Source organism: Zosterops lateralis (genome assembly GCF_965231275.1).
Source record: "Zosterops lateralis genome assembly, chromosome: Z".
Lineage (NCBI taxonomy): Eukaryota > Metazoa > Chordata > Aves > Passeriformes > Zosteropidae > Zosterops > Zosterops lateralis.
The window spans coordinates 14,000,674-14,144,852 of NC_139800.1; the positions used below are offsets into that span (position 1 = coordinate 14,000,674).

The 144,179-nt window shown below is 36.5% G+C and overlaps 2 protein-coding genes across 2 annotated transcripts; both read right to left on the reverse strand.

Moving 5' to 3' along the window:
• Nucleotides 1-4,775: 4,775 nt before the first annotated feature.
• ITGA1 (integrin subunit alpha 1) lies at nt 4,776-74,931 on the reverse strand. Its single transcript, XM_083883220.1, is given in 31 exon segments — nt 4,776-4,909; nt 5,653-5,769; nt 7,229-7,321; nt 7,987-8,091; nt 9,188-9,292; nt 10,875-10,988; nt 12,715-12,817; nt 13,839-13,928; nt 14,508-14,584; nt 16,389-16,469; nt 17,454-17,589; nt 17,775-17,860; nt 18,473-18,583; nt 19,522-19,658; nt 19,863-20,026; nt 21,942-22,072; nt 22,560-22,814; nt 24,164-24,307; nt 26,403-26,545; nt 27,662-27,806; nt 28,799-28,872; nt 32,360-32,525; nt 34,078-34,228; nt 35,926-36,074; nt 41,923-42,050; nt 42,706-42,820; nt 42,908-42,996; nt 43,973-44,085; nt 46,166-46,286; nt 74,738-74,891; nt 74,893-74,931. Coding segments are annotated over 31 exon segments (3,666 nt in total). The 5' UTR covers nt 74,917-74,931; the 3' UTR covers nt 4,776-4,864.
• PELO (pelota mRNA surveillance and ribosome rescue factor) lies at nt 64,126-68,772 on the reverse strand. Its single transcript, XM_083884169.1, has 2 exons — nt 67,947-68,772; nt 64,126-66,801 (listed from the first exon to the last, which is right to left on the reverse strand). Exons 1-2 carry the CDS (start codon nt 68,670-68,672, stop codon nt 66,370-66,372), a joined length of 1,158 nt encoding a protein of 385 aa, XP_083740295.1. The 5' UTR covers nt 68,673-68,772; the 3' UTR covers nt 64,126-66,369.
• Nucleotides 74,932-144,179: the final 69,248 nt, after the last annotated feature.

Genomic DNA, 144,179 nt, shown 5'->3' on the forward strand with positions numbered 1-144,179 from the left:
GAAGTGCTAAGGCTTGCTTCTGATAAACACAGTGAATTATAATCCTGTTCTGTGAAAAATCACATATCATATTACACTTCTTCCTGTGAAAAAGTAATTCTGGTTATTCATTAATTCCACTGAAAAGCAAATTAAGCCAATCAACCAAAAATAGAAATGGATTTTTTCCCCCCTGATTTTCATTGAAATGCTCCCATGGACAATGTCCAGCAAACTCTTAATGATCAGATATATACAGAGTAGTTAATTTGGTAAGCACTCCCCCATGACTAGACAGGATATTGCCATTAGAGAACTGTGATTCAGCATCAAAGTAGTCTCTGATGAACTTTCAAGAACAGTTACATATTCTGTAATGTTTTCTAAAAGTTAATGGTGATATAAAAGGCATAATCTTTGTCTTCTAGGAAGTTTTGATACAAACGTTCACTGTATTTAAGGAAATTATTGTCAATCATTTATAATTTTCAAGACCATGAACTATTGGGGTTATACAAATTAGTACAGAGAAATCGCTGGACAGGACGAATTATTAGATGACCAAATGAATGTGACTTTTATTTAGTTGTCATGGAAACAACTCTGTGGCAGGAAGTCATATGATCTTCTAAAAAGCTTTCAAACATGGGTATAAGCACAAAGTCTATACATCTAATGACAGCATATTTCTGACAGCTTGACCACCACATCAAGCTGTCCTGGACATTATGCTGTGCAGTAATGCTTATCTCTGTAATGCCTTTCTATTGACAGGTAGATGAATCTGTTTTTAGGTAGTAAGATGACTTAATATGACTCTTATATCAATAACAAGCAAACAAACTACACAGGAGACTTGTTAGACTCTTAATTTCTTTTTTAATCAATAAAGCACATGGAATACTTTTACAGGAAAAAGAAAATGCTATGCAGAATGTTGTGGTTTTCTTAAAAAGTATGTAAATCCCCGTTTATTCCTGTTAAGTGGCATAGGTAAGAGCAGTACATTCTGATTATTTTATCTGCTTTTATTTTTAAATGGGTCATCATCTATACAGTAGGCAATTAAAGAAATTAACCAATTAGATTTTGTGGAATTCATTAGATGAATATGACCCTAACTCCAGCCTCTTGCTGCCAGGTGAGATGAAAACCCTTGGCTTCAGTTTAAGGTCGATTCCTCTGACTCAAGCTCTGAAGAAGAGGAACACCATGCTCAAAATGACTCAGCACAGGATATGTACTAAAGGGCTCAGGTAAGGGGTCAGGGTATGTGGGTTGTGTCTGTAGTAATGGCTCATAGTAATGACTTAAGAGTGAAACCAGACAAGCAAAGGAACTGCCCACGGAGCACAAGCAGCTGCTCAAGGAGAATACTCTAATAGAGATGCTGTTTCCTAAGTCTTCTAAAATCATGTGTGGGATCAGCAGTCTCTAGAACAACCTGATACTGGGGCAGGAGTGTGCAGAGAAGCCCTGCCCTATAGAAAAGTAGCTTGCCCATTCCCACTAAATTACCTACTTCAGTGCTGAAGTTAGGAACTGAGTTGGGTGGGAACTTCAGTTGCCTAATCTCTGGTTACACACACAATTTATTATTAATTTTTACATACTTTTGCTTCAATAAAAATAATTATCTTCATAGTTATTAGAATAACATTACAACCCAATGTGTCTATTGTTAGGAATAAAATTTGTTACATGCTGTAAAATTAGGTTCTGGTACCTTTAGTGTCTGCCAAATTTAAGTGAGATGTTCCTGATGTTTGCAATATTGCTTTGCTCAAGGCATCACTTTCAGTAGGTTTTTCTATTGTATACCATGAAAAGCAGTAAAATACTGCTCTTCCAGTGCTGTGTGGAAAGGCTAGTATGGATAAAAAAAACCAAGTTTACTAATTGCTAAGAATTGTGTAAGAATAATGTGCTATAGTGCTATCCCCTTGACATACTTATATGTATGTATGTATACTTATCTTTTAAATAGATATTATAATTGAAAACACGATAATAAGACAAATGTGAAAAGACAGAAAGCATCATCAAAAAGGAAAGCAGTGTGGTTATACAAAGCTTATTACTGTTTTTACAGTGCAAAGAAAGTTTAAAATGAAACACTGATCTTAAACATACTCTACATTGATAAATACTACTGATTTATTTTTGCATAGTCTTCATCTAGGGAAATAAGACTATTCTTTTGACTTATATATTTTTCAGTTAGGCTGATGCTTTAAAATAAGACATGAAAAGTCATGGGCAAAATGAAAAGCTCTGGTTAACAGCTTATCATAACTAAATAGTGAAACTTAAAACTATGCTGCATAAGAATTAAGTGTGTCTTACACAACTTGTGAGTAATTTTATGAAGCCAGGAAAAATGACCTCATTGTTAAGAAGCTGAATGAATAATAATAAATACAAGTATTTCCTCTGCTACCATAGACTTCCTACGTGTGCACAGATGAATCACAATTCCTTCAAAATTCTATTCCTTTACAAACTCATAAGAGGTTAACAACACTGCTATGCCTTTTCAGAGATACTGTGAGAAAAGAAATTACAATTCTGATGTGCTCAAATGCTATGGTGACAAGTGCTATTTAAATCCTTCAAACAAATGGGCAAAATATTACATTTCCCTGAAGTAAAACCTGCATCTTGCTTGGGACTGAAATCATCATTTTATGAATCTATCTTCACAGTTCATCAGATAGATTTTTGACTTCTTCCAGAATGAATGAAGCAGGGTTTCTATCCACAATTCTTCTACGTCACTTTTTTGCTTCCATTCCTGTGTTCTGTGCTCAGACCCACTCCAGGCAGGGTGCCCTCCCAGCTGTCCAGAGGAGCACAGCAGCCCTATCCCAGTGTCTCAGCAGATCTCCCAGGCTCTGCAGCACAGCCACCCACAGTGTTCCCACGGAGGGCTCTGCCCTCTCCTCTGAGTCATACTGCTACCTTCAGCAGACTGCTGCCATGAAATAACCACCTTTCCCACAGACACCAGGACAAATTGCCAACACTTTCAAACTCAGTTCTACTTGTTGCATTCACATAAGTCAGCCTTTCCAACAACTATTTTCTCTAACTTAGGAACTAAATAAAAGGGACTGAAAAGTGACAGCATCTTTCAAGAAATGAAGCACCTTCTGGAATACTTTCAGAGTTTTACTTTCTAGCATTTCAATCTGATCTATATTCTCTTCTAGAAAAATAAGTATTTATAATATTTATTACTCTTTTCAAGATACTACTATAAAGACAGTGATACGCAAAACCATTTTGGAAAATTGCTGGGGTGGTGGTTTTTTTTTTTTTTTTTGTTTTTTTTTTTTTTTTTTTTTCCCTTGTGATTTTTGTCCCAAGAAGAGGAACAAATTTTCCTGGCTTCCTTAGCAAGGCAAAGCTTTTTGTCCAACAAGTATGTCTTATGTCTTAGTGAACTTATAACACCTCCTCAGCATTTTCTGATCTACTGGCAATCGATACTGAGTCATGCTGAGGCAGCATCACACTTAGCCAGCATGCATCCTTTTTCTCCTGTTAATTTCATGTGGCTCCAAGAAACACAGGAAGCTCTCAAGGTCATGGCACAGCCATGAGCTCCAGGCAGAGATCCTCATGGGAGGAAGACAAGTGCAGGAAAGAATGGAAGAAACTGAATGATCTAAATAGAAAGAAAAAAAATTCTTAAAGAAACCTTTTGCTATCTACATTTCAGTGTATTCTCATATAAACTTTTAATCTTTGACACAAAATAAACATCATTTTTTAAGTGCTTATTTAGTATGCAAATTCTTCATAATTTCTTAAATTCCTAAATAATAAAGATGAGCTGTGACTTATAATACTAGAAGAAGCTTGCCAGTGCTGAATTTCCTATCTGTGCTTTTTTTATAATTTTCCTTTTGTACACTTTAAATTCATTGGCTTAAATAGCTACACAAGAAATTTACAGTGACAGTTTATGAAGCACCCTGCTGGCTACTCCAAGATATACAGCAAGAGTCAAACTTTCAGGGTGCCTCTAAACATTTTCCACATAAATACGGACATTTCAATGCAGATACAATTATGCCCCTGCTTATTTGAGTACAGTGTGCAATCAGACGAGCTTGAATGATTTGCGCATTTTTAGGCCTGCCAAAAATATATTTCAAGTTCAAACAGTTATGTGATTTAATGGATCAAACCTTGTGGTCCACTTGACCATAAAAATCTCTTCCTTGGAGTATTCTTCATTCAGCTGAACATGCTAAAATGAGCAGAAAGAGAATTCCACGGTGTTTCAGTAATTTTGACCCAATATTCTGGAGGTGCTTCTGTCTTCTAAGTTTCCATTGTGTCAGCTATCACACAGAATTTGGTGCATTCTCAAAGTTCACATGTTCTGCCTTGTGAATTGAGAATCTGCTTCCACAGAAATGACATTAGGAGGGAATTTAGAAAATTATGCATTTTTCTTTTGAAAATCGTAAGATGATAAAAAAGACTGGGATTGCTACATGCAAGCTGACCTGTTATGTAATTTGGAATGAAAAATGATTCCAACATACGTAGGTATATAAAAAAATATGGTTACAAACTTTCTGTATTCAAAAAAGTTAGAATCTTTGATCTCAGTTACTCTCCAGAAATGAGTAATGCTTAAAGGTACATTCTTGAAGATCACAAAATGCTGCAAGGTTGTTTACACTTTTTTTTTTTTTTAATTCCTTTGCATGGATGCTTGATTTTCTTCCTGTTTTTCTGTTTCTTGTGGTTTTTCTTCATGCACCAGCATTTAGAAAGCATTGTAATCATTGCATCTAAGTCTCTAATTTTACAGTAACATTTTGGTGGCAGACCTGAGCAAAAATTTCTGCTTTTTTTTTTTTTTTTTTCATTTCTCCATTTTCTTCTTTAATGGCCTTTTGAAAAATCCAGCCTGCAGAAAAGAAAAAAAGTGACTAAGAATTGCTCAAAGCGTACAAACCATACTGGTTATATTCACGTGCTTGTTCTTGCTACTAATTTAATACTTGCACTGCAGTACAAAGTTAATGAATATTTTATCATGACACTGTTTTTCCTGGAATGGAAAAACTAAGTAGTTAATAAATAGTAGAGTGATTGCTGAATCATTGTTTTGCTCACATATTGTCACGGGTTAAAGTGCTTAATACTAATTTTTGTTACTCAGTTGAATAAATAATATTTTATTTTATAAAATTTGTCAAAATTTTCAAGAGATTATGCATGTTGAAATTTATAAGCTGTAACCTTCTAATGTAATTATGAAGAAAATATTTAGCCTGGAGAAGAGTGCCCACTTGTGGCAAGACTTACACCACAGGCCTTAGCATCTCTTGCAAAACAGAGAAAACCTAGTTGACAAAGGTCACAGCCAAAGCTGATAGAAAAATTCCTTAAAAAACCCTTACTCATATTAAAATATCTTCTTATTTTTCTTTCCCTAACATAACAGCAATATAGGTTTCAATCAGGCAGCACTGCTTGCTCCACCGTCAGAAAAATACAGTATAATTAATTATTTTAAAATTTCTTAAAAATTTCACACTACTTATTAGATAAAGATTATTGCCTGTGAGGTTCCAGTTATGAGAAAGAACTAATGGAGAATTTAAGTATATTTGTTCATACTCCTGAAGACAAGGATGTACAGCTTACCTTCCACAGAGCAAATATAAGCAGCGCAAGAATCAAGAGTCCGGCGAAGATACTCAGGAGGATAACCCATAAGGGGACTGTACCCGGTGGGTGTTCTTTGGAAATCTTTATCATGGTCTGAAAAGTGTTCAGAACATAAGCAATAAATGATCTGTCTTTCTAAAATATCAAAACAGCAGCCATGATTGATCAGTATGTAGTGATTTTCCAGAGTACCACTTCATTTCACTTACAGGAATTAGTATGAGGGAATGAAGAAAATAATCTCCACCATGAAAGGCTGTGTTTACACAGTAATTCTTACTTTTGTAAGTGCATTCATTTATGACAGTGTCTGTGCTATAAGTCATTGTTTTAAAGGACACAGGACCAAAATCATGAGCAGTGGAAGAAAAAGCTAAGGAGTTTCTTCCGTACACTCTTCCTCACTCAGTGCTGGCCTCCCTGAAACACGGAGCTAAGAGTAAGTGTAAAAGCCTGTGTAGACACTAATTTGATTTTAAACATGACATATCTGGTGTAAACTGAAAAGAAATAAGTAATATTCACTTTTAAATAAATATGGCCATGTAGGAGTTTGAATTAACGAAATAATTTATTAAACCAACTTTATAGTTCAAAAGAGCATTGAAGAACTGAACAATAAGCATGAAATTAGGTCCCTAAAAAAGGTAAATCTGAAATTCCTTGTCTCTCTTTATCTGCAAGCCTCTCAGCTGTGTTTTAACTCTTGGACTGAATTTTAATCTATTACTTAAAGAAATTTCTAGATATAAAACCAGCTAAGAATGGACCTCTGATTTGTTCATTTTCAATTTTTTTTTTTTTTTGTAAGATGTAGTTCACATTTTTCGATATTTTGGGGTATTCCTTTTATTACTTTTCTAAATTTTGGAGTATTAAAAATAAGAACTCATAATAACCCTTTTGCTTAAAAAAAAGGACATTGTAGTAAATAAGCTCCTCCAGGTACAAGTTATCACAAAAGACCAATGTTTAAACACTATAAATGTTTGGAATTGAGAGTATCAAAAGGATGAATTACACCTCTAACAAAATATGCTTTTCTTTATATCTGATGCCACTACTATCATACATATATCACTACTATATATTTCCTTATCTAAGAAAATCATAGTGAACTTCTGAAAAATAAAAGATCCTGTTTCAAATATATATCCTGGGTAACAAAGTGGAAAGAAAGAATAAATAAGGAAATAGTAAAGAAAATACAAAGTATGATCAATTTTAATTGACTCGGGACAATTTTCAAATACTGTTGATTCCTTAAAAGAATTTTAATTATATTTTTAATTTACATAGCTGCAGGAAATTTTTATATTACAGCAAGCAGAAAAAATTCAGATAGCACTTGTTCTTACCTAGGTATATTGGTGGGTACTGGGCTTTTGGTATTATTTTCTGACTAATTCTGACATTTCTACTGTAATATGACATCAATTCTGTTTAGAGTAGGATAATGTATTACTAAAGGTAACAATCAGTTCCTTAGTAATGGATTCCATAGCACAACAAATTCTATGAAGAACAAATACATCAATTATCACTCTCTTACCTCCAGTTTTTGATGGTCATTTCTTAAAATCAGTGACGAATTCTCACTCCTAAGTAATGCTTTCACAACAAGGGTTAAGCTGTGAATAGTGGCCTAAAAGGAGAGAGTAGTTACTGTGGTTTACAGTTAGGTATTTTTAATAGAAAGCTTTGTAGCAATGAGAAGGGTGAAAGAAAAACTTAATGCTTAGGGGGATGCTGAAAAACATGAAAGTCAGTGAAACTCCTCATATATGTCACCTTCAGCACACACATTACTGCTTGCAAGACAACAATACTGCTTTGAAAGGGTAGATTACAGAGATTTCAAAGAATTGTTAATTAATCCTGGAATACTACTGTCTCTCTTCCAGTTTTTTTTTTTTTTTTTGATCAAGGAAATCCTTTCTAGAGCTGAGAAATCTTCACAGATTAAGATTTCCTTAAAAAGTATGTTCTCCTTCTTCTATCTGCTGGTTTAGACTTTGTGGATGCATTAGTAGCTATTAAAAAAGGACAACCGATAAGAATAAGTAAGGGGTGTCTTCTTACCATGGTTTTAAACTCCTGTTAAATTATAAGTACTTACTTCAAGGATAAGAAACTCCATGGGACACAGTTTTAAGGAAATTTTAAAACAGCAAAAGAAACTACTTCAAATACTAGATGGGACATTTAGGAAAAAGAAGGACATTTTAAGAGATTTTAATAGACAATAGAAACATTGGCTTAAGTTAGTCAAACTCAAAAGTATTCTGAATACAAATAGGATTTACATACTTTTATGATGGTAGATTTCCAGACTCTCAATGAAACATTCACTTGATATATGTCAGATGGGACCAGGGCACAATTAATAGAGGCACAGCTGTATGTATCACAGTCCTGTTTAAAAGCGACCAGCATGAGGTAATGGGAAGAGACTTTTCACATAATTTAAATAAAAACATGTAAACTATATATACAGATCACTTGCTATGACACCAATTAATAACTGCTATTAATTACTGTAGCTTTTTATGCAAAAATGACACTGCAGTATATAAAACAGGTTGAGATATTCATACTGTGGTAGAATAGACTCAGTTTTTGCAGGCTGGCAGGCCCTGAGGACTCTGTTGCTGCAGATAAGGAGCAAAAGTCATCACAGAACTCCTAAGGGAGGCACAGCTTGTAAAGGCAAGTATTTTTCTACCAACACAGCAATGGCTCTTCTGCAGTGATTTCCAAATCTTGGGACACCTGAATCTCTCAAGCAGGGCAACATATGTGAAACTTCAAGTAACTTTACTTCCTAGTATCACTTGCTAGCTGAGAGTACAGCAGGATTATATTGTAAAAAGTTATAAACTGTCACTTAGCCTAGACTTTTGCCACCTCTGTGAAGGATAATGATAAGCATGGCAAAATACTGTTCCCATGACATGGTTTCAAGTGCACCAGAAACTCCACTTGCACCTCTGTGCTGAAGACACCTTCTCCCTGACATGCTAACATAACTACAGCAGCAAAATCCCTTTGTGGCTCTTTCATTTAAATATGAAAGGCTAGTCCTTTCCAAATGGGATTATCAATAAAATTTACATGGAAAACCTGTCAGGTCACATTTCAATATATTTTCTACTGGATGTCTAAAAAAGTTGAAAGGGAGATAAAAAGCATTTAAAATATTACTATTTATTAATTACAATGGAAACAGACAGTAACAATTTAGTTAGCTGTCATATGTGCTGTTGCTATTTACATATTTTTTAAATTAAAGAACCCTGAACTATCTAAATTCAGTTCCACATAGAGTTTTTCAGCCAAATAATAACAAAACTCTAGTCAACATAAAAAAGATTTTCTAAGCTATTAAAACAAAGTGAGTTTCCAAATGATACAGTTTCAGAGCAGCTTTTATACATCTTTTTTAGAACTACTCAGCTCCAAGATCTGGATTAATGTCTGAGGTGAATATATATATTATGAGTAGGCTTACCATAATTGTATCCCTTGTAGGTTCTTTTATTTTTGACAACACAAATGGCTTCCCACTGCCAATCTTTAAGGGATCTACAGGGTAACTGGTTTTGCAGATGGCATTCTGTAAGCAGAAATACAAATAATATTCTTATTGTCTGAATATGCAATCTATTATAAAAAAAGATCTGGAAACGAGTCAACATTAATAATATTTAATATTTAATAACAACTATAATGTTTACTAACCACTAAAATAGAATAGCATATTGCAAGAATGCAGAATAGGAAATTCAGATGTCCATGTATTGAAGTATTATTATTTGAACAGCACATGAAATATTTATGAGATAATTTAACTTACCTATTTTACTTAAACATGTATAAGGAAACAGGAGCCTCCTGCAAGATGACCATTATGTGAACCAGCAAGAGCTGGCTATTAAATGAGCTAAACAGCTTTTGCATAGGAAGCCACAGAGGTTCTGCCCTAGCAAGCAGACAGGCAGGTTAAGTGCAGGATTCAGAATCTTCACTTGCAATACCCAGGGAGGGGGAACAGATGCTGGAGCTCTGCTGGATCTCTGTGACTGCTCTACAGGTAGCTGGAAAATCCTTTAGTGTCTTCAGTGTGGGGGAATTGTTTTTTTTTTTTTCAGTCAGGTTGTTGACTTTCACATTGCTAGCATGAAAAGGATTAAAAATCCTCTGTAATGCATTTTGGCACACTACAGTCACTAGGACGTACCTAGCAGGACATGAGATTTGTCTTAGAAAAAACAAGATTTACTGAGTTTATGTGCAAATACATTAAATGGGGTGATTGACTGGGAATGACAATAATGAGGAAAGGAAATCAAGAACAGACACAACATTTTATTTTTGTATTCCAAGTATAAATTTTTTTGTTCATTTGATATTTGTTTTGTTTTAAAGTGAGCCTTGAACATTCATTCATATATTTTGGTTTATTTTTCAGTTGGGCAACACTGCAAAACTAAGTGAAATTATTAGCACAGAGGTGCACATATATGTGTCTCTGAGTGAAAGAAAAAAAGAAGGAGGTTTAGGTCACCACTTGGTGTTAGCTGGATTTATCAGCCATGTAGTTATTGATATAGCTCTAACTGTAATATCTGCAGATCTAGGATGATGGAATTTGTTGGAATTTTGTGATCTCTGCCAGTTACACTGGAGGAGTGAAATGGAAAATCTCAGATGAGGGCTGCAGTGAAGAGCATTTGAAACATATAACCTACCATCCCCTTCAGGGTGTCTCAGTGCCCTAGAGAAGGAAGAAGCCAGAGGACTGCTGGTGCTGGAGAGCACACATGCACTAAAGTTAATTTCAGTACCCAAAAGAAGAGAAGTGACAGGAGGTTGGGCTCTAGATGTACACAGCAGGATTTCAGCATTTGCAATAAGCACTGCTGACAATGAAGAGAATATGGACATCTCAGCACTTGCAATATAACAAACTGGCCTTGTTATAGTGCAGTTCAACACCATTTTAAATCTGCTAGTTTCCCTTTATGAAAATTTGTCTCTCTGTCTTCTTATGCACCTCTGTACATATTCTTAAAAAACCAGCATCTTGCTATTTAGACTAAAAGCAATGCATAATCCCAAATGTTTACAATTTGCAGTTCCTTACAACATAATTTTCAAATTTAGATTGATCATAAAAATAAAAATTCCTAGCTTACCTGGGAATGTGACAATGCAGTAAGGTAGAGAAGAGGGTTTTTGGCAGCTGTTACATTTGGAAATAAGATCTGCAGTGTGAGGTTTGGCATTGGAAAATGTTCACCTTTTTCAATCTACAAAAAAAGAAAAATGTTTTGACTAGCATTTTCCTCATTTTGTTAGTATTTGATTGTGAGTTGTTTCCTTTCCTTTGTTTTCATTCTTTTCTGTTCATTTTTTACATTTCCACAGTTAGTTATGCAAAAAGTGTTTTATATGGGAGAGAAGCCACTGTATCAGTGGTGGCTCCTGCTGGTTCCTTCTCAGGTGTGCTTAGGTAATTGCTCTTGTGCTCACCTGTCCCCGTCTCCTGCTTTCTCTGAGAAGACAACAGAACATATCTGCAAGCAGCAGCTCTTTATGGAAAGGCCTGCTGTGGTTGAGGATTGGACAACCACCTAGGTGGAATTGCTGGCAGGAGAATTGGTGATACTGTCTCTGAAGTGGACAAACTTAATAATACTCATGAACCTTTAAAAATTTTTTCTTTTGGCTACTTATTTGTGATTAGCTGCTTGCAAAGATGAGTTTTACATTACAAGATCATAAATGGTATGTTCTGCAATACAGCAGCTTTTTGACTCAGAAAACAAAGATTGGCAAATTAGATTAATAATGCCTTAGACATCCAGAGTAGACAAGAAGAAAAGGTAGCTGAGTAAAACACCATAGTGGCTGAAAAGAATAGGAAAAATCCCCTTTGTCATTGCCATTTAGTGACAGCAAGATTTTTACCATATCCCATTTTTTACAGATGGATGATTTAGAGACTTTTTTGTTTTTGTATTGGACCCTTGTCCAGTTTTGGATTTGAACTGGGAAACAAGATGCCCTCCCTGTTTCCCTCCCTGCCCTGAATTTAGAAAACTAAATTCAGTTTTGTTGCAACTTTAGATTGGACTTTTATCCACAGAATCATAGCATCATGGATTGGTTTAGGTTGGAAAACACCTTAAAGATCATCTAAAGTTCCAAGCCCTTGCCCTGGGTAGAGACACCTTCCTTCCACTAGAAGAGGTTTCTCAAATCTGGCCTTGAATACTTCCAGGGATGGGGCATCCACAATTTCTCCAGTGCCTCACCACTTAATATCCAATCTAAACCTACCCCCTTTTCAGTTAAAAGCCATTCCCCCTAGTCCTTGTCAAAACTGCTTCTCCTGCTCTCTTGAAGCCTCCCATTAGGAAGGCCCCAACGAGGTCTCTCCACAGAGTCTTCTCTTCTACAGGTTGAATAGCCCTGACTGTTCCAGACTTCATTACAGGAGTGGTGTTCCAGCCCTCTGATCATCTTTAAGGCTCTCCTCTGGACCCACTTCAGAAGGTCCATGTCCCTGTTTTGGGAACTCCAGAGCTAGAGCAGTAGTCTAGCAGGGATCTTACAAGAGCAGAGTCCATTAAATATCTTTCCCATGTGATTTTATTTTGCAGTATCCATTCAACTAGGAAGACCACATCCTTCGAGCTTGGCATTTGCCTATTATAAACCGACTGGATTTTGGAAATGGCTGTTCTAATCTGCAGCAGGAAGAGTCCAAGTTCTCATTTACCAGGGCATGCTCTCTTTTCCCAGCTGAGGATAGAAGGTCTGAGCCCCACCAGAACTACTCTGTACGAGATGGACCACCTGAAACCCTCTAACTCACTGTAGTCCAAATGAAGGAGGGAAAAAAAAGGTTTTAAGCACAAAATGTGCATGTAGAGGGCTTAACATATTGTATACCTGCTATTTAAGTAATTCAAAACAAATGGAAAACAATTAAGATAATACCTATGTCATACATTTTTAATTGTTTCTTACCCTATAATGTAGAGTAACTTCATCCCCGATCTGCTCTGTTGTGTTAATAGCAGTAGGGACAGTATCATTTGCTGCAATTATAACATGGTGCTCTTTGAAAACACTGTGGGTTAAAAAAACAGACAGAAAAGTAAGCACATAAACTTCATAAAAACCCCCAGGAGTTGACAATATAGGTATTTTCATTATTTCATGAATTTCAGGACTAGTCTTGCAGTTAAGAGCGCACTGCTGCATCCACTGAAGTTCAATTGCTCTGTTCTCTGAATAGGTCTTACGTATTATCAAGTACATTTAGAATGTTTTGTTCAGATATAACTAGGAAAAAAGAAAATATTATTCCCAAAATTAATACATTAGGGTTTGATTTTGCTGTCCTTATGCTCGCTGTGTAGTCCCTTATCCTGGGCATTGACATGCGAAGCAGGCAGCATTCTGTAAAAGAATCTAGCAAAAACAGAACAAAGTCAGCATGTTCCAAATTCAGCCTCATTCCCTATGGGATAAAGGCTGGATGTGAGCCATGAAATGCATTCAAAATAAATTTGGCTTAATTATTTACACTTGCACACGACAAAATCTTGTTCACCAATAATGTACAGAATGCTTTTCAGGGACGGAATCTAACTGAATTCTGGCTGTTTCTGAAAATAAAATGTACTACAAGACCTGCATTAAAGTATAAGCCTGAACTTAAAAAAAACCAAATGCCCAAGAACCAATTAACCCAACATTAATTTCTGAAGACGGAAATCAAACACCATGCCATGGAATATTATAGTGATACAAATCCATGCCCATGAGGAAACTGGAAGCGTTTGCTGTACTTGAAATATCTTTGAATGAATATAGCAAAGTATAGGAACCAAGAAAAAGCTGTTGTTGTCCTTGCAAACTGAAGACCAAATTTAAATAGATAAAATGGAATTTCATCATGTTAGGGACAGTAGCTGCTCCATTATTTCATGACTTATCTTTTCACTGAAGCCTGTGCTTCCACTTTATGAGCTTTGAAGCTGTTGTCTGTAGATACTAAGTACGTTTCAAAAACAAAACAACACTATATTCTTTGAACACCTGCAATTTACTGCACTAGCAAGTAAAATACAGAGAAGTGTCAATACCTTACAAATATTAATCCTACTTCATATTTAACTGGAATTGTAACATGTCCTCTGTTGTCACTCAGAGTCTCAGGTGGTTCTTCGCTGTCACTGAAACAAAACAACATCAGTCAGATCTGACTGCTGCAGACACAACACAGCTACAACTCAATTCCAATTTAAGTACTCTCTTCTAAAAATAAGAATACTTCTTCCAATGACTGATGATTCAAGTCCTGCAACAGCCCCAGCTCATAAATGAATCTTTATTAAAATTACAGACAGCAGATGACTGAATGAAGAGATCGATTAAAAGCCACACCATCCCTAGATTTCGCAGGGATAGCATTATCCTATCAGGGACAACTTCTGCAATGCTTTTACTCGTCAAAGGCCAAGCTTATTGTTAACTGTGATTCATGCTAAAACATGAAGTAATTCTCTAGGAGAAAAGAACTCTTTGCTAAAGGTAAAACAACCGGAAATTATGACTCACTTATGTAACTTTAAGGCTGTAGAGAGTATCAACTATTTATTTAGTCCACTCAATCCACTGCTGGACTGTAAGGGTGCCAGCTCTAGAGAAAATTTAACTGTGAGTTCAGAAGCCACTTGTGTTTTATTATGAAACACAAAACCTTGGAGCTTTTGAAAGAAAAATGAAATCAGAAGGCAACGACTGCAACTAACCTTGTTGCATAAACATGAATAGTAGCATTTTCCAGGAGATATGATGCGTTGAATTGGAATGATATTTTGAAGGTAATCTGTGTAGAGAAATATATTACACATTTTGAATGGAATAAAAAAAAAAAAAGCCCACCCTAACAAGGATTGATATAATGAAAAATGTACAAACTTTGGCTTTTATTGAAAATTTTGCTCATATTTTACCAGTTTTCTATGAATCTGAATGAATCCATTATTTGCAAAAAAAACCACAAACAAAACCAACCAACCAACCAAACAACAAAAACAACAACGAACCCCCCAAAACAAAAACAAAACCAAAAAACCCAAGAAGGAAATCCAATAGTTATCACTTCTTAAACAGAAGCATCAAATTTTCAAAAACCTCAAGAAAAAAAATTTATGTAGTATTAGAAACACATGGCTAAATAGTTCTTAATTGCAAGCAAAGGTCTTACAAGCAATTTATCAAAACCTCTTTTTTTTTTTTCTTCTAATGAGGAGGAAAAAAGGCTTCAAAGCCTTGCTATTACAGTGGAGATGAGCTGCCTGTAGAAGGCTGCTGGAATATCACTTAATATGTAGTAGAACCCCTGGAATACCAAAACGAAATGTTTACAATGTAAATATAGGAAAGACCACTAGGCATCAAAAAATCTCATTTTTATTATAATCAGGGCAAGTCTATCATAATTTGGAATTACACAAAATATAGAAGCACTGTCCCAAATGTTCTTCCTCATATCCTGACACTTAGGGTAATTTTATATGAGACAAACGTTTTCTGATTTGTTACTGTATGGAATTTTCAGCTTAGATTTTTATCTTTCCTTTTATGTGTACAAATCTTTATTACAAAGCGGTCCATAGAAAGTTATCCTAGATATTCATATTTAAAACAAAAAGTATCTTTAGAAAGGGATATATTAGGGATGCTTATCAGTGAAATCAGAGATTAATTGTTTTCCGAATGCAGAGAAAAGTGTGAAATTTCTAAATTTAGGGCTTTATAGCTACAAACAAAATTAAGAAGCAAAGCATGAAAGGAAAATGTGAAAAATCCAGTAAAGCTGGAAAGGGAACACTGTGGGCAGAGGCATTGGACAATACACTTATTTGGCTTCAAGAAGGTAACAGCTGACCTAATCCCTACAAGTCCAAGAAACAAGCTGGAACATTTGTGTGGGAGGCAGTGCAAGAACACATCTCTCACGATCCTCCTGGTACATGACAGAGAGGCAAACAAGAAACTGCCAGGAAAGATTGTCTTATTTGCATGCAAATTGGTATTTCCCAACTCAAGATCTAAGTATGGCTTTTCAAAGCCTCAGTTTAACTAAAGCTCCCTCTCCATTCCAACAGGAGATACAGACATCACTGGAACTGTTCAAGATGGAGTTTAAGTGGACAACTTGCTGGAAAGGCCTCTCATTCCCCATGGAGCAGAGGTGATGTCTTGGTGCCTGACTTTGGCAGATCTGGGTTAGCACTTCCACATAAATGTCTTATTCTCTCTACAATCAGGGGACCATATTTTATACACAAAATAACTAAATTTATGGGCTCCAGGATGTGGAAAGCCTCAAGAAAGACACTTCTGGCCAGGTGAGCCACTTGTGTATCACTTGCATTCTGACGGTGTCAAGGATGACAATATGCATTTATTACATCCTCATCCACCACATCTGACTGCCCAGGTACTGAATATCTGATGGTTTCCCATCTGACTCTGTGCAGCTGATGTCAAGGATAGCTTGAGAAACATGCATAGAGAGTTTTTGGGATGAACACAAGATAAAAGAACTTCAGAGGTGATATGGACTGCCCTGCCCTTAGAACAACATGGAGCAAGAAGAATTTGCATGCAGGGAGACTTTTTACCTCTTCTGCAGGTTTTAGAAATGGATATCCCACTTTACAGGTGATGTTGTGATTAGATTCACAGCTGTCTTTCTGTATATCCTGAAGGGAAAAAGACAGTGAAAGCTTGGCCTTGAGCAAACTCCTTTCAATATTGACTGAGAATCACAAAACTGTTGAGCACATATACCACTGCCACTTTTCACTGTCAATGTATTATAAGAGACAAAGCCTTAGTTGAACTAGAACAGAAATATGAAGCTACAAATTCTGCAAGACAATTTTCACTTATGGACATTTAGAGCAATCACTTACCATTATGCATTTCCAATGCTAGTATTTGGAACAATCACAATTATAGGCCTACTGGACATCATGCAAATTAGTCATGGAGTCTAGCAATCAACATTATCTATAGCTACACAGTTTTCAAATTTTGTAGAAGTGTTCCTAGTGTAGCAATAAAAATCACATTCATACTCCATCAATTATTGCCATAGGATCAGCAACAGTACTATGGATCCCTGACTTCTCCTAATGTGCAGCATTAGGACTGCTGACAGAAAAGAAACTGCTCTAAAAGCTTCCCATCTCAACTGAGGTGTATTTGTAACATATCTGCTGAGGCAGGAAGGAAAACAGCCACTTTGGGAAAGGCTGTCTGAGGTAGGGGAGATGCAGGCACAGAGATATCCTGTCCTGCCATGACAGTGCTTTTTTTATACATGTGCAAAAGGACAATTCTAGAGGCTCAGGAGTTCTACTAATGAAGAACAAGGCTTTTCTGGCTCTATAGATGTACAGATTCATAATGCTGATGTTTGTCTAAGTGGCAGGTACTTTTTCTTAGTGCCATTGTGAAATTTGCATCTATATTTTATGGACAGGGCTAGGCAAGAGTCCACTCATGTCAAAATAAACACAGTCCTTTAGAGGTATAAACAAGAAGAGCAGTCCTGGGAAATCTCTTTCAAACAACTAAAATGATGCCCAAGCAGTCAAATTAATGTTTAATAAAAAAGCTTCTTCATATCTCTCTAGCATTACATGTTATAATAATTGTGATAATGTGAAAAAAAATCCTACCTCAATGCCAGCATATATAATATTTGGAGAATATTGAACCAAAACTCTGGTATTATAGGCACTGTCTTTTTTGTTCTTCACAGAGAGCTGGATGGTGAACTTATCATTGCGTGACTTTACAATGTATGGAGAAGAGCTGTAAAATAAATTAAGAATGTTGGACATCTTAACTATTGAATCTGTTTTTAACATAAAGAGAAGCTTCTTTCAGCCTCTGGACTATCTTGTTTCTGAATTAGAAAAGAAACCCTGGCAGAATTTATAACTCATGTAGAAAATTTGTAGAGATATCAAGCAATACATTAAATCCAGTTTATTTACCTGTCCCCAGCTATGCTTGCTTTTACAATCAGAACAAGATCTGAAATGCATTTGTTTTTGGCTCCACAATCTTTTGTGAAAGGAATCTGCAAAAAAAAAAAAAAAAAAAAAAAAGAAGTTTATTCTTTATTTTATTACATTTATCATCAAATACTTGCATTTTAATGCATTATCTCATTTTATGTAAGACCTTCTGTTTAATAATCAAAGAAGTCTTCCCTAATATTAATCAGCTAAACATCCCTATATCTTGCAAAATGCTTGGGTGAAACATAAGCTTTCTCATTCTCTTTTCTCATTCTCATTTCTCTTTTCCCTTCTAAATGATTCACCTAGATTTTGAAAAGAGGCATTGATAGAAGCATGAATGATGCCAAGCACCACCAAATAAATGGGTAACACTCCTCTAAAACCTGACAATAAACCTAAAACCTTACAATAAAATTGTTGGTAACTCTCTTCTACCTTCATTCTGATGAAGATAGAAGATATGGATAGCTTTGAAAACCCAGCATGGTTCACAAGCACAATGAATCAAGCTTTTCATTCCTGAATACTCATTTGGAGGAAATATCTCCTGGACAGGCTGAGTGATTCCCCCTCTCTAGCCAAATTGTGAGTGATAGTTTCAGGCCATGTGTAGGCTATGATTTTTACATAAATACATTGGTTATTGATAAAGAATCTTTCTGACTTACATATTCTGCTATTGAATTTGGCAAGTTGCTATCAAGAACAGGTCCACTCTCTGGATCAGAAAAATTGAATTCCAGCAAAACCTTTACCGAGTCCTGAAAATCAGGCTTATCCTAGAACATAAGGAAAACAAAACTGCTGTTATGGAAATTCACTTTAGTATCTAAGGAGGTTAAAAAGACCTAAAAAGTACTGAGGTAAAATATTTTTCTGTCACCCTGTTGCCATTCTTGCTAGAGAAGCATCTGAATGCTTGCAGTTGATGATAACACATTCAGTGTGCCAGGCATTCCTTATAAATATTTACTAAGGTTTTTGTGTATCTTATTACAAAATTTCACATAGCCAGAGCATGTCCCACAGAGTTTTGTTAAAGAATATCTCAAGTGTTGACTCACAGACTTTTCTCTTCTAGTTGTGCTCAAAATCCGCAAGATAAGCATCAAAAACACCACCTTTTGTGAAGTCAAACTTAGGCCTGCTGTTTGGTGAAGAAAATTCTGGGTATCATTTTCCATCAGTTTTGCAATAAGACACAACTGTGAAGTCACTAAACATTTTAAATGTGGGTAGCTTACAGAATGGGACCTCCATTCACTCCACACATTAGCTACAATCTGGGAAAATTCACACTCACAGTTGCAAATTTTGCTTCTGTTTTGCAGTGAATAAATACTCTCTACTCCAAACCTAAAAGTTTATTTACTTATTTTATTAGGAGGAATTGCACCAATATGCAAACTAAATTTTCTCTCATGCTTCTGCTTAGTTTTGAGTGCACCTAAACTGCTAACCATGACAGCTGCTTGGTTCCACCAAGTGAGGTATGCTTTTTCCTAAGACAGATACAGAGACATAGCTAAAAAGACTGTACATAAAGGAAAATTGTTAATACATGTATAAATAAATAACTCTAAGTTTTAAATTTTATGTACACTTCTTAAGATTATTTCTGAACTCAGATGTTGTTGTCCAATCTGCAATTAATGGAATACATACTTGGGTTACTCTAGTGTCAACATGAGGAAAATACTTTAAATGATTTACTTGCCAACATGTAGAAGTTATGTTTCGTACATTCTGACCCTTTCACAGTTATATTTTTTTGCATTTTCCTCTCATGGCTTTCCGTGAACAGGCTTCGAGATATCTGTCTTTGTGCATCAAGGGTAATCCAATACTGCAGACCTGAAAAGGAGGTTGGGATCAATATTATGAAGCACATTATGATGCACTTTGCTTCTACACATTCTTTTTTCTCCCAAAATACCTTAGAGGGACTTTGAATACTGAATTTAGAAAAGCTGAATTTCATTTTTTAATTAATAAATGCATGTGAGCATAGGAGTTTTATAGCTTAAAGTTTCTGTAGCTTAGTGCTTATCTACTTACTGGATTCGAATATATCTTCTTTTGACTTTAGTCTGGTCTTAAAACAAATTGTGGCGTCTATGCATATTGTTTTTCTTATATTTATCTGACAATTTTGTTGTTGAATATTGATGCTTTTAGGTATAAATTGCATGGAAACATTTACTTCAGCCACATCACGAGACCTTAAATAAAACACAAAGAAAGTGCTTGGAAATAAGTGCAGCAAACTTAAGAATGAACTTACAAAATATACAGCAGTCAGCATTCATATACAAACAAAGAATCACAGATTCATGGAATTGTTTAGGTTGGAAAAGAGTTTAAGATCATCAGTCCAACTGTAAAAAAGCTAATAGCGAAAAAGAAAAAAAAATCCTTAATGTTCTTTGGAAAATAACAGAAGCATAAAATCCCCAGCTGAAGTGGGACTCCTGTGGAACATGTTGATGGCACCATGCTGCAGTACAATAGCAGACACAGCGTTGGCCATGTTGTGCCAATTAAGAGGTCATCTATCATTCCATGTCTTCTGTCTTGGCTGTTCATGCTATAAAAACAACTGGCAGTTGCAATGCCAGTTGCACTTCTCTGGCACATTTTCAGCCTGCATTTGCCTTTCTCCATTTAAGAAGATTACTGCATGACTGTTAACTGCCATCACAGAGAGAACTCATCATACAGACAACCAAAAAGTGAGCAACAAAAAGAGGAGGCAAAGAAATGTCCTCAGCAGCCAAAACCTATAGAGCACTAGAGGATTTTTTAAAGCTCAACTATAACTCAGGAGGGAAAGCCTCTGAAGAATTGGGAAAAAGAGCAACATGATGTCCTAGAGGAGTAATTAACTATATATCCTATACCTAATACCAGTAAAAGAGGAATTATGTAGGGAATCCTGTAGTCACAGGATTTCTCCACAGTGCTGTATTTGTTTCGGAAAGATTGGTATCTTTTCTGAAGATGAAGGTGAAATATTTCCAAAAGCATTTAAGGAACTCTACAGAGGCAGATCCATTTTAGAAGAGACTGAAGGCCCAGACCTATCATTGAGAGTATCCCAGATGAAAATAATATTATAATAAGCTGGAGGATAGCAAGCCATCTCTTAGGTTGTGAGTAGATAAACAGGCTAATATTTATCCTCATTTTTTTTCACGTTAAATGTCCTTCACCCCTGCAATGCATTCCTGTCTCATCCCTTGGTGTGAGTCAGTTCCCTTTTGCCCATGAGATGCATGACAGTGCATGAAACCAGCAAAAAAATTAGCTGGGAAAGTAACTTTCTTCAGAATTGTGGTCTCAACAATGCAGTGAAGGGCATCACACTGTGTTTACACATGGAACATTTAGAAAAAACTACTAGCTTCACAAGAAGCTGGGACCTTGAAGATGGTAGCCAGCCTTGATAAACTTGGTCACCTACCAGGTGAGTTAACTGAAACAGCAGGACAGGGAAAGAAAGAAGCTGGGTAAGCACTTCCTTACCAGAGACAGAAATAGTTTTACTTGGCTTCAGAAATAATGTTTAAGATTAGGATTTAATGTTTATGGCTATTTGTCTTCTCCCTTAAAAATTATATTGCTCACTACTAGATCTGAATCATACTGTTTTATAAAGAAAACAAATTGACTGTTAAGCAGAAGGCTTAGTTTAATTATACAGGGGCTCAAATTGCAGTTTTTCCATTAAGAAATAAAATAATTTTTCTTAGAGACCCCTTTCAATTGAACCTGTTCTTGGCATTCTTAATAACATAATTTGCAATATATTGTGAAAAAGAAATAAATTCAGATTTTTTTCCTATTTTACTTAGTGCCGCACTTGGAATCAGTTTCTATTTCAAAGGTCCTCTAGGAGGACAAGTTCTTCATACTAGGCTAGCAAGATTTCTGGAACATTCTTGTATTTGTAGCAGTATATATTAGGTCTTATGCTCATTCCTTTGGAGAGATGTGAAAATATGAATATTTGCAGTCAGTATCAAACATGAGATGAAACCAGTAACCTTACAAAGTCCAAACAGTCATGCATGCAAGTTACACTGGTATCCAAACAACTTTCTTTTCTGTCCTGACAACTGCTGTGAGTCTCCGTACCAGAAGAGGGCAGCCCCACCAAGGCCTCCGATGGTAACATCAATCAGCCCGTCGTCGTTTAAATCCATTTCTCCGTGCACAGACTGGCCAAAAAATTTCACTTTTTCCCCATCTCCACCTGATGCAATACGCTGTGAAATACATAAAGAGGTTAATGCAGTGCACTTTGAAGGGTTTTGTAACAGTCAAGATGCATTTGATGGCAGTGAGATGGGGTTTAGGCTCTTTAACTACATTAAATTTTCATTACAATACTCCTAAAACAGTTACCATGGTGATGAACACACTGTAAATTTTCAGATTGCAAAATATCTGCTTTTCTGGCTGTTCAGAAAACGTCAGAAGGTTTCTAATAAAATCATGTGAATTTCTTTTTAACAATAAATATTAAGACTCAAATTCAGTTAAATCGGTATGAGTTTAAAAGTATTAGAGTGATTTTAGAAAAGCAGCACTTACAACTGGCCAAGGAACAGTCTCATCTTAGGTTGAGAAGACAGGATTATATACATTATATGCATTGTATACATTGTATGTATTATATACATTATATATACATTATATATATATATATATTACATTAGAGCAGCCAGCAACTTGTGGTTTTTCACTTCATACCTGTGAATATTTTTTACTGATTGCTTTGCCACGGCCATGATAAATATAAACAGCTCCCCGATGGTCATCTTCCAAGGGAGAGCCTATCACAATGTCATTGTACCCATCCAGGTTGAGGTCCTTCACTGCAGCAATCGCGGTCCCGAAGCGAGCGCCACAAGGCTCGTTCTTTAAAACTTTGCAGGTGTCCTGTTTTAATGGTGAGCAGCACGTTTGCTTTACAGGTTCAAGGCTCATCTGATATTCAAACTTTGTCTGTGGAAGAGCAGATTTAGAGTTTGTGAATTTCCACCAACATTTCAGCAATGCAGACTTTTAAGAGCTCCTGTCCAGAAGACAAATGGATGAATTAAACAGAACTAGTGATTACGTGCACTTTAGAAACTGTGATTCTACAACTATAATTCAAGGGTTCTTTCTGAGCAGCGTGTGGCAATAACATTCTTGCTCTCTCTCTTTCTGCAGATTTCTCAAAATTAGAGGTTCACAGGAAAGCACAGTGTCATAACAATATTTGGATGCTATTGTAAGTAAACTACTTCATTCTTTAGGCAGTATAAAGAGTTCTTCTAAAGGCATTCTCTAAATCTGAGAAGTTAGCCAAGTTTCTAATGAAACACAGATGGCAACACTGTTATTCCAGAAGAAAAGATAGCATTTCTTTTACACAGACTAGATTTTGACCCCAGTAGATGCATACATTGTGGCCTAACATACATATTCTGATCCAGTGTCCATCCTGGACCAAAACCACACAGACATTAGGGCAGGTAACCAATATTTCCCACGAATGCTGTGTTAGAAATAAGCAGTAGCAAGCAGTTACTGCATCTCCTTTATTTGGAGCTGGATAACAATAAGCACAGGAAAAACAAATTTCAAACCCCACACTACTGGAGGACATAGAATTCTTGTTTTCTCATCAATTCTATTCATCAGCAATTGTTGTTGGCAACATGCATGTAGAGTCTGTAAGAATTCCCTGTCAAAAACATCCAGTCTCTGCAGGTCCTTTTCTTGAAATAGGATTTTAGGAACTCATCATTGCTAAGACATATTTTGCTAATTGTTGAGGAGAGGAGAGGAGAGGAGAGGAGAGGAGAGGAGAGGAGAGGAGAGGAGAGGAGAGGAGAGGAGAGGAGAGGAGAGGAGAGGAGAGGAGAGGAGAGGAGAGGAGAGGAGAGGAGAGATCTAGTCAGACATTTAAAGCCATTGGACGTATGAAGTTTAGGAGTAGGTTTCTAAGAAAATCACAAGGATACTGGAGATGACACTTTTAGAATGGATGAGCCTTAGTGTTCCCTAATCCAGGAAAGCCAAAAGAAAAAAAGTGATAGAAAAGAAATCCTATAAATTTGTATCTATGCCAAAGTTGAGCTTATAGGATATAGTATTTATCTACATAATACACTCCATTCTCAAGTAAGAGTTTGAGAATGAAGTTTAAAATCAAATTGCATTATAATCTCAGTTGTCAAAACCATTTTCCCCTATTTTCAACAGGCCATCTTCCCCAGTTCAAATTACTATATTTCTTTAAAATAATGACAAGAAGGCATTAAAGAGCATGCTCTATTCCTTTTCAATAAAAATCATCACCTTACCTTGTTCAGACTATAAACATACACCTTCCCTTGCTCCTCTTTCTCAGTTCCCATATACATAGGAGCTCCAACAAGAAGAAGGTCTGTAAATGAGTCCCTATCGATGTCAACTGTGGTAATAACACCCCCAAAGTATGATCCAATCTGTAGGAAAACAAAAAGTATACATCAGAGACAAAACTCAGCCACATCATGCTGCATTTCCTTTTCAGAGACCTACTTCTTGCTTGCAACAACATTATTTATTGCGCTATGCAGAAATTTTCTTTACTAGCTAGATTTTTTGGTCTGTTTGTCTTTGAAGCTTGTTTTCAGTTTTAGCACTATGTTTGATTTTTTTTTAAGTGGGCCATTCGACTTTCAACTCTTCTGAGTTTGTAAGTGTAAATGGGTGCTAAGGAGAGCAAGACCTCTTAAGACAGCATTGAAATAAGAGTATCATGGGGAAGCTAGTTTTCTCTTCAAAAAAAAAGTAAAAAAGCTTGGACAAAAGCTCTGAGACAGCTCAGTGCAGACAGCTGCCAAAATTCTGAAGTTGTTATTTTCAGAGGAACAAAATCTACATGAAGAGATGGATACATTCATGGATCAGGTACAACCTGTAAGATTTAACTGATTGCATTCACTTCACAGATAAGCAAGATACCCTGCCCCTCCTTCACACTTAACAGGAGAAACAGCCTTTTCTAGTCCAAGATACATCTCCTCTCACAGAGACGTTTCAAGTAGTCTCAAGATGTCTCAAACCTTAAAAATCACAGAATCACAGAATGTGTCAAGCTAGAAGGGACCACAGTGGGTCATCTGGTCCAACCTCCCTCCTGAAGCAGGGTCATCCCAGAGTATATGGCACAGGGTTGGATTATACCCTTTTTTGACTCAGATATGTGGCAATTGAGAGGCATTTTAAAAACTTTTATTTTAGTTTCAGTCTCATGTGAAGGGTGAGACAATATAGATGTTACAGTTCACGCCATCACAATCAGAAGCCAACTATTTCCTAATTAAAATATATTATAAGCATTTCTTGGCCTATCAACTTTTGCCACACAATGCTGTTAATGCCTTAAAGCCAATCATCTAAAATGGCCTCTTGTGGGTCCTACTACAATGCACCTTTCATAGTCCTATTTCTCCAAAGTATCTAGTCTTATTTGCAAGGCCGTAATTTGAAACTTGTTTCCAGTTCCATTTCTCTCTCAACAGTTTGTCCTATTCCATGGCATTTCCAAGACAGTATTTCTTATCTCAAAGTTTGCATACAGATGCACATTATGTGAGCCTTCTGTCAGGCTTTGAGAATTCTCTACAAATCCATTTCCCACAGCACGGGATTGTACCCAGATGGTTCTGGAATATCTCCAGTGAGGGAGACTCAAAACCTCTCTGGACAATCCATACAGTGAGTGGTCACCCACAAAGTAAAGAATTTCTTCCCCATGTTCAGGTGGAACTTCCTGTTCATCAGTTTCTGCCCATTGCCTCTTGCCTTATTGCTCAACCCCCCTGAGCAGAGCTTGGTCCCTCCTCTGACCCCTCTCTGCAGACACTGACAGACAGGGATGTGATGCCCTCTCAGTCATCTTTTCTTGAGGCTGAACAGGCCCAGTTGCCTAATAACTACTTTAGTTCATTGGCTCTAAAATGTTTGTTTGTTTGATTGATTGATTAATTGATTGATTGATTAGCTGAGTTGCAGACATCAGCTATATAGATGAGTATTAGATAGCCTGAATGCTCCTGAGAGAAGCTTATTCTGCAGCCTGGGGAGAGGAGAATAGGCAGGTCTTTCAATTCTTATAAGCATAATATCTTAATAATACCATCCTCAATTATGCAATTACGTGGGGGTTCTTCCTCCTACAGCAATAGCTCTCAGTGAGCTGCTACTCAGTATAACAAGCAACTGTTCAATATTTCAGTCTACCTCAGAAGATGCCCTTGCACAGAACCCTTCTTGTCAAAACTCTTTCCTGCCAGTGACATGCTCTTCCACTAGGCAGACAGAAAAAATTGCACATACAGAGATAGCAACCACTTTGAGAATGGTGAAGATTTACCCTCAAAGACAAAATTTCCAAGGATCTACTATACAGTCCACTTCACATTGCTAATTATACCAGAGGATCTGCCTAAATTTTCTTTCTGACCTTGCTTACAACTCCCAATTGTCATTTGAAATACTTATTATTTCTTCTGCTATATTCCTTTTGTATGTTAATTGTGAATGCATACTTACTTGTTCTCCATTTAATCTCTGAATCACTTGCACTTCTTTTCCTTCCATCTTATAAATGATAACTTGGCCAGTGTGATTGTATCTTGGCTGTCCTGCTATGTACAGCACACCTCCAGGTGTCAGTGCTGAATTCACGGTATATCCTAGGAAGCAGAAAGAAATCAAGGTGCAATGCACACAGAATGCATCAGAAATACTTGCTGTGATTCAGAGCCTTTGTAAGGTTTATTCCACAACTAGATGTTTAGCCCTATTCATGGTAGAGAGCAATAGCAGTTAATTAAAAGGCTTTTTTTTTTGTCTACAGTCTCAGAGTGAGGAGCACCACTAAGTTATTAAACCTGTTCCCAGGCTGGTGAGCCACGTTCACTTTGCCATTCTCACACAGTGTAAGAAATAACTCATGAATAGCTGGTTGAAAAGCTGCTTTCAAAGAATAGTTGTCACTGGCTCACTGTCAACCTCATGGAGTCTTCAAAAAGTGATTCTGGGGCTTTTTGAACTTACCTCTGTCCTGCTTAATACTAGCAACAGTTTAACAACTTTGGGGAAGGGAGACTTAAAAATTTTGCAGTGAAATCGAAACAGTGAAAGAGTTGTGGATAAAATCTTAATCTGAAAATTACTTTACCAAATTGGTGTTGTAAGAAAAGGCAACAGCTAAAGGCACTTGGCAATGAAGAAAATGTACTTAGGGAAAAAACATTAAAATATTCTAGCATTGATTCTTTGTCAGTGGAAGCATGAATGAGATAAGAGAACAAACAGAAACCAAGAAGTACAGAAAGCAAGACCTAGAGGAGAAAGCAAGACCACTGAAACATTTTGGTAGAAATATAACCTACCAATATGCAAAATGTTATTATAAAAAAAGATGTTGGCCTTGTTGGTTTTGTCTATTGAGTGGTAGAAAACAGCCTAATTTTAAGCAAATATTAGAACTTAATATTGTATAAGACGTTTTAACTATCAAGGCATAGAAAAACTTGATAAGAATACCAGAGGAATCTGTGAAATCTTCTTTGAACAGATTAAACATCTCTGTTGGGAAAGTCTAGATATACTTAGGTCTATGTTTGGACTTGTTTCTAGTTGTAGTTGTTATTTATTTTTTTAAAAGAACTTGAAAAACAGAGAGTAGACTTGCTCCTAGGTTTCTGAAATATAAAATAGTCTGTAGGATACTCCTTTTGAATGAGCTTTTAGAGAGGTCTTGTAGCATTTGTTGAAAAGTGTTGTAAGGTGGCTATGTCTCTTACCTAGGTAGGCTGCAAGAGGTTCATTTCTCTCAGAACGCCTGTCACGAAAGGTGTCATTAGTTGGCATGGAAATACCACTGTCTTTCACCATGAGCACGGTGCCATTCCAGTCATATGCTCCAACTGCTCCAAGCATGATCCAATCCTTAAAGAGTGTAAAACAAAAAGCCTGTTCTCTATGTGAATCATCTTCTCTCTGTGTGAATCATCTTTAGACATTCATGGTTCAGGATGCTCACATTTGGGTAATGCTTCCTGCATACTTACATAGTTAGCCGTGCTTCTCCTATTATGGTACAGGTCCTACAATCATAGGGCCACAGAAAAGCTTGGATAGAAATGTCCTCAAAGATCATCCAGTTCCAATCCCCATTGCCATGGGCAGGGATGCCACTAACTAGACCAGTTTGGTCAGAGCCCCATTCAACCTGTCTTTGAACACCTCCAGGGGTGGAGCTTCTACAGCTTCTCTGGACAATCTGCTACAGTGCCTTACTTTGCTCCATGTAAAGAATTTCTTCCTAACATCTAATCTAAACCTGCTAATCTAAATCTGCTCCTTTAGTTTAAAATTGCTCCCCATTGTCCTATTGCGAGCTACCCATGTGAAAAGTCATTTTCCCTCCTTAGGAGCCTCCCTTTATAAGCCCCCTTTAAATATTAGAAGGCTTCTCTAAGGTGCTCCTGGAGCCTTCTCTTCCCCAAGCTAAACAACCCTATCTCTCTCAGCCTGTCTCCACAGGATAGGTGCATCAGCCCTCTGGTCATCTTTGTGGCCCTACTCTGGAACTATCTTTCAAGTTAAAACATTGCCCCTTGTTCCGTCACTAAAGGCTCTGGTAAAAAGTTTTTCTGAATCTTTCCTAACATATTTTTAAGCTATTTTCCTGATAGAAAGTGCTGGGAGAACATTAAGTTTAGAGCTCATGTGAAGTTATACGTACTATCTCCAGCTTTTGTTGTTCATAAATGTTCTATACATTTTACAAAAATGGTAACTGGATTACAGGACACTCCAAAGCTTCCAACAGCAAAGAAGACTATACAAAGAAACCTGAAACTTACTCCAAATTCACAGAACCATCAGCAAAAATCTACTTTTGTAAAATAACTTCTATTTTCAAACACTTTGTTTACCTGAGAATAATGTGCACTGAAACCAGCTTGAGACATTTCCATTTCAAAAGAGGAGGCCTGCTGGTCTGTTGTTGCTATTAAAGAGAAAAAAAAAAGTTTAGAAAATAAATTTGTTCCAATCTGAAAAAGTAACTGAAGAATGTTATGAAAATGATCTCATGATAGTAAAGGATAGAATAATTAACTAATCTATTCAGTGAATGTAGCTTACCATAGATTTTTATAACAAACACAGAAATAAAGACTCATGTTGAATGCTACTATTAAGTACGGGAATTTCCATTTTAAGATCATGTCTCAGAACTTGTCCAACAAAATTTCTGGGCTAAAACTGACCAGATTTGAACTCAGGCTGATGGTAAGTATGTTTGGAATGTTTGATTAATATGGTTAAGCCATTTTCCACTTGAGCTAAGTGAACAATAAAACACCAGCCATGTAACCCTGGCCATGTATTCAAGCAACTAAAGTTTTGTAGGCAGCTGGAGGAACTTTAAATGAAAAACACTTGATGTTTGTATGAACCTTTGCAAAAACAACACAGAAAATCTCTGTTGTCCAAGATTCATAAGCCTCAGTGAAGTACGCGGGAATGAGAATCCTGCCCAGACAATTACACGAAGATGTGATTCTCTTAAATGACTTTGTATAAAAAAGGTATCAGGTGATTTTGTACTAGCTTCAGTATCTTGTCAAGAAGTCATATGCTAGTTATTAAACTTGGATGGGCTGTTTTGCTCCCAGGTAAACCTGAAATATCACTGGGGAAGAAAAAGTTCTGCCTTTTCCTCCACTTAAAATGATGATAAGCAGTCCTTAACAGTCAAGGACTATTTTGCCACTCTAAGTGGCTAAGTAAGGGAACTATATTCTGCATGTTCATTCTTTCTTGAGAGCAAGATATGCTAACAGGCAGTGCTGGTGAGCTATGATACCTCCTCTGATGCTGGGCCAGAAGAGTTCACAATTTGCTACCAGCTGAGTGCTGCAGCAAACCTTCATAGCAGGCATCTGGACTGTTAAATAATACTGAACTTTTGACACTCAGCAACTAAACCCCAGTGGTTGCTCCCTGGGACATGATGGCTTTCCTAATTGTTGCAATTTACAGCCAGCTGTAGGAAGAAAGACATGATCTCAAAGACAAAGTGTTTGACATACAAACGAAGACTATCACGTTTCACAAGATGTAGCTGCTTTTCTAAGCCTGAAAAAGTCATTTTTAGACATAAAACTCTTAAGATGCACATCTGCTGATAAACAGTATTTTTCATGCAGTAAAGGATGCTCCTTAATGAGCTGAGAAAGACAGGATTCTCACAGCCTGAGGCAGACGACAAAGCTGGTACTGTTGGTGTGTGCAGCTGAAAATACTACTTAGATAATGGCCCTTAGCCTAACTTTCCATTCACTTTTAAACTGCCAAGCATCTTACAAAGGATATTTTGTGAAACAACATTTGTGCCTGCCTACGGGTTGGATAAAACATAAAATTCCTGTTAAAAGCAATGTCCATGCCATGAGACACAGAGGCATTTGAAAAAGATTATGTGTAAAAATCCACTGGCTGTCAAGCAGGAGTTTTTGTTGGATTTGATTTTTCAAATCTCTCTCAGTTTTTCTTTGAATTTTTTAAAGGACCAAAATGAAAATAAGAAATCCAAGGGAAAAAAAAAAAAAAAGAAAAGAAATGTACTACTATACTAGCAAGAAGCAATTTAGATTGAGAATTTAAACAGACTCAGATATCAAATTTCAACAACCAAGGTTCTTGTGATGCACAGAAGCTACTATGTATAGGGCTGATTAATCTCCAATTAAAGACATCCAATAAACTAGCTTGTCAACTGGCTTGAAAGCTGCATGGTACAGAATTAATCTGCTTGCTTTCATGACCAGAAAAATGCATGCATGGACATAGCTGTGAACCCAGAATACAACTGAAAGGTTTTGGGATAGGGCAGGAAACTGTGCCTGAAGAATGAGCATAAATTGATATAGTCAGCATTATCTAGCTCCAACCCACTGGAACAGCTTGACTTTGCTATGTTTTGACAAAAAGCTAAAATCCCATTTTCATTTCTATTCTGATTCTCTTGCAGATAGATTACATGATTTCTGGGACTTAGGTAGAGGAGGAGACATTTCATGTCTCATATTGCATGTGTCTTATATAGAAACCTTAGCTCATCTCTGAGTTCCTACAGAAAATCTGCAAACCTGGAAGCCTTTTGGCAGTAATGAAATTAATTAGATTTCCAGAAACTCAGTCATGTTAGGTCTTACATACTTCACCTGTTGACACATTAATTAACTTCTTACTCTATATTCATTATAGATAACAGATGTAACAAAAATTTTATTCTAGCCATGAAATGCAAATATTTTTCTCACTTTTTTAAAAGTAAAAAGGACAAACTGAAGACCAAGTTTTCAATTTCTGTTTGAACAACTATATTCCCACTGAAAGTATATTCTTCCTAGTACACAGTGGCTTTAGAAAAGAGCACCCTATTCAATAAACTTTGAAGTACTCAACAACTCTAAGCAGTTTAAACTTTGAGCTTTAGAGAGAATAGATTCTCCTCAAATTAATTTGTTGCAAAGCTAAGGAAGCCAAATCGCCCAGAAAGTAAAAAAAAGAACATATACATTATATTTTAATAAACTGTTTCTTGATGAAAATATTTAGTAAAAGCTCAAAACATTAACATTTGATCAAACTAAATAAGATACTAAAAAAAAAAATCTAAATATGTCTGAGAAATACAACTCCAATGTAAAAAAATTGGAAGTACTCTCTCAATTTTGTACATTCAAGTCAATATTTTCTTTTGTTCCAGCTATAAACTACACTATTCTAGCTACTTGGAAAGTTGAAGTGTTGAAAAAAATAGTCCAAATAGATGGATGTTTTCTTTGTATTACATGAATCCCTTCAGAGTTGGCCGGTATAATTTATAACTAATAAACTCTGTCTCCTGTTACCAGTAGGGTACTTGAAACAAACAGTGGTTTGGGCAGTGTTGTCTTGTTTGGATGGAGAATGTAAGCAGACATTATGAGAGAATGACTTTTCTGTGCTACAATCTGAATACTGTGAAACTTTCCCAAAAGAAAATTTTATCTTGTTAACTCCATACACCAAGTCCATGCTAACTTGTATAGCAAAATAGTATACTATAGCTAATAAACAACCAAAAAGAGACCCTAAACCTTTAGGCAGAAAAAAAAAGATGATCATGGGGTACTTAGGGTATGATCTGGCAATGCTTTTTACCTAAAAGAGGGCAACTTCCTATTCACCACATTAAAATAACTCTGGTTACTTACACTTTTGGCTACTGTCTCCACAGGCTCTAAATCCTATGAATATAGTCACATCTGTAGCTACTATTTTGATGGCTATTATAAAATATTTTTATAACCAGCATGGAAGAAATAATTGCATAATAAATTTTATGTAGCACAATGCATTTCAAAGGAAGGTAAAAACAGGTGTTCTTCTATTTGCTTCAGTTGTAATGCAGGCATAAAGTAAAATTTTAAATAATGTCTTACCTTCCAGGGCAAATATTCTCTCTCCAAGTGCTTCAACAATGGTTAAAAGAGCTAATTCATCTGAGACATTGAAAAAATGCTTTTCAGTAGGCTTACTGGCAATTGATTTTATTTCCTCTACAAACTTCTCAGTACTTAAATTTCCTCTGCTATAGCTGCCAAGAATCTAAAGAGAATTAAAAAAAACCCAAAAAACAAAAGTCAAGCGTATATTTCATAACTTGTTTAAAAAGATATCATTGAGGTAGGTTGTCAGAGAATGGTAGAAAATCATATCTAACCTTAATTTGTTTTGTTAAAACCTCACTCAAATTGATTTGAAACCATTCTTTCTCAAGAAGAACAAAACTGTATGATGGCTCAGGTTTTTTTCTGAAAATACTATTTGACAGGAAACAAAGCAACTATACAGTGTGATGTCTGCTATCTTCAATTGTACTTATCACTCTTTATTCACATTCTAATAATTTATTCTCTGATTTGTTGAAGTAGGCTATAATTTAGGAAAAAACTAGCAAAACACTTCCCAACTCAGAGCTGGAATTACACTGGAATCTGCATAACCACCAGTTCTTATCATTACATGCAATTAATGACAACAGTTCTTTATTCTGTGAAAGTTCGCCCTATAAAATACATATAACAACAACACTTATACTCAGTGTTAACAACTTCAACACAACACAAGACTTTAGATTTGGTTTGCAGTTTTAACACTGCTGTAACAATTAGGATATCTCAGAAAAAAGCACCTCCCTTTTCTAATTCCCAGACAAGCAGATATTTCCCATATGAGAAAGAGCTCTATAGACTAAACTTGATTTGAGAGGGAGACAAAAACCAAATTCCTATGCTCTAGCATCTCAGCCCACTGCAGCAATTCAAATTTAGTTCTAAACAGGGATTTTATTGGCAAAAATTGTTGCAGTGTCAAGGAAAACTTTTTCTTTAGTTATATTTAATTTTATGAGGAAAACCATTGAAAATCTGTTTTCTGCTGGACTCAACTTTTCTTTTATATCTTTCTTTAAATTAAGTATAACATCTCTCTTTAAGTTTCATGGTTTCATACTACCTTATTTTACCAAAAAATAAGATAGCAAAACAATGAAAGAAGAGAACAATGGAGAGGCAACAAACCAATGTCCCTTCAAAATTAACAGCAAAAAATAGATTTGTATATAAAATACACAGATATAGTGGAGTATTAACACCAAACCCATAACTAATGCTTTCATATTTCTTGATATGGGTTAACCTCTATTCTCATTCAGCTACTGTTTGCTTAACATGAAAATGACAGTTTTAGAATGCAAGAATAAAACACAGACATAATGAACATGTATTTTTTTGATGGCTTACTTTTACTTTTTTTTAATAGGCAATGTTTCTGTAGAAGTTGCTTAGAATTGTATTAGTCCACTTTGCTCAGAGCTGCTTTTAACAAAAAGGATTTGATTTAAAACTGTTCCTCAAACTCTTCCTCCTTTTTCCTCACACAGACACACAACTGTCATCACCCGTAAGACAGATAAATTGCTTTTCTTATATGCTATAAAATCAGAAAGCAAATTTTAATGTTTTTTTCAGCTTTTTCCTCTCTGAAATAATTGTATTTCCATAAAGATTCTGTGAAATGAACTTCTAAAACTGAAATTACATTTAGAAGATGAAACATGCTTTTAAGATTCTGAATTTTCCCATTAAATTTCACTTACAGCAATAGCAAATCTCTGAATGTTTTCATCTTCACAATCATCAATCACTTTTTGTAATCTGTAGTTGTCATGTGATTCCCCATCAGTCACAATAACCATTACTTTCTGTACTCCTCTTCGTGCACCATGAGCCTCAGTAAAAGCTTCTTCCCTAAAGGGACCATAAAGCGTTTTGGAGAAAGGCAATGTCAGCATTTAGCACATGCATCATATTTGCATAGCCTACCATAAACTAAAAGATCTTATATTAACTAGGAAGCAGGAAATGGAGATTAATGTTAACCATGAACAAATACAAACAACTGCAATTGGAACTTACATGACAGTTCACAGCCCAAGTTTCACAAGCATTCATTCATCATTCATTCACTTGAGAGCAATAGCAGAAAATACATATCTGGCTAGTGAAAAATTCTTCTCCTCTACAAATAAACTTCTGGCACTTTAAAACAGCTTTTGGCATCTCAAAAAAAGACCCAGCCAACAACATTCCTTTCCAAAAACGCATGTAGAAAACCCTCACCTACTTCCATCCTACAGCAGCACTTCAAGTGGCCAAACTATTTACTCAGCTACCAACACACCTCTGCATAGCTATGTTAATTAACACTAGGTATTGGGGACGTGGCAGAAATAGGTTCCAGATAAATGGAGGCAGGTTGGGGCACCCAGTTGAATTCTACAGTTGCAGACGGGCAAACAGAGTCTGAGGTTTTGGGCAGTTTTCACTCAAACCCTGGACCTGACAAGGCAAGGCCGGATTAGGGCTCTGGAGGAGAAGGAAGCAGGGCTTCCTCTTTGAAAAATACCACAGAATTCTAGGACTGGCCACATAAGTGAAAACTGAAATTTACCACTGAAAATGGTGCAAGGGCTGTGAGAACAGAGGAAGCTTTTGCTGAGAGTTTCTGTATGTACAAGCCTGCAGTAGTTTGTGGTACACAGGGGCTTTCTGAACTAGATGTGGTTTCTGAATACTTGGCATTCTCAACTGGCTCCGCTTTCATGAACTTGTTCAGACTCCTCAAGCTTCTACTTGGATCTCAGGAAAACCTTAATATATAAGTATTCAATTGTACACCGCATCAAGAAAACTTTGGTCAGATAACCAAGCTGTTCATCAGAAGGATTCTGCACATTCCACTAAATGGTTGTTTGAAAGGAGTGAACGCAATATTTTATGGAATAAAAGCATGCTTATGTGATAGAAAAAACAAATCCAGTAAAGAAAAAAAGATACCAGGACAACACTGTAGAGTTTGCAATTTTCTGAGAGAATTTACATTTACTGTCTGTTCTATGAGAGTCAGATTTCATTTTTCTCATAAAAATGCATTTTTAAATATTGCTATTGCTACAACATGTCTTTAATCTTCCAATGATCTAGAAGGTCCAAAACTTTGAATATAAAATTTTTAGACTTTCTGACAAGTGTGGGCTCGAACGTAATATTCAACTTCAGAATGAAAACAAAGTAATACTAAAAATTCTGGGTTTTTCTTTGTTTTTCCTCTGAAAAACTTGATTTTCTTCATCTCTCTATATACACAGTTCCTACCTGTTCTATCTGGACATCAGATATTGTCAGCCCCTTGCTTAGGCCTACAATCTTGCTCCATATCTATTATATTTTCCTAATTCCTCCATTCAGGAGACAGCTACCTTTCATACATAATCGCTCTAGGTGTTGGATAGAGTCTGCTTACCCACCTTCCTCATAAATGATGCTTGCTTAGCTAACATGAAGTCAGGTGCTAGCCATGCCATGTTTTTAACACATAAAATCAGAACCTCCATGCTGCCTGTGCTCATTTCTCCCCTGTGCAGGACAGCATCTTGTGCACATACCTGGCTGTGTCTATTCCCAGCGCTGTCATGGTCTGTGTGCCGCCCCGCTGGCGTATCCTCAAGGCTGCAGCCATCACATCTTCTGTTGTTGAGTATGTATTCAGGAAAAATTCATGGACTACAGTCTGTCCATACTGAACAATTCCAACCTGAAACACACAGTTCATGTTTAAGGTCAACTGCCCTTAAAGAAAACATCTCTGCCTCTTGCAGCAGTGTAAATGTCTGTTTGTACTTAGAGCCAGGAGAAGAATTGAACTCTTTGTGTTCCCCTCAGTATGAAATACCTATTTCAGTTTGAGCAAGACTAGCTAGATGATGGTCTCATGAAACATTTTGAAGTTTCTAAATTGCTTTTATTAAAGCCTGGAATAAAGCCAAAAGTTGTGTCAAGTCCTTGGTCTTCCTGGCTTGAGGCAATCTGGATGGAAACTCTGCTCTCCTCTAGGCCAAGTCAGACCAATGCCCCAACCATCAGTCACAACTCCTCAAAACTGTTTTCCTTATAGGATAAAAAATCATGGCTCACTCACAACTCTCTTCATTCCACTCAAATATAATATTCCTACATCCAATAGTTTATTTACCCTTAATTGAGCCTAGAAACAGGAAGACTCAATTACTCTTATCTTGATGAAGACAGCAGGGACATCTGTGACATGCACATTCCCCCAGCAGGAGATAAGTCAAAGTATTGCCAGACAAGTACCAGAGGGTAAAACATGAAGGAAATGGTGGCTTTGGGATGGGGGAGGGTAATGTAAAGCCTATAGATGACCTTAACAGGACAAGTCTTTGTGCAGAAGATCAACACATGGGATTGTGCAATAACCACAAAATGCTTGAGGAAACCTGCTGCAAAACCAAGAGTGGAATAAAAAGACAAGCAATATTCTTAAATATTAATTAATTTCTCCCATTCATCTCTGTCAGTTTTAATATTTTGGCAGGTTCCTGACAGCTTTTACTGGGAAGAAGCCACACAATGTTCCATTAGCATATTTCAATTTTACGTTACACATGGCAATTTATAGGTGTTATTTAGGATAATGCAGTTTTACGTGGCATTTATGTCTCACTCATCTATTATTAAAGGCACTCTAGCATTAAGGTATTGAAGATCAATAAGATCTCTGGGATATTTTTGCCATCAGATTACTTTAGAAGTGGCTTAGTATGTACTTTACAATTGCTTTACAGGTTTGGGGTTTTTTAAGGTATTTTCATAGCCTCTCAGCTTCTGCATAGTACTTTCTTGCTTGTAGCAGAAGGGTTAGAATTGGATAAATATTTCACAATAAAATCAATAACATGATCATTATGAAATGCTAGTTACATATGATTATTTGACTACAATTATAATGGCAGTTGATTGCAAAATCTATCCCACTGAATTTCCGTATCTTTGTGAAAACACAGTCAAACCTGGAATAACTGATGTAGGCTCAAAGTTACAACTAACTTTGCTGCCTTTCAGATATTTGTATCTTGGAGGTATGCCCTCTTCCATCTGCAGCAGAGAGAATGCACAGGCTGCAATGCTCCCATGAGCAGCAGGCTATTAACCATGTCCAGTGTTTACAGAACCAACCAGGGCACGCTCTGTATCATTACTCAGAGCACCCATGTGGCACTGAATAAATCACAAGCTGAAGATGAAATTTTTAACCTGTTCCCTCCAAGGCAACTATTTTGTGGCGTGCATCTAAAGTGACACACCACATTATCAGAATAGGATGCTGTTAGTCTTTGAAAAGACTGCTGTGAACTGGTGATGAACAAGGAATTTGCATCATGCTTGATTTTCTCGAGGAGGAGCAATGGCTTAAGAATTCCAGTGCCATGGAATTGTAGCCAGAGACTATAGTATGCTGGGAAGCTGTTTGGTGTGGATACATGGCTCCTTCTCTGCAGCCTTTGAGGTACCAATAATGAAATAATCTATTGATTGCTGCTAGCATGAAAAGCATCTGCCAGTCCTTCATGATCCTAGAGACCCATGTTGGTGTTGTCATTTTCCTAAAAAAAGATTACAGGCTGACATTGAGTTGTATCATTTCCTGTTTGAAAGGAAACGTTCACGATCACAGCAAGTACACATTTTGAACACTTCCTTCTCAGGAAGTGAATGGGAAGAACATCTGAGTCTGAAAACTGCACAGTGCAGCATAGCTTGTAAATCAGGAAGGAAGGGGGGCATGTGGTTATCTTATGGAATACAATTGTCTTGTGCGACCCTTCCTTAGCACTAGCTTTGAAAACACTGATCATCATGTTCTACATATTCCAAGGCATCAAAGATGAACCATTCCTCAATAAAAGGTAACAAAAACATCTCTGTGAAAATGCTGCTAGGCCTCATGTTCCAGTCTCCTACAGGATCACAGAATGATCACCTTGTAAAATTAGAGTTATATTCTATCAGACAGCAATGAAGGTTTGAACTTTTGTAGCTTTTTCATCTTACGAAAAACTAAAAGTGGCATCATGTACAACGATGCAAATGTGCCTTTATGGGACTTCAGCAAGCCTGTAAGAATGATGCTTACAGGCATTGTATGTTTTGATTTACTTGTTTAATTTATATCTAGAAAATGCAATGGAACAACACTGAAGGACATAATTCTGCTCTGCTCCAGAGAACCTATTATTTTTCCCAGCATTACTAACCGTAATCTATTGAACATTCTTGTAATTCTTAAGTTTATGTTCCCTTCCCTAGCATTCCATGGCTTTCACATTACACAAGGGAATAATTCTTTAATTGTCCCCAGTTCCTGTGAAAAGTGTTGTACAAGAGAACATCAAGTGATGCACTGTTCTACTTTGGAACAAAGCAGTTCTCAGGGCTACGATTTATTGTTGTCCTGTAAGTGAATACAGACCCTTATTTGGAAAGCAGATACTGGTTTTCCCAATAAATTATTAAGCTAATCAATCTGGCAAAACTCAACAACTAGAATAATAAAATCAATGGAAAACCATCTGGTACATGAAATCATATGTTACAGTTTTCAGCATCGAGATGTGGAGAGAAATCAGAAATATTTTGGACATACTAATACTTAATGTAAAAGAAAAGCAGAGCTGCCTTGGGAAGCATTGATGGGTAGTATCTTTTTTCATAAGGAGATATTTTTGAAGACATCTGAACACACAAACAGAAAATTAATTATCCCATGTTTTGTTTACTTCAAGACACAAGTTACTTGTAAACTCTAGCAAAAACGTTTCTTCATCCTTAATCTTTGTAATACCTCTTAAACATACTTCTGTTTCTTCTAAAGAAAAAACTAATTGTAAGGTATGACATGGCATGACTTATTAGTGTACTAGTACAGTCCCTTTGGATACACAATAAGGTACAGGCCAAATATTTATAACTGTCTATGTCATATATTAACATAAAAATAGAAATGGTCTAAAGATTTCTGATGGCCTTTCCAGAGTAGCTTTAAAGCTAGAATTGAACTTATTCAAGTATTCTGTTTTCTCTTTTGAGATAAATCCACAGAAAGTTACTCATATGTAAATGATTAAAAAACCTACCCTTCCATATTAAAAAGATAATTATCTCCACAACAGTTAAAAATGAGGCAAAAAAAAGCCAAGAGAAATATTTTGATTTTGTTCCTACTTCTACTATTTCTACATAATTCCTCCTTCTTTTTCCACTTTTCTATCATCACTTTCCATTTACTTCTTTTATCCCAAAACTCAAGATATGCAGTTTAATCATCAGTATGGTGTTGTAGATTATCTGGAGAAGAGGAAGTGAAGGGAAAAAAAATACCATAAACTTTGACTTTCTGCATCTGAAATTTCAGGCTTTCATTTTCAGATCTGCCATAGGACACTGAGTAATTTCTCTCAACTTGCTACAAGTCTAATGACCATTATTCATGGAGGAGTTAAGTGGGAAAAAAAAATCTCAAAAGCCTCTAATCAAAACACGGTTTTGAACAAGTCACACCCAATCTGCTAAGGAGTTATTCTGTAATCACCTCATTCCTTTCCTGTGCAAAACAATCTTAAGTCAGTGAAAGTACACTGATTTCTACATGCTCAGTAATAAAAATCAGTTTAAAGAGACAAAAAGTAAGCTATTGCTCCTAGGCTTCTCTTCTGGGCTCCCAGAGGAGAGGGGATAAATAAGCCTGCTCTGTTGTTTCTCCTTTTCCCTATTGTATAGTTATTTAAATATTTTTTCTGAGAAAGGAGACAGTGTGGGTGGGGGACAGAGTATAAATCCATTACTAAATTCAGATGCACCAGGGCTTCCAAGCACGGAGCTCAGAGGAGAGGAGAGAGATGAGATGTGTTCTGGGGAAAGAGGAAGGCAAGAGGGACTGAGAAAATTCCACAGAGGTTTTGTCGTCCATTTCCTGTTTTTCAGCCCCTCTCCTCCTTATCCCTTTCTTATCTGCCTCTCAAATGTTCCTGCCCTGTAGCAACCAGATGCCAAAGCTGATGTCTTCAAGTGAATATGTGTATGTGTGAGAAGAGGGGTAGCTATGCCAAACTATGTGGGCACAAGGGATTTTGTAGGTGGAGATGGGAGGCTGCTGGAGTGCAGGCCAGAGAGGAACCTTTTGTGCATGAGCTGAGCCACACAGACAAGGCAGTATTCCAAAACTGAACATAACAGAGGTGTGGCATTGTAAAAATTTAGGAGTTGGGTGAGGAAGAGGAGTGAGGGTGCAGTAGAGTTGATTCCCCTTCATACCACTCCCATGAAGACCTTTGGGCAGAAGACAGTGATGATTTCCATGCAGCCAATGCGCCATACTGGGAAGTTCAGATTTAAGTATTTTAAAATGGCACATGTTTGAGCAATCATCTGTTTAAAGTAACAGAAAGAATTTTTTTCCTTTCTGCTGAATTTGACAAAGTATTTTTCCTTCTTCCTCACAATATCTGAAGAAAAGTATGTTTAAAATAACAGGATATGATTGTGAAGTTGACAGTTTGTAAGTTATTTTGTCAGCCAGTGTTCAGTATAGATAACAGAGGACCTGGGTGGTAACTTGAAAACCCCAACTGAAATGGTAAATTACAGGGGTAACACTTTCTTCAGACAGAGGTATCCTTTATATCATCTCAGAGACTCTTCCGTGAAGCAGGAGCTGAATGTTATGAGCTAACCCAAAGCTGCAAAACTGGCTGTAGCATGTAATTTATTACAGGAGATCCTGGAAAATCCTTTATTTTGGGAGGCGGAAAATATAGAAAGGAAAGGAAGAAACAGTTTCTTCTCTTGCTGTTAATAAAGCTTTTTGTGTTAATATGTATCCCAGAGTCAATGTTTCCCCCTTCCCAGAGTTCTTTTAGAACTGATATTTACATAATCTGTTCAGCAGCCTGTGGGACATATGCCAGATCCTCAAGGGGGTAATTGGTCGTAGCTCTATTAATTCTGATGGAACCGCACTGATTTATAGCAGCTGGGAATTTGGCCCTCTCCACTTATTATATAAATTAAGCTTCTGCCATTAATAACATGCAGCTAAACAGACACTCGTTAATTAGGATCTCAAGGTTTAAAAGCTGCATGCCCAATGTTCCACAGTACTATGAACACTGCTCCAAAAAGCTTACAATCAAAGGCTGCCCAAACCACGCATGTGTGCTGCAGAAGAGCAGAAATGACCTTTGTGCAAAGAAGTACAAAGGAAGACAAGAAGGGGCTGTGGAGAGGAAGGAAGTGGGAAAGGACAGTGTTCAAGCAGCCTCACTTAATGCACTTAACTTTTGTCTCTAGGTTAGAAAGTTGGTTTCTCCAGACTGCCTGAGCAGTGGGGGGAGGGACTGTCTTCCTGACATTGCTGCTTGATGACTGAGTACTGACTTAGTTGTGGTTTCAGCTTCAGTATCCTGCTGCTCTAAGTTCTTGGAATTGAAGAGGTCCATAGATGACACTATTATACTGCTTCCTGTAAATTGGTTTTTTTTTTTCTCTCAAATTAAAAAAAACCCATAAAATATCTACCATGTTACCTGTGTTTGCTGAGGACCTATATCCATGTTTCTCAAGAGGCTGTTCAGAAAGCCTGTGACACTCTCCCATGGATAAATGCTGTTGGACCCATCAAGGACTATGACGATGTCCAACTGGGTTTTACACTCTGCAACACAAATTGCCACATAATAATTAACAGTTACAAGGATCAGACATCTCACAGCTCCAGCTACTTTTGTAATTATAACAAATGTATATCCTTCTGCAGTGGGCTGAAATGACGTGCTTGATGCCAACTATCCTTCTTCAACTTTTGCATTGTATTTCATATGGTTTGTGTTCCTTTTATCAGAAAGGGTTTTTTTTTTGTGAGCAGAAATTTAAGAATGGAGGAAGATCACGAAACTGGAGTATTTACCCCCTACCTTCCTCAATGTCAATTTATTCTTCTACAATTTTTTCAAAGGACTAGGTCTTTAAGATTTGTATGTATATTACTAAGCTGCGTTTGTATTAGGTCTCAATATGCTGTCATTATTTAAAAGGAGTCTTTTGGCCATAAGTTAAAAACATAACCAACTATTTTTAGCAATTGTGTTTGGATGTTACATAGCACTGTAATGATTGTTTATACTGAGATAAATTCCAAAAGTAGGAAGAATTTAGGTTATATACGGACAATGAAAACATTTACTTAACTTGGTAATGCTGGTAGCTAAGTTAAGCAGTTCATTTTTTTCAGTATGCCTATGTGTATACATTTGTCTTGTTTGGCACTATTTATTTTTGGACACACAGGAAAATTCCGGAGGCATGCATACCTTGCACAGACGGAGCAATGGCCCCAACGGTTTCAAAAGTGGAGCTGACATTAGAACAAACTCCAGTTGTGTAATGCAAACGTCCACATTTATAAGCATAAAGTGGTCCACATGCCTTTAAAAAATGAAAAAGGATGAAATGTTTTTGTTATGATACCCGAGAAAAAAACACTTTTAAAATTAGCAAAAAGTCCTTTCTTACCAGAAACCCTCCTTTTGGGTTAGTCACTAAGGTTGTTCCAAGAGTCATGTTTTCTTTTACTTCCACGACATTAGGAACTGAAGTAGAAGCTATAAATAGATTAAAATGTTAAGCATTTGGGAACATGAAAACAAAATGTTAAATTATATATCCCCTAGTATGGAGCTTCCAGCTTCTAAAATAAAACCCAGACTGACACTGGTTTAATCAAATATTTTAGCACCCTTCCCCCTCTTTCTTCAATTGCAACAATCAAGAAAAAATTCTGAGACTGGCTTTTATCCCAGAAAATTTGTCTGGGTTGCTGTCTGAAATAGTTTTCTTGAACCGCAAGAAGAGAAAAAAAAGTAAAAATAACAGCACAATGAAAACAACATATTACTACGCACAGAGTTTTGTTAATTAGGAAAAAAACCATTAATTTTTTACCTTGTCTTCCTCTGACTGACTTAATAACTTTTATATTTGTTACCATTATGTTACAATACTGACATGTGGGTTTTCAAGGAACACAAGGAGATAAAAACCATCACAACAGGTGTATTTAGTGGAGTTCATATTAAACAGAAATTTCTTTCCAGTCTACATCAGGTATCCCTTGACTTGACCATGAAAATTATTAATATTTAACTTTGGCATAAGATCCATCAGCCTAGTTATATTTTCATCAAAAGCTTACTGATGGCATTAGGAAGGCTCTTGGCTTCAGAGAGCTTTGGAAAGGGTAATCCATGAAATTATGATCCAAGACCTTCCAGTAGTGGCTCAATGGCCACTACTGCCAACCATAGTCAATTAATGTCAGTCATAATAAAGTTTTGATAACACAACCACATACCCATTCTAAAAGTACGAGCATTTTTTCCACAGGATAGTGAGAAGCCTTAAAAAATATATATTTTTAATGTTACAAACACAACTTCCTTCACATTTAGCTCTGGAGCCCCAAGAAAATTTTCACTAGAAAAACATATCTAACTTATTAGCTAACTTACTAGCTAAAAATCACCTAAGATGCGACCTCTACCAGTCCTCTATGTGACACAGTTTTGTTTCCTTTCATACCTGGTAAGTTCAGCTTTGTACATGGTGATGGGCTGTCCCTTCCTACAGGGCATTTGTAGACATCGCCTGTTCTTTTCTCAGGTTGGCCAACTAGAGGTGAACCAATAAGTACCCTGCAAATTAAATAAGTTACCTGAAATGTCTTCTAACAAGGCACAAAAGTCAGCAAATAAAACTTACAGAGAGAGCACAGCTGCAGCAAGCTCCACACTAGCAGTATAGGATGGAGAAAAAGAAAAGTATCTATTATACCAGTTCAGATACAAGAGAAATAATAAGGACATGCAAAGGAAATGTGCCTATATACTCAATTACAGAATAGAATAACATTTAAAAAAATTCCAGAGGAAAATAAAAGCAGTATAGATGGGTAGATGGAAAGATATGCTTTATTTAATAGGCCCTTGATCTTTACAAGACCTTAGAGGAAAACCTGTTTTCAATGCTCAGAGACCAAATGCCAAAGGACAGGCTCACAACCACGCAGAGGAAGATTTATTCTTAAATACTTTGGAGCAGCATTGTAAAAGACATGTTCTTCCCTCTCACTAATAATAATAAAAAAAGTTATTAAAAGAAATTTCAAACTTGTAAAATGCAGAGAAGCTGAGTGTGCCTGACATCCCCTGGGAGGTGATCAATGGTCATCAGGTTCAGGCCCCTGTGCTGTTCCTTTCTCAGAAAGAAAGAGTCCCACGAAACGTGTTGCATGGTCTGAAAAGCTATTTTATTTTGCCTTTTTGCATGAGGGAATCCCTGAGTTATTGAAAAACACCTGCAGTCAGGTTCAGAGAACATTTGTTGCTGGAAAGCTCCATTGGTGTCCTACAGGTAGCATTATAGCAGTAGAAAAATCCTCTCAAGGCTGTTTTGTGTAATTTTAACTCCCAGCATTTCTCCTTTAAATACTGACATGCTGAAAGCTTGACAACTTACAGGAGCTGTGAAGTTCAATTTCAGAGATGTCCAGATCTAGCACACTAGTTTATATTGCTGTCTGGCTACTGGTAGACTCACCATTTCCAGCTCATATTATTGTTTGCTTTTGAAAGGTTTCAGGACTGTTTACAACAATATAGCTTACTCTGCAAAACCCCAGTTCCTAGAATGGATTCCATTTCCTGGAGGTCTAAATTAGCTCAAAGACGGTCATTATTCTTATTCTCTCACGACCCTCATACAAACGTGTATTTAAACATCCTACAATTGCAGCAGTCAAGAACTAGAACATTCAAAAGCAGGCTCTGTGGTTTCATTTCTCTGAGCACAATGTTGCAGTGCTCTCAGAGTCTGGCAGACCCAGCCCTTGCAGCGGTGCTTGCTCACCACAGAACAGTCTGGCTGTCTGTCACACACCCTCCTGCTGCCTGTCACTCCTGTGTGCCTGCAGGAGTCCCTGGCTTTACCAAGAATTATCAAAAAAAGCTCTGGGAAAACCAGAGCCAGCTGCAAAGAGTGATAGAGATCTCTTTCCCAAATCTTTTACTGCACAATTGTTATTTCAGTCCTCCAGCCCAGTCATTAGCCTCTGGGGTTTAACAAGGGAAAAACATAGGCAGGTGTTTATTAAATGACCAAGAAGCAATGATAGGAGTGAGCATGCCAAAATACAACCTCTACTTAGAACAACAGGAAGGAAAAGAGAGGTTAAGATAAAGGCTCCAGGTCCCAAATGCAAATATATTACCAGTTGCAAGACATATTTAGCCCTCCAAAAGGGAAGGGGGAGGGAGTACTGTACTAATCAATATTTTGACAGGTAAATCTTCCAACCAACTGAGTTAAAAAACCCCTAACAGAAAACGTTAGGAAAAAACACTTAATCTAGATTATTTAGGTAAAACAGGAGTAATTTCATTCTAATTACATTGTAATTACAGAAGGAAAATGTAAGGATTTAATTTGGTAAATGGAAAAAACACAGCTCAGGCAAAACATAGTACTTTCTCAGTTCCATCAATGAGGGAATTTAGCCATTTTGTGAAGTCATTTACATCTTTGAGGAGATAATTGGAGGTATGCATGCAGATGTTTCTCTTCCCCAGTCTTTCCGGATTTTCTAAGGACTGTGCAAAAGTTTAACAAATATGCCTGACAGAATCTGATCCTAACTTGAAAATAAAAGTACAGCACCTGAGTCACTGAATACTTGAGAATTTGGAGTGTTCGGTTAAAAAAAGAAGAAGAGCTTACCATTTCCCTTCCTCATTTTCATACTGTTGGACTGTGTACCCAAACATGTCTTCCAGAGGCCCACTGAAGGTCAGTGCATTTTTCACATCAACATTCGAAGTGCAAACAAGGTGAAAGAGAGCTTTAAAAAAAAAATAAATTAGTATGTAGCAATACAAATAAACCCAAATACTTCTAAGAAATCAAAGTTCCATTATGACCTAATGAAAGGTACAAGACGCTGAAAATGGCATTTGGGGCACACATATCACAGTTTGTAAGAGATTTAAAACATGCTCCCTCATACATAGGTATACAACTAAATTCAGAGTTGTTAGCAACTGGACTTCTGTAGCCAAAACATATTTTTCAAACTCCCACCACTCATTCTAAAATCAATTCCAACTACAGGAAGTAAACATTACCACCTTTAAGAATAAATAACTTTTTAGATATTTAGTTAGTTTAGTTTAGTTATTATTGTAGCTCCACTCATTTCTGAAGCAAGAATTTAACACAAATGTTCCTTCTCTCATTCAAGTAAGTTCTCAAGTTTACTTAAATTGAGAAATAACTAATTTTTAACAGCATTTTTTTGCATAAAAAACACATAGGAAAAGAATGAGGAAAAGCTTTCAGATTTATTTAATTTTAATCTATATTAGAGAAAAAAAAAAGCATATAATTTTCTCTTAATTCCTGTAAACCATTTATGTTCGGAAAAGAATAAAATGGATTTTCTATGCAACAATATGCTGGTCTCCATAGTACCTATATGTCATTATTTGCAGAACTCTGATACTTGTGCATTTAGCAAAAGTTGCTATGCTATGGTGATCTTGGACTATGAAGAGATCAATCAAGACAGTGAATGCTTCTTCTGACTGATTTCCCACAGCCTTAAATTGAGTGATCATCACCTAGGAAAATACTGCAGAAGTCTGATATTATAGCAAGTTTCAGAAAAATTTGAGATATAGAGTAAAAAATCCAGCTTGAAGTGATACCTATAACCAACTGCAAGGCTCATTAAGAAGCAAAAAGCACTGTTTAAACATAAAAACAAAGCTATTTATCTTTATTTACTATTTCTTATAGTGATCCCTTCCATCTTTGTCCTGTAAATCAGTTTCAAAAGTAACCACTGACTCCGTTGCTGCAGAGCTGTATTTAATTCACAAGAGTCAAAAATCAGGTGAATTTGTAAAACATTGAGACTGCTTAAAAACACAAATATACACTAATTTAATTTCATTTATTATTAAAGAAGCATTTCATGATCATTTGCTGACACTTAACAGTTACATAAAAATACCCAAATACCCAGTACTTGCTGTATTTCAAAGCATTTAAATAACGTCCAGTTACTAAAACACATCTGTGTTATTCACCATTGAGTTGACAAAATTCTCATGGAAAGCTTGTTACTATAATTAAGCTCCCAAGTGGTCAATGCTAATCTGTCTCTCTCAGCATCTTATTTCCTGCGTAATGCAGTAAAATTATCACAGAAGACCATTTGTCATTCAGTAGGTATTTCCAGTTTCACTGGACAGCAAAAAAAAGGAAAAGTTTAATTTGTGTTATTTTAGTTTTTCTTCCTCCAGTCAGAGTCAGGAAATATAAAGATGTGAAAAAAAAACTAAAACAGAGATTAGTTCTTCAGAAAATATTCATTGCAAGTGATAAGAAAAAATTAATCATTGACAGACATCCTGGTGGGAAATAATTTGTTGGAAAATAATTTTGTCTTCCTTAAACATGTATGCTTCAAGAAATTCTGCTATGCCTGTCCATATGCAATAGGTATTTTGCTCCCCTATTCTCAATTATTCAAGTATAATTGAAATGAATAAACCAAATTTTTAGGAATTCATTCACGTTATCACTAGTTTAAGTCTTCTTTTGTTAAATTTCAGTAAAAACTGGAATTTACTACTAAAAGAGTAAAACCCAATCGCTATTACTACTTTTCAAACCATATAAGGGATTGTGACTGTGTCACTTACACTGAGAATCTACCTCCTAGACAATGAAACAGTATTAATGAGACACCTGCTAAAATAACTAAATTCATTATTTAGTTCAAGAAGAAATGTAGAAGCAAAATATACCCATGTCAGCTCATCTCTTAATGATCTCCAGAAGCCCATTCACTTTAGCCTCTGAACAAGAAGGACAGAATATCCTTCTAGAGGTCTTTAGAGGCATGCTCTTCCTTTTTCTCACCTTATGATGATGTTCAATATCATGATATGAAATACTAAAGGCCACAAACGACAGCCCATTTGCTTTCTCCTAAAGCAGCCAATGGTGACACGTGCATCCTGAACTCTCTTCACTTCACCATTATATCCTCCACCATAATTTTATCATCTGCTGATAGACGAGGAGTTTCATCACAGTGATGCAATATTGACAAATACAGATTTTTACTCTGTGGTCATTACAGGATATGGTCTTGAAGTTTCCTGAATTGGTTACATTCACAAATATGATAATTTAATGCATGGGTTTCTAATCCTCATAGTTATAACAGCTGAAAATATGAAACGCTAAAAGTAAACTAGAAGATGAATAAAAAATGCCAGCTATTTACTACCAACCACCCAAAACCTCATGCTTATGAGTGAGGCCAAATTAGAATCAACAATAATAATGCTTTCTTCTGAAAAAATAAAGCTACAGGAACCAAAAGAAGCCAGATGGGCCACACTGGTCAGAGATAAAATTGAGGTGGTTACTCCACACAGCAGAACAAACCTGTAGATCTTGTTGGCAAAGAATGTTTTGGAGGCTAAATGTAATGAGCTCAATGGGGATCTGGATAACACAATGGAAGACAAAACCATGACAGTTTACAACCCACACAGAACGCACATCTGGTTCAGGAAATCTCTTTAGTTGGAGATACTTGGAAACTGGAAGAGGAACGTTACATATGTGTGGTTACTTTTTGTCTGTAGCTATCAGCTTACATGCACTCCTGCAGACACGATACTGGACAAAACATGATCTTGATTTGATCCAGTATGGCTGTGCTATTGCTCTCTCATCTTCTCCTTCCGTCTTAGCCAGAAGTCAGATGCTTTGAAGTTTGACTTCATGTACAAACTGTCTGGCATATTTTAATATGCAAATGTATTGCATGGCTTTCTCTGTCTTCTATGTGCTTTCAAACATCATGAGCATAATGTTTTTGCATTAAAGTAAGGTTCATGATAAGCAGTGTAAAATTAACTTATAAATAATTAATGTATTTAAAGGTATCTTGCTGCACTTCCCATAGATCCTGTAAAAGCAAATCTTACAAGCCAAAGACATGTTCAAATCATCAGATGGTAAATGGAAAAGTGGAGTTTATGGTGGCTTATATTACACATATAGCTAGCAACAATCTATTGATTTATGGCAACTTGGCTTTCATGCTTTATTACATTTTTTAGTAGAGAGAACAATGTACACAGGAACTAATGATTCAGAACATCTACAAATATTAGTGATTGTGAAAATTACATTAATAATAATATCTAACTTGAATTCTTTCAAACTTCCAATTTCTGTCTAATATGGCATGCATTCTCTATTTCCAACTAACTTGTGTATGAATTAAGAAGAATATTGGCAGAAGCAGTGGAAAAAGTAGAACTATAGGGAAGTCAGAGAGGATACTCTTACGAATTATAGGACTTAAGGGAAAAAAAATTCATAAGATACATAATATTTGACTTAATCACAAATAATGTATGTAAATTAAGATCTTGAACTATTTGTTCCGTTAACAGAATGACTGTGAACTGACCAGAATTGACTGACATAGTTCAGAAATGCAGAGTATAAAGATTTCTCAAAGGTTAATACTGAAGTTACAATTTTATCTTCATGTTCTACAAGAATTGAGGCACTGCAGAAAACCTGGGACAATGTCCCTTTCACTACTGATTTACACTGAGCAGAACATGAGCTGATGCATGTGCCATTCTTTGCTTAGCACAGCTTGTACCTATACATGAAAGGTTAACACTCAGTCACCAAGACGACAACACAAATATTATTTCTATTACAAACCTGGAGTAGTAGCTCATACTTGTCCAGTAGCCACTAATAAATTCTTTTCTGTTTTATTTAATGAGTTCTTTTAACTAAACGTTTGTGCTGTCTGGATAGTCATTCTACCTCCAAACCATGCAAAACCAGATTTTTCTGGGAGTTGTTCGCAAGCATATTGCCTGGCTGGCCACTCTAACCTTACAAACCCAGAATCAGAACTCTTATTTTCCTAAAAAAATTGATATAAACATAACTTAAACTAGAACAAAGCCTAACACCTGATTGTGTCTATGAAAAATATATCACCACAAATCACCTACAATAAATGGCAACACAAAGACCAACTTATACAAAAGAAGAGAGTAAATTGAGTCAGGAAATTTTAACTGTGTATGGTGTGTGGCAAATAAAAATTGCATCCTCTATAAATAGAGATTATCCCGAGAAATACAAATGTTTTCTTTCAAAAACAGGAAAGGACAAACTTACACTTAGCATTCGACTAGACTAACACATTGGCTGTGCACTATTTCTCCCTGCCAGCATGTGGTCAAAAAGTTATTTTTGTTTCATTTCACACTTACTGCCATAGCACTTCAGATGTTTTTATCAATTCATCTGCATTTTGCAGAAGACTGAAACAAAGCAGCTCTAGGTGCACCAAGGAGCACACCAAAACAAGTAGAAATGTTTTTTTCTAAGTATGCACAATTGGAAAATACCGGGAAATTTAAAAAAAGAAAAAAAAAAAAAAAGATAAGACTGGCTCCATCCTGGAGTATAAGAGAGAATGGAGAGAATGCAGAAATTTAAGTGGAAGGCTAAGATTAAAATGTTTTAAGGAGTTCTTGTATATTTAGACATCTTGGAAAATAAAAGAAAAATTGCCTTAATGTTCGTACAGCGTGTGTTGCAATCCGTGGTGTTGTAAAGATATTTTAAAAACCTGCAAACAGAACAGGTGTGGAATACAGCAACAGGGAACTGTGCACGTGACCAAAATGTACTGAAAGCTAAGTGATATTAGAAAAGATGTCCTAATTGTAAGACAGTAACTGGCTGCCTTTAAAAGTATTTTACATCAATGTTGCTAAGACTATCTGTCTCGTATCTTAGAAAACCTATGAAACTAAGCAGCATAAAAGGACACAAGTAGGGTGCCAGTAAATGTGATTCAGTGAGGGAAGCACTGCTGTGGCCTCCCACAAAAGCTTATCTTCAGAAAGGCGGCAAATGATATCATGCTCTGCAATCTGAAAACTCTTTCACCAGAGGAAATGGATACTGCTGTGTGTTGGCACCTGCAAGCCTGAGCTGCACCTCTGGGCTGGCTGCAATCAAGCCAGGTGCAGAGAACAAACTGTGTCCTTCAGTACGTGCAGCACCGAGTCTTGGGAAATAAAATCTCCCCAAAGCTGGATCCTTTAGCTGCACCAACACCACCCCATGCACTCTTGGGTCAGGGCTGGGCTGCATCTGGCTGGTAGCAAGGAAGAGTAAACATGCATCCACTTGTCAAGTAATACCTACAGAAACACTGTTTTAAAAATAATGGCTCAAACATGTGAAAGGGGATTATTTGCTGGATCAGCAAATCTACACACTTTATTTTTCACTTCACTTGTGATAATGTCACTGCAGAATTACACAGCCTTTTCCTATGAAAAAGAGATTTAGCCACTGACATGCCAAATGGAAGAAAATACAACAGCATTGTACAATTGCTGTCTGTGAGTTCAGGGGCCACAGTACTCTGGTCTTACAGCAGAAGGCCAAGGAGGCTGAGGCAGGAGTTCTTGTTGCATTCAGTTCTGCCTGGCTAAATATCAACATATTTCAAGTAAAGCTGCACATATATTAAAAAAAAAATCAACTTCAGAAACTTTTTCAGTAGTGCTTAAATCGAGCTTTTTATTTTTCTGGGCTACAAAAGAACTTTTGTATGATTTTGCCTCCAGCATTTTTTCTTTAATCTTTAACCTTTGAAGAGCAAAAGACTGACTCTCTGGAAAGAGACTGAATAATTAATATACCACTTCGTATTAAAAGTAGATAAATACCCCAGAAGACCAAGAAATATATATTTGAAAGTAATTCCAGATGCAGTAGCCAAATGCTTTTCAAAACTAATTAAATGCTTTGTATAATCCATTAAATAAAGCTCTCTTTGCTGGTTTCATACAAAGTATTTTGTGCTGGAAAATAGCTTTATAATGCAGTATCAAGTCTGAAAATATACTGAATCAATGCTTTGTAATGTGGTACCAAATGAGTAACACGATGCAACAGGCAAAACTTTTGGAAATAGAATGGCAGAGACCAAGAATATGTTCCTCACTCAATTAGCAGTTATCAAAATAAAAGTATTTTGTTCAAAATTTGGAAAGTGCTCCTCTCATTATCACAATCCTTAGCATTTTGCACTTTCTCACAAAAGAAAGAAAAAGCCTTAGAAATATGCAGTTACATACAAAGAACTTTATGAGGTCCGCTTCTCAACTTGTGCAAATTTACAAAGTCTTAGTGAATTTAGCAGCTTGATGAAAGTGAAACAACTCTTAGAAAATATTTTATCTAGTCTTCAATGATTTCCAGTCCATCTTTTGGACACAGTTCTTCCATCAAGACTTAACTCCACACAAGTCTCTGCAAATCCTTATATTCCCTCGATGTCCATCCTCCTTTGCTATCAAAGACGATTCGTCATGAATGCCCTACTGGAACTTTAATTTGCTAACATACAGCTTCATGTGTAAGCCCCATATTTCAGGCAGAAACCATAGCTAAAATGACCATGTATGTTGTTTTCTGAAATAAAACCAATCAGTAAGGGTCAAATAGGACACTTAATTTGGTTTTCTACAACCACTTGTTCAGTTATGACAAATCTCAGCTTTGCTGGCTGATGTTCTGTAAGCTTTCCATTGTATAGCCTTCTTGAAACTAGCATGGTAGGTCAAGTACACCCTGTGGTGCAGGAAATACAAGATACCAAGCCTGGAAGCCACTTCTTCCATAGGGATTTTTCATTTGACTTCACACTGTTAGTTAAGCTGTTTTACCACACAAGCATACTTTACGTTCTACAGGTCAATTTTGTTGCTCTTAGCCTCAAAAAACCCCACTTAAGTAGATGCAATATGAACCTTATTGTTTTTTTAAACGAGTATTAAAACAAGAAATTGAGTATCAAGAACTCTTGATACTTTCCTTATGTGAAATAATTAATGAATATTTCTAAGCAATAATTTAATGTTTCCTACAAAATTAAATTCTGTGACACTTGCTTAATGGGAGGAAGAAAATCTAATCCTTTTTTCCATTCTTAAGCAAATACCTGTCGTATCTTTTCTATCTTATCAAATTACATATGTCACTTCAAATGTTCCTCTAACTTTTTGTCTGTGATTCAATCTAAAGATATAGCTTGCTTGTGCAAGCTATAGGTAGCACAAATGATTGAGAATGTCAACACATCACTGTCTGGTTAAAAAAATGGTATGACTATCCTTACATAGTGCCACTTTATTATGGTTAGCAATTGGTTATTGTAAATGTATCTTTGAATCAGAGATGCTTTTCACAACACAGAGTTTACAATGCAGAGTTTACTTTAGAGTTGAAGCTCATGAAAAAACACATGTAAGGCTGTAGAATTAGGTCAGAAATTTCAAGGCAGAGATGTTAAGTGTAATACATGTTCAACAGTAAGAGTAATTTGTGATTCAATGGAGGTTTATTTTGAAAATATGGAGACTGGTGACTTTCGCCATTATGCAACATGGCCCACATCTTTCACAATTTTAGTATGCTAATGTAGGGACTAAGGAAAAAGAAAGTCCTGAATACTCACGACACTGGTGAATCCTTTGATTTGAGGAAATCACTACTTGTCAATGATCAAATATGAATTGCAAATGACATTGTCTACATATTTTTAAGTTTCTTTTGAATTCATGCTTTGTATTTGCTTTTTTCCTTAGAAACTTATCCTTTGCAAGTTATCTTTGAAAAAAAGCCTGCCAAAACCAAGAAAAAAATGCTAAACATTGCAGGCAAATTAATGCACTTCTGAAGGTAGATATATTGCCACTGTGTTGTTATTCATGTATAAAAAAATCTAAATAGACTTTAAGAGAATGTGAACCATTGCACCAGAAAAGGCCTCCAAATAAGCCACTCTGTCTGATAAGCCTATGCTTCAACAGTCTATTCCACCAAATTTAAAACCAACTATCTATAAAATTAAAATGCCCCAAGACACAAATTCCTTTCAAACTTTGTGGGAAATGTGATAGTCTAAAAACTGATTTAAAAAAACCCAACAAAACAACAACAAAAAAAGAACCCAACTGAAAACTAATACTGCTATCTCCCTGCCTGGACTGCAAGCGTGCCTCTTTCTCTCCTGAGAAAGGACCTCTAAAGCTACTCCTTGAGGAACTGAAAGACTCTTTCCAGCAGCACACTCTCGGTAAGTGATTAACAGCATGCTAGACTCTGACACCTTAGCTAAGTGATACAGAGGATTGATTGTGCACATACAATCCTTTGGACATAAGCATTGACCAAGTCTAGAACCAGGAGAGGATCTAGCTGCACCTAGATTTACTCCTCTCTGAGAGGAGTTTAGAAAGCTAGACAGTCCTTTCTGAACCTGATGACATGACAGAAAATTCTCCATGGCAGCTTTATCTGTCTCTGGCCTCTACGCTGTTAATAGTCTACAAGTGTACTTTGCCACCAAATCTTCTTAAACCACCACCGCATTTACCACTGAATTTTGTCAACTCACTGTTTTATATCAACAATACATATTGGTGTTTCACTCCTGTGAGTAAAGTCCATCATTCCATTTGTGACATGAATGAAGGAAAAGAATTCTTTTGCGTACCTGACTTGGTTCTTTTACCCCTTCATTTCCTCCTCCAGTTGTTTTTAGAGATTGTCAGGTAATTTTTCTCAAAGTCTTAAGCTAGCACAACTTTTTTCATTCCTTTACTTCACAATAACTACTAACTCCTGTCTTTCATTGCCGTGGGCTGAGCATAATCATTGGCTTGCTCTCAACCAAATCACTCAAGGCTTCAGGACAGAAAAAAAATCTCTAAAAGGAAGTGCAAATATCCTGGTATGACCCACTCACACTCAGCTAGCTAGAGCATCATACCTAAGCCACTTTTTACACATTATCTCTATAAAATGCATCAATATCAATATAGCTGTGAGCCAATTTCTTTTGGAGTGCAATGGAAGGGAAAAGATGGAAGTTTAGAAATATCCTTTGATCTTTAACGATTTTGCTATGCAGTGATTTGGGGGTGGGGAAACCCAAAAGCAAGAAGAAAGTTTGACCAAACAAAAATGACAGAGACAAGTGGGGCAGAGGCACACTTCAGAATAAAATCGCAGACATGTATATTAAAAGTAAAAATCAATTTGCAAACTATAGCCAAGATGCACGGAGACAGCTTACCTATTATTTCTCATAACAATGCAGCTATAATTTTCATAGTAAGACAACAGAAAATTAACTTTTAGTTGAACCACGTTCTTGTCGAAACCACTATGTTTCTGCAGCTTATGTCATGGCTACATAAAGTAGAGTTCTGTTTCCCTGTTTGTATGTATTCTCATAATACAGCAGAGACCTGAAAACTCTTAAACTTCAAAGTGTTTTTTAGCATTAAGACTTAGTTTTTTTCTTCAGAAAAACCTGTTATATAAAAACTTGCTATATAAAGCTAACAGTTTCCAGAAAAAAAGTCAGTCAAAATAATATTTACTAAACTGAACTCCATTTCACACAGGGAAATACAACAGTTGAACACAGAAAACACCTTTACTAACGTGAAGTACTCTAGTAAAGTTGAAATTAATAATAAGTGGAGAGTAAGGCATAAAACCTACTGCTGCTAAAGGCAACATGCTGAAGGAAAATGCTTGACATGGAGCTTGGACTAAAAATATGAACCATCATCCAAACAATTCCTTTTTCTTATTGCCTATGTTAATTCTTTGTGATGCATCAAATGTACCACCAATAAAATTGTTCAAGATTCATTTTTTTAAAACTTTTTCTCCTATTGGTAACAAAAAAATTACTACAGTGAGAATACAGTTGATAAGAGACTGCTACAGAAAATAATGGAAAATAAGTCACGTATTCATTGACGTGCTGGAATTTCTCCATGAATGGTCCCAGATGCTAGTGCTCTCACACAAGGCCAGATGGAAATGCCTCTTCATCCCCAACTGCACAGAACTGAAATGCCCTCAGGGAAAGCCAGCCTGTCCTGCCAGAGAACGAGGGAGCAGGCACTGCCTGTTTGCACAGATCAGTCCACCCCGCTCATAGCAAAATCCTGAGCCTGTTTCGAGCATGTGCCAGCACGGGTGATCACAGTAGCCGCTTTCTACTAAGACATACAGAGCTCTCCTGGCTTGAAATCTGTGACTTTTCACTGCTAAAAGAGAAGATAATCCTCAGCCAGTTTGTTTCCTTAGTCATCTCTAAACATGAATTAACTGTGATGAGAAATCTTTTACTGTACTGGACAATTTAAAGAACATGCCTCTCTGATATCATAAAATTTATGCTTATAACTGAGAAATCCAAGCAGATAAGAATGTGGAACTGCAAAGTATATTATAATTATTATAATTATTATTATATTATTACCACATTGATGATTAAATCAAATTTTCCATGGATTTAACCACAAAAATAGCTGCCCAATCTAGTAAAGGCTATAAAAACCACACACATATCATGAAAGAGTGCACCCTAAGAAAAAAAAGTTTACTCATTTGGTCAAAAAAACCCAAAAGAATGGTACTGCACTATTCCATTCATAAGACTGCTGCAAAAGGTATTTTGCAGCTTAGCTCATTTTATGGTCTAAGATAATCACAAGGACTTCCCACAAGCTTGATTGTGTCATGTGAGTGTAGCTCATTTCCAGTCTACCTGTGAGGTGAGCAAAATTTACAGGCAACAGATAAAACTGAACTTTCTGTAAAGGATTCTTATACCACTAAGGCAGGAATTGGCATACAGTGTTCATCTGTGACCATGAGAAAAAAAGACAAAATCAAAATGCCAGCTTTCCATCAGTCTCACTCATGAAATAAAAACAGAAGATGCACCCTTAGCAAGAAACTTATTCCCTGAAATAATTATGAGGAACATTTTTGGAATAGAAGATGGCCAAGATTGGTGATTATTTCATTGTCATTTCACAAAGCAATTTAAAAAATTGCAGTAAAATTTTATGGGCTTTTAATATTCTTCTTTTATGTGGCATATTTTTACAATCAAGATACTTTTTTTAAAGTGAAAAGCTAATAAATTATCCAAAAGAAACTTCATCATGAATTGTCAATACTGATAAGCAACGTACTGAAAACTTTACCATAATCTGCATCACCAACAATATCTACTAATTTTTGAAGACTCTGGTACTACATATGTATCAGTAAGAGCATGAACACCTCTTTTGTTGTATCATTGCTGTAGGGATTTTTCTGGTAAATCAGTTGAAAGCACTGCAAAATTAATCTTAGGTCTTTTTACTGCAAATGTTCATTTTTATTGGTCAATAAACAATTCAGGGAAATTTGGAACCAGTCATGATGAGATTATAAAAGGAAGGTTTGTTTCCCCCCCAAAAAATTAGAGCTGGATTCTAGAGGCAGAAAAACATCCTGCTTTTTAGATGCAGTTTAAGATAGATTTTTCTACATGAATTATTGGCACTACTAACTTTCATTTCCCACCCACAGCACTGAGATACACCCATGATTTTAAAGATATCTATCTGGACCAGGCCTATTCTGAAAGTATCCTCATGACACCAGGAGTTCCATAAAGACCCTGTTACTTTTTCTTTCAAACATCTGCATCACCCTCACAGAACCACCATGGAAGTTTAATAATGAGGAAACTGTCCAAGCTCAATTGAAGTTCACAAAACTTAGGTGAGTTTAAGAGTGTCTCAGTCTTCTAAAGTGAACAGGACCTGCAAGTCTTAAAAAAAGGACTTTCTTAAAAGGTACAAAATGAACTTCATGTCACCAACTTATATCCCACAACACTCCTGTTGCAAACATGTACTACCTTACCACAGATTTAACATCAGTTTTATGCAAGTAGCACTTCAATTATAGTTTCAGCAGCAGAGACTGGCAGATCACTTCCAGCTCCTTCTTCCTGCCCAGCTATGAGGCAGCACAGCTGTGCTGATGCTGAGCTCTTTCTATTCTTCTTTGGTCTACAGCTTTTTGGATACCACAGTTGCTTTTTTATGGGATACCACAGTTGATTTTGTAAGAAACAAACTATTCCAAGCTGTGCCAATAGATACAGAGGACCAACTGATAGCTGCTCACTTCGGAATTACTGGAGTAATTCTGAAAAATTAAACATGCTTTCTAAAGGAAACACATTTAATGATCAATTACTTCAGTCAAATACCTGTTTACAAATAAAACACTCAAACATTATTTTTCAATGACCTTTACAGCTCCTGGAGGAGATCTAACTGGCAGAGATGGAAAAGAAATTACCTATTAAATGCTTATCAGGCACCTAATCTAAGCATTTTTGCATCATTATCTCAGACAGCTAACGCCTGTCTGACAGGAGGTCAGTGTTGTGGTGCAATGTGGTGCGATTTTCGAGATGTAGTGTGAACATATGTGCAAAGAATTGAGCAGATATAAACAGGGCAACACAATGCTCTGATGAAATAAAAACAGCAAGTGCTCTGCTTCTGTTCCAAGCATGGGTACAGGACTGCTGAATTGATTCCTATCTGTTGCTGGCAACTAGATCACATTTCTCAGGATAAACAAATTCTGTATAAAAGTGACCTTTCGCTCCGATTTTTTTCTGACTGGAACTCTGTTCCAATTTCTCATTTTTTCAGTAGTAGGAACTTTCTGCTCTCTAACATACATTTATTTCTTGCCAGTCCTTATGTCAAAATAAAAGTGCTTAATGCAGGGAACAAAATAGTCTTAAAAGTGTTCTAGAAATAAGCAAAAAAAGCTCAAATTCAAATTACTACTGGCTAAAGCCCTATGCATTTTTTCAGTGATGATTTCAACACTCTTTCCAAAAAACCCCACATCAGTTCAAAATTAGTTTTCCATATTTAGACAAGAAAGACAAGTCTTCAAAATAAAGAAAGGGTGGGCTCACAGTTGTCAACATTAATTGTCAACATTAATTTCATTTTTTCTGAACACTTATCTTCATTCATAACAAAACACTTCATCTCAAAAAAACAATATACGGGACCATGTAAATCTACACTTGGATAAAACAAATGCAAACAGCTTGAAACAGTTTAGGCAGTTATAATTTACCAAGACCACAATGCTTGACTGTGTACTAATAGAGTTTTAACAACTTTTTTTCTGAGGCTTTCTGAGTCATTTGACTGATTTGACTTACTAGTCTATTTATCTCAGTTGAAACGACCTTAAAAACCACCAACAAACTTTGTTACATATGGTTTCTCTTTTTCTTCTCACCAGGTACCCTCTCAAAAGGCCTGTAAAGTTTATTTCAATCAGCCTCTGTTGGTTCAAGGGTTTTTTTTAATGCCTGACTAAAAATTTTTCCTTTGCTTATCACACAGACTGCCAACACAGCACAGTGAGGTGTTTGTTTCATAAAGCAGCATTTTTGAAAAAGAAGGTAGCTTTCAGACAGGTATGAAAGGAAAACAAAGACAGTCTTTCACAAGCCTCAGATACAGCAATAGCAGGGTGGCCAGAATTACTCCATAACGAGAGGATTAGTAAGGTCTCAGTATCTCTAGACTCCGTCTCAGGCTCAAAGCACCTCTCCCCCAGACACACATGCAGAACTTAATCACATCAGCTGGCATCTTACCCTCAACCGTGCATGAGCTGTTAGAACTGAGTACAGACATTTCAAACATTCACTGTGTCTCCCCTTGGGGAAGAAGTCACATACCCAAAACAGCATCTCATGTTTTCCATTAAACCATATCTTTTCATCTTTCCTCACAGCTCTGGAACTTGGAAAAGCTCCCTGAGGAGACAGCTGCTCTTTCTCTGCCTCTCACCACTGCTGTCCCAGTAGCTCCTACATACAGCCTTGCAGCAAAGGCAGCCAGTGCCCCAGGAGACTTGACTGTCCTGGCAGACTGCCAATGTTCACCCAGAACTGCTTCTGCAAAGTCCATTTCAGCTTCTCTTAGACAACCTAACTCAGAACAGCAATTTCCACTCAGGAGCAGAATAAATTATATGGCATACACCGGTTCTCTTTACCAAATGGAAGTGGTCTTATGGTACCTGTTTGGGAAAGATAAACAATTGCAATTACTTAACTTCTCTCACACATAAACTAAACTGTTTATCTAAAACACTTGAACACGGCAGGTCAAAGAAAAGACAATTTTCTTCAGCAAAACCTGCTGTAGCTTTCCAAGCTTCAGAACCATTAAAGGAAACGTCCATGAGCATTTAACAACCGTCAGACTTCCTGAATTTATCACTTGCTACCAAGTTCCCCCTACAGTAAACAAATCTTTGAGTCTTGAAGATAATTATCAACCTTGCATCCTGAGCCAATCCTGCAACTACCAAAGCAGCTACAAGCCAAGAGTCAAGTTAGCTTTTTCTCTTGCTAAACGCACAACACATACGTATACAAACCCTTTCAGTAAAAAGTGTGTTAAAAGTATTCACTCTAATCAAACAGAAAGTACTACATGGGAAAGAATCTGCCCATCTTCAAAAGCAGATTGGCTGGTAGCCCTCAGGTCCAAAATCTTTTTGAAACGTGGAACATTATTCAGGGCTTTTTCCTGAAAAGACTACAGATGAAACGTGTTTGGTAGGAACAGTCCTAGCTTTCAATTATTATCCTTTCATGTTCAGACCAGAAATCTGAAAATTGCCTCCCTCATCCCCTAAGACACCTTGCTTCAACCAGTTGTGATTTAGATATCTCAGACAAGACATAAAAATATTTATTTGCTCAATGTGGAAGTTGAACTTACCAATGACAGAGACAGAAAAAGGAGCACCTTTAGCCTAGTGTTAACTATGAAACAGAAAATGACCTTAAGCTTTTTATCTTCTGTTCCATTTGACTTCTTAAACCCCTACACTCTTTCTTTGCTATTCCAGGCTTGGCTTTGACTAGAAATTCCATTTTGGACCAGAGAAAACACTTCCCATCATGTCTGGTATGTACATTCCTAAAAAGGAGGACTGGCTTCAACTAATTAACATTCTCTAATGGTACAGCTACTTTGCCAGAGGATTCATAATGAGCTCCAATTTCACTTCTAAGTAATTATTACAGCAGCATGACAGCAATTACATTAGCTAGGAATATAGCATTTCTCAAAAAGACAGCAATAAATTAAAGACTGATACAGCAAAACTGTGACAAAGACCTGGCAGGGCTTGAAAGTTGCTGCTTCATGTTGCATTTCCCAGAAGACACTGACTTGGAAGGAAGGACTGCTCTGATACCACTCCCCTCTCTGTTTATCATGCAGTCCTCAAGTGGGACAAAAGGAAGCATTATTTTCAGACAACAGAAAAAACAACTGGTTTCAGAAACCTTTTCCTCACACTTTTATTTAGGCTAAGACACCTTAGGAGTCAATTTTTTCACAGGAAAGTTATAGAGCATCTCTAAAACAGTCAAATTCACAGGATATATGCAGTTTGGTTGTTAGACTGAAGACATGTCTTTCCTTCAGATTCTGTATCATGCAAGCAGTTACCCTCAAATCCAAGTCAATGCCCTATTTGAGTCAACCATAAAATATGTGGCAGGACTAAACATTGCACTTATTCAGCAAGTCTTTGGGCAACTGTCACACAAGAAGCTCCACAGCCTGTGTTTACCCTTTCCACTGCTGAAAAAGCCCAGGCTCAACCCCTGTCGGAGCCTGAATTAAGAATCATAATTATCACAAGACCCAAACAGATAAGCATTTTCTTAACCCTAAATCTGCAGAATAGTGAAACGTCAAAATACTTCTTTCCCACACAAAATCTGAACAAAACAGTCCCTAAAAGCAAGTTGTGGCCATCACAGGAGGAAAAGATACTGCAAAATTATCTACTACAATGCCCTGTCACGACTCTCTCCGCACAACCTGCTAAATCAAATCAGAACTCAGAAATCTTCAGATTAAAGCAACTGGTGCAAAAAAGAAAACCAAGTCCAAAGTTTTGTCCATCTAAAAAGCACGTAAGTACTTTTCTGAAGTCATTCCTTCATTTTTTTATTACGTCTCCTGTAGGGATTCCAATTTTAGGTTATAAACAAGGATTGCTAATTCCAAGACTTTCTAATTGCTGTTTCACATTTTAAAAATTGCTTTCTTAGGTCTTCTGTAGAATCAATAGACTACACACTGTAGAAATATGGCTTCAAGCAACACATTCTGACAATATAGGGGGTTTCCCTGCAAAACTCAGCCTCTGCCTTTATGAAACAGGCCCCTTTTCTTTAAAAAAAGAGCTATGAAAATCTCAGAGAAAAGTGAATGGACTGGGTAATCTAAAAGACACATGCGTATGAGTACATTTTTCTACATGTACAATCCAGTTTTTAGGAAGAAATTTGAGAGGCTCAAGTGATGCAGCAGTCCAGTGAGAAGTGAGCTATAAAATACCTTTACTGAACAAGCCAAACCAAGGTCAGCAGCTCAGAAGTTTTAAGAAATTTTCAAAGGGTTAGTTTTAATATTCAGGGCTACCTAGTCTGTGAGAAAAAAGTAGCAAATGAAAATTTAGACACTTACACAGATTTAAAAACATCATGTCTAGTCCCAGCAAAAATTAAACTGAAGAGCTGTGGGCTCTTGTTACACTTGTGGTCCGAAGATCATTTATTACCAGCATTTTACTTGTACAAGGGTAAAGACAGGAGGAGGGAAATGAGAAATTCCCTATTCGAATACCGTTAAATGCTTTAGAATTTTACTGAAGGAATTATCTTTTATTCGGCCTTGCAATTAGTAGAACTATTTTGGTCTCTAGCTGGTCGTGACCCTGCATCTTGCACCAAGCTTTAGCTGATTAACAACCACAAAAACCATATATGATAAGTGGATTTAAATGCCAAAGGTGACAAAGCTAACAAACTGGGGCCTGTTCCAAAATACAAATTTATGAGAGACAAATGAATAAATTTATTTGAATCACTGTATGGCACAGCAGGGTTCATGATCAATCTAATTTCATACTTTTTAAAGCTTTCTTCCTACCAAATATAAGAAGCTTTAGGAAGTCCTAAAATGTGTCTTCATTCATTTTGAACACTGAAAAACTGGAAGCTAAATCATATTATTAATTCACAGAATTACGTCAGAACATAATCCTAAACTAAATGAGAACACTTCAAAATACATTTTTTATTTCATGTATGTTTAGTTCCAAACAATAGACACAAAAAATATTTTCCCGTGGCTCTAGCACTCACTCCTTTGATCTGCTGATAGTATGCATCTTCTGTCTAAGTGTTATCTATACACACACACACTGAGGTCTTCATTGAGCAAGCAACTTTGTCAATATGGACTTTTCAACTAATCAAAATTCTTTGAAATGGGGAAGATACCAGCAACCCTGGAACTTGGCCAGGTCAAGCATCTGCAACTACTGAACACAGCCCACTTTCAATACCAAGCCCTTAAGCTGTTTCCTGAAACAGGATGCATTTGTATACATAGTGATTGTATATTTATTTTACAACAAAAATGCTTAACAAAAAAAAAAAAAAAAAAAAAAAAAAAAAAAAAAAAAAAAAAAGAAAAAAAAAATCCCACCCTTCCATACTTTGGGCAACTCCATCTGTATTTCTTTCAGAGACATAACAACATGATAGCAATAGCTAAAAAAAAAAAGGAAAAATATACAAAATATAAAGTCAAGGCAGAATTTTAATTTTAAGTGTAAATAATTCAAAGAATCACTATTGTCACATTTTCTTAGCAGATGAAACAAAAATGCAACAAAATGGCCACTTTTTTTCCTTGATGGTAACAATGGGCACAAACCACAAAATTGCCATTGTAATCACGAAGCACACAAAAAGAACTCTTCATGACTTCTGGTTTACAATGGAATAACTGGAACCAATCTGGTCTGATAAAACAGCAATCCATCCCACAACCAAAGAACAGTTTGATTAGTCTCTCAGAGTTTGTTGAGAAATAAACTAAGATTTTCTGGTGTACTACAGATTAGAATATACAATTTGTGTACAACTGCAACAAATGGACATTACTTAGAGAAACGGAATATACCACTATACCATCCTATGTTATAAAGGCTTTGAGAAACTAATGACTTGTTTAGATGTGAGTTTGTTTAAGGCCTTAATTTGGTGCATATAATTAATATTTCCTGGTCAATTTCTTCTGTTTCCTACGTTTTTTACATTCAACTAGATATAACAGGAATCATGGTGCTTTCTAGCTAAAGAAAGTATATAATAAACTTAGGCAAATTTAAAAAATAAATTAATTCAAGCAGTCTTAACTGCTAAAGAAAGCCTACCTGAGCATTCTATGACCCATTGTAGCACCCAACACCATTCAAGAAAAAAATGTAAAGCTTAAATAACATAATTCATGTGTACAAACTGACTGTAAACAAGTGTCTCAATGGGATTGCTTGTCTTCAACAAAAGAAGAGTAGAAGTGTTACAGCTCTAATATAAGCCCTGTTCAAGAATTTCTTGGACTGTGTGGATGATGTAGAAAACAGGAGATGGCTTTAATACAAAAAAACTTTTCTATCAAGAAATTTAGATTGATGTTTCAGCTACCAATAGATAGTATTAAATTTAGAGGACTGGCACCCATGAACACAGGGGACTACCCTTAAAAATCATTTTCCTAAAACTGTTCTGCCCAGACCGGAGTTCTGGTGGTTTTAATTTTTAATGTTCCAGTCTTACAACACTTTCCATATTACAGAATACTTCAGTGGTTCCTGTTCTCACCTTCCATCATGTCTAAAAAAAGAATGCCTATTTACACACACAAGCTACACCATCAAACCTTGGTTTGAAACAAAACAACCACAGGTTATGTCTGAATCTGAAAGCAGTTTTTGCTTCTTCAACCTAAGATTTACTGCCCAGTGAAGAAACAGAACCCTTTCTGCCTCTCAATACTTTGAGCTGATTAAATAATTGAAAAAGTATTGAAAATTTTTACAGCTGCCACTATCTTAAGCTGAAGTTTGATTTATAATTTTATCATCTTTATTGTGGTTTATGTATGTTTTTAAAGAGATATGTAGACAGAATACCAGATTATGAATTTACCTAAACTATTTGCTATCAATAGATTCCTTGCTGAAAACTAGAGTCCTGATTTTCTAAGTTTTTTCCCATACTTTCTCAGAATTAAGTGCTAAATAATGCCAATTTAGCAGAATACAGTCAATGACACTTTGTTAGTGTTCAGGACAATCTCCCAAGATACCAGCATCCAAAAAGAACTAAATGGGCGCACTGCGATTCACCATTTGTCTGCATCTCCTATCACGTTAGGGAAGAAATGGTTAACTTAAAGGGTCTGGTTGCTGAAAGACTGTTTCAAGTGTTTCATAGAAATATTTAAGTGGTTAGACTTACATCACCACACAAAGCCCTAAGAGATGATATTGACCCAATTCCTTTGGCACACCTTACAAAGAACAGGAAGTTCCTATGAAGATCAAGCACAGTTTTGACCGGCCTTCCAAGAAGTTTACATTTGCTTTGCAATACTCTTTTCAACCATTTGTATAGAAATAGTCTAACGTGAATTTTTCCGTTAGTTGACTATTTTTTCCTACATGTTTCACTAAGTTAGCAGTCTGCCTTAACATGAAGAATAAGCAGCATTGGGAAGGCAAATTAGTTTCTTGTACTGCTGGTGGTCCAGAACTGCAAAAACAGTCAGCTCAGCACAGCATACTAGTAATTATTACCATAGATCAGATATCAAGTAGTGTGCTGAGTAAAACTATATATATGTATGTACTATGTTTTACTATTAAAACTTTTAAATTACACGTCATGGTACATCTGCACACTGTATTCAGGTTGGGAAGACCTTCAACACCATTTCAACACGACATGGAAAAGAAACTGTGGAACGAAGTCACTGTTATCAATCCTCTTCAGAGCTAGATTCATCTTCCTGGTCAGAGAGCTCAGCAACAGGGAAGCGCAGGATAGCTGCCACCCCTGTCAGCTGGCCCAGCTGCTCCCCAGACACGTGGAGGCTGGAGAAAATGCGCACTGTGCCCATGTTCTCCCGCACGCTATCTACCAACTTAACGTATCGGGCACGCGTGGCCACGTCCTGGTGCCGAAAGAGCTCGTCACTGATCAGCAGGGTGTCAATGGCCATGGCTTCATTGGCCTTCTCCACGTGTTTCAGGCCATAAAAAGCCCGGTCAGGCTCGTGCTGCAGCATTTTATAGAAGTCATCTAAGGCTTTGACCTCACCAGCTGCCTTAGTGTCAGAGAGACGGCTGGTTACAGCTGGGTCGCAGAGCGCTTCCTTCAGCGCGTATTTATGTCCTGAGGAAGAGTGGACCTGGAGTGAAAACAAAGCCAGAGGTTTGGTGGTTTTGAACAAAAAGGACCATTTTCTTGGTTACCAATCACAAACATCCTCTATGATATGTAATATTAATCTTGATAATTATGTGGGCAACTTATCTATTATTCTTGAAACACACATGATTCTTTTCTTAATCTCTCCTGCAACCCAAAGCCTATATCAAATCCCTTACACTGCCTTTCAAGCAGCACAAGAAAACTGTCTCTCTTATTCAAAGATTGGGGTAAATATATGAACTCAATAGTTCCCAAGCTTACCTGAAACTACCAAGAAACTTAAATCTAGTCTTAAGTCTCTTTTTAAAAGCATTCGAGGAAAGGAAGGCCCCTCAACACCGCAGGCATATAGTGTAAAAGCAGCAACTCTGTGCAATTATTATGGCTGTAAAACTGTGAAGTATATTAAAACTTCTCTCTCTAATCACTTTGCTACACATGGAAAAAGAGGCTTATTGGTGCATTGGGTCTCCTGAGTACTGGGACCATTAAGCCCTGGGACTCTCCTCACTATCCCTGCCCCTAGGCCACCCCAGGGCTACTCCAACCTAAAAATTATACTAGTATCCTTATGAAAACCTATTTTTAGTTCTTAATATGACTATTTCAATATAAGGCTAAACTCCCACCCACATAACCAATGAGATGACTAAGAAACAAGGAAAAAATCACAGCCTTTAACCAGGTAGTACAAAACTAACAACAAAATTGTAATTAAGTTCTGTAATAAATTAACTAACCTATACTACATCCAGGTACTTTTAAAAAAGCATCTTTAGAAAGCTGTTATTAAACATGCATGCTACACAGTATGACAGAGTAACAGTGCAAAGTAGTTTCCAACTTACACTTCACACTAAATTGAAAAGTAAATTTGCCTTTATAGGGAGTTGGAAATACCTAACACTTCCTCTACTCCATATTAAGGTATCCTAAGTGGGAACCATCCTTGTACCATGTGTAACTCGTTTATAGTTTGGGAGGCACGAGAATAACTTCCTCATGATGCTCAGACAGAAAATCATTTACTTTAATGACTTATTTCCCATGTTGCCACCTTTTACTATCACACGCAACTCTCTCCTTTTACCCACTCCTGAGACTGCTCAGATACTTCCTTACCTGTAGGAACTTGGATCTGTTCTCCAGCAGAAGTTTGTTGTCAGTCTTGACTGCCTGCTGGAACATGTAGTCACAAAACTGCTCCCGCACGAAGCCTGGGCTAGCCACCAGCACACACTTCACCACCTCGAAGTTGATGTGCCTCTGGATGGCCTGCACCACCTGCTCGTAAAACCTCTCCAGCGCCCGGTCGTGCTGACTGCAGTTCCCTTTCCGCTTGCGGGGGATGTTCACCTCCACCTTGGCACGAGTAAGCGTCATGCTGGGGGTGACCAGGCAGACGTGCGCCAACCCTTCCTGCATAACCACGGCCGCCACATCGGCGCTCCAGGCCGGGTCGCAGGCCTGCTCGATGCGCTCCAGCACCACGCTGTCCCACTGCTTCTTCGCCAGGGTGAACTGCCGGTTGGGCTCCAGCTCGATGGTGTGATAGGCGCCCATCTTCACGTACTCGTTCTCTTGGATGTTGGTGCCCTTGACCCGCAGCTGGCAGGCCTGCGAGTCGAAGTCGATGGTCTCCACGCACAGGGTGAGCGTGGTGCGGATGCGGTTGCTGCCCACGCTGCCTGTGGACGATTCAGTCTGAACCTTGCGGATAGTGGAGGCGCGCAGGCTGTCACCCACCTGCAGCAGGTTGTAGGTGTGCCACATGTCCTCGGGCTCCTCGGGGATCAGCGTCACCTGCCCGGCATTATCCTTCTCCAGGTCCTTCCTCACCAGCTTCATCTTGGCTCCTCTATGCCGCGGCGGCAGGGGGCAGCAGGCCTGCCCCAAGAGGGAAGGCTGAGGGCTGGAGCCGGGAGGACGGCACACTCACCGAGGGACGGACGGACGGACGGACGGACAGAGACACGAGCGGCCTTCCCCGAGCACCCCCAGCCGGCGTTCCGGCTCGCGCCTGCCGTCAGGCCCTACCGCGCACGCGCAGCGTCCACAGTCGCCCCACAGCGCACGCGCACAGGCCCCGCTCCCTTCCTGAGGCGCCGCCGGGGCGCGCCCCGCCCCGCCCCGCTCGGTCACCGCGGGCACGGCGCATGCGCGGGGCGCGGCGCGCGGGTAACCTGGCGGCGCGTCCCGAGGTTCCGTCCTGCGGAAGGAAAAACGCCGGGGCGGTGTGAGGGCGGGGGACGGGGAAACAGCCGCGCCGCTGCCGGCTGCTGCTGCCTCGCCCGGAGCGGGTCGCCCCCGCCTTCGTTCTTCCCTTTCAGCGCTTCACAGCGGCGCTCCAAACTCCTAAAGTCTCCTAACCCGTGCCACACGTTTCAAAACACGAGAGGGAAAAAAAAAAAAAAAAAAAAAAAAAAACCACCAAAAAAAACAAACCAACCAACCAAAGGGCCAAAGGCAAGCAGTCGTGGAAAGTTACAGGCACAGATGGCGAAAGAGGCGAGAGGTTCAGCGAGTGCCAAGGGGCCCGGGACCGCAGTGCCGCCTGCCTGAGGCGGGGCCGGGCGGCCACCCATGGAAATGAAAACCAGACACAGCCAACATCAGACCTGAAATGTTGCTTGCACGCTGCTCTTAAACTGAATTCTGGTTTAAAAGGTTACAGTTAAATTTGCAAGTTACACTTCAGCCGGTACCAAACCTTAACCAGCTTCCTTCCAGTTCTGAGGTGCTGGGGAGGCAGATAAACACGTTTCAAACGAAGCTGGATGTAGAATTAAGACATCTTGCTAAAACACGTATCATTTCAATGATATTGTAGAGAAAATGCACCTGAACCATCACTACACAGGTGAATTTGCAGCCTAGACATATTTAAGAAGCCAGAAATAATGAAAAATTGTATCACTATACAAGAAGGGATGAGCAATGGAGAAGAGAAGGTTATTATGTGAGACCTCACAGCAACCTTTCAGTGTCTGAAGACGGAAGAGAGAAGCTGGAGAGGAATTCCTCATCAGGAACTGTAGTGACAGGGCAATAAGTAATGGATACAAACTGAAAGAGGGGAAATTTAAGTCACATAATAGAAATTATTCTTTGAGGTGGTTAGACACTAGAATAGAGTCTAACCCTTGGTTGCCTAGGGAGGTTGTAATTGCCCCAACCCTGGTTCTGGCTGGACAAGGCTTTGAGAAATCTGGTCTAATGGGAATTGTCCCTGCCCATGGCAGGATGGGTTGCAACTAGATGATCTTTAATGTCCATTCCAACCCCTTAAAAAATCTATAATTCTATGATTCTAAGTTCTGTACCTTATTTTTGAGACAGCATACGACACTACAAACTCCATTTAAGAATTACGGTTGCAAATTTAGAACAAGGAAAAGAATGAAAAATAGCAAAATAATTGCATGAGAAATTATTAAATAAAGACAGGTTGAGAAAGTAGGTACACTAATATGCCATGCTAAGTGTGTCAGGGCAATTGAAACAGATACATTAAGTTTGGAATGACTGGACACTCAGTCTGGCAATAGAAAAGCATGAGAGCATCTTACAGATGAGAAGGTGGCTACAGGGAAGTTTCTGGTTTCTATTAGCTATTTGTTTTAAATAAAGAAAAAAATGCAACCCACTGTGGATTATGGAATTTGCTGACTTGGAAAGGCTTTGGAGTCAAGAATTTAATGAGATATGAGGCTACTGTGATCAAAAATAATGCCATATTTCCCATTATTGTGTACCTATAAATTTCTCTGAAGTATCTAACTCTAGACAGTTGTGACAGGACAGTGAACTCAGATCTGGCCCAGTAATGTGTGTTCCTTCTCCCTAAGCTTGATACTGGTGTAAAAACAACTTTATCAGATATTACATAATAGGATTTATTTATCAGACCTCAGACTCTTCCTGTGAGTACACATGCTTAACTCTGTTAGCATGAATAGTTTCACAGGATCAAGCAGGACCACCCAAGGGAATATAACATAAGCACATGTGTAAGTAACTGTTTGTTTAACTAGAGCTTGTGCATACTAATAACTTTGCACTAACGTTTTAATGCAAAAAACAGAGTAATTCAGCTTTTCTTCAAGAGTGTGCGTTCAATTTTAAGAGTTCCTTTCACTTATCTATATAAATGCTCAATGGTGAATTTATGGCAAATTTTCTTCTTCACGTTCTTTGCAACTATAAAATTGCAAGGGTTGACCTCATGCTATTCTTTCAAGAAAACAGTGGTGCATATTTAACTTCCACACTAAAACATATTTTACTTTTTATTCTTTTACTGCTGTATGTTTACAAACTTTTCTTATTCATTCCAGCAAAGTTTTCAAGCAGCCTCACATCCCTGGAGATGCAATATATTTCAGATAAAGGTTACAAGTTGGCATCCAGTACCATCCAGTAGAAAATAAACATTCAATTCAGGAAAGTAGGTGACTTGCTGCATTAATAAAAACCCCACAATAACACATACACATATCCCACCCTACACACCCCAAAAGCAAGAAACTCACAACAAACAAACCAACCCACAACCAAAGAAGAAAGACCAACTTTGAAACAAGGTTGCCGCTCAAAATACTGAATTGACTGTTGTAGAAAGAGACATTTTGATATGGGCATTTTCTCAAACAGCAAGTTGTAAGATTTATAGAGTTAGGATCAGTGATCCACAAATATTTAGTGGCAAATGTAAACTTCAGTGATGTATCCACTATAAGCAGGACCATTGTCAACTTACAAAGGAAAATATTTACTAGAGATGATGCTTTGTCTACTCTGGTAAAAAGTAAATACAGGGTATTATTATTTGTTTGAGTATATCAAAGTATGAGCAGTAGAAGGAAAACATCTCAAAAAATTAAAAAACCATAGAAGTTTCTAAGTTTGTTATGATTTTGCTAATTGACAGGGAGGGAGATGAATTTGACCATGGTAGAGCCTAAACAAGTGGGTACTTTTAACTCTTGATACAGTTTTAACATAAAAGTTCAAAATTGCATAGCCTTTTCCTGTCTTGGTAAAAGATTAAGATTAGGTGTAGGACCTAACAGTTCTTGCAATAAATCATTATTTAAATATATTTTGATAGGTATTAATAATTGCAGCAATTTTGCATCCATTTTTGGACCTTTTTAAGTACAATGCAAGATAAAATGAAAATGGTGATAGCATATATCCTTAGGGATTTTGGAGCCAATGTGGTTTATTCTGAAAATGTTTGAGACACACTTCCCTGTACCTTCAATTCTTGGTCAGCCATGTTATGAAGATGGGTTATATACAGATTTTAGACAAGGAAAGGTGATTTTCATAGGAAATCCCATCTCCTCCATATTATAGCCACTTTAGCAAGAATTCATGCAAACATGCTTGCATTCTGGATAAGAAAAACTAATAGGAAATAATCTGTAATATTGGAGGAAGTCTGCTAAGAAATGTTGGACATTATTGTTGCAAGAGCAAAAGACGATAAAAGAGACAGATGGACAGGGAAACTTGGGAAAACATCTCTTCTCATGCTTTGCCTTTGTCCTGTGGCTGTTCTGCCTCCACAGTTTCTGAACAAAGACCACTTCATTTTCTGCATACAGTTCTGTATTTATCTATTTATCTTTACCTTTTCTGTTACATAAAGATGAGTATCACAAGACCATCATCAATAAGGAGAGAAGTCCAGGAGGGAACAGGCTTTGCATAACACTGTTAAGTGAAGAACCTTTCAAAGGTGATGGAACCCTTTAGACTGACTTCTTCAATCTTCATCTGTTTAAATTTAGGGCTGGAGAAAACTTCAGCAGATCCCTAATCAAACCACTTACATAGAGGCCAGCTGAAGTAAACTCAGCCATCCCTTAAAGCTGTTCATCCAACTTCATCAAAAGTCTTGGTGAGAGATTATACAGGAGTGGGGCTTTTTTGGCAGCCTAGCCATTCTTTACCTGAGGAGTAAGAAAATTCTTCTAAATATTCTCTAAGATTTTTGCATAGTCAGTTATATTGATTTTCTTTTGTCCTTATTTGGATTTGGAGAACCAAGTATTCATCAATATCTTTGGAAACCAACACAGGCGATGTGGAAAGTCATGACTGACTGCTCTCACAAAACAAAGAAACACTAACATCTGGAACAATATCCTCAGCAATAATGCTTGGATAAAAGATATATTTGAAATGCTCAACATTTTGCCCTTAGTTTTTTGTTTTTTTCTAGTAGATAAACAAGTCTAACTAATTCAGTCTTTTGTCATAGATCATTTTTCTCAGCCCTTTTCAGGCTTCTCAATTCTCTGTGCACTTCTGTCTGTTTGCATATCAGACTTTCTGTGGTCAAGATTCTCAGAGGTCTCATCAAACCAAGCCAAATTAAAAAGAACAAAAAATCTATATAAATACACAAATGTACATAGTATCTCTATGTACCTTCTTTATTCTAGATTCTTTTTCTGCTAGGACCTGCCAGATTTTTTTTTCCCTTTAAAGAAGACCAGCATGTAAATTTTTTAAATTAATTTTTAAAGTCACTGTATTTCTCTTTGTGAAGAGAATTATTATTTCTTTTGTTCGTATTTTTATGATATTTTGACTTGTTTATTAAGACTACTTATTTATCAGAGACAATTTGAATCCTCTACTTGGTATCTGTAATGCCTCCTCTTAATACTAAATCTATTCTTTTCCCACCATTCTTTTAAAAAATAAACCCTCCATGACACCACCACCAAAAAAGGATCCACCTGGCAAATCTGGATGAGACTTGGTCATGAAATGTTTTCCTATTTGGCAGTAAGCCTTTTTTTCATTACTTGTGAAATATCTGTCAGCATTACCAGTGGCAACTCTACAACGCTGCAGGGAAATTGTGGGACACTATATTGTTGCTGTTTTACAAAGTGTCTTTCTTTGAAGGAACACAAACAAAAGCTTGGTTTGGACTGTGTCACTGTAATAATAATGAAGACAGTTAAGAACAACCACTAAATATGGCATGCCAAAATACTACATTCAGATTTTCACATTCTCCTGTATCTATTCTGTCTTGCACAATAAGCACAGAGGGAAGAGGGGAAAACTCTAGTTTTGCCTTTTCCCCACTTGCTGCTGCCTGCATTTGGACAATTCTTATGAAATTGATTTCTTGCCCTGTTTCAGGGGGGAACTGCTTCAGGTTCACTGTGTGCTACTTGCCTGCGCAAGAGCTGCTGGGGAGTTCAATGTCCAAGTTTCCAAGCACACGAATCTCAGCATTGCCTTAGCTTCTTTCCCGCTTCTTGGATTCCCCGGATTTCAGATCCAAAATGTTACTACAGACTGACTAGCTAGGGAGATTGCTACTTACTGCATTCTTTTTTTCTAGAAAAAGCAAGTAAGTCACTAACAATCAATGAGCCCCTAAAAGGAAATATTACATATTCCATCTCCGGATGAACTCATCTTTCTGAAGTGAGCGAGTGCTTCCTCACTTCCCTTTTACCAATCAGAAGTCTGAAAGCCAAACAGAAGAAAGCAACAAATCTACCCTAGTTAAAAAAACTCGCTGAAACCAACCAAAAACCAAACCCACAAAATCAAATAAACTTGCTTCTTCCAAGCCAGAGTCAATTACAGTATGCCTTCTGAGCCATTCATCCTCATCTAGCAACCACCCCTTGCCCCCAGATTCTAAAATTGGTTTAGGGGTTAGAGTTCCCAGAGGGGAGCAAACCGAGGAAGTCCCTCACGGCCTGCGGCTGGAGGGCAGCTCCGGGAAGGGCGCTCCCGAGGAAGGGATCGGGCAGGGAGGGCGCCGTCCCTTGGGTGCCAGACGCTACCAGCTTCACCCGCTTCCCGCCGGGAGCAGGGCTGCTTTAGGGACCCGAGTCTCCAAAGCGAGGCAGAAACAGGGCTTTCCTCACCTGTCAGCATCCAGTAGGAGGCAGCCATGCCTGGGCTTCTGCGAGCCGGGGGCCGGGAGCCCGGGCGGAGGGCAGCGGTGGCGGGAGCGGTCCTGCCGCCGGCGCGCCCGGCGGAGCTGCGCTGCCGGTGGAGCTCAGCGCTCTGCACCGCCCGTCCGCCTCGCAGCCGAGTTAGGCATTTCCTGTTTGTTATCCAGTCTTTACGTTGCTTCTTCTCATTAAGAAGAATTTAGCTTCCTCCCACCGCACACAGTTTCCCCCCCACCCACCCCTCTAAAGGTCTCTGAGTTTTGGAAACCTCCCCGTTGAATTAGCCCGGCGTTAGGATGTACAAATAAAGCCAAATCTCCCCCACTAAATACTCCGGCTGCAGCTCTCGGAGAGCACAGCAGACCTTAAAGGGACATCTCCCCGTTCATAATTAATAAGTGTCTCCCGCCGGCCAGCCCCTGTCCCAGTAGGGCAGGAGTGAGCTGGGTGTGCTGCACAGCCGCCTCTCTCGCCTTATCAACGGGAGACACACGTCGTTGAGGTAGGGGGTGTGTTTGACTGCTCAAGTTTAATTTCTCTGACATCACCCCTTAAAAACGCGCTCTTACGGCCGGTCATTTGCCCGCAAGAGGAAGCCAGCCACCCCCTCCCCATTCTCGGCGGCTCTGGAGACGCAGTAACTCTTCAGACAGTGGGCGATTTTCTCGAGTCTTTCCGTCCTCCTGTGCTTTGCTGCGCAGTGGAAATGCCAGACAACTGTCTTTGCCCTCGTCTATCGAACGTTTGCATGGCACGCCTTCCCACTCTCCCTGCCCCCAAAACGATTTCACTAGTAAATAACTGAATAAATAGCAAAGGTAATAATCAGCCAGATTCAGGCCTGCGAGCAGGGTTTGTTGTACACACAGGAAAGGAGCAGTTTTGCAGGACTTTTTTGAGTTTACCAGACTGATGCTCAAGTGTAGTGGCATCCCTTCAGCAGTGTATGAGTTCTCACACTGGACCTGGTGAAAAATCATTTTATTGTTTATAAAACAAGGGAACCCACAGTCCCTCAATCAAGAAAAAGGAAAATCAAAATATAAGGACTTGGAAAATTTGATGCTTTTAGAAAAATCCTCTATCATTTCCTTGACTTGGAGCAAAGGATTTGTTGAGTAAGTGGAAGTTAGTGGAATTTTGGCAAGTTCCTTTGAGACTAATAAACTGCAGCTTTTAATAAGCACTGTAATAACTTATTGCATCTTCCAACTTCTGTCTCAATTTTAAGAGAACACTTAGGGTGCACCTTATAGGTTTGTGGAAATTTTAGAAAATGGCACAATTTTAAACCTATTTTTAAAAGCACAGATTCTTAGTGGAACTCCTCAAAGCTGATGAAATTAAGCACATGTGCAACTTCTGCTGAATGAGAATTTTAGCTTGGTTGATGCCAGTTTAAAAGACAAGACACATTTTTTCCAGTCAAAGGTTTTAGGCATAAAATTAAAGGAAATGGAAATGGCATCCAAACTAAAAGAAGACTGAGTTTATGGAAAAACTGTCATTTCATTTTTGCCAGTCAGTTGTGTTACTACTACTGTTATTCCAAAACAAGGTTCGTAACCCAGAGTGCTAGAGCCAACAGCACGCAAAATTGATGTTGTACTTTATTACAGAGTTGCAAGTCTGGGTGCTGGGTGGAAATCCACAAAAGTCAGCACCCTCTGGGTTATAAAGCTGGAGGTTTTTTTAAATATCCTTTTCAGTAATATATTCCATCTACTTAATACAGATGGACTGCTGTATTTTCTCAAAAAAAAAAAAAAAAAAAAAAAAAAAAAAAAAAAAAAAAAAATCAAGACCAAACAACCAAATCTTTGTATTCTCTGTGTCACTATGCTTCAACTAAAGGCTTGTTTTCAAATCATAGTGAAGGATTTTATTATTATTATTATTAATTAAATGTATTATATCAGAGGAAAAAGCAGGGGAACTAATGACTTTCTCTTAGACTAAAATAAATTCAAGCCTATGTGAAATTTATGAAGCATTTGGTATATATGTGTGGACTGTACATTGTGTTGGAAAATAGCACTTCTTGAGAATAAAAATAAACATTTTTCATGAAGAGTTATTCCTAATTTTTACCAAATTATTCTTAATATTATAATTCATTAATTTGTTTTTGTGGTGGCGTCCTATATGTCTTGCATCAGGCAATGTCAAAAGGAAAATATCAGAGAAGATGAATTGCTGGACTGAGCTAGCATTTCTTATTTATTTGAACACATTCAAGAAGGCAAAATACACTACAGACTTAAAGACAACTATCTGTTTTGGAATGTCAAACTAGAAAAAAACATAAACCCTCCTTTTCACAGTTCATGTTTCTTTATGTGCAGTCGTTCAAGAGATGTTAGTGACATGTAGCTAAATTCTCGTCTTGGAGTGTAAGGTTTCATACTTTAGTAGTAAGGAGCAAATCTATTTTAAGCAGGAATATCTAGATGAAGCTCTCTCAGGCCCAGAAGTAGTTAAGATACTAGATTATTTTAATGCGAGGAAAACAAGTATTATCATTTTCAGTGGATTGTAATAGTATACACAATCGTTACCCATGATGATGGATAAAATAAAAAGATCAAATTAGTTTAAAGAATATAGTTGGCTTGCATAATTTATGTCTTTCTAAGACATCACAGAATGCTGAGGAAGGATTTTTTCCTAGTGCTATAAATTAAACATAATTTTTAATTTTGAACTGTGCCTCCTAACTCAGTTTCAGCAACTTATTTTAGAATATATGATGTAGAATAAGTACACCAGTAGTTCCATGAATTCTGATGGAAGTATTTGTGATTAAAAATTTGTTGAAAGACTTTGAAAAACTAGACTTTGAAAAGTCAACAAAATTTTAAAATATTAGAAAGACACAATTCTTCTCCCTTCTAGGGGGTGTTCCTGCAAAAAAAAAAAAACCCAACCAGTGGAAAGGCATTTTGTCCCAAAGGTCAGAACTGAAGAAAGAGGAACCAAAGTTTTTCACATAGTTTCAAAGGCAGGCAGTCTTCTATGTAGTGTGACTGTACACTACATTACATAGAACTAATTTTTTGTGGAATTTTTTCTTCCTCTCTTAAAGAGGATATGAGCAATTTTATTTTATTTTACTTGTTAGGTGAGAAGGATCTTCAATCTGTAACACAAGAGAAGAACGCATAATGTGAGACTGACTTCAAATAGCCAGAAGCATATCTAACTTTCTTCCATTAAAGGAATAGTATGACAGCATCAATATTGTAAGAGAGATGCTACATATTTCTGTGGTGTTCACTGTTGTTGTTACACTGCACTATGCACTGCATGGAAGATATTACAGAATGTGTTCATATAGCTTCTAAGTGAATATTTAAAATTGACAGCACTTACTATATAATCTTGGATAGTTTACATTGCACTGTAGATTAGTGGTTATTTACATTTATGTTTTTTGCTTTCACTTGCTTATTCACAGTCTCCAACATGTCTTTCACCTTGATGACTTTGTTGTTCATTTTCATAGTCTCCATTTTTTCCTATCTGATTCTAGGACCAGAGTAGAATTCACTTGGCATAACTTGTGGGTCTGTAGTCTGATGTTTATTATGTCTGAAATACTCAAGGACTTCTTCTTCAAGTACCAGAACTAAGACCTTGCAGGATATGGTATGATTGCAGAAGTACTCTATCCATAAATCTTTTCATGTTTTACAGCTCAGCTTTTAACTGATACTTGATATTCTTGGAGAATGCCCATGTTTCTGCTCCATCTGTATTACTCACTGGTACAAATGTGCCAAAAATCCTTTTTGCTATACAATAGGTTTTTCATGAATTTTTTTTGTTTTGCAGATTGTGTTAGTTTAATTAATGTTGGTAAGAAATGTTATGGAAAATGCCTTTTGTGTTCTGTGTTAAATTTATTCTCTACAATATCTTTTGTTTTTTCTTGTTCTTTTTCGGATTATATATCAAATATCATAGTGTAATTGTGAACGAAATACAGCCTGTGTTCTTACTGAAATTTCTGATTTTCCTTCTTAACAGATTTCAAATGTCTCACATCCTCAGCTGTAGTGCTTTTCTTTATGCATTTTGTCTAGGTGAAGTTTTTTAATATTCATTCTAAATTTGTAGAGATCAAATTTAGGCATCCCACAAAAATACAGGATGACCCGAAAGAGATGAGTTTGTACAGCATCATTTACTGCTGTACATCTTCCACCAATCTCTTTAATTTTTGATTATTGCTTTATAATTATGTAGAAGGATTTTTATCTTAAAGCAGGTTTTAAGATAATTACAGATTATTTGCCTATGCTTTTTTTAATTACTGATGCTATTTCTATTTCTTTGACTCAGTTTCTTGCAAATTTAGTCCCAATTAACTGTTTTTTCCCACAAGAGGGTTATTTACTTACCTATGTATTTGTTTGTAAGTTGTCTTTGAGCTCTGTAGTTCATTACTGAACTTTAATATGAATATATAGTTCTTCAAACTCTACACTACACAGTCTATTCAACATGCATGAGGTACTTGTTTCTCTGGCCTATCAACGTTTTGTGTTGGCACACTGTCTCTGCAACACTGAAGTCACTGTATCTATGGCATTGAGTCTGAGGAGAACGGAACTGGTAACTTCAATTGTAGGGGGATGAAAATCAGAACTTAATATTGTATTATATAAAATCAAGGACCTAGGAATTGCAATATGTTTATAGGTTTTTTGACTAATGGTATGTATAATAACTTAGACAGTGTTGGTCCATCAGTGCATAGCTCTACTGCAACATTCAAAGAAGATTTGCAATGAGGCCAGAATTTAGGTGTAGAGGATTAATTATTTTCATTAATGCCTTGGGCTTTCTGCAGTGCACACACATTTCTTTTTATTACTGCTTCTTAACAATTAAGTGTTGGGTTAGGTTTTTTTTTTTTTAAGTTTTTTTTTTTCAACATGCTACTTGTGATATGTTGAATAACCAGTATTATTAATTGTTCAGATAGATTTTATTTCTGAAGCTGTATAAAAGAGTAACTTACTGGGAGCATGCTGTGAAGGGAGGCTAATTGATGACACTAATTTCTCAAAATAATTACATAGTCTGCAGAATTTTACATTGTATTGCATTGCACTGTATTCATTACCTTCACAGCTGGTCTGCATAATATAATTACTTATTACTGTTTGGTTACAGAAAAAAGGTAACTTTGATTGTAATAACTCTGTGAAAACTAATTATACTATTTTTTTTCCTTTCCTAATAGATAGAAGCATTATCCCTCTCCTTTTTCCTTGATGTACAGATTCTTCTTCAATGTCTATTGTATTGCTGTTAATGCAAAAGCAATATTTAAATACTGATCACTGCCAAGATTTCCTTTAATCTTCTTAATCAGGAAGAAAAAAATCTTACTTTTTTTTGAAGGAACACAAACATAGTCATGATGACAGCCTATGTTTTATGGCTTACATTAAGAAAGCAAAACAAAACAACAAAAATCAACGAACCACCCCCAAAACCAACAAACGAAACAAACATGCCAAAAACTCATAAGAAAACCCAGCACAAACAAACACACAAAACCCACACTAAAAACAAACGACTCACCCCCAGCAAAGAAAGAAAAAGATTTCTGTATTGCAGAAACTTCAGCTTTTTGCGAGGATTACCTATTTTTTAACTATGTGATTTTTAAGACAAATTAGAAATTTCCAACAATTTTTCTACAATTTTCTACATTACTACTTTTTTAGTGAAGTTGGAAAGCAGGCTCTGCTGGGATTTGAACTCCTGTAGATTGCAGTAACACTGTTTCAGGGATGCTGCAATAATTTTTATCTGCAGAGACCTGGGATTCAGATCCCACTGCTCCATCTACCTGTCTATACAAGTAATTTGTTTTGTGGTCTGGAGGTCTGGATCTTTCTGAATGTGGATCATATTGAAACAGTGGACAGCTGACAGAGAAGGTAATATCTGTAATTTTGTTAGAATATTAATAAAGCACTCAGCTTCCAAGTCAGAATGATAAATAGCTGTTCATTTTCACGTTGAAAGACTTTTTAAAAAGTATCTCCAGTTTCCTGGAATTATATCAAAACCAGCAGGCTTTTGCCTAACTAGCTGTAGTGTTCTGTTGAAACTAGGAGCATGGAAAACTAGGGTTTCTTCAGGCCAGAAGCAATCTGCAGAACTGTAACTCTGGAAACTGCTGCAATGAACCTTTTTCCCCATGCAAGCTGAGTTGTTTAGCTCTTGATGTCATGAGATGTGGTCTCCTCAAGTGACCAATATATTAACACGTATGTCACATAACTGAATATGCAAGTATAAGCCCTGAGTACTGTGCAGATATAAAAAGATATTGTACTTTTGCACATCAACCCTTTTTGATATGATAGGCATGAGTATGATTGTATGTGAAAGAGGTGCTGCCAGGAACTCATGAGAAGGAATGAAAAAAGACAAGGCTCCCAAGACAATCTGTGCCAGGACCATTCTGCCTACACAGTCACCATAGGCCTTCAAGTAACCAGGAGAGTCTTTGTAGTGACTGAATTGCCACTGCATACACCTAGTCATTTTAGGTTAATTCGCTTATATGGTAATGCCCTGAGAATCATATGGAATGCGTGTTGTCCTAGAAGAAGGAACCACAGACCAGGACTTGTCACCAGAATGACAACTTAGTCTTCTTGTCAAAGGACTCGTAAGACCACTTCCCTTGCAGTGTAAATCACTGTGAGTAAATTTGTGCTGAGCATACTCTGAGTACACCTATGGCATCAGGCTCTTTAGTGAAACTGAAAAGAACCATGTCTGATCTGGAGGTTTGATCCAGACACCAAACTACTTTGGAAGCACAGTTCTAGCCATCCAAAAACAAAATGCTAAATGTCCAGAGGACCTCATGGATAGACCAGCATCCAAACAGAGTAATTAACTCTATGTTTGGAGAAGAGGTGAAACCAGATTTTTTAAAATAAAATTTTGACTTTAAATATACGGTTTAAGTTAGGAATTGCTTTGCGGTATCAGTGGATCTAGATCATGGGGCAATCATAGCTTTGGTTTTATTTTTTAATTTAAAAAGAGAGATTACTTAGAGTATTAGGCAGTATTTTCTGACTAAAATCTCCAAGAAACTGCATTTCTGCAAAATGATCCTTTAGTGTAAAAATATAACTTTAGCCATTCTTTGAAATTGTTTAAATTGTGTAGTCATAATGAAAGAGGAAGTTCTGCTGTGATATAAGAAGTTTATGATTAGTAGCATTTTGTTAGTTTGAAAATTCATTCTCTGTGAAAAACAAAACAGTTGATCATGCTATATTATTCTCCTTTTCAGCTGCTCAGCTACTGTGTTATTATAGATGTCATTGCAATGCCATTTGGCATTTCTAAATATGCCAAAATATTTGCATATCTAAAGATTTTCTATATGTTGTGAAAGTATAATCTGAAAAAATAAAGATGCACATACTTCCTCCAGCTCATAGTTTAGAAACTAGAATGAACTCAAAATTCAAGAGGCAAGTTATTTATTACTGAGAAAGTTTCAGAATTCATGATTAACACTGTATAAACCAGGAATCCCAAAGATGGATGTGCAGTGTTTTACTGTGGGTTCTGTTGTGGAGTAGCATTTATTCAGATGATGCAACATTAATAGTGACAGATTCAGAGTGACCTGGGGGTGGATTTGTAGAAGTAAAAAAAATAAATATATATTGTAAATGTCTTATTTCATACCATCTATAGAAACAATTATTTTCGTCTTCAAGATACTAGTCAGTGTAATAAACACAAGCAATTTAATGTATTTCTGCAGTCTATATAACTTTTATGTTTCTCTCTAAAGAAATTGTGTTACTTTCATCAGAGTTGTTTTATGACAGTGTATCAGTGTCCAAGTATCCAGTGACCACATTGAGTTTATTAAAATTACAAACGCATAAGCCAGAGGCAGAGTTAATTTTATTGATAGTGTGCTTATTAATGAAGCAGTGGATATATTACACCTGGATTAAATTTTGTTTACTGTCTATGGAAATCTTACTTCTACAATAGGGCTGGGCTCAGAGCCAAGACCTTGGTTCAGGTCAGCACATTTTGCAGAGGCTTTAAAGTTAGCTCAGCAATCCAAATAACTCCCTGTGGAGCAATTCAGGACAATATTTCCCCCAAACTCTGCAGCCAAACTAGCCTAGCTGACCTTGTCCAGAACTCATAGGTTGCAGCTTCTCGATTAACTCAGACTGGCACCATTATCAAATATCCGTGCACCTAACATACATTTATGTGCCTGACGTCTTGAACCTCTTAGAAGTTTTCCAGGCTCTAATGGAAGGTCTTGTGTCACCAGAACTGAGTTTTGGCTGCTTGAAGAGCTGGATTTTTTTGCTTTCAAGAGTGGTCTTTGAGTGCTCTTATTGAAATAAAATGAATGGTCATATCACTGACCATGTTTGTTCTCAGACCTATTTAATCTGATTTTAGAGTTTTTTCTGAAAAATCTCCTTATGGCCTTTTCTAAGAGTATTTTACTCAGCCAAAGAAGAATACATATCTCAGATATCAAAAATCTATTTCTTCTAGTAATCTCCTTCCTCAATAGTCAGCTAAGTCATTATCACTGCTTTAAAGCTGTTTGAAAAAAATAGAATATTTTCCCAAAATATATATTTTTGGAAGATCTTTCCTGAGACTTTGAAGCATTCTTCAGATGACTTCTTTTTTTGGGAATAGTCTGAATTTGTATCTCAGTAGCTGGTCCATATGACATTTGTAACTCATTCTATAAACTGATTTAGGGACAGTAATCACAAGCCTCCAGGAACACTATTTTGTAGATCAAGAACACCTTATCAAATGTGTTTCCTAGGCCCCTGAATTAATGGTCTGGCAAGGAACTAAAGATTTCAATCCCAGTTTCCAAGTTTATAATTACTTGTATGACATGAATGCTGGTGGACGTGGATGCCTGCAGGTTGCTAGATACACTGTGCCAATCAGGAAAATGAGGCCTGCAGTGGTGACAATACAAGCTGGTCTCCCTGAAGTGTTTCTCTTGCTTTGGGGAGAATAAGAACTGGGTGGCAAACTGGAACAGGAGGAAATAATACTTCACATCCATCTGAGAAGATTGCACTGTCAACATTTACCCCACAAGAGAGTTCCTGGCAAGGGGCAGACAAGCAATGTACATCAAATCCTTCAGGCACTGCCAGGCTGAGAATGAAACATGCTTCCGTATCATTGGGAACTGCCCAATCATACAGGATGCAGGAATTAAAAGGCAAGATTACATCTGTGAAACGTTATCAAAGGAAGCTAAAAAGAAAGATTGGACGACGTTTCCGGAACCACATGTAGGAGATGACAACAAAGAGTTATAGGAACTGGACACAGTTTTTGTGGAGGAGAACCTAGCATTTGTGGTGGCTGTGACAGTGTGACATGGGTGTCCTGACTCATCTTTAAAAGAAACCATGATGGAAAAAGTGAAGAAATACCAACATCTTCACAAACTCATTCAGGAACAAATGTAGGCATTGTAGTTATTATGAGCTTTCCCCTTGGAACATGGCAAAAGAGGCACCATAGAAATGATGAACTTTTGAAGGCCTTGAGTCTTGCCAGATCGAGGCAAGAGAAGGCAGCCTGGGCCTCCAGAAAGCTCCTTGCTTCTGCCTCATACTTCTGTTTGCAAGTGAAGTATGTACCACCTTAATTCAAACTAAATTTTCAGTGAATGCTGTGAGCACTGGGCAGCCACGATCCAGCTAACACCAGGCCTGGATAGCATCTGGGGACACCAATATCTTCAATGTACCATCAGTCTGAGACAAAATTCTACTGATTTTAGCCAGGGTGGATAGGCCATCTGTACTTAACTCAGAAAAGGAACATATGTAAATTATATGTGTTTGATAAGTAGCCATTCCCATAACTCATGTAGAAACATTTGGAATTATTCTATAGCTAGTTTTATACTTACATTTACACTACTTTTATTTATGTTTGGGTCATGTAGCCAGCTGGTTTATAGAGCAGCATGAAGACCTTTCTAACTAGCAAGATAAAGAAAGGGGTACAGAGATAGGGAAGTTTAGACCACACTCATAAGTGTCCTATAGTCATAATATCTAATTTAAGATAAGACAGCCATCCTGGCTGGAGTTATGGCAACAAGATTTCCACTAGTGATTACAATGCTGAATCAGTATTGAGTATTTCGCATGGGAAATAGCAAGACTGGGGAGAAGTGAGCTTTGAAAAGTCACAAGATTTCTGCTTTTCAAAACAGTCACTCAAGCTAAAAGAGAAAGAAACAATGAAATCAAAATTTTTACTCTTTTTTCAATATGTACAATGCAAAAGGAATTTATGCAGGAAATTATTTAGCAATGTAGGTACATAGTAAGATTTTCTATGAAGTGTGAAACCCAATTTACTATTTGAAATTTTGCACATAGTATCAGGATGTGATATTTTGTAAACAAATAAATCTATGAATGTATGCCATGAATACTCAGAACTTGATCCTTTTTCAGTTATTGTCTTTTCTGAAATATGCCTGCATAGACAGCTTGATTGACAAATTTGCAAGGGATTGTTTTGTGAATCAGATTGATGGTAAATTCATGTATTTTGTAGAAATAAAATTAGAATAATTAGTATACTATGTAAGACATATAATGATACAAGCATTGTGATGAAAAATCTTTTAGAACTGGCTTCTTATAATTTTATTTACCTCTTCTTGATAAATTATATTAGAATAATTGTTTTACATTATTTTAGCATTGTTTGGACTATTTTGGAAGAGAAAAGAGACTTCTAAATTCAGGTAACTGCTCAGTTTTGTATTTTCTTTAATCAATTCAAAATAAAAAAATAGTATGATTTTAAAATACCCCAAGCTATTAAATCAATCAATTTGATTTAATACTTTGCATATCATGTATGCATGATATGGAAAGTATTAAATGGTTCTGAGATTTTACATTACAAAAAGGTAAGCTACTGCATGTATTTCAAGACATATTTTACTAAGTTCCTCCAAGTCTTTAGGTCTGCAAAATATATAAATGGCTTGTCACAGTGAAGGAATTTCCAGTGCTATGGCCATAGATTTTTAGAATGAACAGACATTAAGGTCAATGACATTATTATGGTTGTTATGTTTGTTTAGTCCAACCTACTGTAGTATACAAAGTTCTCATTAAAGTATTCTCTTTAGAGGTCAGATTAAAGTATATATTTATATAATATTTAAAAAAAATACCATTCTACCAGTTTAAAAAACAAATTTTAATTCAGTTATCTTAGTTTTAATTCAGTTATCTTATCTATCTGAGATATTAATTATCTATCTTATCTATCTAAGGTATTAATTACTGGTTTTTTAATAGAGTTTAGAGTCTTCAGATGGGTTTTCAAGTCAGTAAAGTTGAGGGAGAAGTTAGAAAAACAAAGACAAGGAATGGCATTACAACTGATACCCTTTTATGGAAAATAAAAAGTTTTCCTTTACTTTGAGCATTGCCAATAACTTTCGTGTAAGCAGGCAGTAGTTAAACTTCACTTAGGTCTGTTTTTCAACTTTTTAATGAATTTCATTAGACAATCATCAGCCAGTTTATGAGAGAGAATATGTGTTTAAAAGTATAACAAAGCATAGTATGTCATTAATGAAGTACAGCTTCTTACATGAAAAGATTGCAACCAGCTCTTAAACTAGCTCAGCATGTTTCATGCTGTTAAAAGCTGAGTTCAGCTGTGGTTTTACTTTGACTAAGTTTAGGAGATGTGATGCGAAACCAGATTTTATATATATATATATATATATATATTTGGGCTTACAAGTGAAAATTGATTGGGTTTGAGTAGGTCTTGGGAATTTCAAGGGGGAAAGTGAGAGGGGCTAAGAAGATAAGTTTTACAATATATTCCAAAGATGAGGAATATTGTGAAGAAAAGGAGAAAGGAGTGTAACATTGCATAGCAGTAGGTAAAAGGTTAAGCTATAAATATTAACAACATGACTCTGTCTATTATGAACTCAAGTTAGTTTCCTGTTAACAAACTGTTTTCTATTCACTCTCCAGTATATTAAAAAAAGCCAAAAGAAACAAAACAACACCTACTATATCTGTAAACATTAACTTAAGCTCTGTTAATGTTTGTCAGAATTCCACATGTAAATGAGTCCTATTAAAGCAGCTGAGGTCATAGGGTAGCAGACATACATAGGACCGTGTGACAGTGTATAATTTTTACTTTTTTCCCTGTCATGACCTCACAAAATGAGTTCCTAAAAATTGGAATATGAATCTTTACATATTCATAGCAACCAACAAAAAGGATTCTTTTCAGTACCTGTAAACTAGAATTCTATTTATTTTTTGGTTTATTGCTTTATTTGAATGACAAATTTTTCTTGTGAATGACAGTTAAAATTTCAAGCAGAAAATTGACCATTTCTCCTGGAAAGCCAGCTTTAAAGTATACACTTTACATTGAAAGATTATTGTAATTCACAAGGAACTCAGTACTGGTTGTCTTCCAGCTGTACTAAGTTCTGGTTGTCAAATTTATTGAAGTAATTGGTGATATCTTTACCTGAGCTTGTTAGTTTAGACTTTTCTAATAACCAGTGAAGAGAATCAGGCTTTTCCAGTGTCTTAAAGATCTTGTATCATAAGAGGCCTGAAAAAGTTTAGATAACTCATGACCTGAAATAGTCTTTTCTTCTCCATTGTCTATAAGCCATTCTGGTGGACAGCTGAGAGGCAGAAGTAACACTGTGGATGTATAAATGTAAGAGTTGAATCCATACTGGAAATGAACTCCTCAATTTAGAAAAATCCATGATTTATCTTTGGGTAGCTTCATTTGGAACAGAATGCCAACACATGTTCTGAGGGGAATGTACACACTATATAGAAGATAGCCAGGATTGCAAAGAGTGTTTTTCCAATTTTCCATCCATATGATTGATGCGACCACTAATTATGGATCCATTGGTAAGGAGGACATCTTTATATTGCATTGTGGTCCACAGGAAAATAAACAGTGAAGATTGCCTTGTTCAAAGACTCATGAAAAGAGAGGCAGCCAGTTCTGACCTGATTTATTCAAATAATGTCAGTGGGTGTTTTCAGAGAGATAAATGTGCTCAATGTGTTTCTGTAGTAGTGACCAATCTCTTCTGCATCTGTTGACAAAGGAATATTTGTCAGCCTAATTAAGAAGGGAGAAAAACCACCACTTTCTCTAAGGCAGATTACAAACCCCACTGTTTCCACATATCTTTGTGGTGACTGATAGTATCAGAGTTCATTGTTTGGATTACATGGGTATTGGTAAAACATTGTTTTAAAGTGAGATCTCCTGTCACAGAAAGAGAAGAAGAAAAGGAATGAATAATGAAGAGGAATAAAAGGGTGTCATGATATGGAAAAGGCACTGGAAATCCACTAAATAGATTTTCCTTTCAACTTCTCTCGCATGTTTATTTGTCTATGTTGGTAGACTGGAACACATGACAAATGGAGAATTCACAGTCATAGTGTCTAGTCTTTTGTAATATTCCTTAAAGGAAATATTTTTCCATTTTCTTTTTTTGTCCTTGTAAGGACCCTGCTGAAATGCAAGAGAATAATTTTGAGTAACTGTAGTGACCCTATTCGGTCAAGGAAATGGTGTTTTCAAAAGATAACAAACATATTCCCTATTCAGCTTCTAATTTGCTGATTTTAATCACTCTTCTGGAGTTGAAGATTGTGCAATTATGCTGTCAGTTTATCAGTTCTATCGCATATGTGCCATTTTCTCAAGTAATCTTTGAACCTAGCAGTCAGTTTCAGATGATTCCATTTGAGGGAGAAGCAGAGGACTGAATATAGTCTCACAAGTCTGGGGAGGTGTGGTCAAATTGTGTTAAATTAGATACTCATCTTTTCTACCAGTTCCCATGTGGGATGATGTTAAAGTCTCAATCAAGTAGCGTACATAATACCAGACAGATAATTATCATGCTTAGAAGTTCAGCATTGCAACAACATTGTTGTCATGGCATGAGGGAAGGTTTTTGATAAGAGATGTGGGTGAAGAGAAGAAAGAAGTCACAGTAGGTGAACAGCTTTCTTTGCAAGGCAAACTCACAGAAAAATAGCCATTTTTCTTTCCCTTTTTTTTTTTTTTTTTTTTTTTTTTCCAGATCACAAATCATTCACCTCATTTATAATTAAAAATGTAGTAAAATATTTTTTTTTGGTCTAAAATTGACTTTGAGTTAGACATTGAAAAGAGAAAAATTTGTTTCCTTTATAATAAACCCAGTTAAAAGACAGAAACTTGTGGTGAATGTAATGGAGCTCTTTGCTAACTGGACAGATACATCAGTTCAAGATTACCAAACGATTTGGTAGACTAATGAAAAAAAGATATTATAACTTTCTAGCCACTGTTGTGGAAAACAAGGATAAATTCTACCATTTTCAAGAGATATATACCTCCTGTTTAGACATACCATATTGAAAAAATCTGATACTTTGAATACTTGATTATATCAAAAAAGCTTTTTAAGATACTATTTTAAAATTAGAGTCATTAATTGATGAATAATACATGATTTTGTCTCTGTTGATTTTTTTTCACCTTGAGATAGGGAGTGAATGCTGTGACTCAAGTAATACAAAAGAGTATCTATGATAACTATCAGTATGATTATGGTATGATTTTTTAAAGTAGTTGAACAATTTGAATTCAAAGTAGTTTAACTATTAAAATAAAACACTTATAATTTGGGCTAGAAGACTAATATGTGTTTTTAATGACTCAAATATATAGTTAAATATACTGAGAGGAGTCATATTGTATTTCTAAACAATATTTAGTAATGTGTACTAACTAAAAGAATAAGCTAATTAAGTAGTTTTCTAAAATTAGTTTTTTAGATGCAGCTTAGCAGCTTTTTTTTTTCCAGCAACTTGCCTAAAACCACACAGTTTTTCTCCAGTTTCTTTCCGTAGCACGATGTTGTGGGTTATATTGTGATACAGGACGTCCAGAAATGCAGAAAATCCAACACAATAGCAAGAAGGCAAGATGTTATTTATATTTTTTATCACCAGCTTTATTGGATCATTTGTGCTTTGTTTCCTGTTACAGAGGTCAGCATAAAAGCAGATGCTATAATAATTAATAGATTGTATTTTCCCACCTATGAAAGGCCATGGAAATTTTCATACCAGCTTAACTTCTAGCTAGAACAGAAATACTTGAAGGAAAACCATATACTATATTTTGCTGTAGGAATTAAAAATATTGAGAGATGTATATTCTCAAAAGAACAGTGTTTAGTAAGAGGTGGAAAGGCTTTAAATGCTTTATAACAAAGCACATTCCTTGTAAACACAGTTTTCAGGAAATTTCGTATGCAAGCTCTCCACGCCTTTTCCTGACAATGCATTGTATGATATCTCTGAAACCACAGTTCTGTATCCCAGGTCTAACACTTACAAGGATTATAGTTATCTTAGACATATGGAGGGTCAAGGTTTAGTCTTTTTTGTTTAAATAAGAGCAACTGAGAAGTATTACATTAAAGATGTTTGGGTTTAAAACAATGTGTAAAAGTCAGCTCAAAGTAGGGGAGCTGGCTCAGGGTGTTCCTTGAAGTGTGGTCGAATTCCCTTTCTCAAACAGACTGAGCACTCATATATTCATCTCATGCTCTTTATATGTGTGTGCAAGTCTTTCAAACTTCTTGGAATATAAAAATGGTTTTCCTGAATTAAGGTCATAGAATATCTCCCATAAGAGATAAAATCAGTTCAAGGAAATTTCCTTGGCTTTGTTTTTTATTGAGACAGATTTTTTATTTCTTATTTCCCCACTATGAAAAAAGATGTTAAGCTTTTAAAAGTCTTTGTTCCATTAAAAAGTTCAGGTAGTTCTTTACGTTTTAAGAAACAATATATCTAAAATGTGCATTATTTGGTTGTTATAAAATCTCATTGAGATTAATTTTTATCTGGCCTCATAAAATTATCTGGTAACAGGTTTCTCATATGCAACCTATTGAAATAGAAATATATTCCTTTGAAGGCTGTAAAGGGACACATAATCGGAAAGGCAGACACAAATAAATTAGGTTAATCCTTGGATGAAATCTAGTGCCTATGCATTGCATGTTAGAGTCAGAATTTTTAATCTTCATTTCTCTCACATTTCTAAACAGTCCGGACCCTTAAATTTGGTAGAGTATTCCTTAATGAGTCATGCAATTGCATTTTTTGCTAAGATACATCCTCTGCATTTAAATGTGCCTGTCTAACCAAAGCCATTTGCCAAGGCTCATTGGACAGTCAGTGAAATGAAGTTCCCCCATAGCCATATCCAATCTACTTTTCTTAGATCAGCTACAGTAGCTATCTTGTACATTCTTTTTTTTTTCCCATGAACTTTAGAGGGAGCCTGACTGCCTACTTAACCTAAGAGAACAACATTTAACTGGTTAAAAGTAGGGGCAATGAAGTTTATATTTTGTTATCTTTCTATGTTTATGAATTATGTGGAAGTATTACCGTTATTAAGAAGGTGTGGTTTAGTATCAGCTAGATCCTAATTTGATATGGATGGACTTTTTTCTTCATTGCTTGTTTCCTCCATCTTTAGTTCCATGTATTTTGAACATATTCTCTTTTCTCATCAAATCCATTTTTAGTATCAAAATTTACCAATGTGTTATTGGAAATTTTTCAATGGTTTGGGTGTGTTTCTTTTTGTTCAAGTTAATTAACTTGGAAGTGAAAGTAGCTAAACAATACCAGACCTTGAATAAACCAACATGATTTTTACACAATATGAGTGAAATTCTGATCCAAAATAAACAATATGGTAAGTTCTTGAAATGATACAACATATTCTGTTAACCATTAAAAAAGCTCTGTATGAGTAACTCCATATTTGAACACTCAGGATAAAAATGTTTTCCACCTTTGCCCAGGTCCTTTGTCTGTCAGGGGTAGAAAAATACATTTCATTTCTTGTCCTCCAATTGGAGAACCACAATGATTTATTAAATAAAATCCCAATGCTATGTTTCTATCCAGCTAAACATATGGAAGATGAAACAAGATAAAAAGTGTACTTACTGAGGTTTTGCCTTGAATTAGAATTTAATCTGTGGATGGCTAGAAGCTGGACTGCCCTAGAATGATGTGCTGTAGGAGAGCTTGAGAGGTTTTCAAGCAGCTAAGGAGGAAATCTGAACTGAAATCACAGGAATTTAAGATGGAGAATTTGCAATTGGCTTTTCTGTTTTAATGCTTGCATAGACCTGAAGAATATTTTCTGAAATTGATATGATAAAACACTACATTCTTTAATCCCCAGGTTTGTTTGTCCTCAAACTGGGTCAATTTTTGATGTTATATTAGGGATGTGGTTTAAGTGGTGCACTTGACAGTTCTAGGTTAATGGTTACACTCAATGACCTTAGGAGTGTTTTTCAACTGAAATGATTCTGTGATTCTATGATTCTATGCGTATTTGCTAAAAATGGTATTGGCTGTATCCAGTTTTTGACATCTGAGAATGTGGTGAAATGTGGGTGTTCTTCTTATGTTTTCTGTATTGTTAAAGTTCTCTGTACCCCAGTTCCTATTGTTTCTTATTGTTCAAAATGGCTCCCCTGGCTCTTGTTCCCTGTCCTCCATTTTGTTGTTTACTCCCCAGTTATGTAACCCCTACCCTGCCTTCCCTGGAGACAGCTCCTGATAGGCTACTCCTTCCCGCCACCTGTCCTGTCCATCACCCTACCCTCCCCCTGTCAATCTCCGTGAGGCCTGGGCCTGGGGGTTGGCTGGGCTCCTTCCCGCTCTTTCCTTGATTTCTCCTCATTGGATCCTCCCTCATGCATGCCACTCCCTGGTTCCCCGTTATTGGTTGCCGCAGCCTGTTCCACCCACGTACCTGTCTGTATTTAAGCCGGCGATTGAGCAATCCCGGGGTCTCTCTCAGAGATCCGGGACAGTGAATAAACCTTTCCTGTACCCACTCTGTGAGAGTCCTCTCTCTGTCACCGCCAACTCCAGTGCAGCGGCGTCCGCAGCTGACTTAGGTGTGCGAGTCCACAAGCGTGGTGTGCTGTCACGTGTGCCTGGGCTAGCCGCAACTAATAGGCGCACGGCGACAGTGAAAGCTATTTTTAAGGCTTCCTTTATTGTTGAGAAAGAGAGTTTCTTTAGGAACTGATTCTTCCCACCTTACGGAAGTGGTTAGGAGAACCTCCACTGTCAACCTACTCTCTCAGAAGTGAAAGCACAAGGGGTTAGAATAGTGAATTTTAAAAGTCCTCTGACATAGATGGCTGCATATGGTAAGATTACTTTTATCCCAAAGTTCTGGGTGCTAATAACTTCACAGAGACAATCTTCCTCTTGCCTTCAGAAACAAGAAATATTGTCCCCAGACTAATCCAGTTCCTTTAGAGAAATTGTACTCAGAGCTGCTGGACTTTTACTTAAGACAGCTATGTCCTTTCTCTTCCTTGAAAACTGTCAATAACTTTGGTACAATATTATTTTTAGATTGGTAAATACTTTCTTACTCACTTTGTCAATAGTTACATAGAGAACTTCCTAGTAAAAAACTATTGTTCATGTGTGTATTACATCACTCTGACTGGAGTACAGTGATCATCACCAGCTTGTGTATCTTTAGAGTCTCTGAAAAATTGCTAGTAATTTTTGTGAATATTCAGAAAAAAAATGCCCATTTCAGAGATGAAATACCAATCTGTGAGGGTTCTCACCCAACAGGGCAGAAAACTATTGTCCCTGAAGACCAGTTTCAAAAAACCTCTGTTTCCATCTTGATATAAGTAGGGATTCACAACTGGCATCACAGACAGTATTTCTTTCAGGAAATCATAATTACCTCCACTCTGAAAACTGAGTGTGGTGTGTACTACATCTTCAGAAGCTGTGTGAGTTTCTGCTGTAATGCTGCTATAAATTCATGCTTTAGGTTTTATTGCCATAACTTGCTTTGGCTGCAAGTTTTAGGTGGACTTCTTTAAAATTAACTGGCTCTGTTACAGCTTGGCTGATAATTACCTGACAATTTCTTCTGGCACTTGATAGGAAATTCTAGTGGTTTTTAGGATAATTGCAATGTGAAATTATAGGGTTTTTTCTATTGTTGCATAGATTCCGGTTTTTGTGTGCATTTTAAAATTTTTGACTGAAAAATCCCCCAAACCCATACAACTCCCAAACCCCATCAAGAATTAGTCCTGTTATTTTTGTCAATTGCTACAACTTCAAACATTAAACATTAAACATTCAAACATTAAACACCAGCCTTCACTCTTCCTGTTCAGTTACAACCTTAGAAACATGGGTATGCTAACAAGAAGAGATTTTTGCTTCAGCCCTAAACAGACTTTTACTCCAGAGAACTGTAATAATAATTCAGTATTATCTTTTGACATAGTTGAAAATACTGACATTCTTAAAAAACAACAATTTGAAATAGCTTATGAACTGTAAAAGCAACAAGATCATTTTAGCTGACTGCTGACTGCAGAATGGGAATCCTTGTTGCTGAGTCAAGTAATGACCTCTAGTTTCCTTTTACAAGAAAGTTCATTAGAGATGAACCTACTTTTGCAATGTTACTGGTGAAAAGACCATTTGACCTTCAAGCTTGCAACAACAATATACTTCCTTGTCTTTTCTGTTGTGTAATTAATAACTATTTGTTTTCATAGACTCACATTTATATTTGGAAGAATTACTTCTAGCTTATGCAAATAGTCTTTTCACACCAGTTGAATTTATTCACTTAAATAAATATTATTTTTGTAATCAAATCCTGCATGCCTGAACTCCAAATATCAATTGCTTTTCTTAGTTTGAATCAATATATGATATAAATGATTATTTTATGATTATTGAAGCAACCTAACATTTTAAACTTTCCAGATTTTAAACCAAATTTTCTTAGTTTTCCACAATAAGTTTTGTGTTTGCTACACAGAATTTAAAATGCTGTCATTTTCATTCAAAAGAAACAAAACAATTTACAATGTGACTTAGTTTCTATTAATTTCAACCCAACAACATTATATCCCTACTTAAAGTAGAGGGAAAAATTATAGGTGATGGGATACATCTTAAATCTTTTCTTTAGGTGGCTTCAAAGATTATGAAATTCTCTTTTTGATCTCTTTTTGAAAATTAAATTTATGTGGTTAGGCATTAGCACAAAATTAATTTCTTTGTCTATAAATTCTGTCTTGGAGCTTATGAAAAATGACAGAGCAAAGCTGTAGCCAAGTACTCTAATAAATCTCTTTTTAGGGTGTCACACTTTTATAGATGGCTTAGATTAATTTCCTGTTTCATGGTTTGATTATATATGACTTTTCCTTGCTCCATGACAATTTCTATGATCTGTTACCACAAAGCACCACTTACACTCCAAGCACTTCATTAGGCCAAGCATGTGGAATAGCCTTCCACTCATTTGATTCTGGCTGTTTGTCCCACTAACTAGCAGCTGGATGTAAGGCCCCAAAAGCCTTGCTTAAAAGGGCTCATGGTTTTTCACATACTCTGAGTTAGACACACAGAAGAAATATCAACAAGATATCCTGAAGAGGTCAAAAAAAAAACCCACCCAACAAAATAAACACTGGTAACTTTGGAAATTCTGAGAACTTTGGCAAAAGGTTTAGAGCAATATTCAATCAACATACGACACTTCTCGGGACAATAACTTACTTGGCTTAGCAAACTCTAAGAATGTCTGATTTTAAATTATGCAAAATCCTGATAAGAGAGAATAAGAAGAGAGAGAAAGACAGAAGAGATATAGAAAAGAAAAAAACCCCATAACTACCACTCTTGGTTCCATCAGTGTTCAGCTGACAGAAGTTCCAATAAGAAAGTTGGGTCAAGACACAAGCTTGCCTTGCATTTCAGATTAAATACTTTGGCTTCCCTTGGTCCTTTCCCAAGGTGGGATTTCTGGTCTGGTGGCCACTTAGGAGCTGGATGAGGGGCTTCAGAGGTGGGATATTGATCATTGTCTTCAGTGTGCCAGTGGCTGGCAGGGCTGGGATACACTCCTGAGCTGGGGTGGGGTTTATGGAGCAGTACATCACCTCACCAGAGCAAGGCTTAACCTGCCCCTGCCTTCACACCTGAAATATTTCAAGCCAGCAATCACTCCAGTCTCACACTGGAACAGTTGGATTCAATGATGCTGGCAAACCCGATTGCTGCTTATTTGCAGCTGAAGTCTGACGCTGCAAAATTGTAAGCTGCATTTCCCAAGGGTTTTTCTTATCTCAGCTGGGGACTACGGATGTACTTCAATGCGGGCAGAAATATCTGGATGGAAAGTTATTTTTAGGAACACATGGCATTTTGTGGTCTGAGTGAAATCGTGTCTTTTGGAGCTATTAGTTGTCTGATTCATTTCAGGCCTCATGTTGTGAGAAAAATTGAGGGCAATTATTAACAGTCAGAAGTCAAAAGAGAGCCCATCTACCCTAATAGGCAGCTACACCTGTAAGAGTGGAGTGCACCGGTGCTTACGTGAGGGAGGTCGTTGGATGATCTCTGAGACCAGTATTTCTCCAGAATGTGAGGAGTCAGGAGGGAGGCAGGGAGAAAGATGAGGAGAGAGAGGAGAGACGGGATTCTGGGGAGATGCCATGGGCATGGTACCATCCTGCCCGCCACAAATCAGTTCTCTGGGGTTTTTATGCTTTCCCTACCTCCCCAATATTTATTTTTAGCATGGTAGGGAAGGAAAGAAGAGAAATGGGTTACCATGAAGGTTTTAAAAAATGTAAATTAATGGGAAATTAAATTTTTTTAGAAGCCTAAATGAAGTGTGCTGTATAGCTACCCTGTTAACTAAACCTTAAGAGCAAACTGCTGACATCACAGACTGTATGAAACAGGGCATGTTCCAGTGAGGAGACAGTGACTGAGGGCAGTAGAGTCCCCGTTCTGTGAAGGCTCGTGTGCAAGTCTGCTGGGTGAAACAGCAATACTTTCTTTTTGGGCCTGGGGAAGCTTCAGAGCCCAGATGCCCTGTAAACCAGAAAAACACCAACCAAACAAATAAGACCAACCAATTAAAAAAAAAAAAAAAAAAAAAAAAAAAAAAAAAAAAAAAAAAGCCCAGGATGAGGACTGTGCAGCAGGAGCGCTTTAATCTGTCAGAAGGACAACATCTTTTAACCTGAACAGGAACACCAGTGCTAACAAAAGTAAGGATGGGCTGGATTGCAAGACTTAGTGCTGAATGCTGGTCAGCTGTTTTTTGGTTTTACTTTTTTAAAGGGAAGTATAATTTATTTTTTAGCTGTTTCAGATGATAGGTATACTACTTGAGCTACAATAACACACAATAGGAGTTAAAATACAGATGACAATGAAACCAAGAATTAGGGAACAGCAATCCTCTGAGTAAATTGAGGAAAATTACTGTTATCATTAGTGATAGAATGTAAGCAGTATCTTTAGCAAGTCAGACCACTTCTAGGTGGTCTCAGGCCAGTTTCTTTAATAATCAATGACTTTAATGGGGACTAACTATACTGATTAATGAACTCCGTGAATTTGTTTCTTTCCAGTTCTTCTATGAAAATCTGAATACATCTCCAGTTAAATCAATAGAGCAACAAAACTTTTTCATTTTTTTTTTCGCTCTCTGCTGACAGTGAATTCCCAGAAAAATAACAATATAGTAGGCCTGAAACCAATATTGTTGACATGTAGGAAATCTGTTCAATTCCTTTCCCATTGGCAAAACCTGTCTATTGGATCAAGATTGTAACTTTAGAGAAAAGTAAAATGTAACTGTGAATGCCTGCTGAGTTGTACTAACTCTTGTTTTGGTTGCTAGCGGGAGAATTGGCTTTTATAAACAAAGTATTTTTCATTACTTCATTGTCTTCATTTTTGCATACAGCTTCATTTTCCTTTAGCCTCACTTATAAAGTCTAGGATTTTCTGTGCCTGATGATGTTCACTTCCATTATGGACAACAAATATGTTAGGAAAACAAATTTGGAAATGTCCTAAACATCAACATTGTTTTTCTGAATTATTGCTCATACTTACATATTACCTAATTACTTTGACTCATGTATTACCTAGGGACAGGCTTAGGCACAGGTGAGTGATGCTGAACACTGAGTGATGTGCAGTATTCTCTGACACCCCTAAAAAGCTCACTTCTTTCTTAAATTCTAATGCAATCATTTCTGCTCTTCCCCATCCATCTACGGAGGTATTCTGATATTATGCTGTCTCTTATCCCCATCTGGAGCACCCAGAGTCTCCCTCAAGCTTTCCCAGCTCTTTTCTTTACTCTGACTTTCACTGAAATATTCCAACCTGCTAAAACTCTCTCCAACTTTTCCCAGACTCCTGCCCACCTCCACAACTTCCTGGACACCTCCCAGATATACAAAAATACTGTGCTGCTGAGCAGGAGAGTAGTTTCATCCAGGTATCAAAGTTTAAAGAGCAATATACTGGAATGTATAAACTTGGATTAAATAACAGTTTGAAGATTACAGCAAATGCTATTTTTTTTACTAATGCTTCCTGGCCTTTATTAGTTGGAAAGCATAAAACAAGGGAATTCTACTGGGAGTTACAATAACCATTGCTATACCCCCAAAAAATAGAAAATGGAATTTGTTTTACTGTTCAATGGAATATATGCATATATTTCTCTTCCTCAGAAGAGACTCCTTACTTAAAGGCTTGTAGCCAAAATCACTTTGAGGAACAGAAATCAATACCCAGCTAATTTTCAAATGGTCTTGAATGTGATCAGGCCAATTATTTTCACTGTGCTGAGGCATCACATTGCTAAGCAAGAGAAGCATATAAAGTATTTGTCTGGTATATTGTGCATTTGTTTTACACAATGGTCTGTCCACACTTTCATGTTCTTGGTACATGTTTTAAACCTGTACTAAAATAACATGAAATAATGGGATTTTTAGATGTTTTTCTCAGTGCAGCCACATGAAAATTTGTCTCATTCAGAGATGAGTTAAGGTGTAACATAAAGATGGAGATGTATATTCTAAACAGCAAAGTCCCGTTATTACTTTTCATTTGAAAACGAACTCTGCAAATTATATCAGAAAATAGAGTTCAGAAGTATGCCTACTTTTAACTGGCTTTCTTCCATGCCTTACATCAGGGAAGCTGCAGTTACATTGGTGTAATTGTCCTTCTTTACCTGTTGCAAGAAAATTCCTGAGTCATAGACTTAAAACCCAACCCAAACCAAACAAAGTGGTGAAATGGCACTTCAGCAGCATTGTATTATGAAAGTGAAGGCACTGATGTATCTATCTAAAAGTGCAGTTCAGTGTGTTTCAGAAAGTATGATAGTTTTTTACTCAATATTCTGCCCTTATTTTTAAAACCCTGCAGTTCACCAAGTGCCAGCCACATCATGTGCCTTGACGCAGGAAACTACCTGGATATGAATTTGAATTTCATTTCCAGGAAATGCAAGGCAAATACAGGTATGAAACTACTCAAAGGAATAGTATGATGGATTCATCTTTTGCATTTAAATATCTTTGATAAGGATTTCCCCAGTGGCTGTGAGGACTTTTGCAGAAAACATGACTTAGCTATCTCCCTCTTAAACCTGTTGTTATACACTGAGCTGCTGATGCAAACCATGGGCAGCAGCAGACCTTTCTGTGGAAAAGTCCAGGAGTAAAATTGTTGTAGGATTTTCAGGTACTGTTTTTAACCATCGGTAAGATTTTATTTGATCTTAATTTGTGCTTTGTTCACAGAAAGAGTATATTCAGGAATTCTGTTAGTCATTCCATGAAAATGTCAACACAAGAGATGACAGGACACAAATACCTATTGGGCTTTCAACTTTGCTTGATTGACTAGTTACTTGCATCTTTGAATATGGACTAGAGTAAAACCACCTGGAATTGGACTGCTTTGAGCAACTATGTGATACATCTAGGTTTCATACTGAGGCGCATGGTATATCAAATAATTAATATAGTGGCAGTATTATTACTGACTCTGCAGTACTCCCTATTCAAACTGACATTAATTTCAGCAGGGATTTTGAAAAAAAATTGGTGCTTGCCAATCCAGTGCCCATGCTACAACATTGCTATTACTGTATTGATTTTATTTTTTTAAATTTTTTTTTGTTATTTTTTTGTTATATTTTTGTTATTTTTTGTTATTTTTTGTTTTTGGTTTGGTTTTGGTTTTTGTTGTTGTTGTTGTTGTTGTTGTTCTTTTTTAAAGTAAGCTTCTCTTTTATTCTACACAGGAACCCTATTTTGTAAGAAAAAATTACTCTAAAGCAATTATGTTTGAAATGTTAGAAGAGGCCCTGATTTTTCATGTCATGCATAATTGTGTTTGTTTTTATACAGATCCCCAGGAACTATTACAATTTTTATTCTCAGCCTCTCAGTAAGCCAGAAAAATGAATGTGGGAACCATCATGCTAAATCAGACCAGTGCTCCACTGAATCCATGTTACCGTCCAATCTCTAATTAAAACCAACTGGTTGAAACTAGGATACATAAAACTACAGAAGATTGTGTTTGTGTCCACATCTTCTTAACTATTTGTGGCTGATTACATCTTAAAACTGATAGTTACTGTTAGTCTCTGCTTTATAGCTGACAGCTGTATTTTAAACACTCTCTATGCAGCATTGTTTTCTTATTTTAGCTTTTCCATTAAAAATAATGTGAGAATGGATGTCACAAAGAAATCAAAATGGCATTAAGCTTACTGTGTTTTTCCTAGACTTAGGAAACGATTAGTTACCACATGCAGGTCCTCTCAGAGCACTAAAATATTCTAGACCTGCTTTCAGACCAGCAAACAGTAAAACACTGCTGAGTTTCTGACTAGACATGTTTGTCTAATCTGATTAGGTGACTCTTACAGAATTAGGTATGTAATTGATATCATTCAGTCAGGTTTCAGTGAGTTGATATGGCACACAGAAATTCCAAGAATGTGCACAAGATTGTGAGTGGGACTTCTAGAGTTCATTAGTGTCTGTCCAAATGGCAAGGAAACAGCTCTAACATTGCTGTGCACAATATTCCTGGGTCTACACACCACTGCAGTACAAAGCAGCTTATCCAGCAGAACTGCAAATGGCATTTCAGTTCACCTAGAAGTGCCATGCCAGCTCCTGCTACACCAGAATGCAATTCTCCAAGGAATTAAGCTGAAAATCAAATTGAAGATTGTTTATTTTTTCAGATACAGGGTCCATGTAATATCTTTAGATACAAAGATATACATACCAAAGTGCTTATTTTGCCATCTACTAGTCCTCCTTTTACTTATAAAAAACATTTTTTTCTCTGTAGATATTCTGTGTAGTAGTATTCTGTGTAATTGCAGAAGTTTTAAGTAGAAAACAGTTATCATTTTCATTATGCCTCTAATCTATAGCTATAAAACACGTTTAATCTGGTGCAATAAGATTCTGTAACATTTTATTTTTAGTCATGCCATTAGTGGTAATTATAAAAGTGGTCTGATAAGTGATCAAATATTAATGCCAATCTTTTATATTTATACACTGCCTGTACTTCCTAGATATCTTTATAAGATTGTGAATTTGAAAAGTTTGCCCTACTCTCTCTCAGTAGAAAAAGGATCAACAATTTTATAACATTATAGAATGTAGTAGGAAACCTGTTTTCTGACCTGGCTGAAAAGATAATTTATGCAGTCTTCTGACTGTCTCAGTACGCCTGAAAAGAGAGAAAAAAAAAAAGAGGAGAGGAAGGGAAAAAAGAATACAAAGTCTATTCCAAACATCAAATGCTAATTGCAGCTAAAGGAAAGCACCTGAATTTCTGCCACAAAGGCAAAAGAGTGCTGCCAGGAGCATTGCACTGACCATTTGACATTTCAGCTGTCGGCCCTGCAGCCTATAATCATAGGGTATATTTAAGTTCTCCAGCAATTGCAAGTCTACTAAAAATGTAGTATTCTGACAGCCATCAAGCTGAAGGAATGACAGGTAAAAAATACATATGAATATAAATTGCATGGTGCTTTTTGTTATAAAAAGTGATTGAGCTTGCATTTGAGTAAGTTTTTTTCATTATTCTTCTTTGAAATCCTTGAAGTCACTTGGTAGCAATAACACAGTGTAATTGTTTTATGAGGCTATTATGAGTATTTAGCTTCATAATGACTACCTGTGCACTAACTAGACAGAAATTTTTTCACTGTTGCAGGATGACTGTCTTTGTGTCTATGAAAAGTGCCTGCCTTTTCCCTCACCGTGTCACACAGATTCAGGGATGGTTGTGAGAGGTTTGGAAATCCATAGCTGTATTTCTTTCCTCCCCCATTGGAAGCTATCTCTGCTAGCAGCAATAACCCCTGCTTCTTAACATGATAACAATCCCAGAAGAAATATCTTTTATGCATTGGCTCCCAGATCAAAGCCACTGAGTGATCTGTGTGGCAAAGCCTAAAGAAATGGGATAAAATCCATCTTGGTGCCATAGGGTAGAATCCCATGTCGCAAGAAAACTGCAGTTTCTTACCTCTATCCTTGTGGAATTCTGTTTGAAAGCTTATTTTCAAGTGCTGGGGTACTTAGGTAGGTCCCTGCCCACACAAAATTGATATATAGGTATGATATGAAGTATAGTCATAATTTTACTGAGACAACAATAGTCTTCACATCATACAAGAATTTTACAGTTAAAAGTCTCAAGTAGACAATGCTGTACAGGCAGAATGTTAGAAAATTGACTGAAAAACATATTTTTAAGCCACTAAATCAGGAACAACATTTCCACTGGAGTCTGAATCATAAATGTTCTTTCTCTTCAGGAAATGCCTTCCTTGAAACATATTTTCTTCAGCTTCATCACACTAGTGGCAAAGGATCAGACATTAAGAAAGTCCTTTCTTTCAATACTTGCAAAGATACAGCATAAAAAAAGCTATGCTGCAAGTCAGTCTCAAGTTTGGAGTACTGTGGTCACAACTAAATGAGATTACTGATTACAGCCTAAAATAATGGATATATTTGTTCTTTCCAACTGAATGTGCACTGCTTACTTTGCATAATAGCTTAATTTTTGCTTTAGGGCGCTTATTGGGTCTTGGAGATGTAGTTTACACAGCTGAATCTTAATTTCTGATTAATTTTTTGGGAAGATGTGTCTAAATAATGACACAGAAATGAAAATTCTGTGTGTGACTTGTGTATTCATTTGGAAAAGCACAAAAAAATCTCTAACGTGCTTGCAAACCTGATTTTGCATTAGATGCATATACCTGAATTTACATAAAAATAGTGTCTAGTTTAAAACTAAAATAGTGTCTCCATGAGAAATTACTACTGCAAGATTTGTGAAAATATCAGCCCCAAGGCATGCCAAAATGATGACTCAGGACGATCTACTGCAGTGTTTTTCTTGAATAGTAAGAAGGTATTGAAACTCAACCACCTCCAAGATTTGCCTAATGCCAGGGGCACTTGGAGGCTCAAGAAATTATAGAATTCAGTTCAGCATGAATGTAAGAAGACACATTCTGTGTTCTATGTGAATAGAATCTTGAGAGCAATCACAGACCCAGACTGAGGACAGACTCTGGGCTTGACTGTGGTATGAGATGTGTTCATTCTCTGTTGTGGCCACAAAGCTTCTACAAACAAGGCTGAAATGGAGATATAAAAGGAATTTAAAGTTGCTTTTCTGATTTAAAAAAAAAAAAAAAAAGACAGAAAGATGATATTAAGTGCAGGGCAAGAGGCCACATACAATCCCATAGCTGAATATTCCTGAGGGGGAAGAGAGAAAGAAAAACAGAAGAGACATGAAGAGGTGCCCCTATATTAATCTTAAAGCAAAAATCTGTGGTGACTACTGATCTGAGATGGTTTATTCCCCATCTCTAGCTGTTAAGTTTACAGATCTCAGCTGGGCCCATTTGGTATTTATCCTTTCTCTAGGGAGAGAAGGGAAAAAACAGAGTACAGACTTCCCAGTCTTTGAAAGCCCAAAATAATAGCTGTTACACTTCACATTGGCTGACCTTTGTGAGTGAGGACATGCCTCCAACTGGCTCAGATATTTTCTCAGTAGAGATGTCAGTGTGCTGCACATACTCCACGTTACTGAAGGAAGATTTAGTCCCTTCTTAGTAATCAGGAAGCAGCTTCTATTTTCATGAGAAGATTCCCTCCAAACTGCACCTGGAGAGTTCACTGTGTTTAAATTCTGTGACGCTATTAAACTTAACAAATAGTGTTACTTCATAAACTAAACACATGCTTTGCTGCAGTAGTGCATCAAGAGCTGATGCCTTAAGACAGTTCTTCAGATAACCCTGTAAACACTCTAAAATGATTATTTCAAAATATGAAAGCACAAGAAAGACTGTTCCTCATGGCCTGTGCTACAGACTTTATGACCAAGACTTCAACTGCATCTGGTCTAGCCATTTTCTTTCAACTTCAGAAATATGACAGTGAATGTGGCTTAAAAACTAAGGCTGATTTTTATCATGAGAATATGTCTGTCTAAAAATACTTTTCTCTATAACAGTACATCAGCCACAATTTAAGGGCTGGGATCAAGTTTAATAAGGCTGTATCATGGAAAGAAGAAGGGAAAAAGCATGATAAAAGTTAAATCAGCTTCAAAAAAAATTTCCTTCATCTCCAAAAATTTCTGCTTTTTGGGACATATAAATACATCAAGGAAAAATGAGGGCAAATATTGAGGAAAGAAATATTATTTATAATTCGTCTTTGAATGATACTGAAGACTTATTATTCAGGTAGCAACAAGAAAACAATGTTCTATGGCCATGTAAAGCACCTAAGTTAGTAGATGGAGTGCAAAGTGTGGAAAAATCCTTCACAGTATTGGCGTAGTGGTAGGCTATATTTTAGATCCCAGTCCACAAGAAGTTAAGAGAGTCTTGGAAGAACCATTTACATTTCCCTGGGATTGTATGGGTGGACTTTAAACAAAAGTGCTGGGAGTTAAATGAACTGCAACACCCTTAAGGGTGGCGTGTGGAATATCTTCCTTTTATAGTTACTGGTGAGATGAATATGCTCTATTTTGCAGCTGCTATATGGCTGCCTCGTATCCATTTCCAAGTTCTGACAGCCAGTGGTGTGAGGTTCAAAATTATTTTCATTCAAGACCTCTACTACTGCAGTATTGATTTTAGTGAGCAGAATAAAAGGGTGAGGAATTCTTTCATCTCCAACCAAACACAGCAGAAGTTGAAAGCCTGCAGACTGGACCTTTTGAAGACACCGATACCAGCTGAACATCTTGTGGGAAAAATCTTTGTGCTTACATGACCATGCTGCTCTGTGTTACGTATCTTGGAAACATAAGATTAATGTTGTGCAGGAAATACTGTAGCAGGCCAGAAAATTAAACAAACAGCAGTCATTCCCCACTCTCAGCTATTTCATCAGCTTTCTGCTATTGTTACAGATGGCTTGACTAAAACCAGAAAGAAGGGAGTCTGAGCACCCCTCCTACAGGAAAACCTGCAGAGCAGCATAATGAGTAAGGAAATCTCTGCAAACTCTATTAGAGGCTCTTCTCAGTGATTCCAAATGAGGAGAGGAGGAGGCAAGGTTTGCTTTTCTGTACAGGGATACAAGAGATTCCTGTGGATATCAGCTACAGACTGATGTCAAAGTGATCCCAGGAAATCAATTGCAGAGCAAACCATTCAGGCATGGAGATATCTAACAAACTTGCACAAAAGATTATCCCTGGGGAGAAGCCTCAGGAGTAATCACACACAATACTATTATGAAAGAAATTCCTTGTAGTTTTTTAAGGTTAAATAACATCAGGGCCCTCCCAAAATAAAAATAAAACAGATCATCAGGGAAATTGTTTCTGATTGTTAGAACATCAGAAAAGTGTTGCCAGTTCAAACACTCTAAAGGAGATTTGTCTGAAAAACCATATGATACAATTTATTGGACAATGACCTGCACACACAGCAAGCTGCTGACTAGTTGCGAACACTGGGGTCATGAGGAGGGCAAGAAAAAAATTGCTATGAATAGAGTGACCATAGCATTCAAGCAGAAAGTTCAGCAAATGATCTTAAATCTCATGAAAATGTGATTCACAAAAATAAAATTTCTTTTCTGAATTACAAACTAGGAGAAGTATGTATTCCTAAAACTTCTTAGAGTTTCAGGTACATATGAAGTCTCTGTGTGGAGAATACTTCACAGTTTACTGAGCAGTCATGAAGAGTAGTCATGAAGAGTAGTCAGTTTGACAGTAGTCAAACTGAACTGGTCGTGGTTTGGTGTGCACATTGGATTTGTGTGGCATGGTTTTGATAGCAGGAAGGCTGCAGGTGAGAAGCTGCTAAAAACTTCTCCTGTGTCTGACAAAGGCAGTGCTAGCTGGCTCCAAAACCAGGCCATGGGTGAAGGCTCAGCTATCACTGATGGTGGTAGCACCTCTAGGAATGGGGAAGGACCCCAGTCCAACACCAGCAGCAGCAGTCAGAAGTGATGAATGAGAATAAGTGAAACAACTCTGCAGACAAGGTCTGCAGGGGGAGGGAGAGGAAGAGCCCCAGATGTGGGAGCAGAAATTCCTCTGCCTCCTGCACCGAGGGCCAGGGTGAGGCAGCTGTGCCCCTGCAGGCCAGAAGTTTGTAACAGAGCAAAGATCCACCTGGAGCCCACAAAGACCCTGTGGGATGGCCATGCTGGGGCAGCTTCCTGGAAGAACCTGGGGACCCTTGGAGAGAATAATTTTGTGAAGCAGGTTTTTTAGCGTTACTTATTGCCCCATAGGGGACCCATGCCTGTTCCTGAAGGACTGTGGCCTGCTGAAGGGACCCATACTGGGACAGTTCATGAAGCATTGCAGCCCTTGGGAAGGATTCACATTAGAGAAGCTAACAGAGAACTCCTGTGGGAGGAACCCCGAGCTGCAGCAGGGTAAGTAAGAGTGTGAGTAGCGCTCCCTTGGAGGAGGAATGAGCAGCAAAATGATATATCTGACTGCAACTGACTGCCCCCACTCCCTCCAGCCCTGCACTGCTTGGAGGGAGGAGTTAAGAAAATCAGAGCAAAGTGGAAGCCTGGAAGGGAAGGTGTTTTAAGATTACGTTTTTATTTTCTCATTATCCTCCTCTGAGTTTATCGGTAGTAAATTAAATTAATTTTCCCCAAGTGGAATCTGTTTTCAGTCTTTTGGTAATTGTTGAGTGATCTCTCCCTGTCCTTATCTTGACCCATGGACTTTAGTTATATTTTCACTCCTCTGTCTTGCTCAGAAGTGAAATGATATAGTGGCTGTAGAGGACACCTGGTGTCCCGGTGAGGTCTACCCACCACAAGGTGTCTTAAGCAGGGTGAAATTGTATGTCTTTGTTTAAATTGAAATAAAAAATGCTACAGTGTGACAAGCAATTAATGAAGAAAGAGGAAACATAAAAGTGCTTACTAGAAAAGGAAGGACAAAAGAAACATGTAAATGTTGTATGAAACACATGAGAGCAAATCCATTCTGAAAGTAAACACTGGTTGCAGTGTGAAGACTTGTCCTTCCTTAACATGCAGCATTGGGATGTGATTTACCTCGTGTTAATTGTTAGTGTTGTTTCTGCCTTTAAGGTGTATATATTAAATTTATGTACAACTGAATTCTTCAAGAACTGATAAGCCACAACTGCATGTGAAGTGTCAATAGCATATCTAATTATTACCTTGCTTATGAAACTAGCACTTACAACCTCTAGAAGACAATCAGAATGACATGAGTTTTTCATCCGGCATTTGAGTTTTAGTTGCTAGAATGGCAACTGGTACACCTGCACCATCACACATCAGTTTATCACTTATTTTATCTCTTTTAGAGTTGAGGCATTTCTCCTCACATTTATATGTTCCATTGGCTGCCATTATCCCATTTTCAAACACTGTCAGGTCTTTTTCCATCCTGCTTTTTGCATTTAGAAGGAGATTCCCAAGGTTACAATGTCTCTCTCTTCAGCCAAGTGCATTTAGTTTTTTTATCTGTGATGCTTCCAAAATACTCTGCAATAGTTCTGTTACTGACGTGCAGAGTATTAAGATGATAAGATGTATCTTTGTTGCTTGTACTGCTTCATCTGGCTCTTTCCATCTGTTGATTGCTGTAGGCTGCAAGACATTTTCTCCGGGATTGTAATTTTCTTGTGTTTGTAAACAACACAGAGCTGGGATTCCAGCAGGGTTCTTAAGAGCTGGTAAACAGCAACAGCACCAAGCAACAACAAAATAAAGCATGCAGTAAAAATACTTTTGTTGATGACTCTATTTTTAATGGAGAAGATAGTAAATATTTTTCCTAATTTTTTTTTTTTTTTTTGTAATTGAATGAATGGTGTTAACCAGCATGAATAAGCTAAAAGTGCTTCACTGAAGAGATTTATGACCAACATGAGGTTTAGAAGTTGCTTGAATTGTTTTGAGGGAAATAACTAAATGAAAATCATGGAGATTTTAGTGAATTAAATGGTAGCTGGAATCTGTGCAGGTAGTCTTTAATGAATGGGAAAGGAAGTGAAGATACTAGGGGGTAATATATACAGTGAGAGAACAGGAAGGAAGCATTGTCTAAAGTAAGGAGATGGTTGTCAGAAAATTATATTAAATAGTGAAACATATAGGAAACAAGAAGAAATAGAAAGAGGAGTTTTGATGGAAAAATAATCACAAAGTAGAAACAGATGCGGGGTAGTTAAGAGCATAAGTTTTGAAAACATTTAAGATACCTGTCTTTGTGAAGAAAATGTGGGAAATTTAATAAATTGAGTATGGCCTACTTCAGCAGTCAATTAATAAAGTAGAAGAAACAAATTAATAAAGGTTGTTTGGGACAATCAAAGGAGTCTGCAAAGAAAAAATTGAAAGAACCAAACATTTAAGTCATTATTAGTGTAGCTTGATATTAAAAATAAAGGAAACAAATGGATCATATTTACATCATTATAATCTAGAAAACCATGTTCTACATCTAAATGTAAAAGATGAAAAGATGGTAAATTATTGGTGAGAGCTGAAGCCCACTACACAGGTATTAACTTTGTTACACAGATGTCTGTTTTTGCCTGATTTGGAGGCACCCTTATGTTAAGATGCAGATATTCTAACATACTGCTTTGGATACATTTTTTCAACAGACTTTTCAGAATTTCTGTGAGGGATTTTAGTTTGTAAGAGGACAGTACTAACAGAGAGATAATTTCATCAGGCCCATGGTCCATCTGAGACATTTCCTTCAAGACTATTAGAACTAAAGAAAACACTGTATAATAAATACTTTTGGTATATCATTACAGTATTAATTTATTCATTAAGATACCTTTAAGTTCCATTTATTTTCTAACTTTGTTTTTATTTGTGTGTATTTGTTTTATGACTCATTCCTTTTTTTTTTTTTTTTTTTTTTTTTTTTTTTTTTTTTTTTTTTTTTTTTTTTTTTTTCTTTTCTGACCAGTAAGAGCTGGCTCTTAGTTGGCAAAGTTGGCAAATTGTGTAAAGAAGCAACTGCTCATATCCATCTCACCAGCTGAAAAAAGATCACCCCGCATTATGGGACAGATGCTTTGTGTGACCCTTAATGACCACTGAAGTGCCCCCAAATGAGCCTCCATTATTACCTGGAACCTGGAATGTAGGATAAGCGCCCACAGTGGGAACTTGAGGTAAGATAAAAGAGGTATTATTGTCTGGGTGTTATCTCAGATTTACTGGGAGGTTAGCAAAGCTGGGAGAGAATAAAATATCACTGGTAGTGTACACAAAGAACACAGAATTTATGGGCCACCAACTCATAACCCACAGACCCAAAAGAAGTGAAAGATTAAGTAGGTAGACTAATTAGGTGGGAGGAAATAATTTAACTGGTAGAATAAGAGAACTCTAACGCCAATGATCATAAATTCCTTTGTTTCCTAAAGCATGTGAAAAGTTTTTGGGCAGTCTCAGGTTCCCCACCACTGATAAGCCCTAAGTAAAGAAGGATAAATAAGGCACTGCTGGATCTACAGTTGTGTTGATGTGTGTGTCTTGTCACTGTCTCTCCCCTTGAAATTCTTTCCATTTCTCTACCTCTCATTTTATTGTTGAACAAAATCTGTACTATTGAACTTGGCATGTTGTCTCCTTTACACATTAATTCAGGCAGAGGCAGCTCTCTCTAACCAGATCTCAACAGTCATCATGCTGAAAGTATGAGAAGGAATTTATAGTTTGTGAACTGTCCCTGTGGTCTACCCTTTAGTACCTATCCTTGCTTCCTTGATGAAAAGAAATTTGGGGTTAATGTTGCAAAAAGTTGTCTCCCTTACATTTAATTTTGCAGCTATAAAAGTCAACTGAAGCATCACCTAAGCCTTCCCTCTTTCAGTTTGAAGCCATTCCCTCTTGGTCTGTCACTACATGCCCTTGTCAAACGTCCCTCTCCCCCCTTTAGGCCCCCTTTGGATACTGGAAGACACTGTAAGATCTATCCACACCCTCCTCCAGGCTGAACAGCCCCCACTCTCTCAGCCTCCTTTCATAGGGGATTGCTCCAGCCCTGTGATCATTTTCATGGCCTCCTCTGGACTTGTGCTAATAGGTGTGTTTCCTTTCTGCATCGAGTGTTCCAGAGCTGGATGCAGCACTGCAGGTGAGGCCTCATCAGAGCAGAGCAGAGGGGCAGAATTGGCTGCCTCACCCTGCTGACAATGCTGCTTTGACTGTAGCCACAGTGTGTTTGTCTCTCTGGGCTGTGAGTACACATTGCTGGGTCATGTTGAACTTCTTGTCCACCCCCAGTTCTTCTCCTCAGGGCTGCTCACAATCCATTCTCCACCCAGCCTGTATTTATGCTTGGGATTACCCTAACCCATGTACAGGATCTTGTGCTTTACATTGTTGAACTTCCAGAGGTTCGCATGTATAAACCTCATATATATAAATCTCAGAGTAATTTGTACATGTGCACAGGGACATGTTCTGCTCTCAGGCTGGAGAAACAACTTTCTTCTCCGAAATAAAATTACCCAAGGCCTTAGTCTGAGTTGACTCATTTATTTTTGAATAACCTGTTATTTTGAGCAATAACAGTAAGCTTGTCTTAAAGCAGAGGTTAATAATCTAATTATGTTTTTATATTTCAGGCTAATAAAACTAGAGGTTCTGAGTGTGATGAATAATTGAAGAAAACAAAAAATCCTGGGTGAAGTATTTAAGGACAGACTGTAAAGATAAAGATATTACAATTAGTAAGTACTACTGAGATGATGCATGGCAGCTCATGATTAGTTTTCTGAACAGTGAATTGGAACTACTCCACTCAATAAGAAAGAAAACTAATGTCATAAAAAATAACATGCTGGCTAAAAACAAATACAAAGGTGAATATGAATTGTAAGATGATTTGTCAAAAATTGCTTTGGTAGATTTAAGAATCAGTGGTGTCACAGAGAACACTCAGAATTCTTATTGGATTTCAGGGTTTCTGGTTAGAACTTATCATTTCTGCTAACAAATGGAGGGTTTACGTCTATAAAAGAAATAGGTGCATTGTGAAAATGTGTACTGCTGGGTCAGTGGCTTCACATTAATTATTTTCTCAGGAACAGGTTTAAAAATTGCATAAAAATACAATAATGTAATGAACAAAACTGAAATTCTTCCCCAGGACATCTGAGAATACTATCTATACATCTGAATAATTCGGAATAGAGTAGTATTTTGTATTACAAAAGGTGTTAAACAGTGAAATGGAAATTTTAGAGATAACTGCTGTTTGTTTCATTGACTTTAGTCAGTTTGGGATATATCAAGACAAAAATCTCCATTTGAAGGCAACTATGAGCTAATGAAAAAAAAGCATAAGCAATTAATAGAAATAAAAAACGTTTTTAATGACAATGATTCTGTCTTAGAATTTAGACATTTTAAAGACTATCGAGAATTTTCTGCTTCTATTTGTGGGCAGAATTTGGTCAAATTTCAGCATAAGAGACATTCTTCTCATCATGAAGTCCATATTTAGGCACAAATTCAAAAGCCGATGATTTACTTGACAGAAAAATTTATCTCTGCAGCTGACGCAATTTGAGTTTCCCATTGGCTCCAAACAGGAGTTGGAAGGGGCTGTGTGTGAGAAGGTAGCTGCTGATCTCTCTAGCAGACTCATTAATCTTTGCTGCTTTTTAAATTAGTTTTCCATCACTGCCAGATCAAGCAGTTTCACTTACCATGCAATCAGACCAAGAGATTTCTAAGCTAGATGTGCTAGAAAAAGGCAACTTGGTTTAGATAGCCTAGGCAAAAATCTTTGGATTTTGTAAAATGGAAACAAAACCATACAAAGTAAAATAAGCCAAAAATAAAATCAGCCTCAAATCCAGTCTTGGTGTTATTAAAAGTATCACTTAGCCAGGTTACTAGTCAAAGTAGATTTCTATTTGCATTGGTAAGCAATTTTGATATGGCCAAACAGGGAAGAGCATTTTACTATTGCAGTGTGGCAAAGTATTTCCTTCTGGGCTTCCCCTGTCCCCACTTCTTTCACTCCTTGTGTATAAGGCTATCCTTTCCCCACTTACATTGTTAATGCTGTTTTCTGGAAAAGAAGGTATCTCCCTGTTTTGTTGGCCTGAAAAACAATGGAGAACATTAGGAAAACTGTATGCTAAACACATTTTGGATCTGAAATGTCCTCAGAACATTTATTTCCTATGCAACTATAACGTGAAAATCTTGATGCAAATAGAAACATTAAGTTCTGGGGAAATGAACCAAATGATCACACATTTTTGGCTGAAGTATCAGCTTGAAGTATAAGCCTTTGGCTTAGTGTCCTACTGTTGGCAGGATCCAGATTGTTCAGTATCTATCAGGCTCTGTAGTTTTGGGTTAGGAGATTTCTCCACTTCATCACACAGATTAATTTATCTCAAGCTTCTGTTTCATACAGTGCTGTTCCTATAAATGATTAAGGTGGAGAAGTAAGGTCATAATTGAATTGTTACACTTTTTCAGAATGAATTTTCATATAGTATTTTCATTTATATTTCTGTTGACATAAGTGAAAAAGAATCAGAAGTTTTCCTGACAAAAAGGATATACTATTTTTTAAGTAGATATTACAAAATGGTATATATTAATAGATTAAGAAGTAGCCAGTTTTAGGGATAGTTGGAATGTTCAGATATGTACACAGGCATAATGTTAAACTATCTTGACTGCTACCTACAAAAGATGAAAGCAATCAGTCTTTAAGAGCTGATGTAAAATAAGATATTTGTGATGCAGCGATGCTATGTATTGTTAATTCAGTTTTGATTATGCTGTAGACTGTAGATGATGATGTAGATAAAACTGTAAGATGTAGGGGGGCAGTGGAAGGAGAGAGAAAGAAAATAAATGGAAACCAATTAGACTCAGTTTCAAACAAGTTAAAAAGAGAATTCTTCATGCAATAGCTGATGAGAGCAACTCCCTGCCAAAGGATATTGTGAATAATAAAAAATTTACATGGATTCAAATGGAAAATGGAAAACTTGATGGAATGGAAATTCATTGAAGATGACAAAATTTATAGAAACCATTTCTATCTCATGAGGAGCTGAAAAGACTCTCAGGTTTTAGGGAAGGACAATATGTATCATGGTCTCACCTATACTAAGGTATTTGCCTGTCAGGCCTACTGGAGACCAGACTGTCTGCTCAACAGACTTCTGCTGTTATACAGCAGATAATGCTCCTTTATTTTAGGAATTGAAGTATAATATTTATTAATACAATAAATAATTTTCATGTACCATATGTTATATATATATGTCTCTAAAAATATTCCATAGCTGAAAAATAAATATACACCACAAATATGCATAGTCCCTCATTTTTTAAAATTTAATATTCCATTAAAAAATATTGATGTCATTGCATCACTATGTGTCTCCACATGATAAATAATTAAATTACTAGGAAAGTTTAAACTGAAGGTGCTTACATAGGAATCTCTATGGTTTGTAGTGGCTTCATTTGTCCAGAGTGAGTAATCATGCTTCTTTTCCAGATATCTTCACTGGGGCATTTAAAATAGAAGCATTAGAGAATTTTGGTAGCATTATGAATGCTTTCTTAAAAGAAAAACATTTTCCAGCCTAAACAGAAATACATATGGATAAGTTCCTTTACAGTGAAAATCAGTGCAGACAGAAGGATACACCCATACGGATTAAAGTGGGACTGCATTCCAAATATATTTGGCAGTAAGATTATCTATCTATCTATCTATCTATCTATCTATCTATCTATCTATCATCTATCTAATCTATCTATCTAATCTATCTATCTTTCTAATCTTCTATCTCCAAATACATTCCAAATATTCTGTACGAGCTCCATGAGCAACTCACTGAAGTTTTTCCAAACAGAAAACATGTGGTCAGTGATAAATTATTTTGGATGCCTTTCTGATAGCATCCCATAAACCCTTTAGCAACTTTTCTGTCTTGGTATGAAAAACAGTGCCATGCATTATGGAGTGAGAGCTCATTGATTTATGAGCATTTCAAAGGACCAATTCATTTGGTTAATTTGGTATGTGCAAGAACAAATTCTAGAAAAGCTTGTGTGTCTTTTACACTTTTTTCCCTGAAACATTGAAAAATTGAGTTTTAATATTTGAAACTTACAAGTAAATATATGTTGATTTTAATTGTCTTCTGAAACCTGGTCCAAACATCTTGAAACCAATGAAAACTTAGATTTGATCTTGGTTGCTCTTGGATCAACCTTTTAGTAATCATAAAATAAATATAGATTCTATTACAATCAGGCCATGTGACCTCAAGACTTTATATTTAACTCTGTATTTTAGAGTTAGGTTGATCTCTTTTAGCATAAATTTTATTTTAATGCTTATTCTGCATTCTGCATGTTTAAATTGATTTCTTTAATTCTCTTTTCAATTATTAATGTCTACTTTCTATCAGAGTTCTGCTGTTTCATGACCTTAATTCCTCTATTTGGGATTTATTCTCTTACAAGTAGTCAATTCTGTTTTGTGCTTGTCCCTGTTTATGTGTAGAACCATTTGTGGAATACTGGAGTTGTTTCACTGTAATATTTATGCATGAGGAATCATGTGGTAATAAAGTAAATGATGAGTGAGTGGAGGTCATGTCTTTACTCTTCCCTTTTGTAAAGCAGTATCCAGTGGGTGTGATTAGCAGTGACTTTTGTTCAGCATCTGTATTTAATCAGCAGTTATTTCCTCATTTCCTAGACTGGTTAGTATAACCCTTCACCACTTTATCACTCTTCTCTTCCAACCAGTCGATAAAAGAAGGTTTTCTAGCCTTCTCCTCTGTTTTTGTGGCCTGCCATAATAAAACTTAAGTATCTGATTTTCTGTAAAGAACTGATTACATAAATAAAGTAAATGCCTAAACAAAACTTTTCAAATCTTTCTGGAAGTTTTGTGAAGCGTGGTGCAGTAGTGAATCAGCAACACAGATTTGAAAACATTTGAAAAAATTACCTATATGTAAGTTCAGGTATTAATGTAAGTTTACTCTAATTATAATTGCAAAAGAGTGGTGTTTTCATGGCATTTGGTATATCAATGACATTGCCACATATCAATGAATTTGTCTTAAAGGATTCTCAGCCCTGAGCAACAGCCCTGTCTCCTACCTGGGATAAAAGTGCTTAATCTCATCCTCCAGGTACGCAATGGATTAAAGCTGATTTCCCATATATCCATGGAAAATCAAACAAAGAAGCAGCAATATATCTTTTGAAATTATCTCATGCAGGAACAATTAGGATTTGACAATTAATAAATTAAAATTTAATTCCCTGTTACTTTCCTTGCAGCTAATATCACGAGTTCTTTAATTATATCCTGTTGCCCTTCTACTTCCCATATCTCTGCTTGCCATCATGCCAAAAAAATACGTAAGGATTTTTATCCTATGTGTAGTACATAGAAAACATCATCACTACAAGGATCAGGTTGGATTGGCCCATTTGACTATGCCCAAAGACATGCACATGAGAAATAATCTGTAAAAAGATCTCAGCAATTTTTCCTTCCTGTAGGTGAGAGGTTCATGAGACCCTGTGGAGATTGATAACACAATGAAACTAATGGCCTGTTCACTCCAGGTCATGGGAACTGGGGAAGATGCCAAGAAATTAGTAAAATAGGGAAAAAATGTTTAACAAGTTTATAAGTTAAGAGTTCAGAATGCTGTATCAAGTGTTGTGATTTTAATAGGTAGTAGTAGTAATTTTACTACTAGTAGTTTTAATATGTAGTGTCCTGTCCATGAAAATTAAGAGTTTTAAAACGTTCTCTATGGGGGCTAGAATCTATGTCTAAATACTTAAGATCTGAATTGCCTCAAAGCTTAAACCACTGAGGAAGCCTACTTTTGAAGTGCAGTGGTAACATAACATAAACTAGAATGGAGAAAAAATAATTGAAAAGAAAAGTATTTTTTCACTCTGCAATATATTGCACAGACAGTAAGGTATCTATCATCCCTTAGAACTCTGGAACAAAATTGCTTGATAATATTCCAGTCCAAAATCTTTGTTTCTTTCAAAAGAGTTTAAAGAGAAAAGAACTGTAGTTCCTGGGTTGTGAAATAAATTTAAATCTTTATCTTTAACGAGATCACATTACACATTACCCAAATTTTCCTTTCACTGAACTTCAAGGCACAGCTGAATGCTACCATACATGTCAGTAAGGAATGTCTGGGGGCTGTTTTTTATGAGTGGGAGGACAAAGCTATGTGTGGTGCTTTCTTTTTTTTAATATCTTTTCTTATCTGTTTGGACATCCATTACATCATAAAAGTGGCTCAAATTAAAGTTATTCTGCTACCTTGTGGCTGTAGCTTGAAATATCATCTGTTCAGTGGTTTAATTTTTAGAATTGTCCATGATAATTATACTATTTGTTAAACTGCTTCCGGAATACTGTACTTGATTTTAGACCCCTCCCCAGAATAGGAGATAAGTCTCTTCTGCTGGTCTGAGTGTCAGACATGGTAAATTCTTTTTCCTTACCCTTCTTCAATCTCACATAGCATACACACTGAGCATGGAGGGAAAATTTGCTCTGCAGCAGTTCTTTTGCCTGAATGTATTTCAAAATGGATGAGAGCAGTCCAAAGTCAATGGAAAATGTCATACATAATCTGGGAGAACTTCAATCTGTGACAGCTGTAATATTTAAATAAGAAAGAACTCTATTATTTCAGGATCAGAACTTTATGTACTTGAGTGTTTTAAAGATCCCACTTTAGACATCCTTTTTAAACTCTTCATACCTATCCTACTTTTGAATATTTTTTACATTTCTTGAAATAAAAAAACCCCATTCATTTCAGATGAATCATCCTCTGGGCTCTTGCAATGACCATGTGTGTCATATTTCTTTATCAGTAGAGGGCAATACACAGTCTAAAGCATTTGTCCAGTCTGTGTGAATAATTGATCCATAGGGCTCTTCATGACACTTCTGCTACTTTGGGCATGAAAAAAATTTGATTTTTGGAAAGCTGAACTTGTCCATTGGTTTGTTCTCCCTTTTCCTGTGATGTCCATCCTATGCCCACATAAACATTTTTCTGGTAGTAAATTAAGACTGTATAACTAATTTTAACTGAAAATTTTCCTATTCTGATTTAATTAAAATGAGAATAATATCATTAATCATAAATACTGCTGTGGCAGGGTTTTGAATGTCTAGGCATTTCTAATTACCTAATTCTGAACAGATTATGCAAATTTTATTTAAATTCCTAAGTGTTCAGAAGGCCCCATTTGTGGTGCCTGACTGTAGCTGTGCTAACATTAAAGCATTGCTGACCTAACGCTTAAATACTGTAGAAAGTGAGATGAGTCTCATAACCATAACAGTAACAGTAAAATAATTCCAACATCCAGGGTCCCATTCTGTTCTAGGTATTTTGAAAAACACTTTATATAACTCTATGTATTACTCTATCTTCAGTTGACCTCTAAACGTCGACTCTGATTGAAACCAACTTTAGGTCTGTCCTGGTATTTCTAACTACTCATAGCAGGAATTGTTTGAGTAACTGCATTAGTTTGTAAAACAGTGTAAAGTAGTGACTGAATGGCATCCTAATTACATCATCTTTCAAGCTGCATTCTACAGTAATAATTTATTTGTGGTAATATTGGTGATGATAATACATTGCTGCAATGAATCATTGTTGCTTACGATATTCCATATGTGCAGAACAGTTCTTCCATCATGATCTTCAAATTACATTGCATTGAATAAGATTTGCTTGATGAACTGTCTTCATCTTGCATTTTCTTTAGAAATCCATTAACGAAATTTCTCAACATTGTTCTCCTGCAAGAGTTTGTAATTATATTTAGAGTTATCCCATGTCCTGCTGGATAGAGTCCATTAGAGACAGAGTTGTGCAATGAAGAGAAGAAAAAGGCCTCAATTTTTGAGTTATTGTTTTAAAATTCCATTAGAGGACCTAAACACTAATTTTATTACTATTTTTTACTTTAAACATTTAAAACAAATTTTGCTTTTGAAACTGAAGGGCAAAGTCTCATTCTTCATTGGCAAAAGAATATCTAACAGATATAAGTATAGAACATTGCCATTAAGTGAGAAATTAAAAAAAAACATTATGCAGCAGAAGTTGTTTCAGAAAGCATTTTCATCTGTGGAAGCTTCTGATAGAAGAGGGAAAAACTTCCATTCCTGTTACAAATAAGGCATTTAGGTATGGAATGACACTACCATGTAAGACCAAAACCACACAATTGCAGATTTGTATGGGGAGACACTGAGCACCATATTTGAACAAGAATATGTATTTGTAAACATTTTTTAATATCATTATACATAGGAGATATTTGGCTGGCAATAACGCAAATTATTGTTTCATCTTACTGTAGGAAACTCACAGTACAGATTTTACCTTACTGTGGGATCTCATTCACAATTTTCTCACTGCTTACTTTTGATGGTAAGACAGTTCTGTAATGTAGATAATGAGGGCTAATGAGGGAGAAATGAAGGATATATACATTATTTAGCATGACTGTATCCATAATGGCAAGGTAACAGAAATAATCTGGAATGGTACCAAACCAAATCTGGGAATCCCAATCTGCTTTTCCCAAACTTTTAAAACAAATGCTTTTTTTAAAATAACATGGTTGCTATGTGGCTTGGATTTAAAGGTACTACTAAGTATGTATGTTAATCCCATTCAGATTGATATATTAGTACAGAAATTTATGAGTCTCACTAATTTTTGATAGCATTTTAACTTTTCTAAGTCCTGTCTTACTCCTGTAAGAGTTCTTTTGCAGAGAGACAGAGTAACCTATTTTGTGTGGATAGCATGGGTAAAAATAAGAGAAAGTTTAAGTGTGTGAATTAGATGTATTCCAAAAGAGCAGACTAAATGGATTTTCTTTGGATGCACATCTCAAATTATAGATTAAAATTTTGCCACCATGAAAGGAAGAACTAGAGAATGCTCTCATCCAGACTTTTCCATACATCATGTTTTAAGCAGATGAACATTCCATTCATCTGTTTCTTCACACATAGAATCGTATTTACATGTCTAAGTGAAAGCTATTTTCCTTTTATGTCCCATTATTTTAATTACTCATGCAGTCTGCCATGAAAACTGTGCTTATTTATTGTAACATCTTTGTGACTGTCTGGTGATTGGAGAATTCTCTTTGGATTTTATTTTTTTAAATATTCATCAGTGTAAGCTAAAGTCAATTTAGACCAGAAGTTTTCCACATGGAGGGGTTTTGATTGCAATTATAGTTTGATGCAAAGAGTGCATTCATTTCCGACTTCTTACTCTATGGGTCATACACCTTAGGGTTTGAAATTAGTAGGCAATTTCAACCACATTTAGAAGCTGAAGGAAGTCTTAGCAAGAATAAAGTTTCTATGAATTTTACACATGCAGCAGCTGAGTGAGGGAGTGGAACCTTTGTTCTGTCCCCAGAACAAAGTGGAGTCATAACTCAATTTCTACACATTTTATCTTGCAGCAGATGGCTGCTGGCCAATCATGCAGACAGCCGCAGCACTGCTGATTCTTTTCCTGGTGAGGATAGGAAAGATGTGGGTTGAATTATACAAGTGAAAAAATAAATACAGATTCTTCTGAAGCAAAGCTTAACTGATTCTGTTTACCACAAAACCACTTTAATTATTAAAGTTTCATTCTTAATCTATAGTCAGCAAGTAAATTATTAGCTCCAGTTTATCTTTGGCATCTATCACATTGGACAAATATTATCATGTTGGATTGCGATACAGTTGATATAATTTCTGCTGATCTTACACATGACTGTACCAGGCTGGAAGCTGTGCAAATTGCATTTGAGCATGCTGTACCCATATTGTAGCCAAATTTCCCTGTTATGACTTAAGCTTTATTCTGTTTCCAATATTTATCACTGCACTGTGCCTCAGCTCTTAAAACACAAAATTGTAGAAAAAATTCAGTGAAAGGGTCCTCTATGGGTCTTCTACTGCAGCCACTTAGTGCACAACTCACATCAAATCTCAGTGTATGATTCAATGTCCAGCTGAGTTTCACAATCCCTGAGAATGGAAATTCCACACTGTCTCCAGGCAATCTCTTCCAGTCCTTCAGCACCACCATGGAGAACCATTTTTAAAATATTTGATTACAATTTCCTGCATTGCACCTTCTGACCCTTATCTTTTCTCCTTATGCATCTCTCAGATGAGAAGGCTCTCAGATGATTCCAGCAGGGGAATCTGCAATCAGGTCCCCTTTTCTTCAGGCACACATACAGAGTCTCCTCAGATACTCTTAACAGCAGGTTCTCGAGTTCTTGATCACCTTAGTGGCTCATCCTCTTCTAGATTGTCTCAGGTTTATCACTGTTACCAGAGGACACAAAATGAAGGACATGCACGCAGTCAGTTGTCAGGGCAAAAAGAGAGACGTTTATTTCTCAACCTCAATTTATATAGATTTTGGACAATGACTGGGGATTGGAGGATGAGGTTGCCGCCTTTCCAGCCTCACTGGCCAAACTAGAAGTCCATCAATTGCCCCTCCTCCACAGAGGAATGTAAATATCACTTTGTTTACCTGACAATCTGTGGGAAACTCCACTACAAAAATGCAAACATCAGAAGGCTGAAAAAGATCAGGGTGACATATCACTACCACGTTTTAAAAATCATAGAGTTGTAGAATGGTTTGGGTTGAAGGGGGCCTTAAAGAACACCTAGTTCCAACCTCCCTGTTGTGTAGATAGGACACAGTCTTGGTTGCTGGAGCCCCATCCCACCCGGCCTTAAACCCTTCCAGGGATGTGGCATCCATAACTTCTCTGTTCCACTCCATCACCACCCTTACAGAGAGCACTTTTTTCCTAATATCTAATATAAACCAACTCCCTTTCAGTCTGAAGCCATTAAAGATTAGCTGTCTAAAACTAAACCCAGTATTCCACATGCAGCATTACAAGTTTCTAGTGCTGCAGTGTCATCATTTGCATCAGTTTTTTGGTCACACTGTTGTTAATACAGCCCAAAATATGTTTCATTTTCATACTGCAAAGGTACACTCCTCACTCATTTTTGACTCTAGTGAACATCCCTCATTCACAGTTTAATTGTTATGAAAATCAATTTTTAATAAGCATTGAACAGCTTCTTCCTCTAAGGGAGAATCCTCTTTATTTTTTTCCCCTCAAACTAAAGCAACAAAATTAAATTGAAGCACTAACCTAAGCTACTAATCACTTCCAGGCATTTTTACCTGTGTGTTTACAGGGTAGTGCAGAGTTGAAGATATTATTGGTCCTGCTCTTCTTGTATCTTTTGTCCATTTTTACAGGCTGTATACCATAATAATAGCATTTATTCACCTGAGGCTGACAGGCTCTGACTTCAGTCTTGTGCTCCCTCATAATTTAATACTGCTTTGGGGTCTTGTTTATTGGTAAAGTTGTAGAGAACTGCATTAACCTGAGGAATAGCAATTCCTATGTTGGGAACCTCAGGTGAGAACTTCTGTTGAGAAATTTTACAGCAGGCTTGTTAGTGAAGAGTCCTTCTGACTGGTTGTTACTGTCTTTAAAACGCACTTCATGCGTCTTCTGCTTTGAAATGTTCTGTCTATTAATCAATCAGCTTGCTCTAAAGGCCAATTTCACCTGCTGTAAAACACTGTTGAGCTGCAGGTGGGTTCACTATGTTTTTTCCTTTCTACTTTGGTGAGACACAGCCCCTTGCTACATGCATGGATCAAGTATTTCCTAGGAATCCCATTTCTAGTTCAGAAGGCTTGGCTTTGGTCTCATCTCAGCCACATGGATTTAAAAGGTGAAAAAACTCCACAGTTTTTATGAGTTTGAGCCTTAACATTAATTAAATCATCTTTCTATATATATTTAGTTGTTTTATGTGAATCAGAATATTTAAAAGGTGTTCAAGCTTCTCGGGAAAGATTTTTCCTTGCATTTCCTTGTTTCTTATTAAGGTGATAATATCTGACTCATAATGTCTGTAACTGTCATCCTTTTCAACTTTACAACCATGTTTCCAGACAAGTTTCCACTGAGAACTTTATTTTCTGAAAATGCATGTTTGGTGTTCTCCAGGGATTTCTTATGGCCAGATATCAAAGCAAGTGTCTCAGTGTCTGTCTTCCAAAGAGTACTCTCATGTTGGGGTTGACATTAGCACACATCATAAATTAAGTCTCCTTTGATATTCTAATCAAGGATAAGGATGCATACTGTCTTAGAATTTGTATGGATGTAGGGAAATGATAGGGGAAACAAGTTTATTCAGCAGTGAGTGATTCGTGTAAGGAAGGAGGCACTAACACGAGAACCATCAGGGCCTCTAATGAGGCATATCAGCCACATGGTCATTTTAGCTTTATGTAGGTAACTAATCAATCAAGAATAAAAATCTTTCGGAAGACCCAGGAAAAGGTGAGACTTACTCCTTCTTTTGAGGTTCATAGAGTTACAGAGTTGTATCTATTGCATCCAGATGTTTTGAATTAAGTGCTTCTTACTCTGCAATCATGCATCCTTAAATTCTAGCACTACCTACTGGCCACCAGCCTGTGGATTCCATCACATCCCTGACTTCAGTCAGGATATTTGGAATTCAGAGTCTCACCAAAGTGGATTCTTCCACTTCCTGCAATTAGGAATTTGCTACAGTTATTAACTTGTTGCGACTGAATGAAAAAATTTCCACATCCTTCCTTCTCTGAATATAACGCTGGTTATATTGTATTATAGTATATCTAAGATACAAATTTGATTACAATATAAAAGAAAATATCTTTTCAAGTAAATTAATATTTATATACTATCTACACAAAACTATTTTCCCATTTTTACTTAGACATATGCATTTTCTTCAGCAGCCACAAGATGGGAGTATTGAACCTTAAAGGTTTCATTTTCTTCTTTGGTTTTTCTTCTTTGCTCCTGTGCTGTGCCAGGCAGACTTAGATAATATGTTTTGTTCCTTCCTGAACAAGTTCTCTGCAATGAACCAAACTGGAGAGAATTTATGGGATGTTTAGAGAATGTTAGTCAGCCTTATTCTCAACATTAATCCAGGAGGTAAAGATCATTTGTACATTGAAAGAATTTCTTGTGACTGAGCATCACATTTCTCTGATACAAATTTCAGAGTGGTTCTTTTTCAGTTTTGCAGTCATCTGCCACCTTTTCAGATAATGGGCTGCCTTTAGGACTCTCACAAGGCTGTGAGGATAAGTGGAGCAACAGATCAAAATGTTTCTTGCTGCATTTACAGGCCGCCATCTGCTAGTTTGGATGGACACAGATTATGTGATAAAATTATTGACTCTGAATAATTTTGGGAATGAGAGCTTATGTTAAGAAAACATTAAGGACAAGCAAATCCTAGTTAAATGTTATTATATGGGCAACTGAACAGCTACTTGTTCCACCTTTAGGCTTATTTCTGAAAGGCATGCAGAGATGTTCTCCTACTTGTCATGCTGCCCATAGTGCCTAGAAGAAAATGGACCAATTCAAAAGTTTCTGAGCATTGAGGAATGTTCAAATATGAGCGTTCTTGGCCTGCACTCAAAACATTCAAAACTTCTGCACATAATGTGATCCACACCGCTCTTACATCTGAAACACAGCATCCTCAAAGATGCCTTTTATTGTTTTTTCAATTTTTCATTGTCGCACCAGTCCTTCCCTTCTCCTTTGGTTGAATAGTGAAGTATTTTATAGCAGAGTGTGTAGGAGGTACTTGGATACTTTGTTACCTGTTAGAGGAGTTTTTATACGCATTCAGAAATCTGTGAACACCCTTGAAAAAAGCCCTTATGTTTGGTACAAAGACAGAAAATGACATAACTATTACTTGCTCTGTACAGGTATTAAAACAAATATAATCAGACAAAATATAATTTACAGCTTTGTTAATTAGACGTGTGCTATAAACAAGCAATATTCTAATATGTTTTCCAAAGAACTTGAGTCCTGTTGAAATAATTACAAGAAAAGGAGGGGTTTTTTCCAGAAGCCACTGTGAAATTTTAAATCAGATTGTAGGGTTTAGTGTTTTGTGGTTTTTTTTTATTTATTTGGTTTTTTAAAGTATCATGCTGAAGTTTCTGCTTTGTTCTTTTCCATTAAAAACTTTAAGAATTTATTCTGGGTTTAAATTAGTCTGTTAATAGTAAGAAAGAAGGCACTTTGGGTGGTTGGATTTTTTTCTTTGTATAGATAGCGTGAGAAAACCAGTTTAGCCATTATACTTTGCCTTGGTAAATGCCATCTTTTCAGGATTTGACATCTGTACCTAGATACAAATAATTAGCCAGCTTTGGTCTGCATTTTAACAAGACGAAAACTTGAATCTTCTCACTCCTATATTGTGGACACACTGAGAACTTTAATGCTAATGGTCCTTCTGTGTACACAATAACGAAAACAAAGACTGAGCTGACTTGTGGCAAGCAGTAACAAAACTGTAGCAGATATATTCATGCTCTCCTCACACGCCTGGGCCTCCTGCTAAATCTGAAACCTTGTCTTCCCTGTGATCCTACTAGAAACTTGATATTTTGGCCTCTACAAGGATAAAAGGAACTTGTAGAATAGAAAAATAGCTGAAGAAATACACCTTAGACTTAGACCCACATTTAAGGAATTAAAAAAGAAATCTCACTGAGAGAGGAGGAAAGGAAATTCAGCATTTTCATGGCAAATAGCATGATGTCTGTTTGGCAGCAGTGACCTTGGAACGGTGTGCTTTCTGCCCTCCTTCTCTCATTGCCTGTTTTTTCCCTGGATGTGTAGTACTATGATAAATGGCTGACAGTAGGTTTCACAAAAGACTACTTCAGTGCCTCCTGAGTGTGACACTACAGCTCTTCTGTAGAGTGCCCTTTCAGGCCTTCCCAAGGCCCTCCTCAGCCATCTGGTGCACATGTATGGAGGAGAGGGATTAATTCCCAGGTGAGAAGCAGATATTGCTCAAGGAGTACAGAAAATTTTAAATTCGTTGTTAGCTTGGTTCTATCTTGTGAATGCCTCCAGAAAAATAAATCTGGTTTTGCTTTCTTTACCAGTACATTTTAATTGGGGTTTTAAATCCCTGGCTGCTAAACTGCCTGGTAGGAAGATATATCTGAATACTTTTGCTTAAATAGGAACACTTTAGATGTACATGTAGAAACAGTGAATTAGAAAATGTAATATTGGAGATGAGGCTTCATATAAAAATGTTATCTGGTTGAAGGAACCACCTTATAGTACCAGGCTGTGTTACCTCTCTAATGACTCTAATGGTCAATGGTTTATAAATACAGTAAAATCGAAGGTAATGATGAAAATTATGTTTCTATGTGTCCCCAGGCCTGGAAGGCTGAATTCAAATCTGTTTCAACATTCTGTGATAAGATCAGATCCAAAGGAGAATTATAATTTGGGGAGATGGAAGATGCAGTTTGATAGGCAATGCCATGTCTGGGGCAATCAACAGCCATGAAAGGCTTCAATGTGCACCTCATTTTTGGGGGGATTTAATAAGGTGTTTCTAACGGCCTCACATAGGGGACTTTCTACTGGTCTTTTGTGGATTTTATTGTAGGCAAAACAATTCCATGCCTGCCTCAGCAGAGCTTATGATGATTCAGTAAGGTATTAAATGACTTTCATCTTTGCCTCATATGCTAATTCATTAATATCAAATTCATTGGCAGTCCTAAAGAAACCAAAGGTCTTTGTTAAATATAGAGTCTAAAAGTATTCTGTATTCCTGTGATGTCACCCAAAAGTAAAATATCATGTTATTGCAAGGAAATATTGATGAGATGTATTGCTCTTTACTGTAGTTGGATTTACCTGGTTTTGTTTAGTTATCTTACCATAATGAACTGTGAGTAGAGTTTGGTCATGGCTTTTTTCTTCACAGTGTGGTGAAGAGTATGTTAGCAAAGCAGCACCACAGAAGTATGAGAGACCCATAATAGTGTGAAGAGCTCTAGAGCAATTCCGTTTTTCATCACCAGTGGTGGCTAAAAAGGGGCAAAAAAGAATTTTCTCTAAAAGTCTAAAGTCAAGTGGATTAAAATGCTGAAGGTATTTTTAATTCACTGAAGGCTGTAGACAAACAGAAATATTTTCCATACCTTGTAAAAGTTCAGAGTGTGTTATTGAAGAGATCTATAATGCAAACCTTGTAGAGGTGGAACAGCAACATAAGGCATTTCTGACCTCTGCTCTATTTTTTTTTTCTGCCATCAGGTTGCAATCTGCATGTAACTGTACTGCTCAAGGAGCCTGTCTGATGGATAGAGATCATACAGACTACGTGCAGCAGGGTCTGTTGCCTTTTCACACACCCTGGAACAGCCCAGGCAGAACAAGGAAGGGACGAGGTGAGCTGGGACTCCAGTGGATCTGAAATTCAATTACATGCCTCCTGTAGACCTAACCTCACTGTAAAAATTGGCCTGACAATTTTACCTTTAATTGTGCCTGTGTGAACTCTCTTTGATGTTAAAGATGGGCTACCCTCAGCCACCCTTTTTGTCATACTGTGAGCAAGCCTCACTAAATTGGGTAGCAAGATGCAGACCTTTCAGGAAACCCAGACATGAACAGCTTTCTCCAGCCCTTGAAAGTACATGGGATTGATCTGTTTGCTGTACAATCTCCAAGCCCCAGGCTATGGATAAAATTTCTTAGAAGAGAGGCAAAGTAAATCAATTCTGTTCTGTTGCTGGGGTAAAGTTGGTCAATAGATGATATTTTAAAGCACCTCCATCAACAATTTATGAGATTTATTCAGTTTATGCGAAAGAGCACTCCATAATCATCACTACACAGTGATGGCCCAACAGGGTGTTGCTAACTGGATATCATTTAATAAAAGTTTTTCAAGTGCTCAGCATGCTTTCATCAGAGGGTGATTTTTGTTTTTATCCTTGTTTTGTATGAACGTTAGGAGGTAATCAAGAAGTTATAAAAGTTGATGATTTATGAAGCTTTTGAAGTGGTGGGTGAAACTGTAGGCTAGATATAATGCTTATATTGATCACACTGTTGGTAAAAGCATGATAAGACTGTTGACTAAAAGTACTATTAAAATAAATTTCATGACAGGCTGTTAAATAGATATCTAGTATTATTTAAATAACTTGATTTTGGTTAATAGTGGTTATGGTCAACACTGGGCAGTGTTGTGTGGGTAGGCACATAAACCTCACAAATATTACCATATTGACAGTGTGTTTTCAGAATTGGAAAATTAGTTACATAGTTACCAGTCTCTCCTACACCAGCCCTTTATTTTCTTATATTTCCAGCAGTATTCTTGTCTCTTACACTAGTAGCCTTTTGAAATTTTCCCATGCCCATGGCTTCATCACAATCTGCATTTCCAGTAACAACTTCTGCTTTGTTTATAAGTATTTTTAAAATACAATTCTACATTTATTTCCTTTTGCTTTTCTCATATTCTGAAATTAATTTGATTATTATCTTGTTTCTTCTAGTTTTGAAAGCACAAGGGAGAACAAGGTAATAACTTTTGCATATGTAATTCCATATCTGTTAATTCCTATTACACAGTAGCCACAATTTAAAAATAATTTTAAAAACTTATTTTTAAAGGTTTATCAGTATTTCTAATTAAGTATTTTTTACCTTTTTTTTCTTTGACTATGCTTTTTTATCCATTTCTAGCTACTTGCATTCTGAGGAGTGTCAGAATTTAAAATTCTCTTCACGAAAAATCACTCATAACAACAAACAAACAAACAACTTCCCCACAACAAACCTCCCAAACCTACCAAAACCAAAAACAGAGCAGAAGAATTTGACCAATTTTGAAATAGTCATTTTGACTTTACATCTCCTTCCTGTAATTTATTTGCACTGCATCCAGCTGAAGAGCTGATATGTTCATATGAATGTATTTTCAATTTACTGGTCGCTACATAAGTTATTATATGCAAAGAACCCCAAAGCTTGGAAAACAATCCATGCTATCCATAAGGGCTGTTCAGTTTCCCTCTCTGTCTTTTTAATGCAAAGAATTTTGTTTCTTTATTTTTCTCATATGGATACTGGCTGACATTTTTCAGATAAAAATACTGATTTGTATCCTTTTGGAATGAGATCTCTGTTTTTTGGCTGCTTTATTTCTCACACATCTGACATACACATCACAACCTAGTTATGATATGAGAAAGTCCAATCTTAATAAGAAAAAATGCAAAATCTGTTTTATACTGTGGAATCGTTTTTCAAAGTAAACAAATATATGTCATGAAAAACATTTTTCAAGGACCTCCTCTGAGAGCACTGCTGCCCTAGTCTCTGTTTGTGGGTGATCATCTGAGGCATGATACAGATTTCTACAGGCTATGTTGTGCTTCTCTTGAACATCAATTCCCCTTCAATCTAATCTACATAAGCTATTTATGTTTATGTTGTGACATTTTCTTTTCATATATAAGTAAATTAAATAAATCACTAGAATAAAATTATCAGTATCATAAAAACAACATGAAAACTATTAATTTACTCTTTTAATGTTAGACTTGGTGTTTTGATACTCCTCTACAATCTTCTTTTGACAATAATTTTAGGTTGTATTTTTTTTCAGATGCATTTCAGAAGCTTACTCACTGATATGAACAAAGCAATGCTCACTGGTGTTAGTTACTGTCTTCATTATATAACCGAACAAATGTCTTAAGAGTAAAATTGATGAAATGACACAGTGCAACTGCTGGAAGTTTTTTTCTTCAAATTAATTTAGAATATGTTTCTGCCAATAAAAGTTTCTTTATTATTCATACAACCACAGATATCAAAATTAATATGGTCAAATTTTAGCATATAAAGAAATGCTGTCAAATCTATGTGTAGCTTTCAAATCTCTTGAAAATATGATGTGTTATCTCTGGAGTATTTCTGAAGCTGGGAAATTCTAGGTCATATTGGAAGGATTTTTCAAAACTGCAAGTGCTGGTATGTCTCTGTTGAAAGATTTGATTCCAAAGCCCATAGAAAACTAGACTGGAGCTCTGTGCTACACATGCAGAAATTATATCATATACTACAACAAGACTAAATTTGTGAAAAAAGGCTAAGAATGACTTTTTTGTCTGTTGCTGGTAAACTTTAAATATAGTCTTTCCTGAAGCACATAGAGTAGTACAGAACATAAAAAAAGCAAACAATATCAATAAAGACAGACTAGATTTCCAGAAGAGTTAGTAGATATCACGCTTATAATAATAATAAAAAAATGTTCAATAACTTATGCTCTTTTAAAAAAAATCTTATTTTACCTATGCTTGTTGAAATTTGACATAGTGATATAATTGTTCCTCTTAAGATAATAAAGAAATAATAGTGAAGAGAAATTAAACTTATAAAGACAGTAGGTATTCTAGGGTTTGTTAGGCATATGTATGCAATGTCAATCTGAGAACAAGAGAATTGTGAAGTTAAAAAGGAAAAACATTTAAATCCTTACATTTCTGTAAGACATACAATGGAAGATTAACATCAGTAAGACAAAATTTCTGTAGACATTAAATATTAGGGGAAAAAAAAAGTGAAACTGAGCACAAAGGACTAGGGAGTGGCTGGCATAAGAATGACCTTACATCATTTTCTCCTATGTGAACTTGGAATGTATGTCTGTATTTATGGAAATTAGATCAGTATGCAATCCTTTGAAAACTCTTTTGAGCATTACGAGAATTCTCCATGTTTTCATTCATGATGACATAAACGATAACAGCATTGATAAGCCCAAATTTAAAAAAAATAGGGAGAAAAGATTATATTGTTGACTTTTTTTTCCTTTGCTATAACATTTAACTGAACCATTCTGTGTAGATTCACTAAGCAGATGGATCATTTGGCTTGAACTTTACAGGCTAAAGCTAGGGAATTACACCATTTTCTCTTCATAAAGGTCCTTATTCTCACCTGAACAGATGTGAAAATAATCTTTTGAGGTGTGTTAGAAAATCAGAAATAACTTTTCTATATTTTTGCACTGGATACTGATCTTTTCGAGCATGGATTCCCACATGATATAAACCAGAACAGCTCTGTTGAAGTCACTGGAGCAAATCAATCAATACTGGCTAAGAATTTTGTCCCCAGTCAGTGCTTTTGTGGGAAGGCAGAAAAGAGATTCTTCACTGTCATGCACTGAGAAAAATCATGTGTCTTACTGGCTTAGGCTAAAGACTGCCCTTTGGAAAAAATATTAAAGAAAAAATCAGTGCCTCTTGGCTAAGAAAAGAATTGTGTAAATTTGAGTACAAACAATAGGGCCTTTGAACTAAGGATATGCAGGCATGAAACTGTTTATTTACAAGGAAAAATGACCCACTTCTCTAGGAACATGACCCAATTTAATCTGCTACAAAAAAAAAAAAAAAAATTGAGATGCTATTTGACCTAAATTTTCTGAAACAAAAGTTGTGTGGAAAACAGAGAAGTGTCTATATAGTTTGTGAGGCAGCTTCATTTACAGGTCATTTGCTCCATGTGTCAGACAGGATTGTGTTTCTTATAATAGGCTGTGATTAGGATTACCTGAAAACTTCCACAGAGCTTTGATCTGTCATATCACTCTTTTGCAGCTGTCTTAGGGATTCCAGTACACTGTAAACACTGGTATCACTTAAGTACACTCAGAGTCTCAGGACAGGCTAGGATAACATTTGGTGAGAATGAAGTACCTTTCTCAGACAGATGTGCAGAGGCAGGAAGACCTGATTCTTGAACTGTCAGATCTGAGATAATTTGGTGTGATTTTCCTAAGAGATCAGCCTACAATGTTAGAAATATGCAGAAAAAATTATCTCTTGATTATTTTAGGTGGTCAATATGGTGGAAATCTCATATACCTGCTCGGTCTGAAGAAATTCATGCTCCCTTGTCCATACAGGAGTCTTTCCTAGGAACAAACCTCCTGACTTTGACCTATTTCTTTTTCTCTATGTATCCATGAATGTACTGAATCATCAGAGACAGTCAGAACTGGGTCACTGCAGAAGCATTTATTCATTATATTGCAATAGCAAGGCTTTCTCTGTACTCTTCTCAATGTGAATACCAATCTTGAAATTATAGACAACAATGTACACGATCTGTTGTACTCAGATCAGGTTGTAGTTTTAATTGAAAGATCAGATCTATCCCTTTAACTTCTCAGATAAATCAAAAGCTGGAGTGCTTGTGAATGCTTGATGGTCACTTCTCCCCTGCCTCAACAAAACTGCAACTGCAAAATGCATAATAGCTGCTTCATACATTTCACTTGCAGAATTATGAAGAGATCCAATAATTTGGAACAAGGAACAGTATAAGCACTCTATCATCCAAGTTTTTGGTAGAACTGCCTATGTGAGATAGTAGTAGCAAAATCTTGTTTGAGACAGTGACCTTTGGTCGCAACTGCGATCAGTAAAATTATTTGAGGTATAAGACAGTCTTCATCACGTGGATTTCGGTATTTACTCTGTAGTTGTTTCTTATTTGTGTGTAGACCATATGCAACAAATAGTAGAATGGATTTTTTGAACAAATAATTTTACCTATTTGTTATTTTATAGGTATTAGTATTACCTCTGTTTGATTGCCTCTGGATGGGTAGCAAAAGTCCCATGTGAACTTGGAAAGAAACTCAAAGATGCTTGGAAGTAAAAACAGACTGAATATCCTCAAAGTACATGGTGACTAAAGGGAGGTGGACATTAAAGAAATTTGTTAGATCTCAATAATCCTTTCTTATTTGGTGATTTACCTTACTATGAGTAATTCTTTAGGTGTCATAAATCTTCAGCTTTAACTCTCTGGTTCAATAGCTGCTACTGCTGGAATTTTTACTGCTATCATGATAAACAAAATTATAACCTTTTTAGGTGAAGGTGTGGAGTAAAATACAGCGGCCTACTGGAGAGCAACAGATTTTCAGCCTGCAGAAATCTCAGCTTCTCTATTTTAACAGAGGATGCACTGTGTGGTTCATCCAGCTACTGAAAATTACTTTATATAAGTGTATAGATTCAGCTATGTGCCATCTACAAGGCCTGAGCTGGCCCTTCCTGTTACCCCTACTTAGCTCTATCTATATTGCAGAAACTCTGATAAAAGTCGAATGAGTCCAGTAGGATTGACAGAAATAGATAACAGTTATCTCAAGCACAAAAGTGGACCACACAGTAAAATTCTCCTGGCCCAGGTGTGTGTATATCACAAAGAAAAAGGTTTTTTAGGAATGTCATCATATCAAATTCATTCCTTTCAGTTGCAAAAAATATTCCGATACAGAATAACTTTCACTATCTGTACAATCTGTGCAACTGAAATGCTTGCTTTTTCTGAAGAGATAATTGTCTAGCAGTATCAATTTTGACAGTTATTCTCAACAGACAAATGATTTATCACAGAATTTTTTGTATCTTCAGTGAATTGATGTTGGTGATTTTAAGATACAGGGTTTAACTCCCCTAAATTAAACAGAGCTCTCTAATTAGTGTTTGGAATTATTTGATTGTTTTCTTCACAGTACTAATCTACAAGTTTTCCACTTTCATATTTGCCCTTGTACTAAGTGTGGAGCTAAGCATTTCTTGTATGTCACAGTGACAGATTTACAGCCTTGATTACTCATGGTTATTGTAGTCATCAACAATACACATTTGCATATGAACTTTTCACAACAGACTCATCTTATTTACAAATAGCATGTGGCTAGCCATGGTCTTTTTAATCTTAAACAGGAGTTTAGCATTAGAAATTGAAGCTGATTAAGTAAAGATAAGAGTAATGACACTTGTTATACAGTTGGAAATAAATAATTAAGATTAGTGGCAGAAATTAGTGGAGAATTGGATTGTTGAGACTAAGAAAGTTTTTAAATTTTAAAGGAATATTTTAGAATTATTAATTTAGCCAATCTAAAAAAAGGTATGTTTAGAATTTCCTCTGACAAGCACAAAGCAAAAAATAAATCTTCTTTTAGAAGAGTTTCATATGGAAAAAGGATTGTGGCAGTACGTGTTTGACAAAAGCCTCCACCTTCAAGGTCACCTGCAGTTCCATCTTCCCCCTTCTGTCCCCCTGCCTGCACTTCTGCTCAAAGTGGTGCTTACATTGTGATTCAGCTCCTAGAAACTATGAATGAAGAAAACTTCTTATGGGCATTTTTGATATCAGATGTAATTGTACGGCTACTACTTTCTTTTTCTATTATTTTAAATTAGAGTTATTTCTTTACATTTAAGAGATTCCTTTTTTGCCTACTACACACCTCCAGTATCTACACTTTAAAATTTTGAATTCTGGCACTAATTTTAGGCATGTTTATTTAAAAATCATTATTTAAAAATACTTTTTATTTGAAGACTACCTATGGTTTATACAGCATTAGCCAATAGAGCATACTTTTCATTACTGTTTATTTAAAAATAATTCTTATGTTTTTTAGCAACTGAATTCTTCTTCAGATTCATCTCTGAAGAATTAATTTAAATGTAACTCCTGCAGGTGAAGCATAGAAGGTTATTTTTAAGAGAAAAAATTGATTTATGCACGTACTAAGTGCTTCTGGAATAGAGTTTGCAGATTCAATCTTACAGTGCTGCACAATTTCTTACAGAGCTGTGATTCAGCCACTGGCTTAGGAGTAAGGAATGAAATGAATAATACAAAAAAGGGAGACCCTTCTCCTTCCCATATACAAAAAATATAAAGTAAATTAACATTTACCCTGTTCTCTAAATCATCATCTAAAATCTAATAACATCTTTAATAGACATAACAGCATGACTGCTTAATAGCTTTTATTTTCCATTGTTGCTTTAGTGTCATACTTTTTGCCAAATCTCATTCCAGGAGTGCACAAATATCACTGTTGAGAGTGGAAGTGTGGTTTATTCCCATAGTTTTCTATTTGGGAAGACAAGTGAAGTATAAGCTGCAGTAATCTTACAGTCTTCATCTTGCCCAATTTGTTTCAAGCACCTTGCCCTCCCTCCTACTGAATGAAACCATGGCTTGCCTTTCCTCCACTTGAAATAATCACCTGTCGTATGGTGATTAATTTAGTTATGCAGATTTTGTTCTGCTTGTTTTTGGAGCCTCATCCTCCCTGAGCTTTTAATCATCAAATCCATTTCCCATAACTCTTTTTTCATGCAGAAGTTTGCTACCTCCAACATGGGTGGTACATTCTGAGCAGTGCACCCCTCACTCAGCACTCAAGAGTGTTCACTCAGCACCTCATTGGAGTCCTCATGGTCAATTTTGGGGCAGCTGTTCACCCTAAATTCAGCTCATTCCTGTTCATTTTCTGAATGTACTCTTTCCACTAACTGACTGTCTTCATTCCAGACCCTTTTCCAAAGCTTTTTGTCTCCAATTTTTTTTTTTTTTTTTTTTTTTTTTTTTTTTTTTTTTTTTTTTGCCAATACCTGGTTCCAGTACAGAACACAGAAAATCAACAGTTCTGACCACTGTTTACTCAGGAGGAAATGGGATCTTTTCCCCAGTTTCCATCTGGGAGGGGAGCTGCTCTAGGTCTAAGAAATTTCCTTCATCAATTGATGACCCTAACAGCAGGTTATGTGTTCTGCAGCTTCCCCTCTCAGAGAAAGAACCCAAACATTTTATTTTAATAAAATATCTTCCTCTTTCCAGTCAGCCTCACTAGCATCCTACAGTTCTTTTTGCTTTTGGCAGCTCTCCCAGAACTCTGGGCTGAAGGCAGAAAGAAACCACACTGATTCTGTGGTTTCTAGAAGAGACCAAGGCTCGTTATTACATATTTTGTGCAGCTGTGCTTTCTTGGCCACCTCTCTCACTTCCCCAGTTAAATCCCAATCTTTTCTTCTCCATTAGCACATATGGTTTTCTAAGATGATCAGGTCAATGACTCATTGTACACACTTATTAAACAGGATCATTTTGAAGGTGCTTTACAGTGAAGTGGTCTGGTTCAGTTTGGGCATATTGCAATATGGAATTGCTTGTCTTGACATTGGAAAGAATAGATGCTTTTATCTTATATCTCCTTTCATATTGGTAGGCAGCTTTTCATACTAAAATACACTTATTTATCAATATCTAAATCATATTAATCGCCATTAAATACCTTTAAATGTGTTTGCTTCTTTCAGGGTTCTGTTAAAGAGGTTAGATAGATGTTTAGAGGTTCTGTTAAAAAGGAAAGATAGATGTCATCTCTGTGATTGTGTATGTGTGTGAATCTATGTATTTCCATACATATGTACACAAAGAAAACACTTATAGCTTAACTTATTTTTTTTTCAATATACATCATGACAATAACTTACAATCAGTGGTTGCAGTATAAACTCCAAGAAAGGCCTTAAATTGCTATTAGAATATGTATCAGATAGGCAAATAGTACACACACACACACACACACACACATACAATACATTCTTTGAAGACAGGTAATCCAAATTTTCTTTGTATAGTAAGGGAAAAAAAGAGAGGTGTTAAATCTGTCCATTTACACTGCAATGATTCCACACCTCTAAGCCGATTTTTGGAGAAAATAAAGTTTTTTACAAATACAAGCGTTTAACATTTTGGAAAAAAATTAGTTGGACAATATAAGACCATGTTTGAGTTAGAAAAACATGTACATGTTATTGAATGGTAATGAAATTAGTTTTAGATTTATGTTTTCCTCTGATAGTTTCTTTATTTTATTTTTTTTTTTCATAGTCACCATATTCCTACAAAAGAAACAAGTAGTTTCTCTGCATTTGAAGGTGCTCAGAGAGCAATAGAAATGTGTTATAGGAACTTGTCACCCTGTGAATTCTCAGAGCCGTTTCCTGGTGCAGTTCTGCAGATTCCATAAAAGTGAAATTCTTTCTTTGTGGTAATTATAAACATGTGTTTTAGGAAGCGGAAGTCACCAGACTTTATGAATTGAAGAATTGTTACTATGACTTTGTGTCGCAGGCTTTCATATAAAGATTGAAATGGCTCTCCCTGTCCAGATGGCTGCTCCCATCTCATCCCTACCTTCCAGTCCCTTTTGTGTGCAGGTGTCAGTCCAATTACATTTCCTGACACCTGATAGCTGTGTTTAGCTGTGGTTTCTAGATCACAGATTTTTCAGTGAAAATGGTAGGAAAGTACAAGCAGCAACTTCATTTATATTAAAAGTTTATGTTCTAGATGTAAGGAAAATACTGTTGCTTTGAATAGTACTGTGTTATGAGAAGCAGGAAAGCAAAGAATAATGAAAACAAAATTTCCAATAGTGAACATGTGGCATGGGTTATTTCTGTACCACAAAGGAGGGACCCTCCATCATGCAGCAGCAGCAGTTTGAGAAGATCAGTGTTATAAGAAGGCTCCTGGAAAAAATAATAACTGCTGCACTACAGCTCTGATGTTTAGAGTTGTGCAGTTTGAACAGTTTTGCTAGGTTCATTACATTTTTAAGCCCTAGGGTTAAGACTTAAGAGAACAAACTAAGGACTTTACATAACTAATAATCCATCCTGAATTTTTATTGAAAAAAAAGGGTAGAAGGATACATCTGGCATTTTGCATCATTTGGCTGACTAATTCTCTCCCTGTTTCACTGACTAGTCTGGTAGTCCACCTTGTAACTCTTCCTAGCCTCTTATATCTCTTCCTAGCTTCTTGTATGGGCATGGGTCTCATAATGTCTCCTTTCTTCACATTTTTGTAAATCCTAAAATTCACTTCCACACGTGTCTTTTATATACTTCATCTTGAGGATGTGATAAAGCAGCATTCAGCACTGGGTAAAAAGATTGTATGAAAAGGAAAACCACAAATATTTACAGCAAAGCTCTGCATTCTTATTTGGTACAGGATTTCTTGAACCTGTGACACACCAGGGAAGTCACTCTTCTTCAGATTCAGGCTGCCATTTCTTTGCAGCTGTACTCTAATATGAATTTTTGAAAAGATTACATGAACTATGCATGAACTTCTCTTGGCTACTTTGCTGCTGAAAATTTTCTTTCATCACAAAACTCCCAATTAAGTTTTGGTTCAGAAATGCCCTATAGTGTCAACTAAATAATTGCTGGATGAAGCTGTATGTGTTAACTATATTTGAAGTTCAAGAATGTTACATTTTTAATGGGATAAAATATACTTATAGTAGACAGGAAACAAGTACCTTACTTTCATTTGTACTATGAAAGCCTGAAAAAGTTGGGAAGAAATTTTTCTTCCCTTATGTAATTATCTGGTTACATTAAAAGGGTGAAAGGGGATTTGATTTCCACTGAAATCTCAGGTGCTAGCCTCTGTAGGAAATATGATGATGACTAGATTAGATGAAGTAGCAGTCTACGTTAGGATGGAGACACCGATTATTCATAGGTTTTAAGACCCAGAAGGGACCATTATGGTAATTCAGTCTGACCTCTTGTATAACATAAGCCTTATAATTTCACACAGTAATTCTTGTGCTGAGCTCCTAACACATTCCTCTGCATTAGTAGATCAGTCCTGAAGCCTTACTTTGGCACAGAACAGAAAGTGGAAGTCACTAAGACAGAAGAATATTTTAGTCCTTTTCCTATCCTACTGGAAAGAATGATAATTTCACCTGAGTACATAAGAAAGGGCAGTCAGTAAAGGTTTTAAGAGCATAGGGCTGAATTTATATCCTGAAATTTGAATATCATTATATTCCAAATTTTAAACATAGTAGTTTATTTAAATTGGTGGAGAAAATTATGGAATATTATAGCTTAGACTAACTGGAAATGACTCATTCCTTTTTCTGAAATTTTTTTCTGCATCATCTTTAAGCCCATCAAGGCAGCTAGGGCACAGCTGGTTGATATGGTGATGGGGGAGGCAGTGGGCTCCAAAATTCTTTTATTTTCTATGTTTCTAAATCTATGTTAGTCCATTTTTAGTTATAATGCAGTTTAGTCTTGATTGTAATGCTAGAAGATGAGTGAAAAGTAAAAAGGCTATATTCTTGGGTTCAGGTGGATCAGATCAGTGATATTCAGCCAATTAATACAAAATAGTTTCTGTTTATTTTATACTTCTGTAGGTAAGGTCCTTAGAAAGAATTCGGTGAGGAGAGGATGTGAGTAAATCTATTTTTCTTGTCATCTATCTTAGCTGGAGTTTTTTTGTTAGCTGGTTTGGTTGGGTTTTACCCCTCTATGTATCATTTTCTCTGGAAAGTAAACTTCAACTGATTATTTTCTCTTTCACTTGACACCCAGTTTCCTTCCTGTTTCTCAGGTACTTGTGTTCTCTGTGAGAGTGTGTTTTCAGATGTTTGCATCAGAGAATGTATGCCTTTTTTGCTTATACTGCTTTTTATTTAAAGTGTATGGAAAATATTACAGTGTGTTCACAATGTACCATTTTCTTCAAAATGCATTCATAGTTGTGTTAAAATACTTTTTGACCAATCTACTCACATAGAGATCTCAAAAATGTTCTGACTATATGACCTGAGATACTAATTCCAGAATAAAGAACAAAAGAGAAAAAGGAAATATATATGGGATACATTTTTATTTATTTTTCTGCTTTTTGGATGGCCACTAGAGAAACTACACCATCTAACTTGAAGAAAATAGTAGGATTTAATCTGCTAGATCATTAGTTCTGAACATCTTCCTTTTCTTCTGCTGATACATACCTATTTTTCATATGCACTAGGACAGTCTGAACTTTATTCAAACATGAGCAAAATTAAAGGTGAGAGACTGACACATGGTCCTGACACAGTCATGACACCTGTACTTCTTTAGCATAAAAATTTGTAAGTGTGGATAAATTCCACTCCCTGACAAAGTGATGTCTGCACATATGACAGCTCAGAGCCACCAAGTTTGGAGATAATGCAAAGCTTTAGGCTTTACAAATGTACATTTATTTTTTTTTAGGAAGAGGACAGCTCTTTGAAACGGGGCTTCTCAGATTGTAAGCTGAGTGCCTCAGGCGGCTTGCCAAGAGAATTTGGGATCATTAACTTCCAAAATTTGTTTCCTGAGAAGTTATGAGCTCTGATCCTGGGTGTACTGGAGATATCAGTGATATTAGCCTTCTCTCAATTGCTTTCTCTCCTGGATCATTACTCAATGCCTTTACATTTTTGAACAAACACAAATAAAGTGTATATAAATTGTGCCATACATCATTGAATGAACTGGATTCTATTAAGTAGACTGAAATTGCACCAGCAGGCACAGAACTGGAAACTGTAATATCATGAGAATAGGACTTGGGAATAAGACCAAGAAGGATGAGTATTTTTCATTGATGCCCATTATCATGTAATCACCCATTTCAGAATGGTTCTTTTTTATTATTTTTTTTCATTATTCTTAAGTCACAAAAAGACAAGCACAAAACAAATTCTAACTGAAATTACTCTTGCCACCTAACATTATAGTACCTTATCATCAAAATATCATTTCTATTTTTTCCTGATCTTTTCTAATTTTACTATTCTTGATAGAAGTAGCCACAAGGGAAGGCAATCATCCACTTTGGTGACTGTATTTCTTTATTATTTCCTCAACTGCTGTTCTTATCTCTGAAAATAAACTCTATTATGCTTTTTATGTCCAAGAAACATGCTATTTTATTGTTATAATATCATATATTTTTGTCCTTGAGTTTGATTTTTAGAAATATATAGAAATTATGTTTGTTCAGTAGCTAACCCTGGCCAGCTAACATATATAAGCAACCTACAAGAAATAAAGAAGTCAGAATCCTGCCTTAGTCTTTGCTGACTCTTAAGCACAGAATGAAATGTGAAGATATTTGTGAAACTCTAGCCTTTTTCTGGATTTAACACGGAAGCATATAAAACCAGGATGTATCAATTACCTGGAGCTATAAATAAGTATAATTCCCAGTAGTTTTTTCATCCCAATTCTTCAGCAACAAGAGTATATATAATAGGAAGTACATTTGCTTAGAAGAAAAATAAATCCTCATTCTATCACACACAGCCAAACCCTCCCCAAGCAGAAGAGGAGTAGCTCCTAAAACTTAACCTCTAAAAAGGAGCCAGATATGTCTAATCTGATGCATTTAGAGAAACACAATTATGAATCAAATAATTTCCCATTTTGTCCTCACTCTTATAATCTGAGCAGGGCTAGCTACCAAAAGGAAATATCAGTGCGCTGAGACAATGAAACTGAGTACAGCCTGTGTGAATATTGTAGATGCTTCAAGATACTTCCTTAAAATCTTTATAATTAGGCTCCTGCTGACACATTGTCTGTCTTCCAGTGATGATTCTCACTTTGAAATGAAATAGTCAAAACTATGATGATCCAAAAGGAGCACTGGGCTTCTTGAATGATAGGAAAGGAATCTTTATGTTTTTATTTTCCCAGATGTCTCTCTCTATCACCAGAAAGAGCCATCTTCTGTGTGCTTGCATTTTCCATGCATTATAAGTTGACTCAGGACATTCAGCACAGCAGATGACTGGAGATCTTAAACTGATATGAGTTTTATTAAAGGCCAGCCTGGACCAACACACCAAAAGCCAAACAATAAAACGTATGATAACACTGAAAGCAAAAGAAGAGATATATAAAATGTATTAAATATAGATGGATTCTGAGGCAAATGTGACCAAAAAATAAAAATAAGATTAACTGAAACTGGTTAGTGTAAGAATAAGAGAAAATGAGGTGGAAGTGTCAATCTTCAATAACCAGAAAAAAATGTAATTTTCCAGAAGAATAGGCTAATTTTTTTTTTCTATCCTTTAGATTGATTTATTAATAAAAATTTGAAAGAGGAGAAAGAAAAGGAACATGAAAGATGCATAAAATTTCAAAGTTATTTTTTACCAATTTGTTCAAAAGCAGTTTCCTCTTAGTTTAATTACACTTTGAAATCTAAAACTTTGTTAGCAATATAACATCCATATTTAGGCATAATGGATCGCCTTCTGTTGGGAAAACGTGAATTTTAAATCACATACTGTATTGTAAAAAATCCTAATTTATTTAATGTGTTTTTATCTCTTACGATCATATCAACCCTGATTCAATTAGCTCAGTAGTGACGCCTTAGTTTTACTGCAATAGGATTTTTCTATTTGGCATATCTGATATGCAGAGGAGTTGCCTCCTGTCATTTCATTCAGAGACGGATGGAAATGCTAATTTTCTAGGGAGGAAATCTTTGCCTGCTGCTTTATTAATAATATGACTCCAAATCATCTTACAGGTGTTTTGCAGTGGTGGGGTTAGACTCCATCTCAATCTGATAAGGAGTTCCTAATAAGAGGAAATTAGGTCAGTACTCACAGAAAAAATTAAGTGCCATATGTCCTGACTCTTCATAATGATCATTAAATCCCAAAAGGACATCTACACAATACATGTAATTTTGAGGAAATAAAGAAACTCTTCATGAAGTGGTTACGGTTTTCTGAGAGCTAATTGAGATCAAGATATTGGGTACTCTTGTTAATATGAGAAGATTAAAAAAAAAAAAAAGATGCTGTAAACAGAGAATGGTTCAAACTGATCCCTTTTACCAACCTTGATAGGTTTATTTTCATGCATGAACAAAACCAAATATGAAACAAACTGGTACATTTTAAATATAATTTGGAAAAAAGAGAATTATTTTCCCATGTCATTTACTTGCATTCCTCTGTTTATAAACATTTAATAAAGATTTCCTCCATTTTTAAAAACCTTACTTTCATTTTTTGATTAGAGTTTTCCAAATCTCACGGATCATATTTATAAGTAATGTGATATTAACTGTTGAAGCACTGTAAGTCATCCATTATTTCTTATTATCTAAATTTGAAGTATGAAATATTCCAAGTATCTTATCATTTCGTATTTGCTTTATATTTATGAAATTATAAACCACAAATATAATGACATTAGAGACAATGTGAGATTTTATACCAGGTTTTAATGCTACATAGATCTGTGATCAGATACTGATGCCTTTTAGCTTCAGATCTCTGAAAAAAAGAATCACTGTTCTCATGTAACTCATCCTAACCACAGCCAGTGTTTGTCCAGTGTGTTTCATATAATGTTTGTATGCATGTTACAGCTTAATTTTAAAAAAAGTATTGGAACTCTGTGCTTTGAAATACAATTTGAGTTTTCTCTTTATATAGATAACTACAAAATGGCACTTTATTTCAGCCTAGTAACAACATATAAAGGAGTAGAAAGAAAGTGAAAAATACACTATTAGGGAAATTCGATTATCTTGCATTCTTCAAAGCAGGACAAAATTGTGCATTGTGGAAAATTTTTTAATATATGTAAATGTAAAACCCCTGCAAACATTGGGAGTATTTTTTCTTTTTAGACTGTAGTGAAGCACCGACTGCAAATGTATCATAAATATAACTTAGACAATGTAAATGCAAACTGCATTTTTGTTTAAAACTAAACTTTTTTAACTTTCAGCAGAAGTAAAATTTACTAACACAAGCATAAAAAAAATCATAACTATACTATGGAAAATATTGTGTTAACTGTATTAACACATTTTGGAAAGGTTAAAGGTAATGAAGATGCTTAAACTCAAAGCAAATAACTCAGAAGCATAGGAAAACATGGTAGTTCTTTGAAAGAAAAACCTTCCCTTGTTTTAAAAAGACACAATTTTCTGCTGCAAAATAAAACATATATTCTAAAGAAGTATGATGGTGCTATTTGTCTTTGATTTATCTTAGTATAAAAAACACTATTCAGAGAAAGATTTATTAACAGAGGAATTGCATTTCCTCACCCCTAATTAGCTCCAGGGACAAATTAAAGTTTATAGCCTCCAGGAAAGTGCAGTGTATATATAAGTCAGGATGATCCAGTGGTGACATTACTATTTCTACATAGATCATTACCTTTTGCTAGTTTAGATTCAAATTTTGAAAACATTTTGGTTAGAATTTGGTGTCACACAAATAATTTTTAGGGTTTTTATATTCTCACCACCACTGAAAAATCAAGCAGTTTAATGAGGTCTTGTCCTACTTTCAGCTAGGGTAGAGCCAATTTCTTCTCAGTAGGTGTTAAAATGGTGTGTTTTGGATTCAGAATGAGAATGGTGTTGATAACACACTGATGTTTGGGTTTTTGCTAAGGCTTGTTTTTCCTAAATCAATGACTTTCGTCCTTTGTCTTATACTTTGCCAGTGAGTAGGTACCAAAAAAACCTCCCAAAATCCCAAAACTTACTGTGAAGGAGCACAATCAAGACAGGTGATTGGAACTGACCAAATGAATATTCCACACCACACAAGTCACGCCCAGGATATAAACTGGGGGGAGTTACCCACAAACACAGCAGACCTGGTTTCTGGAACAGGGGTCTGGCATCGGTCACTGGGTGGTGAGCAATTGCATTGTGCATCACCTGTTTGTTTCCTTCTTATTTTCATTATTTTTATTTACTATTATTGCTGCATTTTACTTTAGCATCAATTATTAAACTGTCCTTATCTGAAAATACAAGTTTTTCTTAGATTGCTCTCCTCATTTCACCAGGATGGGGGGCAAGAGAAGAAGGGGGTTTCCTGAGCGGTTTTGTGGTGTTTCATCTCCATCTGGGCTTAAACTATGACAGGTCTTTAGCACTGACATGTCTAATTTTAGGTTTGAGGAAACTGGGACATATTTATGGTATCTGAGACCCCCTGGAAGAGAATTT

Excerpts from the sequence above, each read along its gene's own strand:
- PELO (XM_083884169.1), bottom strand. The coding sequence starts at position 68,672 with ATGAAGCTGGTGAGGAAGGACCTGGAGAAGGATAATGCCGGGCAGGTG. Across the intron at positions 66,802-67,946 it reads ACAGATCCAAGTTCCTACAG|GTCCACTCTTCCTCAGGACA; the intron begins GTAAGGAAGTAT and ends TTTTCACTCCAG.